This window comes from Amblyomma americanum, chromosome 2 (assembly GCF_052857255.1).
Source record: "Amblyomma americanum isolate KBUSLIRL-KWMA chromosome 2, ASM5285725v1, whole genome shotgun sequence".
Taxonomy (NCBI): domain Eukaryota; kingdom Metazoa; phylum Arthropoda; class Arachnida; order Ixodida; family Ixodidae; genus Amblyomma; species Amblyomma americanum.
Window position 1 is genome coordinate 27,115,985 of NC_135498.1, and position 144,179 is coordinate 27,260,163.

Genomic DNA, 144,179 nt, shown 5'->3' on the forward strand with positions numbered 1-144,179 from the left:
AATTGCGAAAGAAAGCAAGAAACTGCTCTTTACTGGGAATTCTTCGCATGAGCCCGAAGTGCACCAAATTTTTCACCGCAATGCTGCCCTCTGCGCGTATGATTTCATCCTCTGAGACTGCATGAAAAACTCAAAGAAGTAGAAGAAATATGTTTGAATTCCTACAAAGTCTTAGAGAGACCTAAAATCGAAGAACACCGAAGCCGCTGCTTAGATCCCGGGATGTAATAAGCCTTTGAACTCGGCGCGCAAGAGAAGTGTACCGCTGGACGCCAAAGTAACCGCGCATGCGTTGAATGATGGCCTCTGAATGAACGGCGGAGTGCCTTTTGAAGCAACACGACTGTGCTCGACCTAAATGTCGAGTGAAAGCGATGAATGAGACACGCACTTCACCAAGGCTCGTTTAAATACGCCCTTTTTTTCTGATTCTTTACTCAGGAGCACGGCGAACTTTGCTTGGTGTGGATTGGCTTCGTCCCTTTCTGCGCGTGAAATTTCGTGTCATCATGAATCCAGTCAGAACCCAGCAACTGTGTTGCTATTCTGGCGCCGACAGGCAGCGCTTTTTATTGATATATTCTTTCATTTTCGAGCCAGCGTATCTTCCACGGTCGACCAGCGGCTCGGAGACGCAACTGGTGGTTGCCATGGAAATATGCGACGCCAGTGCCGCCTCCTAGCCGCACAGTGACGAGTCGCCACACATTGGCCAGAGCACGGACCACCTCTTTTCTTCGCTCCAGCTTTTACAAAGGCTGTGATATGGCATACGTGAGTATTTCCAGAGCAGAGAAAGGTCAATTAAACCAAATGCCTTCAGAAGCTCTCGCGCTTTCCCCTTGTGTAATGTGAGCATGTCTGGTTAATTCGACGGCAACACACCTTAAAGAAACATCTAAGCTTTTATTAGCGCTTAGTTGCCTGCATGACCCCTCTTCAAGCCTCTCTCCTTTCTCAAAGACAAAGGGTTTTTAGACTCCCTTTGAATTGCACCTTCGAGACCGAAAACTCTTTTTCCTATCTGTCGCACCATACTTGGAAAGCGCTGCGAGACTGAATTAGTTGGTGACGCCGACACCACTTCTCTTGCGAATCGATCACCGACGCCATCTTTTGGACGCGCGCAATCGAAGCGTGTCCATACCCTACCGAGGAGCCATGTATCGCAGCGCCGCGGTCTAGATTCCCGCTCGCGACTGGAGCAGACGACGCGGCTAAGTGGAACCAAAAGATCGCGCAAAGGCGCGCGCACTGCACTAGGCTCGCCGCTTCCATCTCCCCAGTTCGTCTCGCGTGCCCTCCGTCAGCTCACCGGCTCTTTCGTGTGGCGCGAGTATAGTGCGTGCGTCTGCTTTGTCGCTGTCCACGCTAAAAATTAGTGCCATTTTCTGCTCGTCAACCTTTTCCGACTCAGCGCGAGACGAAGACCAACTGCCGAATTGAAGGGAATGTGAACCAGCTATGTAGTTCCCTCCGCAAAAGCCCCCTGGGCCATTGTTGAAATCATGCTTCTTCCAGATTAGTAAGACAAGTTCGAGCTCACCACGAGGAACGAAGGCGGCTGGAACACAACGGCGACAGTTTTCTTTTCTTTTTTTCGAGACGAGCGATACCGATAGAACGCGCGAAGCAGTGCGCAGAAAGACTTCGAAGTGCATGAAACGAACGCTTTGTGAACGACTGAGCAAAAGTAGCGGACGATAAATAGCAGAGCGACAGCCCCATTGACGCAAAGGAAGACGGCGAGAAAAAGTAGGACGTTGAGAAATCCTGGAGGACCCAAGTCTTCGTCGTAAAGACTCCCAGGGAACGGCGACTCGGACGCAAAAGGCGATGTGTGATTGACTCCAAAGTGCGCGCTACTGGGCGTTAAAAACGACTTCGTTCTGAGAAACGCCGCCGGCGTCGGAGGAAAAAGTGACGTTTGCGTCCCAGTGTCTTCGCCATGGGGTCCCTCGGAAGAGTTCGGTGATCGAGGAACTTATGGGGGAGCACGCCGAACTACACTTGCCCGGTATGCGTGAGAACAGGCTCGTGGTGATGGGCGCCGGAGGCGTGGGAAAGACCTCGCTCATCGTGCAGTTCCTCGAGAGCGTGTTCTCGGTTACGTACAAGCCGACTGTCGAAGACTGCTACAGGCACTCCGTACAAACGCCAGGTGAGAGACATTTACCCCTCGGGTAGCTTTTGTCCTCCATACGGTGTCCACCCTTTTGTTTGCTTGCCTTTTTTTAATGCGAAGGCACTGTTGGCCTCCTAACCTGGGAAATGTTGGTGTGTAGTGAAGCGTCTTAAGTTAGTCACGTGATGAGGGAAATGGCGAGAAATAAACAAAACTTTGAATTACAGTGACCTTGCCCAAACTGGAGAAATACGATAAACACTGCCGCGAATGGGTGCTGAATCCGCGGTGGTGCCAACACATCAGCTTCACTGGCCACTGCACAAGAGCATTGTGATGTCGCTGCAGCCGATCACGCCTTGTGTTAAACTGCAGCACACTCTCTCGTTGTTCATTGCACGTTTTCGTCTTCATCAACTTCCACCTGTGCACACGTAACGAAAAAAAAATAAACGCGCTTTCAATGGGACTTTCAGGTACGTGGCGTTGGTGTCCACTTGCAAAATCATCTTTTCGCACAACATTTTGTGGTTAGCAACGCTAAACCGTCAGCAATTTTTGTATAAGGCGTCTCTTACTTCTCTTCTTAACAGCGTTCTTTTGATACTCTAGTAGACATAGGCAGGGAACTGAGAGGCTGGTTGGGATAACCATGCTAAAACATCGACGGTCATTTAAACCCGAGGAAAGCATTTGGTAGTGTCACTTTTTTGGTGGTTGTGCTAATTAGGGTGAAAATTAGTTCTGTAATCATTTTAAATTAACTATCACCCCCGAGAAAGAAACAGGAAGGACATCCACATGCCGCCAGTTGGAACCGAGCTCACGGCATCCGCATGTCGCGTACAGAGTTGTAAAAGCTGAGCTGCGAGGTAGAATCGCGTGTAGAAATGCTGACTTCAACGTTCCTTTTTTTTGGCCTGCACCGCTGTAATTCAATGTCGCTTGTACGTGCCCACAGGTTGGAGCACGACCAGGCATCACTGCAGTTTTCGACGGAGTGAAAGGACAACGACATAACTGCTAGTCAGGACTATAAGCTGTATAAAAAACACAGCAAAGCTTGAATTAAATCTTAGGTATCGTGTAGTATCTCAATAAAAGTGTCATAATCTAACTGTTTTCGATATCTTGTTCAATACGAATTAATATGAAAAATTAGTGTACAACTTTTAAAGATACAATCAACCCTTGTAAAACACCTTTATTTTTTTCTGCGCTTTGTCTATCTGAATTGGAATGCGCCTGTTCCGTGTTACTTTATTTTGATATTTTTCGCGTGAAGTAAAAAAAATTCTTTTTTATTAATATCGGAGTTCTCATTGCTTGTCAGAAGACCCTGCATGCCAGCGATGTCCATAATGCTATTATTCAACACGTGATCCAAAACAAGGCTCACTTTAGGAACAAAAAACACTCTCCGCTCCTCAATTACCCCCCCCCCCCTTCCAATTTCTTGTGAAGCTAGAGCTCTTAGTTAATGCAACAAACACTGCGAATAGTAACCCTTCTTTGGTCAGCCAGGGTAACCGGCTCCTCAAGCGTATTTAAACGTTCTCCAAATATTAACCATTGCCTAAAAAACGTTTTTTTTCTTTATGCCGCAGACTTGTCATAAAGCACACCTTCGGATAAGGCTTTACCTTATTCAGATGGAATTAACGCCTTCCCACTGTACACAATCCCGCTGCATGTTTATGACTCTTTACATGTGTCCACTGAAACGCACGTGTCGTCAGGTTGACGCTCCAACGTTCCAACCCATGAGTGCTTTAACTGCGCGGCTAATCTCTCGGATGAAAATTCGCCTGAGGTGATTACAAATGTGTCCAACGCCGCCCGGCCACTCAAACTCTCGGGGCGAGCTGAAGTGTTAATGCATTCGTCGCACCCGGGGTGCAACTGATCGAAGATTTAACGGCCTCGTTTTAACCTCGACTTCTTCCCGGATTGCAGCCTTGGCACCGCCTTTAGGACGGCCAGATGGCCTAATTGAGAGTTACCGCTCAATTGAAAAACCAAAGAAAAAAGAGAGAGAGAGAGCAGGATAGAGAGGGTTATGCTCGGTTAAGTCTAGCAGTAAATAAACGAAGACGGAAAAAAGATGCCGTTCACCTGTCCGACACCGTACTCGAGTACGTGGTAGTATACGCTGGTTATAACGCTATTCTGAGCACAGACCCGTGGATTCTAGGGCAAATTAGCAGCACACACTTCAGGACCTCTCGTTCTTTTGTTAAAGTACAGTTGTTACCACTACCACCACTCGCTAGGCAGGAAGGCGCAGATGTGAGAAATCGAAACGCGACACAACAAAGCGCTGTCATTGGAGTTTTCAAGAAACGAAAAGCCCTTAGGCGATCCTCAGTGGATGGTTTGAATGCGTCTGAATTTGTAATGCTGGTGATTCTGTTGTAGCGCCTTTATAAGGGTATGACACGAAAGCTTTGATGCGTTAATGCCCATAGAAGTAGAATTGGTCACTCTCTCTTACATTCACAGATCGCGGGGAGTCTTCATACCACCGCTGGCGCTGTACACGGTGCAGCGGTTAAATTAAGCGATGCACCACTGCCCTGTGATGGCAGGTGCTGCCACCGGTGTGGCATGTGCTACGCAGGGTGCTCTGCCCGAGAAATCTCCCTCCACCAAACATAAGTAACTGCCACGTGCCACGGTGGCGCAATTTGCCCACAATCCGGTAGGAAGTTTGCCACCTACCATGGTGGGTGGGTTTTGGCGGCGTCACAAGGGTCACACCGCGTCACGCTCAAGTGTCATGCGTGACAGCGGCTGCCATTTTCGCCAGCACAGATGTCCTACATTCGCAATAACATCCTACATTTGCAATAACCTCATCAAAGACGCTAATAGAGAGACGAACAAATAGAGTGGAGGAGAACACGTTCAAATGTTAGTCATGCGCACGGAGTCTTATGCATGCGGTTCAAAGTCAGCCAACAGGTAGCCATCTATTAAAGACCTATATGAAAAACGTCCTTGTCATGATAGTGGTTATTATTTCATGATAAGCCATTAAAGCTGACAGTGTCACGTTTTCACTACTCTACGCGCTACGTGGCCAATATGCACGGCTCACGAGTGCAATCGCCTCGCAATGTCAACGGTCGGGATAAGAAAGGTGAGGTAAAAAATGCAAATATTTTCTGAATAACATAAACTACTTCTTACTAACAACAACGTGACGAACTACGACACTGAAGCATTGATATCTTTTTTCTTATCTTCGAGCTGGTTTTCCTGACGAGTGTGAAGTCATGTTTAGAGGACTGTCCCGTTTTACTTTATTTTACCGTGCTTTTTTCTCCCACTAAGAAAATTTTGCGAATGTAATGACAGTGTTATTGTAGTTTTATATGCTGATTTTTCGCTTGTCTAAATGTTTAATTTCATTCATCTTTACTCACATAAGGTTTTACTGCATTGCAGCGTCAAGTGGCAAGAGGCGAGAATGGGTGTTTTTGAGTAACCAAAGAAGAACAAACTTTTTTAGTCGAAACCATTACCCTTTATTCGGATTAGCCTTGAATTTCACGAAGCACTCATGGACGGTAACTGGAGACGAATAAAAGCTCTCAAATATATAACACAATGATGTTAATCCAAGAATGGAACCGCTCGCCGCCCGCTGCACCGCGCGGCTTCCGGCTCTCGAATTGGCTCATTTCCGGATTCGAGTTGACTTTCGCCCCCTCGGGCGCGAGGCTCTCGCCCTGGCCTTTGTTGGCGCTCTTGCGCCTGACCCTGTTTCTCCTCTCCCTTTCGGCCGCTGAGTGAGGAGGACCCTTCTTTCGAATGCCGCCGTCTCCTACCGGCTGGCACAATCTGCACTGACATTTCCTGTCACCGCACGCAGAATGACGCGGGCGGCGCTGCTCGCAGAAATCGTTTACAGAGGGCACCCATTGTTAGGAAATAAAGACACCGTCCACGGACCACGGATTCATCAATCCCGAATTAGGCATTCGTGGGACATAAAGGGTTCTTGTCATGGCCACGCGAGCCCAATCTGCGCCGGGGCAAAATATATCAAAATATATAAATAGATATCAAGGAGGAAAAAAAATTCCGCGCATGACTATGAGCAGAGCGTAGGGACATGCCTTGGGGTATTCGTGGTTTTCTCTGGAATCGATTCGGTTGAGTCGCCGCAGCGGAATCGTGTGCGCGGTTAACGTTTCATGGAGGAATGTCAAGTTAGTCTGGCGACTATATCGGGCTCATGCTGCACGGTCGTGCGAGGGTATTCACAGAAACGCCTGTCGTGCCGTGCCCTATGCATCAGCCGCTGCAGCCGCCGCCGCACGCACGCAGCTCGGCGGGCGCGCAGTCGTGGGCACGACATGTGAGCGCCATTCGCTTCTCCGCCGCTTTAGTTTGTTGTCTCGTGACTTTTTTTGAGTTGTTTCTCGACCTCCTTGGTTGGAAATGAACTATCTAGAACATTTCGTCTGGAAACGTTTTCTTTCTGGTATTCTTTATCGTCTTTCTTTTTTATTACTCGGCATGTGAAGTGTCGTGCAATCAGGCACGCAAGTTGATGTAGCCCGTCTTCATTCTTGTTCATCGTTACTTGGCAGAAATATGTGTGCGGTCTGACTTGGACAGTTTCTTAGGGGGCGTACTTCTACTTTAATGTCGTCAGTTTCGTTTCATTGGTTTGAATACCAACAAAAAGTCCAAAAGCAAAGAAGCGCGGCATGACAAACGATCTTTACTTTACTTTTCACCGATCCATCTATTTGTTCATTCACTCATTCATCCGCCTGCCCGCCCGACTAATCTATTCTAATACAATAAATATAATATAATATAATCTTAAATAATTGAATATAATATAATATAACCTAATCTAATTTCATCTCTTTACCAATCTCTTGATCTACTTATGCCAAGCGTGACATGGTATGGCTCCTTGTTAGTCGGTCTCTTTTAACTAAATTCAAGCCCACTTACCACGAACCTGACGGTCGCCAACATTTTGGTCGCGTTATTCGAAGTTCGTAGTAAATGGACTTCTCATATTACAGCTCAATATCCAAACTCGGGAAAAGTTTGCGTTTAAATTAAAAAGAAAATCGTTATGCGCGGTTGCTACCTCAGAATGGCGCTTTCTTGGCACGCTGTCTAGCGCAGCCATGTGCTCCTGGCTAATACCGTTGCTAGTGATAGGTCCTTCACAAAAGCGATATTATTAATCACGGCTGAAGCGCTGACGGTTTATTTATGCGTGAACACCGACTTCGTTCATAATAAGCGAGAGTTCGCTTTAAGTGCGACCATTATAATTGGGCTCGACTGTATCGCAAAAATAACGGTATTTAACAAGCGCTTATGATTTAGTATGTAAAGGTGTGTGTTTGGTGCGTAAAACGTGTTAATTACGCGAGGAAGGGACAATTTACAGCTTACACATATAAATGTACACGTATGCACATGATTACACACGCTTAAATGCCCTATCACGGTGCAGTCATATCCGGTAGCTCAGTGTCATAGGAAGCAAACGGGTGTGGCCATTCAAGTGCTCTGCTTTCCAACCCAGAAGATATATAAAGGGCACTTCTAATTTAAGGCAAAAGTTCTCGATTAGTTGCGCATATGGTTCAGGACATCTTGAACCAGAGCTAAATAAATTAAGGTGATGACTCTTGCGTTCAGTGAAGTTTTGCAAATCAGTGGCTACTATTCACACCTGCACTTACACGACAAGTAGCGGTTGCACAACGTCTAGCATAAAAAAGCATTATTTATAAATAAATGCTTACTTCTATAATATTGTTTCCACTGAATTCAGTAAGCTTCCCGGCATTATTCGTTCGTCTATGCCACATCGCATCAAATTAAAGTGACTTTATAAAGCAGCCTGTCGGAAGCCGCCAAAGGCAGCCTCCATCTCCAGCCGCGAAGTACCGCGCGATTAGAAGACTCCATTCATACGCTTCGAAAGAGGCGCAATTTTCGGTCTCTCCGTTTAGCAACAAAGTAATACAGATGACTGACCAAAAAATTTATGTTAAAAATGTGTACAGGGAGCGGGTGGAGCGGTCCTTAAGGGGACATTCCTTACAAACGCTGGGTGGGCTGCTCATTACAGCAGCCAATTGGCTGTAGCTGCTGCTCGGGCGCGCCCGACCAGATGTAAAATTAAAAAAATGGCTGTGGTTTAGCTCTGGTTAAAGCTGGAGTGGCGCGATAGCTACAGCTGGCCGAGTGGAACTCGCTCAGTCGAATTGCAAAGCCAGTCTTTCGCCGCTCCATTTCACTAGGCGTTCCTTCTTCATCTTCGTCCCTGGACGTGGATTCACTCTCTCCACTCCTCCCCCACTCGGTTTCGCTGGAGCCGCGCCGCCTGCAGCTGCCACGGTAGCCACGGCGCCACCACGCTGAAGGCTCGAAATGCTCGTCGCGCACGCGAACTGTGTGCTCTGACGTCACTACGCACATGCGCACAACTGACGAGGCGGGCGACGTCTGCTCCACCGTCGGCGCAGCGGCGAGGCGCGCGGCGCGCACACCAGCTGCGGGCTATGACGTCCTTCCGCGCATGCGCACAGCTGGCGGATCGCTGGTGCCGCGGCTCGGTGCGCAGCCACGCTGACATCGCGAAGTGGCTGGCGTGGTGTAGCTATCGCTACAAAACAAAGCCGCCCCTTCCCCCCCCTAAAACGTGAGCGGACGCACGAAACCGACCAACGAAATGCGTCTGGCTTTGCACCGCGTTCTTTTCCAATCTCTATTTTTTAAACCTCGTCCTAGATATCGTAGTTTCCTCCCTGGCCGTGCCACACGAGCTCCTTGTTTTTCCTTTCGCTTGCGCTAGGATAAACAACATTGGAGCTACGTTTACTTTCGTCGAGTCGAGAAAAACAGTATTAACGCAACCAGTGCGCCTTCCATTCTCGAGCATTTCTAGGCATCGCAGTATCGAAAACAAGAAATAAAAAACAAAAACGAAATGAAAGTATTAGATGGTAGGTCCGAAGGAATGAATGGACGCGGAAAGAGGAGAACTCGGTCGAGTCGGGACGGACCGAAGCAAGGGCGGTAATAAAATTAGGACAAAGAGAGCGACAATTGGAGGAGGGTCGGGTACGTTACTAAATCCTTCTCACCCGTGTTGGACCCTGAAAATAAACACACCGGGCGGACGAGCAGGCGGACGAGATCAGTTTTCGTCGATGTTTGTGTTGCCGCTGCCGCCGGCTTCAGCGGAGAAACCCCGACGATGCGCCAGCGCCGGAAATGAGCAAGGACGGTATAGTGGCCGGTGTATAAACAACGTCGTCGTCGCTTTAGCGACAGCGACGACCAGGACCTCTTACCCTTTCTTCTCCGCTTGCCCTCCTTCCCAACGAGACCGGAGAGGTCGAGTAGAAGGCCAACGGTCCTCGGAGGGAACCCGAGCCACGTATGTTCTCGTGGGCAGTCTGCTGTACTAACGGCGTCCGAAGAGTTTCGCGAAAATCGAGACACAGTAGCGCCCCGAATGAGACTGCGTTGCGGATCAGGAGCAAGAGACAATGCGAATGACGGGCTCCCGGTAAATTAAAGGGAAGTGAGCGGAAATTTTTCAGGACTATCGCGTTGCTCTTTGACGTCACGCGTGACGCAGGCGGGTTGCCTTCGGCGTCGCGGTCGCCGTAGACAGACTGGAAGCGCGCCTCAGAGGTATTAATTTCACTCAAGTACCATTATAAAATCCTGCACTTAATGTGGATTCTTGAAAAAAAAATAAAATTGGTTTTTTGAAGAAAGGAAATGGCGCAGTAACTGTCTCATATATCTCGGTGGACACCCGTACCGCGCCGTAATGGAACGAAGAAACGTGGGAGTGAAAGAAGAAAGGAGGAAAGAAGTGCTGTAGTGGAGGGCTCCGGAATAATTTCTACCACCTGGGAACCTTTAACGTGCAATGACATCGCACAGCATACGGGCGCCTTTTACGTTTAGCCTCCATTATGACGCGGCCGCCGCGGTCGGTTTCGAACCCGGGTACTCCAGCTCAGTAGACGAGCGGCTTAACCTCAGCCACTGCGGCGGGTGTGTCCGTTATTCACGCTTCGGCATGACATCCAAACAGAAAGCATGCAGTGAAACAGAACCGAAATAGAGAGCCTGCAGAGTGTGTGTGGGATTTTTTTTTTCATGCGATCGTTTATTCCTGCTATTATGCCAGTTCTTTATTGTTCTTGTCGTCATACAAAGAGCGAGTATGAAATTAGTAATGTAGCTCATTTTGTTGCTGCCGTTCTGGAGGTCTCTTTTTTCAACTACTAGCATTTTTTAAATTTTCTATATGAACCTCGGTTGTCTTACTTTGGCTTTTTTTTTGTTAAGCCTTCTATCCATTTCTCTTATCTCTCTATCTGATGCCAGGTAAGCCAGGAAAATCTCGCTAGAGTCGCGGTTTATTGTACGGGAATCAGCGCGCAACTCCAAAGCATTGCCCCTGCCGACACAATATGCGCTGCGACCGACGCACCTTGTTCCCGTCCGCCTTGTTCGTACGCCTGGTCCCGTGCATTCGAGTAAAGCTACGCTGCAGACATGATTGGCTTTTACACGTGAGGCCTATAGCACGCGTACTGAAGAAGCACGAAGAGTATTGAGTGGGTTGGTATAAGTCACTCTTACGCGTCATTCATGCATGCATGCATGCAAGCATTTAAACTGCACACATGCACTGCATGTTGCAACTTGAATTTGAACATGCGTTCCATGTTGCAACACAGCACCCAGCGTCATCACGTGTCCCTCTCTGTGTTTGCGTCCTTCCGCTGGTTTTTTTTTTTTTTACAACTATGTACCAACTGGCCCAGCCCTCTATTCTATACTGATGCATTGCATGGCGGATTTCAAGTACGTGGAACTAAGGTTGTTTTTTTCTTCTGGTTGCGAGAGAGAAAGATGTTTATTTACAAGAAAAAGGCAAAGAGGTCGCACTGATTCATGATCCTCTCATCAGTCATTCCGCACTGAAAAAAAAAGGGGGGGGGGGGGGAGGGGAAGTGAGGATAACATGAGCAGTGCGTCGGATCACAGTCGTGCTTGAATACAGAGGTAACGCCGAACAGATATACCATTGCGCCCGTTCAAGAGCAGAGCATCAAGTTATAACGCGATAGCGTTAAGGAGCTCGTGTAGGAGAAAATCCGGCGTCGGCGTCGGCGTCCTTGACCATGAGCGAGAAATCCGCGAAAGATACCCAGAGAAGCAACATAGGAGGCAGGTGTGTCACCTTGGTCACGTGACCTTGCGGCGTCATCACAAACTGTCCACCGGGTTTTGAGAAAATTGTGCACCATGGAAGGTGGCAGTTAAATTAATGATTGATCGCTCGGGATGAGAAACCTTGGCCGCACAAGGCCCACCGGTGGCAGCACCTGCCATCGCTGGGCAGTGGCGCATCGCTTAGCCATTGCACCACTGATCCAGGAATGGTGTGATGGCTCTCAGGAATCTATGAATGTTAAGTAGAAATTCGCCAATTCTGCATATATGTGCATTAACCTATTGCGCTTTAGCGTCATGCTCTTAGGTTGGGGTTACGTGTCCCCCTTAAGTGTCCCCTTCGTTTTTTTTCTTTTTTTTACTAATACCGTGATAACTACATGAGCGGTGTGTGTAAGGTTTTCTGGGTAATAAACTATTTCGCTCGCAGTCAGCGCTCATCCAATGGCCGTCATGTTCTTTTTCAAGTTTCTTTCTGTTGGCGCTGTTATTACGTCACGAGCCGGGGACTCCCGAGCAATACGCGACGCTCCGTGAGAACAACTGCCGGCATTTTTGTGAGAGCCTATGGAAGACTGCCTGCTGCGAGCTGCCTCGCACTCTTCTCCACTCGTCCGGCTCGACAAAAGTCCTATAGCGACTGTTACGCAACCTATCGTCGGCAAAAGAAAAGCCAAAATGAGGGAGTTATAAGAAAGTGCGCCACTTTCTCGGCAGCGACTGCGGACGAGCGAGACAAGCGTAAAAGCTGTTGAGTGCCCTAGCGGCCGTTCCGTGAGCCGTGAAAGCTGGGGACAACGGTGCCGGCGATGATTTTGTATTTTCTGTAGTAATTTTTTTTTTGTCTATAGCCCAGCCGTCTCTCGAGCGGCGATGCCTCGAATGCCTTGAGTGGCAGCTGCTTCGAGCGAAGCCTGGGGCCAAGAGACGCGTTTTGAGCGGCTAAGGGGAAAAACTCAATTGTGCAGCTTGCCTCCGGCATTTCATTGTCTTTTTTTTTTCGTATACAAGGCACCTGTGCCTGGCACCGCACCGCTGTTGGCTCCTGCCTGATTTTTTTTGTTTACTTATTGTGAGGCCCAAAGCGTCAGAAGGCCGGTAGTTTCGGCATGCGTACAGTTTCATCAGTAATAGTCTGGCAAGTTCAATCCTGAATCCAAGCTATTCATCGCAAAATAGTGAACGGTAATTATTTTGTGCACGTTTGATCAGAAAACAATGTGTGATCTGATGTATTGCACTCCCCAACAAAGAGTTCACTTCAAACGCATAATACAGCTCCTCGCTGACGACTGTGCAGTTAGGATGCTTATTTTTCTTTTACTACCAGTGCATGCTTGAACACTTCTGTCAGGAGTGGAAGTATTTTAGCAGCTACGAATGAATAGTAACTATGATGTAAGAAATTAAATAATGGCAAAGAGACTAGCTAAACTAGGCTACGGCTTTGCTGAATCATTTTGGCTGTAGCCAAGGTGTCCTTCAATTCCCCCCCACCCCCCCTTTCTTTTCTTTTTTACTTCTTTTCTTCATCGTTCCCTTCCCCTTCTCACATTTAGCTTGGCTTCTGTCTTGTTCTCTTCTTCTCTTCCCCTTCTCTCTCTTGGCTTGGCTTCTGTCTTCTTTGTTTTCATTTCTTCTTTTTCTTCTCTTCCTCAGTCGGTGGCTCAGTGGTTAGGGCGCTCGACTACTGATCCGGAGTTCCCGGGTTCGAACCCGACCGCGGCGGCTGCGTTTTTATGGAGGAAAAACGCTAAGGCGCCCGTGTGCTGTGCGATGTCAGTGCACGTTAAAGATCCCCAGGTGGTCTAAATTATGCCGGAGCCCTCCACTACGGCACCTATTCTTCCTTTCTTCTTTCACTCCCTCCTTTATCCCTTCCCTTACGGCGCGGTTCAGGTGTCCAAAGATATACGAGACAGATACTGCGCAATTTCCATTCCCCAAAAAAACAATTATTATTATTATCTCTTCCTCTTCTCTCTCGGCTTGGTTTGGATTTTGACGTCTTCTCTTATTCTCCTTTATCTTGACTTGATTTGGCTCTTAGCTTGACTTGCCTGGCGGATTTCTACAACTACAGCCACGACAAAGGGCTTCAGTTATACGGCCACTCGGGAACAAAAAATAGAAATACATAAAAAGAAAACTTGCAGGGATTGTTAACGTAACTTTAGTAAAGACACACTTTAATACGATGAGCATGAAAGAAAGATCCTGGACAATCGCCCGCCGTGGCATGTACCATTAAGCCCGATGACATCGTCATCATCATCATCATTTTACTTTGCACTGAATCACGGCACACGACTAGTTACAAGAGTAATGCCACTAGAACCACGCATTAATAAGGCATATCCTTACTCATATTTTTTTGAGGTAGTACCTGTAAGCGCAAAGGTTGATTTCATAACCGATACAATATCGGCGATGTTTTATTGTGTAAACACTGGAGGGAATATTTTATAATGCAGAATTGTGTAGCAAACTATAAAGCTCTTCAAACTTGCTTGTGGTGCAGAATTGCGACACTTATTTATTCATTGCCTTAGTTACTTATAAGGTTATTTATTTATCTATTTTGCTTTTCTTTCGTTAAAAATCACAGTTTGATTCATCATCGAAAGCAATGGATGACCTGGGCCACGTGCAGTCTGTGTAAAGGAAATTTCGTTAGTGATGACACCGAGGTGTTTGTATTTTTAACCTGAAACATTAGTCCACTTGGACATGCAGCACTCACCGTGAGCTTGAACCAGCGCGGAATGGCGATGAATTAGGCCGTACTGTTCTTCCTAACCCTCCCAGAGCCCTCTATAAAGTACCGTACTGATGTATAAAACGCTCGCATCGCGGCCTATGATTAGAATCCTTATGCATGATTAAAGCTTCATAATAAACACGGCAGTGTTGTGGCCCTGCATAACGCATGGTGCCGGTGCACAGCCAGGTGCAACGCGGCAAAGTTTAATTATGGAATTATGTGTAGCTTGGTCAACGCAGCTAGTCAGTTCTTGGGACACTCCTTTGCTTCTTAAAAAAAAACATATCGGACTGAGCTGTTATTTTCTGTAATCAGTATGAAAGCAAAAAAGATGCTCGGTCAGCACTGTGATGCAAGAGGTTCTTCTCTGCACCTTGCTCAGAACGTTGAAGGTGGTGCCACGTGAGCAGGTCAGTGAACGACACCAAAGCGCCGCTTTCATCTTACCCAAACCGATGTCCTTTTCTGTTCCTTCGCTTGTGCGTGTCTTCGTTACACTTATTCTTACTACAGAGTTAGATGTTATTGTCGCCCTCCCCTCTCCCCAATCACACAAGACAAAAATCTCCTGTTCCTCATCCGCACAAAATGACGACCTCATAGTAAGCTCACATGACTTAAGGTCATCGATCACATCACCTGCCAATCATGCCCCCATGACTCCTTTACACAAATGGCCAGATTACAGAATATGCTGAGACTCGTGCCATGTTATGTGGTCAATTATAATCTTTTTCTCGAAATTATCAGTAACAACTTGTCATCAAGTCACGTTCAGCTGTCCTTAGTATCTATTTGGGACGGGGGACAATGAAAAGTCGCGAATTTTTTTCTTTTTGGTATGATTTCACGTAGAATACTCTTAGGACACCCAGCATCACTGCCCCCGAAAGGTCGTCCACCCGGCGCGGTGCGGAGGGCCGAGCAAGAGACGCCGGCTATTCTGTCGCAACGTGTTGCGCGAAGCGAGGGATGCCGGTCGGCTCGGTGGTGGTGCAACGCACAAACCGCCGACTAGCATTTCTTCTCTCTTCTTTCCGCACTCATTCCACAGCCTTTCGCCCTCCGGGAATCCGGCACCTCGACGCCGCAGCAGCAACACCGCCTCGCATGAACCTCCCTCTGTGGGCCGAAGGAGGACGCGCGCATCGGCATCGATGGAGGGGAAAGAGCGAGACGCTTGGCGCATATTGGCACGCGAGTCTCTCCCCCTGTATATATCTGCTCTGAGAATGCGGCTCGGGGTGTTTGTGCCTTGCCGCCGTGTTTGCAAGCCTAGAATGGCGACGCGCGCTGCGGGCGAGGACGCGACGGACCGCCGAAACGATGTGGATTGACAGGAGAAATTGTGGAGGGAGCGGGAGCGACAGTCGCGGGGTGGGAAAGCAGGGGAAACGGGGAAAGGACAGTGCAGAGCAGTGGGTGTGAGTTTCGGCAGGAGGAAGGAAAGGAGAGAGAGAGACAGAGTGACAGCCTAGCTAGAAAAGACCGCGAATAACAGGGAAAAGCAAGCCGAACAGAGCGCGAGGCTCTTCAACGTGCGAGGTGTCAAAATAGGGAGCGAGTGCGAGCAGGACGAAAAGGGGAAGAGAAGCAAAATTCTCGGGAAGAAATATTCTGAAGATCGACAAATAGGGAAAAAGGGAACGAGCAGTACACCCCCGAGGGGGGGGCGGGGGGCAGAAGCGAACGCTTCGAAGAGAGACAGAAGGGAAGAGAGCCGAGAGAAAAAAATGTGGGGAAAGGAACAGAGAGAGCTAAGGCATGCGGGAGCTTGGAAAACTGTGAGGAGAGGTATTTGGAGAGAAGACAGCGCACTATGGGAATGGTGACGGGGCAAGTAAAAGAAAAATGAAATTGTGCGTGGCAGCAGAGTGACGGGAAAAAAGGAGCGAGGTCGAAATAGGGGAGAGATGAGAAAACAGGAAAGAGAAATGAAGGCCTCGTGGAAGGAGAAAAAGAAGAAAGCGCCTAGGTGAGAAAGAGAGAAAGAAAGACAAGGAGAAACAGAGGAGGAGAGACACGGTGCGCCGACGCGGAGAGAGAAACAGTAAGTGAGGGAAGCGCGCCGAAAATGTCAAGGGTCGAAGGGACCTCCGGCGCTGCAGCGGCAGGAGCCGGGGGGGCTTTCGCCGTCTAAATGCGGTGGCGATCATCCGCGTGCTGCTCCATTTGTGTGTGCGCATGCCTTCGCAGAACGCCGCCGATATTCTTTCAGCCTCTTTTCCCTTTTCTTTCTCTCTTTTTTCTTTTCTTTCCTCTTTCACAGCGCACTCCCAACGCGCAGGGCCCTGTAAGCAGTGGAAAAGACGTTGATCGATGTTCGCGCATGGCACGGAGCGTGGTGTACGCTACCTCAGCTGATTAGTAAACGAGAAGCGGTGGGAGGAGATTTGGGCTAAACGCTATCATTCGTTTACTCGACGGAACGGGCATTAAATATACATCCGAGGTTATTTCGGGCAGCGATTGTAAATCCATGACCGCGTGTCCTTCGCAGTGCTGTTGTGACTTTCAGATTAGAGTCCCCTGGTGGCGATGCCCTGTGCTTCCGCTTTTGCTGTCGCCTACGAAAAGCCGTTGGAGATGTATAGTAACTGAACTTACGTGTCACACCAGACCTTCACGACTGCCTCGTAATAAATCCTTTTTTTAGGGCAATTTATTTATAATATAGTGTGCAACAGCGTTAAAGCTAAAAGTTGAGTCATGACGGAAAGCGCGATAATGGAATGGGGTTGTTAAGTAGGTTGGTAAGTATTCAGTGATTCAAAAGAAACCCGCCGCGGTGGCTCAGTGGTTAGGGCGCCCGACTACTGATCCGGAGTTCCCGGGTTCGAACCCGACCGCGGCGGCTGCGTTTTTATGGAGGAAAAACGCTAAGGCGCCCGTGTGCTGTGCGATGTCAGTGCACGTTAAAGATCCCCAGGTGGTCGAAATTATTCCGGAGCCCACAACTACGACACGTCATTCTTCCTTTCATCTTTCACTCCATCCCTTATCCCTTGCCTTACGGCGCGGTTAAGGTGTCCAACGATATATGAGACAGATACTGCGCCATTTCATTTCCCCCAAAACCAATTATATTCAAGAGAAGCCGTAAGCTGCGTCATGAGCTTCAAAAGAGCGCCTAATGAATGAGCCCTGCTGTGATCTTGCGGGGATTACTCGACCAGCGGAACACATGTTTTGTTGCTGATTGAACCCCTTTAATGTCTTCAAAAATGAACACAGAACTGTAAGTTTAGCTTTGAATGCTAAACAAGAAGAGCGTTCGTCAATGCCGGTGGTGGCACTCCAGTCGTTCGATGCTCATCGACAACAGCTGTTAGGAACAGTGTCTTCAAGATAGCCTCAATTACCAGCAAAAAAAAAAAAAGAATGCACGGATGGGAAGGGGGGGGGGAGAGAAGGGGGTGATTAAGTGAGCTTTGATACCATCACAGCTGCCAAAACGGTCTCAGCACGATGTTTATTTTTTCGCCGCACATGTTTGTACTCCTTGCCGCTGGTTGCTCTTGCGTGGGCTCATACACACATAAATTCAGTGCCCGAAAACCTCTCCTCACAGTTTTACGCTAACAAACGCATCAAAGCCACCCCACTAAGATTTGTTCGTTCTCGTGCTCACACCTGAGCCTGCAGATCTGGCACGATTGTTGAAACGCGAAGGCAACACTCACTACACTCGTTATGACTGCATTTTCTTTAGACAAGTACCGTACGCGGAGCAAAGCACAAATAAATTCGTTCCATCGGCCCCTTTTTGTCATCGAAACCGCCTTAGTGCTGCTCGCACTAGCAGTGGCTGATGCTCACCTCAGGCAGCAATTAAGAACGGTGACGAGTTTGGGTGTTCATGGAATTAGAGCACCTAAAGATCAAAAGACGCCGTAACAAACCGTCTGCATGTTTAAGGCTGGTGAGGAGTAAAAGAAACTTTGCTGGACGAGAGTGATGACTATGATTGCCGCATGAGCAACTTTGGTCAAAATGTGCCACGGCGCGTTTTTTTTTTCTTCTTTTACACATGGTGGGGTCAAAGACCCATTTTCCAAGCGTTTCAGCCCGGAGAAGCCGAGCCCCAGGCCAGGGGAAAGCTTGTAATCATCGTATCGTTGTATTGTAAGCATGCAGCGAACGATCAGGGTTTTATATTCCATATTTCATGTACATTGAATGAAAATGTTGCTCAACGTTTCTATAATGAATTCACTCGCTTTGACAGCTATCAGGTTCCAGTGGTATTGATGGACGGATTATGTTCACTGTATAGCTAAACGAGATATAAAATTAATTATATTGCAAAGGTAACTGGAGATATTTAGGAAAGTGCATTGCCCTGCAGAAACCTTAGTCCTCTTTTTCAGGATGACGACGATACTGGTAAGTAAGAAGGTGGTTGTTAGAACAAGTATCAATGCCAAAGAATATTTTGTTTCCTTTTTGTTACCTTCTACTGTTAGATTTATATATGAGAGAACCCGTATAATCTTTTCTTAGTGTTTCTTACCTAGCTCCAGGTTCGCATCTATCTCGCTTGTACTAAAATGAGGTACGGTACGATCAACTACAGAAAAGTACAGGCCTCATTCGAGCCACCTTATTGCGTTAATTACCCTTAAATTAGAAAATGCGTACTGTAAGCGCACACTTCTCGCAGGAAGGTTTGGGCAATAATTCAGCTGTAATATTTTTTGTTAACACTGAAGCACCCAAAGCCAAATTCAGCAATGTGAGCTTTGAGCCAATCCGTAACGATGTGTCCCGCATTAATTCCAGCGTTAATATGACATCATTCAACGTGTAGTGATTCAATATTTTTTAGACCATCCAGACCCCGCACCTTCCACATGCGAGGCGGATGTTCTAACCACTAGGCCACCGCTGCGGTCGATGGGGGAGAGTGTGGAAATTATTATTTCAGCGGGAAGATGGGCACTATGGATGCATAGTAAAAGGGAGAGTGCGCTGAAAGCGATTGTGTGCACGTCATAGGAGTAAACATACTCCCTCTGTTGGCTGAAATACTTGACACCGCAGCGGTGGCCTAGTACTTTGAGCATCCGGCTCTCATACGGGAGGTTCGGGGTTCCATCCCCGGTGCCACCGGCTACCCACCGGCTATACAATGGGTACAAGTACTTCCCTGGCCTAGTGTTCGGCTTCTTTCGGGGTAAATGCTCGGGAAATGGGCCTTTAACTCAACCTTGAGTGTGTCTAAAATACCTGGTGTCATGGCGTCATTTAACTACAAATGCCCTTCAGCCATAAAAAATTATTCATCACTATGTTCATCCCCAATATACTTTACGAAGCGCGTACCTCTCCTTGGATATGTACAGTAGTTGCACATGTCAGCCTGTGGTCTTAAATCGAGTTTGTGAGATTTATTTCGCGTAAATATTTCGATTACCTTTTCCTGAGGCACAATGGGCTCGTTTCAGCAAGAGGCCAGGGGGGAAAGGAATTTAAAGTTATTTTTTTCTCTGACATGCATTGAAGTCCGTAAGTTTTTCATGCATGCAATTGTGCTCGTGTGCTACCACAGTGATAGAATTCCGGTTCTCGTGCTGCACGAAGGATCTCGTTGTGTTTTACTTGAGCCTGTCTGATTCGAAGCCTACATAGCCCCTGAGTACGACTTCGTGAAAACAATTTTTATGACTGCAGATTTTTAATTCTATTACATTTAAGCAAAACCAAATGAAGTGTTTGAATCTCATCCAACCTCTATTGCCACTGAAATACAAGCCACGTTTAAGAGCTTTCTTGTGCTTGTAGACCAGCATTTTCGTTGTGTTGTTTACATTGCCGATAGCATTATTGCCGTGGGGTCCACACGCTCATTACTTTTTATGGCTACCAGAGTGGGTATCCTGCAAAATTCATAACATGTGCTTTGACCGCGTGTTTGCTGACTACGTTAAATGATGCATAAGAATAAGATTTTGCTTCAAGAATATTCTTAAGGATAAGATTTCAGAGCAGCCATCGCGCTCCTCAAGCTTGTGTACACGACAGCATTTTTAATGTTTTTTTCAGTACTAAATGTTTCCATAGCTATGAGGATTTCCGCAATGTACACGCTCGCTTTGGAATTTTTTTAAATAGGCTATCACTGAATGTTCCTCATGTTGACCGCACTGAAAACATGGCAGACAAGAAGCAATCCCTCCCTCACAAAAAAAAAATATTTTTTTTTCTTTAAAAAGCTCGAGTCCGCCAATAATATTTGTTAGGCGAGTTGGCGATCTTTGTTGTGTGCTCTCTTCTCTGTCCCGTCTGTCGTGCTGTTATGGATCTCGAGTCCGCATTGTTGAATAAACAGCTTTACTGGATGGCCATTGTGTGGATAATTGAGGGCTTGTTCTGAAATGGGGTACTCAGGACAATATATCCAAGAGCATACTGATACGGATGGAATGGCACCGAAAGTATTTAGTGCTCATATGATAGCGTCAAAAGGAGACCGAAGAAAACGTCATTCAGTACTTGCTCTCTGATTCGGTATCACTTTCAGGTTATGTTGTCGTTCGTCCGGTCCCAAAAGGTGCACCTACTGCTGATTAAAATGGGTTTATAATTTCTCCACCTCTCAAATTCAAACTCGTGAAGCCAATACCGATAAAGACTCCGTGACCACTGACTGTTCGGAAGTGCATCGTAGCCTCTGGGATTCGCGTTGGTTGCTTCACAATTACGAATTTCCTTGCGAAAACACGTAGCGGTGAGGACACATGCATTTAATTTGTTAATCCTTAGTATATCTTATGAAGTCTCAGTTTTTGAAGAATGCAGTCTATTTGTGATTATAACTTGGTAAGCTTACAATAAACACCAACTTCAATTTGTCATCAATGTTCCTTTATGATCTGTAAAAGAGACTCCAAAGGTAGCTCAAAACACTCCACATAAGAACTCTGGACTGGATGTGTGCTGTGTGCCCCCGAAGCGATAATTATACCAGAGCCATGGACGAGCTCTAAAGTCACAAGCGTCGACGCCCAGATTGGGTCATACATCATCCAGCCGTTGTTGAGTTTTGACCTCACAAGTGACCGATATATGCGTAACGTACAGACCTTGTCTGCACTCGACTCATGTCCAACATTCTAGGATAAATATTTTGAAAATCAGGAAATTGTAAGATACTGCTATGGAAATATTGAAAGTAATGGTCTGTTCTTCTAATATGTAACAAAATATTTCTTTTAAAGTGATTCCATCGATCGCCTCGAACAGTCAAAACTGCCCTAGAAAACCAATGAGAAATGCTTTGGACGATAGCAAAAACATTAGCAGAAAATAAAACGCATGACTGCCGTCGATTGTTATTGTTATTGATTATTCTAGTGAAATCTTACGTTATATAAAAAAATTACGATCATAAACGGTTTCCCGCTCAAAAATGCCGTTGTCCAGAATTGTCGGGTATGTTTTTGTGGGTTGGAAGTTTCCGGATAGTTGCAGTCGTTCGCGCCGGTACCCAAACGTGAGTTACTAAACGTCAACCTAAAAAATGTTTGCTCTCTATATGTTTGCTTTATATAGAATCATGTCTCCGTACAACTGCAGGAATAGCTCTGAAAAAAATCTCGTTTCCGCGAAGAACAGACGCAGGCCAGTTCCTCAAGGCAGGACTCAAAACCATTTTAAACCACCAATTTTGTGAGGCGAGTAACTGTAATTTGTACTTGCTGCGTGCAATAGAACAGGATGCGTAAGCCTATCTGTTGTGGATTATCGGCGTGTTAATTGGACAGGGGTTGAAATAATTATTAGCCATTGAGTTCCCCTTTAGAGTCAAAATGTAACACTTATAATACTGTTCTGAGGAACCACATTCCCTAAGCTGGCTTTGAATTTCCGTGAGGAAAGGAAACCCTCACTGGCAGGTTTCTGCCTGATTTCGCACCTCTGAGTTCGGTGATCGAATCCTTTGAATCCAAAAACATTGTAAGGCGGTACTGGCCTTCCGCGATAAGACAATTTTCATGCGATTGATGATATCGAACTATAAGTAGCTACTGAGAAGATTTCACAGCAGGGGACGGCTCGGGACTGGGGAAACTAAATGACTTGGACCAGACAGTGGAAGATGCTCTTGGCGGGTCAAAATATGGGGTCAAATTGAATAAGAAAAGGTCAGAGCAGTGGTAATAGGTAGGCACGTTGACGCCCAAGCGATCAGTACGTTAAATTTAAACCTTTGTTTTATTCGTCTCTTGAAATGCTAGTGGTTCTCGGTGAAAATATCATTACCGTGTGACGAAACAGATGCAGTCATTAAGCTCTCAAAAACTGTTTAGTGCTTTAAAAAGAAACAAGAAATGGCAACTATACAGACGGCTTAGACAATAGAGAACATATCTGAGGAAACTTTGAGAGCCCCCTGCGTAATTGTCTTCTTCCCGCTTAACCATTTCCGTGTATACATGTGTGAGACCGGAAGTGGCTGACGGTATGGATGATATCAGCAATCCTAAAGTTGTTTCTGGACTGTGTTGTTGCTTGTTGACAGGTTTCGTCCCAACACGTAGGCTGCGTGCACTGGAAGACTCCAGTATAGGAGTCTAAACGTAAACATAAACGTGGCAACTCTTCCGAGGACTTGGTGTATCGTATATTGCAAGTAAACAGCCTTAAGCAATGGTTGCAGTTCAAATCCGAAACTCCTGGCTTTGATGCGGAAGCCACATCTTAACACGACATCGTTAAAGACCTCGTTGTCCGGAAAATCCGGCGTTGGCGTTGTGAGCGAAAAATCACGAGCATGACTCTAGCAGGGGGTGCCCAGAGGTCAACCTCGGAGGCAGGTGGGCCACCTAGGTCACGTGACTTTGCTGAGTCATCACAACCTGCCCACCGGATTGTGAGCAGACTGCCCACCATGACAGATGGCAGTTAAATTAATGATTGGTCGCTCGGGAAGGGCAACCTGGGCCCCACAAGGTCTTCAACTGTGAACACCTGCCATCGTAACGCCGACAACGCTAGATTCTCAGCAGAAACGGAGCCTTAACACTATCGTCTTAAAAACGACAGGATCTTGTCCAAAATACGAAATAATGTTTTGTCGTTTTGTTGCAACTGCCGGTTTTTCTGTAGTATTGAAGTATTTTTCTGCAGTGGGTTTCCGTAGTTCTCGACAAGGGACAGCACACTACTGCAGACAATTCTGTTGTTACTACAAAAAGTTTTGTTGTTCCTACAAGTTCATGGCTAAAACTACTGCACGAAAATCTGTTGTGACGACAGAAACTTTTCGGTTGTGTTTTCCGGCAGGGATGGGCTATGAGACACAGCGCACTGGAGGACTCGGGATTAATTTACACCACCTAGGGCTCGTAACGTCCACTGAAATCACACAGCGCACAGGAGTTTTTTTTTTTTCGCCTACATCGAAATGTGGTCGCCTGGGCCGAAATCCGATCCCGCATCCCTGGGCTCAGCACACGAACGCCACAGCCACTGAGCCATCGCGGCTGGTAGACCACAGAAACTATAGATCGAGTCTCCATACGCAAGATGTTCGCGATTAGCTGGAACCCTGATTATTGTCTCACCGGCTACTGTGATTGGTCAAACCAGCGCGGTGATGGTCCCGCCCACATTCGGCTGTACAAGACCTCTCGGTGTTGAAGGGCAAAAAAAAAATGTAGGCTGGAAAACTTTAAACACTGATAAACCACATGAACTGAAACGAAATGGAAAAATCCATTGTCCGGTAATTTTTTTCTCGTCAAAATATGCGAACTCTTTTTAGAAATTCCTGAAAAAAACTGCGAACAAAGACACCGCTCCTAAAGGGCTGAGCTGCATGACCTTACGACAAGAGGAATATTGCGCACAATGAAGGGCATGACGTAAGAGGAGGGCGCAGGAGAAGAGAAGCGGAGCCTTTATTTTTAATTATGACATATAGCTGGCCGTGAAGGCCAAGCAGGAGCGGAGTACAAAGACAATATAAACAAAAAGAAACTGAAAAACCAAAAAACAAGCAGTACAAAAAACGTGGGAAGCAGAAAATTACTTGTAATGCAACATATGCAATTCAACCTCGTAAAAAGAAGTTCAAGGAGCGACACGATTACTTAGTTATAGCCGTAGCTTCGTAATAGCCCGTGTTGACCGAGGTTTCAAGTGGAACTGTCATTCCTTCGTTATATTCATGGTTTCGTAATAGACAGTTTCATTATAAAGAGGTTCGACCGTAATGCTAAACATGGTATCTTGTACGGTGCAGTGATTGTACACACTGAGCTGATAAACTGTCCCAATCAGTAGTTGTGTGCGGAGAGAAAGAATATTGAAACAAATTCACCATAGCAAAGTATTGGGGCAAGAGAAAGGGGTATAAGTGTCGAATTTGACGGGTTCTCGCTATTGCTAGGTACTGTGAAAAATTTAGTCAAAGTTCGTGGTTAAACAACAAATACAAAAATTTAATTCGCTGAAATTTCCGCTGGAACTTTACGTTTTGGATTAAATTCGATTGCATCAGTGTTTAAAGTGAAACAACTCGACTGCACTTTAAAAAAAACGAAACGGACAGTTTTCCTTATAATTTTCTCAAATGTGTTTATGTTAGCAACACCATGCGCGTCCAAGAAAAAGTGCGCGTATTCTAGTTTAGGCCTTATAAACGTTTCCTACGTTAGTCCTTTAACCTGGACTGCTGTATCTGTTAGTTTACGACGCAATAAGCAGTGTTATCGTAAGACAGATTGTTAAGAGCCAGAAGTGACTGACCCCGACATGCATCTTGTCTCGGAGAGCACGGACATTGCCAAGGCGATACTGTTGCCTTAAAGACAAAAAGAGCATAAATGATCTGTTGCGAATTGTGTACACCGTCCATTTGCGTCAACAAGCGCAGTTATAGTAACAAAACAACTTGATAACTATCTACTACTACCCACAGCAACGTTTTGCCCTCGAAGTTTAGTTTATTAATGTTCGCTCTCCGCAACCAAAAGCACGCGAGGCATAAAAAGAGAACGCTCACTCATTACCACGTGCGGTGGGACGGGACTGCGCGCGAGATCCGGTTGAGAATCGAGGAAACAAACAATTACAAAGACGAAAAAAAAAAGAGTGAAGTGCACGACTCAGCAGGTCGAGGTCGCGGGAGTCTGGATTAAACGCTCGCCGCCACTCGCCCCTCGCGCCCACTTTCCTGGGGACAAATGGGCTCTCAGCAGAAACGGCAACACTTAGCGAAAGACATGGAACGCTTCGGGCAGCCGGAGAGGTCGCTATGGCAGAAAAAAAAGAGAGGAGAGTTTAGAAGGGGGAGAGAAAACATTTGCTCTAGAGCTCTTTCAAGTTTCCTAGGTCCTTTCGTTAGGTTTGCTGCTCTTAATTTCTCTCTTTTTTTTACTTCTCCTTTTATTTTCTTTGCTTTTTTCTGAGTGCCGAGTTAGGGATCCGCTCGGCAGTTCAACTTTGCGGTCTTGGAAGGAAATTTTCTACCCAGAAAAGTATGAAAACGAGAGAAAAAAGCTGCAACTTTGGGACATAGAATTTGGCTGAAAGCCCGTTTTTTCATTTTTTTTTCGCTTAGTATCTCCCCGGCTGATAAGAAAAAAGTGAATCTGTGATTAAGTCATCAAAAAACGCAGACGAGGCAAAATAGGCTTTTTTTTCTTTGTGTCTACAATGTTTCATTCCTTCGTTTCTTCGCTTTTATACATATTCTTTCTTTTCTTTATTTTGCTTTTTCGCAATTTGCCAAACAAAGCGCGCGCGGGGTTTGCGAAAGTGGCACTCGCGGTTAGGCTCGACAGGAAGGCGCGTGGGAGGTGGGGGGGGGGGGGGATATATTTTGCTTGAATATCTCTCCTCTCCAAACGAGGGCGACCTGATCGTGTCCTGAGAGAGCTCTGAGAAGTGGGCATCCCTTCAACGCATGCCTAATTCCCCCACAGTGCCACTCTGTATTCGCGAGCTCCTTTCTTTAAACTAAAATGACCTTAAGACTCTCTCCTTCCTACTTCCCGAAGAAAGTTGCGCTCTTTCGTCGCTGAGACTTGCGAAGTAATTGGGCGTAATCTTGCACACACACGACGCAGATGGTTTTGGCATACATTAATCATATGAGGAGCAGTGTGGAAAAGAATCGGAATGCGCCCTAACCCTTTCATTTCTGCAGTACTGTTTTCTTCTTCTGCAGTAATGTTTCCCACATCCGTCAGGTTCTTTATTTTGCTTGCCACTCAGTGTATGATTTTGTTGTTGCGTCTTCTTCAATCGTGACGACAATTAAGAAATGTAGGCTCACGGGTGATGTCATCCAGAATAAGGTATGGTTGAACAATACTTTGTCGGCCGTTATTAGTCGGTAAAGGGTGGGAAACTTTATGCCACTGGTGGATCATCTGTGCATACAGCTAATATTTTATAACCCGAAAGCATTACTAATCCCACTACGTGAAAATCCGGCGGTGTGTGTGTGTGTCGCAGATGGTACGAAAATAGGTTGACGTCATCAAGCAGCCGTATGGAGCCCACATCAAGCCAAGCACCGTCACTTCAGACAATCCTATATACGTGTCGTTCCTCTCTCTCTCTACCTCTCTCTCTCTATACCGGATTTCCGCATGCCTCCTGCGTACGAACAGTGGTTTGGGAGGGGTCAGGTTGCGCCACTGCGCGTATGCAGCCGGCGCCCGGTAATCCGATGGTGGTGCTGGGGGTGAAACATTTATCCAAATACAGAAGAAAGTTTCCCAAGATAGCATACGTCGACACTAATGCCAACACGTTTCTGCAACGCTAAATCTTTCTACTAATACCACGTCTTGTTAGGAGGAGGTGCTGACGCTACTGGCCGCACGACCAACAGCCGGATACCACAGCCGCGCCGACGTAGCAGCTCCGGCTTACCTACACGTTGTGGGCGCCGGTGTTTCAATCTCTTTCTAGCTTTCTTTTGTGGCTTGCTTCGCAAACTGCTCGTACATTAACGGAAAGGGTGTTCGAAGACAATACTGCATTATTTAGCAGTAGCACAATAGTTTGGGGCAGTTGGTTGCTATACACGGGGTAGAAAATATTCGCAGCACAAATCAAGCGCACACACAAGAGCAGGAAGGAGCAAGAACAGCACCGTCCTGTCCTGTTCGTTCTTGCTCAAACCCACACACAAGAGCAGGAACGAACAACACAGGACGGTGCTGTTCTTGCTCCTTCCTGCTCTTGTGTGTGCGCTTGATTTGTGCTGCGAATATTTGTAGCGATAGATACATTATGCTAGCATTTCGAGCCTTCAGCGTGGCCGCCCTTGAGCTCTGTGGCGGCGCCGTGGCTGGTCACGTGGGTGGTGACGTCATTGATCACGTGGTTGGTCACGTGGTGCGGAGCAGCTGACTTTGCAATTCAACTGAGCGAGTTCCACTCGGCCAGCTGTAGCTATCGGCGTCACTCCAGGTTTAGCCAGAGCTAAGTTACAGCAAATTTTTCTACACCATGCATTATTTAATACCGGCCTAGCGTGCGTAAACTCGCTTCAAAAGCACGGCAATGAAGGTGATAGCACGATAGCGCGACTGTTTGTTTACATGTCGCTGCTTAGGAAAATTTTAGCCACTGCATGCTCTTTGACACAAGCCGCAAGCGGCACTCGCATAAGGTGCATGATGTATGGACATTTTCAGCAACAAAAGGCTTACTTTATCAGTGTGATAACGCTAGATGAAGCACCGATGTTTGCGACCGGCTTGCTATGAAAAGCTTGGAGAACATTGTTCTCCGCGCTCAACGTATTCGCATCCTACGGTGCGACCAATATTTGGTTTCTCAGTCGCTTTAGTCAAAATATATTCGACGAAAGATAGTAATTAACGACGTGGCCGACTTTGGTTTCCACCAGCGACGCTGACGAGTGCTCAACAACGCTCGGCAGATCTCGCATAGCATCGGTGTTTTCCGCTCATGGCGTGCGCGTACGGTAGTCTAGAGTATAGTCGATTTGAGGTCTCTGCTGGCAAAAATTAAGCCGGAACATAATTTGCAGTTGGCAAAATTCTGCATTTCACAATCGCAGCACAGAAGAACTCCACACATGCATCAAGTCTATATTAATTCGTGACAAAACTGGGCCGCCTTCGATTAAAATATAATGGTTTTGCGACTGTTCACTGATGACCAGTATCAAAGTGCGAACATGAAAGGCAGACGCTCATTCCGCTCCTTTCTAGCTGACAAATAACAAAAAATTAAAATGAAGCGGTACCTGAATGGAAGCCTCGTGTCAAATAAAAGAGTAATTACTCATTGGCATCCACCCAAGCGCACCCACACGGCTACAAAGGCAAGCTGTACAGCTTTCTCACAAACTTCGCAGTTAAAGAAAAATTCGTCCTGGTCCGGAAGAACGAATTTGCCTTTAATTATGAAGTTTCTGAGAAAGCTGTATATATCTTTCTTTTTTTATGGCTGTGCTTGGGTGGATGCCAATGAGTAATTACTCCCTTATTACAAATCTACTCCACCTTAAGGTATTCCCTTAAATATTTGACCAAGCTTCATCTTAGCTTAAGTTTGTGATCCGCCACCAATCTTTCGAAGACATGTCATGCGGCAATCCTCAGCCCCGATAATTTTGTTTTGAGTGGCCTCAGTTCCTGTCCCAGCGCGATGACATTCAGTCGGCGGACATACTGCAGCATAGCCTTTGCTCTATTGGGGTGTACGATGCGGGAACAAGCCTCCCGGCATGCCCGCCGATAGACTACGCCGGTTTCTTGCCTGCCCGTAGTGTTATATAACGTCACAGTGATGCGGTCTGTCTTTATGCAACGCGATCATCCATATTGCTGCTCAGGCAATACCTGCGCTCAAGGTGGCACGCCGATTATTTACCACACTGAGCGCCCCCCCCCCCCCCCCCGCCCTCCTGGCTTCCCTCCGAGATATTTGCTTTTACCTGGTTATATATTCTTTCTTTTATCAGGCTGTGCTCCTTGTGTAGTTGCACAAAACGTGCATTCGTTATGCAGTTCTGTTGTTATCTTTCACTGCTCTTTAGACCTCGATTTTACTTCCTACGAGTAATGAGGTAGCCCGTCGTTTGCTATACTGCAGGAAACTTTACTTCCTTGCTGCTCCCTCATGGTGGCGCCACATCATTTAGGGTGGTAAGACCCATTGTCGGATCGAGAAGTGCAATTTTGAATCACAGAGGCTACGTTGACCCTTGCAGTGAAGAGAAAGGTGCTAAAACCTAATCCTAAATAAGACTTCGAGCTGTAAAAGCAGTATTTAAGCGCTCGCATTGGTCGAAAATGCCGAAATCTTCCGTTCCGAAGAAACATTTTGATCTGGCGAATTGAGCGCGTGATTCAAAATAGTGGACACGTCACCACCGTGGAAAGGAAGCAAAAGCCGGATTGTGAAAACTTCAGGGTTTAATATTCCGAAGCCACACAGCGGCTATGAGGCACGTGGTGGGCCTCGAATTAATTTAGTTCACATGGGGCTCTTTAACATGCGGTGACATTGCACAGCACACGGTCATTTTTATATTTCGCCTCGATCGAAACAAGGCCGCCGCGGCCAAGATGGAACGGGCGAAAAGCGTATAAAAAACTGCATAGCAGGCGTGCTTCTCTACCGCGGTGTGGCGCCGATGCCGCATGGAAACAATGAAACACTCACGCATGCACACGCAGAAACACCTCAGAGCAGGAGCCAGAAAACAGCCGCTGCACAAAGCCGACCTGCGTTCTGAGACTCGCTAAGCGCAAATCCCAGTTGGGGAAACAGGGAACCGGGGAAAACGCTAGGAAGACGCCAGGGAAAGAAAGATAGTGGGGAAAGAAACTCATGGAGAAGATGGAGAATCACGCGGTCTCTCGCGGCAGGGTTTGTTCCCTGCGGGGTGCGGTGCAGAGATCCAGGCACGCCACCACTGACCCCTCTCCGGGCGCTTGCAGTCCTTTTTTCATCCTTATTTTTTCCCTACTTCCCAGCTGTCCTCTCGAGAAGACCGACAGGGGAAAAAAAAGATGGGAAAAGAGATCCGGGGCCGAGCTCGTTCACCTTTCGCATCGCCCCTTTCGGTCCGGGGCGCCCGGAAATAACGTCATTGCGGACGTCACAGTGACGCTATCCCCGACAGGAAATGCCCGCCACGAAGCAAAAAAGAAGAGGGGGGGGGGGGGGGGGGGGATGTTGGCCTACAAATACTCTTGCTCAAGTAAGAGGCGCCGCCGCCGGGGTGAATACCTGCATGGTTCGGGGTGAATACCTGCCCACCCGCCCTTCTGCCTGCCTCCCTGGCTTGGTCGGCTTTCTCTCAAAGGAGACCTAGCTGCCTCACTGTTCAGGCTGGCTGTTGGCGCGCTCTGCATCAGCTTGAGACTTGCACTTCCGAGTTATTTTTTTCCCACGACTTACACGGACATTTCGGACAAATTAAAGAGCGCCTATATCCATTGATTGGCATCTTTTAATAAAATATAATAATAATAATAATAATAATAATAATAATAATAATAATAATAATAATAATAATAATAATAATAATAATATAATAATAATAATAATAATAATAATAATTTGTTTTGGGGGAAAGGAAATGGCGCAGCATCTGTCTCACATATTGTTGGACACCTGAACTGTTAATAAAAAGCATGCTACTTTTTTTTCAACATAGGTTTTATAATCTTGTAAAGGCCACAAATGAAATACACGTGAAATCAATAGCAAACAGTGATGACGTCAATGTTTTTTTTACGCGGATCTCTGAGGCTAGACAACACCGTCATCCACTCTTGAATCAGCACTTAATGCGTTCATATTTCGCCCAACATCATCATTATCAACATCCCAAATTTGAATTGAAGAAATAAAAAATTACTGTACCTTCAATTAATTATTTCTAAGCAACAACAAACAAAAAAAGCCACGGAAAGACATATAATAAAATTTTAGCAGGAAAGAAAAATTTGTGACGTTGATCTCGGTGTCCCTACAACGCTAGGCAGGTAAACAAGGAAACTTAAGCATTTATTAGGTGTTGCTTTCACCGCGGCGTGTGAAGGCGTATGCAGAGTGAGATTCGCATGCACATGTAAACAGCGCAACTTAGAAGCAGTCATTTACCTGCCACTTAATCGAAACTACAGTGAACTATAGGGAAATAAAAAGAAGAGCGTTCTAACATGACTGCAGAGAAATATATATGGGTGCATGAGTAGATGATGCACACAAAAACACAGCACACAGGAAAAGGAAGGCACGAGACAGGCGCAACTTGCACTGTTTATTGCATTCAAGAACGGCTTATTTATAGCCAAGAGGAAGGCGTGATAGAAAGGGAGACAAAAACAATATTACAAACAACAGGCAAATGACTAGTGCAAGGGGAAGGATACTACAGAGGGGGGGGGGGGGGTGGAAACAAAAGTAATTCAAATCTTTCTAAACATATTTAAAAATATCTTATCTAAAAATAACTTACCTTAAATCTTAAAATAAAAGTAATTCAAATCTTTCTAAACTTATCTAAAAATGTACTTTCATTCTTATGAATGACCAGCGATGGGGTGCTGACACAGAAACTCCCACTTTTTCTAATCCGGTGAGCTTCTAGCAGTTCACGGGAAGTCTTATCTTTACTCCTACATAATATCTGAGTTTCTTGGAGCTTTGCTTCACAAATTTTTTGCTCTTATTTGGCGCAGTTTTTGCACTGATGCGGCAGATGTGATCCGGTACCAGTTCTTAGCGAGCGTTTGTGCTCCGTTAGGCGCGTCTTTCTTTTCCTGCGTGCTGTGTTTTTCTGCGCTTCATCTATTCAAACTATGAACTAACTTACCCAAGAACGTGTTCTACTTAAATATATGGGTGCAACTACGGAAAGAAAGAACGCAAAATAAAGTTCAGGTTTCTCGAGATGACTGATCGCATGAGAAAATTTATTAAAACCAAAAAAAAAAAAAGCTGGATTTCACTATAATCAGGCGACTTCTCCAATTCAGCTCCGTTTTCTTTGGGCTCAAGAGAAGCACACGTGCAAAAACTAACATGCAGACATGAGCATTGAACGCAAATGGTGTGACACACAGACAGATATTTTCTGACTTCGAACTAAGGAGCGCATTTCCTAGGGGAGAAAAAAAGGATCATAGCTCTTCATACCGGGTCGAGGAATTTCGCATTCTAATGCGAATAGAGAAAGCAACCTGTGCGCTCGAGCAAGAAATTGGATGCTTGAGCTTGGTAGCGGCGTACTAGCCATTGTGATAACACGGTTTTTTTTCTGTTTCTTCTCTTTTGCCTCCACACTGGCGCAACCTGGTCGTCTACTTATTCAACGCATAATGTTTCGACCTTTGCCCGCGTCCTCAAAATTGAGTGACCGGCTTAAGAAAGAAAGAATACCGAATGTTACTTCATAATGAGCTGTATAATGAGCCTCTGCGACCAGGTTCAGGGCTAAGCTCTTCAAAAATTTAATAATATGTAAATGAACGCCTAAAAACTGTTAGGCGCGCATTACCGCCAAATCTGTGCGGTATGGCTGAAGAAATAATTATATCGATAGGTGGCTCCCCCAAAGGCTTTCAAGGTGGCGTTGCATCCGGTCTTAAAAGCGACTTGAGCTAAGAAACTGAGCTTTAATATAAAATTGTCCCCATTAGCGCGTGGCAACAGCAGATTGGAAAAAAAAATCACAGCTTGAAAAAAATATTATGGAACAGAAGGTTTTAGGCGTAAATATTTTGCATTTTTTTACGACCAACACAGCCCTTGTTTCAGTCACATTTCGCTTTTTTTTGCAAAGTAATCCTTGACGAATATTTCTTCCCTGCCATGTTTTCTTTTTGTTTTTGTTTTACAGAGAAACTTTGGTACCGTATTAGACGTCACAGATATCCCTTCCTCTTTTTTTTGGCGCCTGTTCCTTGAGGACCTTTTGTGCAAATAAACGCATCCCGAAGAGGCGGTTGAACATGACCTCTACAGAGATAAGCATAGAAAAATAGAAGCAGGCAGGAAGCGAAGAGGCGTTTGTTTTTCCCGCCGTCCGACACTGGCAGGAGGCAGAGGACAGGCGACCTTACCGCCGACCTGCTCTCCGTAATGAACCGTCCAAATAACGTCGTGCGTAAAAGCAGGACGGACGCGTTCCGACGACGTCAAGCGGCTGCTCGCCAGGGGACCACGCGCGCTCCCGCTGCATCGCTTCACCCTCCTCTCCCCTTCCCGAACCCTCTCCTACCCTGATCCTCGCCCTCCGTCTCAATCCCTGTCAGTGTCACCGTCCTGCCCTTCCACTTTCAATGTTTCCCGTCTCTAACTGTCGGGCGTGGGCGTGGGTCACACTATATAGCGAGGCATCGTTTCCTTCGCACACTTTCTCCCTCAGCCTCTCTCTCTCTCTTTCTCTCTCTCTCGTTTCCGTGTCAAAGCTGCTCTTCAACGAGACCGCGCGATCTCTCGGCCGCTGTCGATTGGTCGTTGCGGGCGTCGCGTGACGTCAATGAAACACGTCACGAGCACGGCCTGCTGTCATTATCTCGTCACTGCAGCCCCCTCCCCCCCCCTCCGCTTTCTCTCTCACTATCACTTTTTGTGGTCACATCCTTTCCTGTCGTTTTCGTTTTCTTTGGCTTCGCCAGCGGCATTCCGGCTCGCGACCAGTTCGCGAGAATGATGTCATTGCGTGTACAATGCAGTCACTTACAACCGGCGCTCAGTGGCTATTGCAAAGTATGGTGAAAAACCAGGGGGTCTTGAAATACGACTGAGCGCACGACGATGCTAAATGAGGGAGGCGTTATTCATTGAATTTAGTCACGACCAGCTGCGGGCACGCGAGGGCTTTCCAAAGAAAGCCAGCGTCGCCAGCATTTTCGACAGTTAGGGAATCGTAATGCGGGACAGTGCGTTCATTCCAAAACATGGTATTGAAACAATAAGCACATAAGTAACGACAACACGCTGATAATGTGCTTGCGCTAGAGATTGCCGAAATAACTGCAATAATCATGAATTAATTTCCAGCCACACTTCAAGACGTCGAGGTCGGCATTAAGTACGTACAGTGCAGAAAGCGGTTTTGCATGAACGTATGATGCCAGGGGCATGAATTCATTGCGTACTTCTGCATCAGTCCTCGATTTCAGTAGTAATTCATTATTTTTTACATGCGACGCTGATAAATGTTGCGCACATGACCCTGGTATAGCTCTGCACATTGTCTCAAAAAGCGGCATTTCTCAAATTTTATTGCGGCTGCATAACCACAGGGAAGTAATGTTTAACAGCCCGGAGCAGTGCCAACAGTTTACAATAAGCAGCGTAGTATTTGAAGTGGCAAGATATTACACATATGTACAACAAGTAGTGACCGCAGAACTGGACCATGAAAGTTAAATAATTAGACAAGGAAAAATAGGGGATAGGAAGCAGGTATTCTCTGGTCATTAATAGCAGCTTACCAATGTCTCTTACAAGAAGCGTTTATAACAGAGGTATCTTTCTAGTACTCTCCTGTAGGGCCGGAACTTGAAGAGTAACCAAAAGGCTTGGGATCAAACTGCGGACGACGCAACTAGGTGTGGAAATGAAACTGATTGATACAATGTTAGGAGGCAGGAAAAGAACCAAGCACGTTTGAAAACAATGGCTAAAGAAGCCTCTACAGCCCAGTATCACAAATTCTCGACATACCATTTGGACGGTGTGTCAAGAATTCCTTTGTATCCAAGACGAGCCTGGCTACAAAGTGTAATATCAACATAACCTCAGAACCCAGCGCTTTCAGGTAAAAATCACTAGCGTCAGTATGAGTGAATTGTGTAAAGAAACGAGGGCGCCACTGTTCGACTTCCAGCCAGCGTCCAGCAATTCCTCGCCCCTCATTTTCAGGACACATGTTGCGGGGAAAATAAAAAAAAAACATTTGGCGGATAAAGAATTGTTCACTCTCTCTGGTGCGTCTAGCAGGTTCGAGGCCTTCGATCTCGTATTTCACGCAAATAGCACTAGCCGCTGAAAAAGGACCGAATTCTAAGTTTTGCACACCAATTTTTAAAATTCTAAAGGGACTAACGACGTTTTTATATTGACTTTTGTTTATGAGTACATTAGCTAGCATAATTTTGAGATAATGATTTCTCTTCCAGATTTGTTTTTAATATACGCATTAAACGGCTAATGAAATCACAGCTGAAATAGACAGGGCATGTAATGGAGGTTGATAACGACGACAACGTTCGCTAGAAGCCTACAGAATCAAGGTTTGTCCCAATCCCGCAGGCCTCTTTTTGCGTATGTGCCAGTGTCGATGCTTCCAACACAATGGGCCTCGGAAAACGCTGGGGTGATTAATTCGGTTGCCAATGAAACCCAGTCGTTCCTGGCAAGTCTTTGACGAACGCGATGAAAAGCTGCAGCGCGAAAGCTAAACTCCCTTAAATCAATAAATGGTAATCGCGAAGACTTGCAAACCGAGAGAGGCAAAATAACCAGAGATCCGGGCAAAGATAACTCTCAAAGAACGAAGAGTCCGAATAACAACACGCGAGGAATTGAGCCATAACAATGAGCCAGCGATGGGACTGACAGACAGGCACAAAGAACTAAAAACGATGCAGGTACGAAAAACAGAATTACAGTGTAAAAACTTCAGCTCTTTTTTTTTCCATTTATTCGGAGGCGAAACAAGGCGCTTTATTGTTGTTAATTGCCTTCTCCTGTTCCCCGTGAAGTTTATTACGCTCCAACGGTCATTTCAGAAACGATCGATCGTGATACGCGAGTCTAAAATTTCGCTTTTTTCAATCCGTTTAGGGCGCGCTATAGGCGAACAGCTAAGAAAAGAAAAAAAAACATGGTATAACGGCGAAACGGTGTCGGCGCTCTCTGCGACAAATGTGAGCCAAGGAAAACACGGGATATTTGGCTGGGTGGAGGAAGGTAATGAGAGGAGAGAAGAAGAGGAAACGGTGGGTATAAACTGGGCTGGAAACTCGGCAGCAGCTCTGAAGTCTTAATTAAAGGAACCCGGGCCCGCGAAAAGTCATTCCTGCCTCCCTCCCCGATCGTCGAACTTCGCATGAGTGGAGCCGTCACCGCCAGGCAGAAACCCAGAGTCGCTACTGCGAACGTTGTAGCAGTTGCATGCGTGCAATGACAGGCTGAGTAAACGGCCTATGAAGACGGCGAAGCAGGCGGAAAGGCATTAGAAGAGTAGCGAATTCGATAAACAGGAGTAAAGAAAAAACGCACGCCTGGTTGGTTCACCGGCAAGCCGACTCCTATGAATGCAAACATGCACGCGTGGATCGGGACGATGATGTCTGCACGAAAGAAGCTCTTAAATTTCTATACGTCCTGAATAAATAGCAGCATACGCTCTATTCGAAGCCAACGAGCTTGCCTGCAGCCTGCTTCATTCTCTTTCGTCATGTCCGCGTAAAAAAAAATAAATAAATAAAACAACAAACAACACGGCATTTGCTTCTTAGGTAGTTGGGGTAAAGCTAAATTAGTGTACGTTTTTTTCTTATCCTCTAAGAACTGCAACAACCATCTAGGCATACTATGAATAAACGTGTTTACGTTCTGTAAACAGCGGAAGAGGAGAGAGGGGGGGGGGGAGGGGAAGCTCTAGAACACATAATGCAAGGCCGTAATATTTCTCTGCCTCATTCGCTCTTGAATGCAGTTCTTATTAATGCATCCGGCACTTCTGCCAGGTTTCTGCCACATTGCGAAACCGGCCGCGCTTACCTCTGTCGTCATCGTAGGTCGCATCGCGCGCCAAAATGTACCGTACTATAAACTATGTATAAGATGGTACAGCTAATAAACGGGCCTATCCGCGACGAAGTTAAATAAAAAAAAACAAATATCTGGTACTGGCTGGTTTATGCCTAAAGGTAAAGATAAGTTTACTAGAGCAGAAAAACGGGATAGTTCTATCGCTCTAAGCTGAGTACATAATATAAGTGCGTTAAAACTTAAACGCAAGACTATGTAAGGAACAGATCTGATGCGCTGAAAATATGCACTCAAGTAAATATACAATGGCGGCCAATATAGTAGAGAGCAAGCTCTTTCTCTCAAACCACTCTTACGCGCTACCTAGCGGAGGTTTTATATTTATGCAGGTAGGTGCTGCTCACGCGTTTGTGCATAAACGTCGCAAACCTTCCTTTTTTTTTCACAACGTAAGGGAGAAGTTCAATGAACTAAGCGCGCTTCGTATTATTTTAGTGAGGGCCACTGACTAATGATGTGGAAGTCATGCGATGCCCGACATACGTGGTACAAGTAAAAACGCCGATAGGGGCGCTCACTGACGTCAACATTTGTGGAATACTTATTAAGCGCTCTTAAATACTTGCGATTCTTTTTGAGATAGTGACAGATGTAAACGATCTGGTGTTTCTGCCTTTATAGAGCAAGTTTTTATGCGTGACCAAATGGTCGCGTCTCTTGTGGAATGCAAGTGATGACCTCGTTAAGCTCTGGCAGAGAGAGCTCATAAAGTACGAAGAAAGTTGATGTTGCATAAGCCCTCCAGACCACGAAACAAACAGCAGTGAAGAGGTGGCAGTTTGAATTTAGACGAAATACTCAGACAAAGCAGTTGTGGAAAGCAACTGACCTGGACAGCCTGTGGACCATCTTCAGTACTGTGTTCACCTCAAGCAACTGGCCTACCTACCGATCGCTGGCGTCCTCACGCCTGGCGGCCATTTTGTGAAGTACAGGAACTGTACCTTTTCACCTCATCGAGCGTCTTTCAGAAGTCTGTGCAGATAAAACGGCGCTAGTCTTCTAAAAAATGAACATGCTGTTTTTCTTAGGTATTTTAGTCCACGGGGGCTTCACCGCATGTTGTGAAAAGGAGCTGTAATATCGCGCCACAACCGCATTGCTCAAACTGCTTCGTCTGCTTCGATGCCTTTGTCATAGTTCTTTGACTCGGGTAATATTCGCTTCACTCGCCACTCTCGCTGTCTTAGCACCCACGTCTTATGCATTCGACAGCCCCAGTTGAGTGTGGACCACTCGTGTCCTTTCTGCGCCTTCCGTCACTAGCGCGATATTTTTTTTAATCCTAAGCGTTTTATTATAATTGCTTAGCCTATAATAGTAATAATATAAGTAAGGAGAAGCAGTGCAAGAAAAAGAATTGATCAATATAAGAATCTCCTGTAAAGGATGCATACCCGCAATAATACTTCTGTTGCAAGAATGCCCAACTATCATTATTGCCGGGCTCAGCGAGATGGGAGGGGCTGGGAAAAAAAGTTGTTCGTATTCTTTAACGAGATGCAGAATTTCGCAAGCGTTTTTCCTCGCGGCGTCCGCGTTTCTACCCGCTTTACGCAAATCGGTCTTTCCAAGCCATCTGTGCGTCGCCGAGAAGCCAATTCCTGGCGCCGTTACTTTCTCAACTGCTGCCAGAGAGGCCTGTCGATTCAGCTCCTCTCCATTCAGATTGGTGGGTTTGCATTTGCCGCTGTTTAAATAAAACCAATTTTTCAAGCTATAAGTAGGCTCTTTGCATAAAAGTTTTGTTTTATTACGCAAAAGGCAGTTCCATTGAATGGTGACCTTTCTGGAAAGTGTAGCCGCCGAAGCAGGTGGGTCCTACTTTTATTTTTCGCTTTAAAAGGTCCAAATGTTTTATCAACAGCCACCGCAGCCGTCCGGAAAGCACTCCCACACGTTGTTACTAAAATAGGCATCACTACAGATATCGCAAATTTTTATTTTTATCTTTTACAATAAACACTCCTGATGACGGTCGAGAAAACGAAACATGATATCCTATGAAAACTTACCCCTGATACCCCGTTTCTCTGAATCTGCACTGTGCGTGAATAGGTGGCTTTTAGATCGGAAGTAGAAGAAACAGTCAGCTAATAACAAGATCGTTAATTCAGCACAGTATATGTCCCCTTGCAATAACGCTTCTTTGACTGATAAAAATAAGCGGATCGAGCAAGAATCCGCTGCCACTGTTGCGCCGAACAGTGGCTGCTGAAATCACAACGAGATGTCTTTTCTCCAAACAAATATGTTTTGCGACGCGAGACAATCAAGCCTTGCGCAATCCGGCTTTCTTGAGTAGCAGATAAGGAACCAGCAGAAGGACAAGAAGACAGATACGTTCTGGATGCTTCGCTCCTAGCATGAGGATTGGTTGTCGCTACAAGTACAGCACGGTTACGGAAGCTGTAATGAAAACAGGCGAAAACAAAGAACACTTTTTGAGTGCCAACAAAACAGCAGTGGTCTGTATTTTTGATGCAAGAGCTGAACTGGAAGAACTAAGCGGTGATCCAAATACTGTTATTGCAACACAGGGGGATGGGGAGAGAGTTCTTCTCTTGCCCAATCAGGGGACATTGTTCCTTCACCAATGCTATGCTACAAAAGGGGTTTTGCCATGCATATGCATATTTGGGCAGTGTATTCTGACGCGTACGATGTCATGAAAAAAAAGAAACAAGTTGACGGCAGCGCAGCCCAATGCGCAAAGCACGTGTAGCCATGATGAATAAGTAAACGACTGAATTATAGATGAGCAGCGATGAATAAAAGGGTGAGGTACTGGGTAAAATAAAGCGAATAGAGAAACGAAAGAGTAATTACTGCAGCCCAGTGTTTTGACCGCACTGTGACGCATCTTTTATGAGAGAGTTATCTCTCGGCCAGTCAGCAAGATATGCGGTATATGTTCCCGAAGTTTTTTTTTTTTTTTCTCGCAGGATACGCAGTCTTACCTTTGTTCATTTTGGTACCTTTGGCAATGGTCGCTGTCAAACCAAACTGAGCTTTATTTTTGTATTTTCTGCTTGTTTGTGGTTTTCTTTAGTATGTTTTGCGTGTATACGCGTTTGTAAAATATGTAAACATTGGCTCTTGAAATATTGCTACTGTCGTCCTCGTCACTTGAAATAATGCGGTTTTTGTGAGAGTCTCCAGTTGACGGCTTATTAATTCATGCTAGAAACGCAATACTTAAACCTTAAAAGTCAGAACGAGTACCAACTTATTACAACATGCCTATTAAGGCTCGACCACCTAATTTTTTTTCGCATTTAAAATAACATCTGGCAGTACGACCGCACCGTGGTAGGGATTCACTCTCAAGCACTCCCGGGTCTCCAGTTCACGTATTCACAAAAAGTAGCATGCGAACCGTCTTCAGACAGTCGTGTCGTGGACTCGCTGAGTTAGCGCTGTGCCCATTTTAAGAAACAATGTGAGCGGCTGCAGGAGCAGAATACGGCTCCGCCTGTGAAGGTGACAATGGGAAGGCCACCAACCATAATACTTGGCTAAGCAATGGCCAGGCCAACCGACATGACTTCGTGGCTTCATTCGCTGCCACGGTGAGTGCGTTTGAATGAAGACGAAACGTGAAAACACCTGTATGCAGAGATTTTAATGTACAGTCTTTGTCAAAGGTTACGCGACCACTAAACCCTTATGCGGAGTGCAAGGAAGAGCGTTACCGAGCCGCGGCGCTGTTATCGATGGCGCTTGCCGGTGCCGAGAGTACGCTCCGCCCACTGGTTTGGTGGTGTCTAAAGTTTTGACAAGTACTGTACACTGAGTAATGCTAGAGGGCTTAAATTAGTACAGAATGCGACGTTACGGCTTGCCGCACAACGCACATAGATGGCCTGGAATGGGAAGATTCAATATTAAAGATAATATTACAGCTATAACGTAAGCCAAATATTACTGAGAGAAGTGTGAATAAAGAGTGCATAATTTCTAATATATAGCAAATTAAAGAAATAAGTTGACTCGAATCCTCTGCTTTTCATTAGTCGATCTTACATTTCATCATTTTAAAATATACGCATGTCAAACGCAAACGTGGAACAAGTTAAAAAAATAGTAAGAAAATATTAGACGGGTTCAAATCTGTGAATAGGAGGTAACCAGAATGAAGCCAAAAAAATGTACTTTGTCATTTGTCAGTTTTGTAAAAGCCACCTTCATTTTCCATTATTATTGTCCCGCTTAACTGGTTATGCTTTCTGCAGCGCAATTGATTTTCCCAAACATCTCCAGTTACCCGTCATATACAACTATTCTTACATTTAGTTTAGACACATAGTTAACCTAATATGTCTATACATACTGTTATAAGCTGACAGCTGTTAAAGCGAGACAATACATTGTAGAAACGTTGAGCAACATTTTAATTGGGGGAATTATGCAATCTGAAACACTGCTGCCCGTTCAACCCGTTACTTCAGTGTTTTAAATTTTATTAATTCTTCCTTTTGATTTCCCGTAGATAATTTTACAGTCCTGCAAAAGTTTCCGTTTTCTTTCTTTTTCGCGTGCTTGCTACTTGCTTTCTTTCACCCCCCCCCCATGCTATCATGCTACTTTCGAAACAATGTAAGAGTTGCGTTTCGTTGTCTGTGGAACGAACAATAGCAGCGCGAACAATACCGCTCTCAGAAGGATTGCAAAGTGCTTGTGATGTTAAGGTCGTTTCTTCTTTGCTATTTAATGTACATGGGCTTTTCAACAGGGTTTCGAAAGGTCTCTTTCGCTTCATAAGCCACGCAGATACCGGGTAATTTTTTTTTATCATTACAGACCTTTACATTAAAATCAGTGACAGACGCGTCGGAGCAGTTTGTGCAGGTTGATTTTTCAGCAAGGTGGACATTATATACATGATTGATCTCTACTAAAAGATGATAAGGCAACTGAAGTGACTGATTAATGTTCGAACTTTTAGTTTTAGAGTACTGAATTGCGAAATTAAAGGCCGTCAGTAATGAAGGCGAGAACTGTTTTTAAATTTTTTGAATCGGCATTGTGATTCGAAAAATATAAAGTGAAAAAATAGGGCTGTGCAACGTCACAAGCCTCGCAGCGAATCAGGTACGGCATTGACGTCTGAGGCCACAAGGTGGTTTGTGGGGTGTGACGTCACGCCAAAAGTTGAAAGGCGCATATAGCAAATGAAATTAAGGTAATTTATGGTAATTATTGGCCCCCCGTGTGCATCGAACTTGGGCCCGTTGTGCCGCGAAGCGAGTGCGCTTTTTTTACGCCACACGGACACTTTCTATTTAATGCATTGGCACAAGAGGTTCCACTCAGCCGCTTGGCTCTTGCCTGTGCGGTTCCTCTGTTCGACCACAGGGTTGTGGATAACCTGCCCAAGGTGGCCGTCCTGGGTGGTGGGTGGATCACCTAGGTTACGTGACCTTGTGACGTCATCGCAACCTACCCACTGGATTGTGAGCAAACTGTCCGCCGTGCCAGGTGGCAGTAAAATTAATGATTGGCCACGAAGTAGCTGGAAAAGAGCAACCTGAGCCTCACAAGCTATACCGGTGGCAGCAGGGGCTATCACAAGGCAGGGGCGCATCTCTTAAACAGCTGCGCCACTGTTCCAGGAGTGGTATGAGGACTCCCAGCGATTTATGAATGTAAAGTAAGTAGAGAATGACTGATTCTGCTTACATGGGCATCAACCCATTAACACTATTGCGTCATAACCTTAAGGCGGAGCCGTTAGTAATGAATTTAAACTAGGCATAAAAACTAGTGCTAGCGCACCTATGTCGTATCTGCGCTAATCAAGGTAAATCATCCGTCATGTTTTTGTTTTCTCACATGATATTTCAACATGCGTCCAACAGCGATAAACAGAAACAATGGAGCTGGCAAACCCCCGGATGTCACGAAATATCGCCGATTTGAAGAAGTTTCCCCGCGTATGGCACCGCGTAAGCTGCGCGCCTGCCAGAGAGCGGGATCCGTCTGAGTGAAATCCCTTGCGTGTAACCTTTAGCAAGCAACTAAAAAAAAATGCCGGGCAACGAATGGTTGCTAAGAGTTTCAGGCAAGGGATTTCACATAGAAGGATCTCCGCACGCTACAGCGTTCAGATGTCATTGGGATTACGAATGCGTTCTCAATGCTTTCTTTGCGTGTGTGAAATGCAATATACACTAATATGTTTGGTTTGGTTTGGTTTATGGGGGTTTAACGTCCCAAAGCGACTCAGGCTATGAGAGACGCCGTAGTGAAGGGCTTCGGAAATTTCGACCACCTGGGGTTCTTTAACGTGCACTGACATCGCACAGCACACGGGCCTCTAGAATTTCGCCTCCATCGAAATTCGACCGCCGCGGCCGGGATCGAACCCAGGCGGTCGAATTTCGATGGAGGCGAAGTTCTAGAGGGCCGTGTACTGTGCGATGCGAGTGCACGTTAAAGAACCCCAGGTGGTCGAAATTTCCGAAGCCCTTCACTACGGCGTCTCTCATAGCCTGAGTCGCTTTGGGACGTTAAACCCCCATAAACCAAACCAAACGAAACAGATTAGTACAGATTAGTGTATACACTAATCTGTAAAAAGAAAAAAGAGAAAGTGTCGGACTTCACCAACAGATGATGTTGGGGAACGGTGTACCACAAACACCAAAATTCTTTCCCTTTATTTACTGCTGTGAATTGAATGCGTTTATGGTTTATGGTGTTGGGGTGTTTAATTTCTGATGCTTTTCGTGAACACGTTTTACTCCGCTGTGTCAGCGGACACGCCGTGAGAGTTCGGCGAGAGACGGGCAACATTGATGACACCACGTGTTTGCGAATGCCTTGGCTTCATGCGGATCCCGTTGATTTCTGTCGGCTACTATCAAGCTGCATTCATCGTGTCAGTCATCAACTGTGGAATCCAAGGACGACCGCTGGACTTCGCAAGACAAACGTTGAGCTTCACAGACTCCGCGTGTCGTGTGCGTTGCCGTAACGAAATCACAGAGGGCGGGACTGAAAAATCGTTACTGCGCTCAAATATCGTCTGCTTGGGCACGACTTCGAGAAGGCCTAAGGGAGTTGAAGTGTGTGTCGGTGCAGTTAAAGCGTTCTCTGACCCCCCAGTGTTTACGAACATTTAAAGACAAGGAGAGTGCCACACAACGCGGCTTCTGGAATACTCTGGGTTCATGATCGGATGCTCATGGTGGGTAAGGAGGCTGGCAATGACAATCGTGAAGGCTTAACGACGATGATGATGGTGTGGTTGTGGCGGTGATGATTACGATGGTGAGGAAAATGAGGTAACTTTTTAATGTTTTTTTGAGATGATGCTAGCGTGGTTATTAGACGACAGATTACTCCAGATAAGGACGGTAATGAAATAAGAAAACCAAACTGACAAATCTCACGTGCATGCATATGCGCAACATTTCTATAAGATGCATAAAATTCTCGCGTCCCTGAGAACTTTGTAAGGACCTTCGTCTCGCGTAACGCTTAGGCCTTGTTACGGCATGGTCCAGGTATCTTAGTTAGGCTGAATAAGTAGCTCCGATGTAGCCTTAATGTGATTGACCAAGATCTTCGGGGCACAGGGGATAAACGCTGTCTTACGGTCTTGCCGCGCGACAGGCCTGTCATAAAAGCTCGCGATAACAGTCCAGTAGCGGCAACCGGCGCTTTTCCTGATCAGACAAGATGAGCAAAAAACTTGAGCGCGGTGACCACTGAACGAAGGGTCACTCATGGCTCGGTGTGGGGCGAAGTTTTGCATCATGGCACGCCAAAGTTTTAGAGGGCTCACGCGATGATGAAGAGTTAAAACCCCTTTCTGAACGCCGCTCAAAGGCTGCACCATCAGTGTCCTTGCTTTCGATCCCAGTTCGCGCCTGCACTGAATAGCGGCTCAGCTTACTGCATCGTCAGATACTTCGCTAAACCCAGTCGCTGCACGACGGAATTGTATCATCCTGTTTGTGTGCAGTAAGTAAATAGCTTCTTGCCCGCATTGTTAATACAGAACGCTGCTTGCAGCTATAGGCACAATCAAGTTCGAAATAGGGAAGCAGAAAGAAAACAGTTCGTTTCCGTCATCGGCACTATTTGCACGGCGGGCATTCAACAGTTGTCGAGCCATGAGCTGTTCCCCTGAAATATTTAGCGCCGGGAATCAAACCGCATGCGCATTTCACAACAAAAAAAGCGCATCGGGCTCGGCTTCGCGAAGTATGTGCTGAGAACGCGGAAAGGAAATAAAATTGTGGCCGTGTGATGATAAATGACGTCGCTCCCTCCATCCAACCATCAAGCCATCAAGTCCCCGTAAGCCAACCACAGACCTAGATTTTTTGTTCTAACCAACAACGTAGTTGCACCCTAAAGCACCTCTGGCACATTATCATTGATTATTCCTTGTCTTGTCTTCAATCGCCTGAGAACTTTTATGAAAGGTAAAAGAAAGAAAACCAATGGCCGCTATTTTTAGATTCCTTGAACGGGATAACTACCACACTAGTCGCTTTCTCGTAGAAGCGAATGCCGCAGAAAAAAACAAGCTGAAGCCGCATCGTCAACGAAGGCGGCTTATTTTTGGTTTTGGTTAAGGTTTTGATTTCAGCTTATGATAAGATTATTCGAGGTCAGATTTAAAAATCGGTCACCTAGAAAGGCGGAATATGCTTTAATTCCGTTCTATGCGTTCAAAGAACGGAGAAAAAAATTCTTGTAATGCGAAGGAACTATACCAGATTCCATGCAATTTATTTCTACGCTATAACCTTAACACCTCGTAACTCGCTTCCTTCATTTCATCTTATCTACCATTTCCCTTACGGCGTGGTTAAGGTGTCCAGTGTGAGACAGTTACCACGAAATTCCTTTCATCTCCATCTAACCTAGTCTATAGTACGATGTAAAGTTGGGCTAGTTGGGTTACGTTCATTTTACAGCCTAGCTTAATCCCTTCGCAGTCGCATAGATTAGAACCCTCTTTTCGGCAGCAGTTCCTAGAAGCGAGGTGGGGGTTGGGGGGGGGGGGATGTTGCTCTGTCCTGGGCAATTAACTGACCGGCGCGCGATTTTCGAACGAGGTGATTAGCTATAATGGTAACCCCAGTTACGTTCGCCTATAAATTGCCCAATTTTCCACGAAGCGCCAATGAAGGCGCGGGAACTTTCCGGGAGAACATCCTGTGGCTGAACAAGCTATTCCTGTAAGCCTTGATGGCCGCACTCTCAAGCCTAAGCGCACGAAGCACGGAGCCAGAATTCCTGAGATAATTCTGCACCTAACTTAATTGCACGTATTCTGCAGTGCAGCCTGGCACTGCAGGATATAGAAATTTCCTCAGTTTAGTAATGTAACGCCAGAAAATACACAGCTAGCGTCTCTTTTTCTCTCTTTGTTTTTCGCACACCGCATGCTCCTGAAATAGCGAAGATGTCTGAGAGTGCATATGCATGCGCGCATTCAGTGCACTACTTTTGTTCCCGATATAAATGCGTCTAAACACGAGGGGTGGAAAGAACCCAAGAATGCCGAACCGCGCGTCAGTATATTTCGTTTAGAATAACACAATGTGCAAAGCGAAGATATAAAATTATAATGAACCCACAGTATTGCGTAAGACCTTATACGGTGTAGACACGCGCTGTGGTGGACTGGTGGGTTCACGTCTGTGAAATAGGTGTGCGCTTACATGGCGACGAGAGAGAAGACGATAGAACCGACAAGAGAGGCGCACAACTTGCAACTTCAAACCTGGAAGTTGCGGCCCCGTCCTGTCGGTCAGGTGTGAGCTTACGTCACGACGACAGAAGAGACGACAAAACCATAGAGCAGTGACAGCTGCATCGTCTGTGTAGATATGGTGGTCGCCTTCGACAACCGTCTAAAACATTTAGCCTTCCCTCTTCCCTGCCCCTCCTCCCCACCACATGCTACCGAAGTTGCATAAATCACTTTCGCTGTGAATGATATTTCCAAAGCTTTGCGTGCGTGAAAACACCGTAAACTCAATCTAAAGAGCGAATGATTTTATCGCAGATCTTGTGACGAAACAAGTTTCATAACAGCCATTTCGTTACTTCCTCATTTCCGCCTTATTGCAGTTTTCTCTATGGCGCAGAATACATTTTATCTGCGCGTTAAATAACCGCGCCTGTTTTTATTTGTCGCTTTTATAGGAAATGTTCACCACCCGTTTGAGGAAGACGAAAACAGCGTCCCATCTAATCCGTTGCTTACGCGCCAAGCAAAGAACATGAACTTTCAGTTGAGCCTTGAAATCAGTTAGAAAATGCCAAACCTAGGGTTGTATTTTCTAAAAATCATTTCTTTAATTAATTTTCCTTCCGCTCACCCAGCGGTGAGCCTCGGCCCTGACGCTGCTGCCGACGAATCATGTTTCTTGCTTCTTATAATCTCTGACGTCACAAGTGGCAGCTACATCAATGAGAAAACGGTCGAAGAATGAATTTCCGTAAGAAAGCTGTTATAAAATGCTGCCCAGAAGCTGGCAGCCTTAGCAGCGCACTAGTCCATACGTGCGCACATGCTGGAAAAACGAGGGTGTAAAATTTTCTCCCTGTCGCGATTTTCGCACGTGAATCTAAACCGTTGCATAAGCTGCAGCGTGAAGAAGGACTGCATTGCGTTGTTGCGCAAGGCCCTTTGTTTAAACGAATAAAGCGAGTACGGGGACGTCCGGCTATGTGTTGATTTTTGCGTCATGCAGCTACTCCACTACAGAGTGCCCCACGTGTCTAAGAGGCCCAATTGTCTGGAGCCGTCTGCGACAAGCAGGCTATTATCGCTATGCAAACAGCTCGCTTATCAGTTCACATCTAAGAGCGCTTGGGGGATCATTGAATCGCGATGGTGAAGAAATAGGCAGCACTTAGTCCTGCTTCGCCGAGCGTCCGGCATAAAAGATCAAGCCATGGCCCCTTATGCCACAACTTTGGCAGCGGTAAAATTGCAGTCGTGATTTCAACAACATTTTCTGATTCAAATCCTAAGCTGGATTTGCACTCCTTCATAATAGGGAGTGCTTTTTGGTTTCTTCACTCTTTTGTGAGCAGAGATAAAAACCTGTTTGAGCAGGTTGTTGACAGACGTCAAATATCAAACACGTTGCTGCATTACGGAAAAAAATGGATATAGGCAAATATATAGAAATTTTGGTGGACGCGGGCAGGAACCAAAACCTATCTTCCGCAAAGCGAAATATATTGTTTGGAATTTGGAACCCTTCCAGTGATTTCAAGCTCTCAAAGCGCTGAGTTGATGTAATATCTCGCAATTGTTGAGTGAGATTATTTTTGCTACAAGGGAATGAGCTTGCCGTGAATTTGTGCATTTACACACGGTCATTGAGATTACACTCGTGCCGAAGTGACAGAGAATGAGTTAGTTGCCGTTCATAACCGTGAACGTAGCCTGAGTCGCTTTAGGACGTTGAACGCCAAAAAAAAACAATAAACCAGTACCCGTGAACGGCTCTATTTTCTAGTGTTTACACGCTAGTATTCACATAAATAAAAAATCTTTGTGAAAGAAATGTCACATAGCCAGAAACGTCAAGCCACAGGTTTTACAATTTCCCTTATTTAGCGATCCGGATTGAAACGGCGCTAATTAGAACAATTTAAAAGAAAGCAGACGACGACACATGCGCAGTTGGGCGAAGTGGTGCATGTTTTCCACTGAAAAGACGCTAAGATGACAACATACCATTGAAACAGTGCTAATAAGACAACAAACATGCACACATGGATGTGTTGGTGCATGTTCAAGACTGAAACGAGCTAAAACAACAGACATGAAAGACGACATACATGTGGACGCATAGTTGGTGCTTGTTCTCAATTGAAAGGGAGCCAAGACGACACACGTCGGCGCCTCTGTTGTCTTGGCTCCCGTTCAGTTGAGAAGATGCGCAAACTCGCCCAAGTGCACACGCGTGTCGTGCGGCTCCCCTGAACGCTTGTATAATGATGATGATGTCCTCAGGTTGAATGGCACATACCCACGGTGGGGGATTAGCCAAGGTGCATTGCTGATACAAACGCACACATGGGTAAAGAGTGAAGCAATTGGATAATTTTGTGACGCAGACCCTTGTATATTCTATGGAGGCTGTCTTCTTCTTTCTCGCGCACTTTCATTTCTCGGATTTAATTGGATTTCAAACAATCTAGTCTTCTTTTCATCCACTTTACTTCTGCTACTTCGTAATCCTCTTTCACGCCCGTAGCATGCAGTTTTTTCCGCACACTACGCAAATCTGGAGCTCCCTTCCTGGCTTTACTCGTGTTCTGCCTTTGAAATATTTTTTTTATATTCTGCGATGTTTAGCTGACGCGTTTTTATTATGTGTTTCCTCGTGCTTCCAACTATCTCATGTGCAGCTAATTGTTACCATTTGTTCGTGCATTTTATATCTAATCCTGCCACAGCTTCATGCGAGGCTGCAGCATGCAGAAATGAGCAAATAAATAAATAATTATTCACTCAAGGCTACAGTGAACGTAACGACAGGAGACGGGGCTCACGCTCTGCTTGCTTCGCTTTTTCAAAAGAAACACAGAGCAGCTTATCAACGTACAAGCGACCAAGCTCTTTGCGATGCGTCTCTCGTCACCACTCTTCCGTCCCGTAATTCGTTGCGACCGCCTCAGAAGCATCTCGGACATTCATCGCAGCGGCCGCTTCCAGACATAACTCGCAGACACGTACTGTACGCGGGACGACGCAAGCGGCCCCTGCCGTGTTCCCGGGCTGTCCCGTTCCAAGGCCACTTGTTCGCCCGGGCAAGCGGGCGGCGGCACGCTGCATTCGTATAGACGAGTCGCTGCCGCGCTGCTAATGACTTAATTAGTGCGGGGCGGCTCCCAGCGCCAACCGCCCCAGTGGCAATTAACAGCGTCGTCTTCTTTTGAGCTGCTTCTGCCACAGCCGCCGCCACAGCTTCACTCGCGTTCTTCGCGCAAAAACTACACCGTGCCAACACCCACCCACACCTCCTCCCTCTCTTCATCTCTCTCTCTCCCCCCTCCCCCTTCCACCGCACCTCGAGTACCTGGAGCGCGTCCCCAGTTTTCTTACTGTCGACTAGCGGTTATTCTCAGTTGTTTCTTTATTCGTGTTTCGTTTTTTTTTTCGCTTCCTTTTTAAGGCTGTAATTTAACGAACTTATTCAAGGTAACGTTCTCATTACTTGGCATTTCTTAATTCGGTGTGTCCTAACGGTGCCTCTTCAATTTGCATCTGTTTCCAACCCCCTAGACTGGCCAATTAGACGGGCCCGCAGTCCTGGCTTAATTTGAGGTCCTCTATAAAAACATGCAAGGAAACCGGAAAGGCGATCCAGGGTTCAAAGAAGCAAGCCCTTCTTTAATTTCTCGTGTTGTCGTCGTTTCCGACTTCATTGCATTAATTAGTTACGATGGCTATTCTGGTGAGAAGCAACGCTTGCGACTTTCAACATTGTTAGGCCCCTCCTTTTTTATCTATTAGTTATCAGGAATGCAACACATGTTGCTATGGGACGCCTGGACCCCACATCACTTGGCCCTAGATAAAATGGCCCTGATTACCCGCACAGCCGAGATCACACGGCCCTAGGTCACCCAGCCCCAGTTCGAACGACCCCAGGTCAGGTGCAGCACTTTTTTCGCAGTGGAAGTCGGAAGACCTTTCACATAATGAAACTAGATTGAGGTTTAGGGTAAACCGATACGAAGGTGAAGTTGTGTAAGATGGCCATGGTCATTTGTACAAGGCTAACATGTTTCTGATCAATTTCCTGCATGAAAAGTGACAACTGATGGCTCACGTCAATAATAACAGGTCAGTGAACCAAAATTGTGACCAGTGGGTCACATGAGTGGAGTGAATTTGTTGTGTGATAACCTTACTGCATGCGGACGATGTTCACAAAATATGGGGAGCTCAATTCTGAGAACACCCCTGTTCACTATTGGATTTCGGTACAATGGCCCCCTTATTTCACTAAAAAGGCGGAGGAAGACATAAAGGTAAAAATATCGAAGAAGGCTTAGCCTAGCATTGTTTCTTTCATGTACATCACTTCCCCCCTCCTCCTCTTCCTCCTCCTTTTCCTCCTCACCGCACTCCTCCGTTTCGCTGCTTTCGCCATGAAATCAAACGGACCCCTCCGCTCCTTGCGGCGTTTCTTCCCAGAAACACCTGGGCGCCTTTGCTGCAAGGCAAGGCTGGGAACAAGCAACAAGCACACATTGTGAAACGAAGCGAATGAAAAAAAAAGTGTGTGTGTGTGGGAGGAGGGGGGGGGGGGGGGCATAGTCATTGTGCGTGCTGGCATTACAGGCTCTGAAGGAAAGCGATTGCCGGACAGGTTCAACACGGACTGAGCTCTGTCATGCGTAATAATGACCATGCTGAGCCGGATAGCTTTTCAAAGCCGATTCTGCGAAAGTTTCGTAACATAATCTTACTTTGTTTTCCGCTGGTTCTTTAGGTGATGGTAAGATGCCTACCTCGAAGATAGCGCAAAGGACCACAGTGAACTCCGGAGGCGGTAAAAATCAGCGTACAGTGGCGCAGCGTCAGCCTTCGCATCCCACATGTTATGTCCAAGGGAGGTATGAAATGAAAAAAAATAGAGGCTATTGGCTGATCACTGTGCGAGCGATGATGCAGAGCAGGTGTGTGCTGCATCATCTCTGGGGAATAGGTTATTTGCTAGTCGAAATCTTGCTTGCACTTATCTATGGGTCAGGAACTTGAAGAATAACGGAAAGATTAGAGGCTAAATTGCCGCCTATGCAGACAGCTGCGGCAAGGAAAAAATATGGGTAGCATTAAGAGAGAGAAGAAGAAAGAAGAAACTATACGGGATTGAGCCGGGGAAACAAATTTGAGTTGATTATGTCCTAGCTGAAATCAAGATGAAGAAATGGACATACGATACCGATAACACATATACAATAAACCCTCGCGGTAACGGAGTGAATTCCAGGATAAGGCAAACTTAGCAGGGGTCGGTAGAAAATTAGGCATGTAGAAGAGATTAAGTTGACGGCTATAGGGTGGCCTAAGCTGGCGCAAGACCGCTAATTAGCCGTCATTGGTAGTTTGTTCGGCAGTTGACATAGCCGGGATAATGATCAGGCTATGTCAACAAAGACGGCATTGCAGTTGCGCCTACCAATGTCTCCCGAACAAATGAGCATTTATAGCACTTGCCAAAGTGAAAAAGGACAATTCGATCATTCCAGAACAAAAATCTGAGGGTCCATGGCAAATACAGGGTGTCGGGCGTCCCCATCTGCTGAGCACTTCTTTTACAAGGGAAAAAAAAAGACAACGTGAAGCTACTTCGCGTGCGGGAAAGAAACCGTCTGCGTCACCTGTCTGCTTGTCTCTCTGTCATTTGTGTTACTTGCTGCCAATGTTAAATGAAACTGTACTCAAGGTTCACGCTTGCAACAAGCATTAGGGCTGAAAGTCTCTTATCTGTCACATTTTCTCAGAAGCGATGAAGAAATAACTTGTCTGGGGAAAACGCTAAGTGCCTCCTTTAGTTTTTTTTATTATTATTCTTGCTTAGACTCGTTTTTTCTTCTGCCTTTTTCTTTCTTTTTATCCAGCCATGTGGCTGAAGAGCGTGAGAGAGAGCAAATGAGAAATTTTCTCAAGGAAGTAAAGTCAGTAGGTATAGTCGCCGGAGAAGAGGGGGGGGGGGGGGGCGGTTCAGCAGCGCCAGTGTCTCGAGAGTGTGAGTGAGTTCCACGACTGAGGAAGCAAGTGCTTTCTTCCAGCCAATAGGCCAATAACGGGAAATAGTTGGTATTATTTCATTGCGCAGGAAACCTCGCCGAACTGGCCACTAAAACACGAAGACGTACACAAAAGAAAATAGTCTTCTGGCGGGTAAGTTGGTATCGCATCGGTGTTTGTGGCACCGCACTTCTTCAAACTGCCTGCTATCCTTTATATCCGCTGCCCCAGCTCAGGTGCCACCGCCACAGTGATGGCAGATGCCGGGGTTAGCAGAAATCTTTTAACTTTCCTTTTTATTATTATTTTTAATAAAACTTACTACTATGAAGACAAGCAATAACATAAGGAGCTAATATGTTATAATGTCACGTGGTGGTGACGTTGAAGAACACAGTAGCAATACTGTGAAAGACAAAACTAACTTTTATTGGGCGAACCTGTGCCCACAAAAAGAGGCTACACTTACAGCACAACGGTAGCGGCGAACACGGTCGGCGATCGTCGAAAATCTGATCCGCGGGTCAAGCGCGTCGGCTGTTATATAGCAGTCGTCGAATGTTCCAGACTAATCGTTGGGACCCGCGTGCCTTCCACAAAGTTCTACACCATTTGCGTCAGGCGATGAAATCAGATAACATAAGGTTCGTCTACAACAGACAGCGAATAGAAGCATAGATGACTTGCCAGAAACTTCGGATGGATGCAGGCGCGTCCCGCGCTGTGCGATAACACTTGTTAGGCGGCGAAACGTGGTCGCCCGATAAAGATAAGTACACGTGTCAATAATAATATAATAATAAGGAGCTAATATATATAAGCACTAACATAAGGAGACGAACACAGCGCCCCCGTGTTTGTCTCCACTTCCATCAGCCACAACCTTGCTGCGCTACCAGGACCAACAGTACATAAAAGAACGCTCTTCCAGCCATATTGCTGATTTTAGTCTCTTCGGACGAGTTTCTCTTGACGCATTGTGTGTCTTGCCTCTCTCCCTCGCAGACGGGCTGTTCCACACGGTGGAGATCCTGGACACTGCGGGCTCGCACCACTTCCCCGCGATGCGGGACCTGAGCATCCGTTCCGGTCGGGGCTTCGTGCTCGTCTTCGCCGTCGACAGCCTCCAGTCCTTCCACGAGGCCGCACAGCTGTGGCACCAAATCGCCAAGATCAGGGGTATCCGTCCTCTCCCGCACTTTCCGACGCTCTCTCTTTTGCATGCAATCGCTTTACTCTTTGGTGGCGCAGTGTGAGGGATTTTCCCTTCGCAAAGCAGCTTTCAGAGCTACTGCAAACGCCTCTATGAGGGCTTCTGAGTTATTTCGGGTGCCGGGGGTCATTTCCTTACCGATGCTGCAAAGCGAGAGCTGCATCTGGGGCGTCCCCTGAAACGTAGACGAAAGTATGTCCGCGATTAGCGTAGCCAGCTTTGCTTTGCCTCCTAAGTCGGTTCCTTTTGACGCGATAGCGCTAAAGGCCCCGTTCTTCAGAAAATCTGGTGTCGGCGTCGACGCTGTGAGCGAAAAATCACGAGCATGGCTCTCGAAGGTAGACCCCAGACAGCAACCCAGGCAGGTGGGCCACCCAGGTCACGTGATCTCGCGGAGTCATCACAACCTGCACTCCGGATAGTGAGCAAACTGGCCACCGTGGCGGGCGGCTGTTAAATTAATTGTGGTCACTCGGGAAAACCGACCTGGGCCGCAAGAGGCCCACAGGTGGCAGCACCTGCCATCGCAGGAAAGTTGAGCAACGCTTAACCCCTGCACCACTGAGCCAGGAATGGTGTGAGGGCTCCCAGGGATCTGTGAATGTTAAGTAGAGAATCACCAATTCTGCATACATGGGCATTACCCCCCTACGCTATCGCGTCATGCCCTTAAGGCGGAGCTTAAATGTCCTCTCCAATTTTCTGCGCTCTCATTCTGTTTTCTTGTTGTTTTCCTTCCCTCCATTCGTTCCATTTCGGCTCTGCTTTTTCACCAGCCATGGCGGCTTAGTGGCTATGGCAATGGGCTAGTGAGCTCTAGGGGAAGGGGTAGAAACCCGGCAGCGCCATTCGCATTTCGATGGAGGCGAAACGAAAACGCGGACGTACGCTGTGCGATGTCAGTGCACGTTAAAGAACACCAGGTGGCCGAAATTAATCCGGGGCCCTCCACTACGACCCTCCATGTTTCGCTTCGGGACGTCAAACCCTACATACGGTTTCTCTTTCCTCCTTTTACCTCCCACTCTATGCGCCGTTATGTCTTTGTAAATTTTTGACAGCGAAAGCTGTTGGGCTTTGTTTAGTCATACAGCCCTGCATTATACCATGCAATCCACAGCGTCCACCTTAATGACATCGGGAATTAATTTAATCAAACTTACTTAATTGAAGTGAATGTCAGTTACTTCAAGTAAATCGATGGTCATCAACTGCCAATCTTGTGCCGGTGGCAAAGGGGATAAGTGGAAATCTTCCATGCTTAAATTAGTGGTTTTAATACGATAGCGTTAAGGATACCGTGTCGCTGAAAATTGGCGTCGTCGGCGTCCATTGACGGCGTCGAAGGTCCTTAGCGAAAAATCCCCACAGAAGCAACCTAGGTCAGCTACCCTGGTGGCCTACCTAATCACGTGACATTGTGTCGTCATCACAACCTGCTTACCGGATTGTGAGCAAACTGCTCACTGTGGCAGGTGCAGTTAAATTAATGACTGGTTAAGAGAGGTTGCTCGAGAAGAAAAACCTCAGACGCACATGTGCCACCTGGGGCAGCACCTGCCATTGGAGGGCAGTGGCGCATCGCTTGACCGATGAGATTTTCCCTTCTTGAATCTGCACCAAACCCTGGCCAATCCCTCACCGTGGGTATGTGCCATCGTATTTGAGGCAACAACGACAACAACAACCGCTGCACCACAGCGCCAGGAGGGGGTATGAGGACTCGCAGACATCTATGACTTTAAAGTAGAGAAAATCCAATTCCGCATATATGAGGCCTAACCCATTAACGCTATAGCCTCATACCCTTAAGGCGGAACTTAAGTGTCCCCTGCAATTTTGTTTAGGAAATAAAATGGCGCAATAACCGTCTCGCATCTCAGTGGACACCTCAACCGCGCCCTGGGGGAAAAGACTAAGGTTCTAGTGAAAGAAGAAAGCGAGAAAAGGGTACCGTAGTGGAGGGTTCCGGAATAATTTCGACCAGCTGGCGATCAGCGCATGGGCGCCTTTTGCGTTTAGCCTCCACCGAAACGTGGCGGCCCCGTTTCTTTAAGAGAGATGAGAAAAAGAGCAAGTCCTAGAGGGACAGCAGCACAAATATTTTTTTCCTTCGTACAAGTCTCATGGGTCTAATTTAAATTAGTCTAAATCAGTGTCACGTTTTGCATGTTGTCTCCCGCCTTTACTAAATGCACTTGAAAGTTGTATATTGATGCAATGTTACGAATGTTGACAAAGAACGTTACAGGAGGTTCTATAAAATTATCTCCTAACCCTTCAAGAGTAGCAATCGTTGCATGAAATGTATTCATCACAGGTATTTTATGAAATGTATTCATCACTCGTATTTTAGTATCAGTTATGTTTCCGTAAATATTAAAAAGAGCAAGTTAATATATTCCCACCGGTGGCACTATATCATCATCATCATCATCACCACCATCATCAGCCTGACTGCGCTCACTCATTTCGTTTCCTCCCTTTTCGTTACCCTCTTCGTTAGCCTCCACATTTCTGCACCATAGGTGAGTACCGGTGAGATAGAGCTGTTGTGTACTTAGCTGTTACTAGCTCTTATTCCGGTCTTGCAGCGTCGTTGTCGGCGCTGGTGTCCACACCGAAAGCAGCCGCGCTGATTGGTCAACACGCAGTAATGTCACGCATGAGGTCACCACAAAGCGCCATCGCAACGCGAAGTTCTTCCCATACCCCGCGCAGGCTGATAAATAATCGCGTTAGTCACTCGCGCACGACCTGTACATTTTTGTTCTCCCATTCTATTCCCTTAATTTTTGGGGTGGCTCAGAGGCTGTGCCGTTCTCTTCCTGATCTCAAGGTCACAGGGTTGCATCAAGGCCGCGGTGGCCGCGTTTCGGTGAAGAATGAAGATGAAATTTTGTTTGACCCGCCGCAGTGGCTTAGTGGTTAGGGCGCTCGACTACTGATCCGGAGTTCCCGGGTTCGAACCCGACCGCGGCGGCTGCGTTTTTATGGGGGAAAAACGCTAAGGCGCCCGTGTGCTGTGCGATGTCAGTGCGAGTTAAGGATCCCCAGGTGTTCGAAATTATTCCGGAGCCCACCACTACGGCACCTCTTTCTTCCTTTCTTCTTTCACTCCCTCCTTTATCCCTTCCCTTACGGCGTGGTTCAGGTGTCCAATAATAATTGGGTTTTTTTTGGGGGGGGGGGAAGGAAATGGCGCAGTATCTGTCTCATATATCGTTGGACACCTGAACCGCGCCGTAGGGGAAGGGATAAAGGAGGGAGTGAAAGAAGAAAGGAAGAAGAGGTGCCGTAGTGGAGGGCTCCGGAATAATTTCGACCACCTGGGGGCCTTTAACGTGCACTGACATCGCACAGCACACGGGCGCCTTAGCGTTTTTCCTCCATAAAAACGCAGCCGCCGCGGTCGGGTTCGAACCCGGGAACTCCGGATCAGTAGTCGAGCACTCGGTGCTGCAACGTGTGCCTGTGCTCGTTGACATCGGGTCTGCTGTCGACACCGCGTCATTTTGCGTTACTTCGCGTCTTATTCGCTGGGGCTGCAGTTCGTTATCGAAGTCCATTTATTGCATGTTTTTTTGGTTCCTGCGTACCAATGCTGAACGCTTGGTTAATTATACCGATTGTTAAAGATTAACGGTCGGCCTCAACGCGCACACTGCAACATTTGGGCAGCGTGCATTCAAATATTGCTTGAACAGAATAATGCACCGATGCTGTGAGGAGATCAGGTTTATAGTGTTGAGAACGTGGTTAACTTCGGCCACTTGGAGTTGTTTAATGTGCACAGAAATCTCAAGGGTGTTTCCGCATTTCGCCTGCATTAAAAATACTGCCTCCGTGGCCGGGAATATCAAACGTGCCCTCGTGGTATCAGAACACCTCGGCCGCTACGCGTGAGCGCAGGGGGCGAAATGAAATCACGTTTTAGTGGCTAGGACAATGCAATTGTAACTAAATGACGCGAAAATGATTTGCGAAAATTCCCCGGGCGTCTCATCCAAGCTCATCTTTTACACGCACACCGACGATGCCAAGGGCCATCTCAAGAAAATACCGGCGTGCATATGAGGAGATTATCTACTTGCGCGGTTGTGAACTCAACTTGGTGAATGTCTGTTCAGAAGTGAAGAGGGTCTGCTAAGGTGTTGCCCTCAATAATATTCTGCCACGAAATGCTACAGCAAGCATTCCAAAGTCGTGCAAATAATGCAGATGTATATTGTTAAAAACGTTGCCGGAATAGTTTCTGCCTTTCATTATTATTATCATTTCGTTCCAGCGAAGCAATAGCGCGCGTATTTTCGAAGTACAATCTGCTCGTCGCACATATTCCTTCATGCAAACTTCGAAACAAGCTGATTAACGTAATGAATCGGTTGCGCGACGACATGTATCCTGGGGCCAGATTACGCAACTGCCAATTAGGAAAATTGTCAAAAACTTGTCACAAAGGTGTCAATAATCCTTGCTCCTATTGGTCGGTCATGGCCGGTGGCCATTTTGCTTTTTTGCGTCATGGCTGGCTGCAGATTACGTTACGGATGTGGCAGAAGTGGTGACGTTTCACATCTAATTATGCAGCCGCTAACTGACAGTTTATTCTCACAGTTTCGAGCCCGTAAATTTGACCGTTGCGTTTGTGACAGAAAATGGTGGCGGTGTACGCGGTGATACGACTGAGGCGGCGGCGCTGGCGCGAGCAACGGCGAAGGAGGGCGCACGAAGACGCGTTTGACTTGCCCGACGAGCTGTTTCGACGCCTTTCTCGACCGGGTAAGCAGACTGTGGAGTGGCTTTGCGACGAACTCGCCGACGAACTGGGAGGTTTGCGTGCGAGCACGCCGTCGGTGCGGCGGCAAGTGCTGTGTGCACTGCGGTTCTTTGCTACTGGCGGCTTTCAAGCTGCCGTTGGTAATGAGGCGTACGTCTGCATCGCACAACCGGCGGTGAACAAATGCGTGCAGCGGGTGTTGACGGCAATTTGTAAAGTTAGTGCGCAGAAGGGGTGCGTTTCGTCGTCACTGTGACACACAGCTACATATAAATAAGACACGCTTATGCTGGCAAAGCACTTTATTTTTCACAGCAAATCGCCCTTCGTGGTCTTCTGTTTCCCGGAAGAAAAGAAACAGACAGCCATGCATCATATACTGCAACACCTCACCTTTACGCATTTTTGTCATCGATCGAAAGAGCAGAAAAACACAGACTTCAACAAGTTGTCTTCGTCGATTTCGTACCAAGCGCTTCTTGCAAGTTCACTCGGTAGTCACATTGCCTTCACTGCATTCGTTGAAATTTTTCTGCGCACTTAGGTCAACCGCACAGTAGCTCGAATCCAGACGCCACGAAAAAAACAATAACACGCCGTGAAACAGCTGCTTTCGTAATAATAATAATTGGTTTTAAGGGAAAGTAAATGGCGCAGTATGTCTCATATATCGTTGGACACCTGAACCGCGCCGTAAGGGAAGGGATAAAGGAGGGAGTGAAAGAAGAAAGGAAGAAGAGGTGCCGTAGTGGAGGGCTCCGGAATAATTTCGGCCACCTGGGGATCTTTAACGTGCACTGACATCGCACAGCACACGGGCACCTTAGCGTTTTTCCTCCATAAAAACGCAGCCGCCAAAACGGCGTTTTTACTGCCGTCAGCACACCCCCGCGGCACCGAAAGTTACCCACCAGCCAATTTAATAGCACAACTTCGAACGCTTTTTCTTTTGCTTAATATTTTCGAACTTTAAACACAATGTTTTGCCAAAATAAAATATTAGTAATTTTTATCGCTGCTTATTTCTTATTCCTTTTTATAAAAAATTAAGCAGACGGCCCCTCGAATGCTCTCGGGGCGCCACCCTGCTGTAATTGGCTGATTCCTCGTTGCGTCATGTGATGACGTCTCATCGTGTCGTCATTTTGACGTCACTGTCAATAACTTTTGACAGAATTTGTCACAGTTGCGTAATCTGGCCCCTGGAGTGGTATTCAGAATTTCATGCGCTGACTGCAACGATGTTTACATCGGCGAAACCGGCAAGTTTTCACGACGCCTGCAAGAGCACAAATATGACGTGGCGAATGGCAATCAAGCATCGAACGCTGCTGCTGAACACGCTGAAACATATCATCACAATATAGGCTGGGACAATGAGACACTCATAGCTAAAGAGAAGAATGTGTCATCAAGGCTGCTACTGGAGACATTGATCACTCAGGCAACCACTAACACTATGAATAGGACAAATGGAAATGTTCCGGCAGTTAACATCCGCTCATTGGGTCACATACTACACACTAAAGGTCGACCGAATCTTGGCCACCCCAGTGAACAAGGAACCCGTACGGGTTCTGAAACGTCAATCATAACCTCGGCATGGTCAGTGACCTTCGACTCAATCTCCGTTCAGTACAGGTGCAGAGACCCGCCGCGGTGGCTCAGTGGTTAGCGCGCTCGGCTACTGATCCGGAGTTCCCGGGTTCGAACCCGACCGCGGCGGCTGCGTTTTTATGGAGGAAAAACGCTAAGGCGCCCGTGTGCTGTGCGACGTCAGTGCACGTTAAAGATCCCCAGGTGGTCGAAATTATTCCGGACCTCTCCACTATGGCACCTCTTTCTTCCTTTCTTCTTTCACTCCCTCATTTATCCCTTTCCTTACGGCGCGGTTCAGGTGTCGAGCGATATATGAGACAGATACTGCGCCATTTCCTTTCCCAAAAAACCAATTATTATTATTATTACAGGTGCAGACAAAATGTTCCGCGTTTGAAAACTGGTTTTGAGAAGAACAAGTCACGCAGTGTCTCACCTCTGTCGGTGGACACCTAAACCGCGCAGTAAGGGAAGGGATAAAGGAGGGTGTGAAAGAATAAAGATTGAGCTGCCGTAGTGGAGGACTCTGCAACATTTTAGACCACCTTGAAATCTTTAACGTGCACTGACATCACACAGAGCCAGAGTAAGGAGGAAGTGAAAGGAGAAAGGAAGAACGAGGTGCCTTACTGGAGGACTCCGGAATAATTTCGACCTCCTGGGGGATCTTAACGTGCACTAATAATAATAATAATAATAATTGGTTTTCGGGGGAAAGGAAATGGCGCAGTATCTGTCTCATATATCGTTGGACACCTGAACCGCGCCGTAAGGGAAGGGATAAAGGAGGGAGAGAAAGAAGAAAGGAAGGAATACGTGCCGTTGTGGAGGGCTCCGGAATAATTTCGACCACCTGGGGATCTTTAACGTGCACTGACATCGCACAGCACACGGGCGCCTTAGCGTTTTTCCTCGATAAAAACGCAGCCGCCGCGGTCGGGTTCGAACGTGCACTAACATCGCACAAATCCGGAGTACCCGAGTTCGAACTCGACCGCGGCGGTCGAGTTTAGATGGAGGCGAAACGTAATAGACGCCCGTGTGCTGTGCGATGTCAGCGCACGTTAACGATCACCAGGTGGTCGAAATTTCCGCAGCCCTTTCATGCGACGCCTCTCACAGCCTGAGTCGCTTTGAGGCATTGAACCCCATAAACTAAACTAACCCTTTTATATTGTTTCCATCGCTCTCATTGAGCACTCAAAACTGCCATAGAAAAGAAATGGAGAACGCTTTTGACCATAGAAAAAACTTTAATACCAAAAAAAAAATTCAAGCCTATCGATGGGGTATGCGGATATATTGTTATAGTGAAAACTTGCAATATATGAAAGATCTGCGGATATATTGATTGTTATAGTGGAATCTTACAATACATAAAAATTGTGATCATAAGCTCTTTCCCATTCAAAAATGATTGTGTCTTGTCCGGAATATTTCGCTTGGACTTAATTCTTTTACACGAGTTTTTCTCGTCAACACCGCCAACCATACCAGGCCACCTGTCGAGGTGCTGTTCACCTCCATCCTCATTCCTTCCATCCCTCACGCCGCGGTTCAGGTGTCCACCGAGAAGGGAGAGCGTTACATCGCCTTTCTCCGAAACCTCGAACTTCTTCACTGTGCCACGTTCACTGATGCTCGTCGCGATATGCTCGCGGCCTATAGGGCGCAGGGCATACTACCAGCCTCCATCAAGACGTTATTGTGGCCGCAGGGCAGTGCGCGCACTCGTGGGCGAACATTGGTGAGCCTCTGTGCATTCCTCGAACAGACGGGCTTGACGTCCCGTCTGCTCTCCGTCAGGTAGTTACACGCAGTGACCGAATGCTCCGCGAGTGCTACCTTGAACGATTAATAACTGGACGCCCCACTCCAGTTGTAACCTACACAGTGCTGTGCGCGTGTGTGATTTAATTCCTCTAAAATGAACTAATCACACGCACAACCTGGACACATTTCTTATTGTGTAAATAGTTTGTACATATTACTTCTCCCCCTATCCTCTCTTCCTGTCCCCTCACCTCTTTCATTTCATTTCTCCATTCTGCCTGCTATCCTTTATTTCCGCTGCTCCAGCTCAGGTGCTTCAGTATTGATGGCAGATGTCAGGGCTAGCAAAAATCTTTTCCTTCCTTTTTACAATTATTTTTAATAAAACCACTACCACCACCTACCACCGCCGTCCTGCTTCTAACATGAAACCTCGAACAAATCAATGTTATCTCTTTTTGGGCCTGAAGTTTCTCGTGATGTATGATTCCTAATTAGTAGAATCACGAAGCTAGCGGAATGTATTGCCATTTTGGGTGATGCGGCAGTAATGCCGTGGAAATACAGGTAGCATTTTGAAAGATTTCCCCCCTCAGGTGAAGTCCAGGTGCGGACGCCTTTGAAGGAAGCATGCAGGCGGTTAAGAGCTGCTGTTCAGATTTCTGTTCACAGTCAAATCACTTGATGCTGCAGTATTCAGCTTGCCCGTTTTGTAGTGCGTACTTGGCATTTCAAAGAAGTTACTGATGAACAATGAAAGAAGTACTTGTCCCAAAATGTTCAGACCACTGAAAACAATAATCTGAAGAGTTAAGCTCTGTCGGATAAGCGAAGTCAGAGTACGCGAGAGTGGGAAGTAGGGGCACATCGCAATTAGATGCCGCCTTCCCGTACACTGGAGACGCGTCCTCCATGTGCGGCCTGCCCCCACCAACATGTCCAAAGAGTACCATAATGGCGCAGGCGCTTGGCACGGGCGGAAGCCATGCACCGCCATTTTGGGAGCAAACCAAGTCTTCTACGTGGACGCCTCCGGACCGGACCCTCAGGGATGGTACACGGCCGCGGTCGTCCACGAGGGCAGAGCAATAGGCGGCCTTACTTTCAAGGCCCAGTCAGTAATTCACGCAGAAGAGGTTGCCATCGCCCTGGCAGCCTCCGACTCTCCTACAAATGCATAATCACCGACCCGCGAGGGGCTTGTAGAAGCGTCGAGCAAGGGTGGGCTACGCCACTGGCTTATCGCATCTACCAAAATTGTAACCGAGACTCGTATCCCGCTCACCGATCTCTCGTCTGGGCTCCAGGTCACCAAGGCTTCCACGGAAACGAGGCAGCCGACGCCACCGCCCGCGCGCTCTCTCTCCGGGCATTTCCCATGGGACCCGACGGTGACCAGAACTCCGAATTCAATCCGCTTTACACTTTTAAAGAAATATGCGATTATTACAAATCCACGCACCAAACTCTTCCCACCCCGTGCAAGGGGCTGGTGAAGGCCAACGAGCGGGTACTCCTGCGCCTGGTCACTAACACGATGCTGTGTCCGGCAACTCTAAAGCATTTCGATCCTCAATTCGACTGGCGGTGCTCACACTGTGGAGAGGTGTCTAACACCTACCATATGGTGTGGGCCTGCAAGCAGAACCCATTCCTACCCTCTATCCCAAACCCCCACCCGAGAGGACTGGGAGGCTACCCTGTCCGGCTGCCGCGCCCTCGAGGCCCAAAGGGCCTTAACGCAGCGCGCCCGGTCTACGGCAACCGCCAATGGGGTGCCTCACTGGGCATCCCATTTAGTGGTTGTAAGGGTGTGACCTTTCAGGTCATGACCCCCAACACTCTCTCTATGATTACATAAATGATTTCACCCCCACCACCACCAGCTCCGAAGGGAAAAGTGGAAGTATGTAGCAGACTTCGGTGTGCAGCGGGTACCATGCAGGAATACACCGAAAGTTATGCACTCCAGTGCGCGCCAAACAAATCGGAATTACTAATATTCAGGAATAAAGGAGACTTTGACCCTGCTATAGGATTTGTGGGGTGAAGTGCAAATTAAAGAGGTACCAATTGCGAAAATCGTAGGTCTGTTAATAGTCAGCAAGCGTAACAACATGGAAGTGATTAGACGATTGCAGGCAACAAGTGACTAACTAGCGATAATTATTAATAGAACATAAAACCACAAGCATTCACTTATAGAATAAGACACCATAAAGTAAATACAGGCTTTCATTGTGAGCAGGATCTCTTACACAGCACCATATCTGGAAACGAAGAAAATTGAGAGCAAGTTGGACGTTCTAATACCCAAACTATATAAAAGAGCACTTAGTATCCCGGTCAACCCAGCATTAGAAAGACTACCACACATGGGCATTCACAATATTGTAGACGAAATTATTAAAGGCCATTCGACTTCGCACATGATACGGCGCCCCGCCGCGGTGGCTCAGTGGTTAGGGCGCTCGACTACTGATCCGGAGTTCCCGGGTTCGAACCCGACCGCGGCGGCTGCGTTTTTATGGAGGAAAAACGTTAAGGCGCCCGTGTGCTGTGCGATGTCAGTGCACATTAAAGATCCCCAGGTGGTCGAAATTATTCCCGAGCCCTCCACTACAGCACCTCTCTATTCGTTTCTTCTTTCACTCCCTTCTTTATCCCTTCCCTTACGGCGCGGTTCAGGTGTCCAACGATATATGAGACAGATACTGCGCCATTTCCTTTCCCCCAAAAAACCAATTATCATGATACGGCTATCAGGAAGTCAGAGAGGACGGGACGTAGTTTATAGACCAGGGCTCCCATGCATTCGGTCTGCGGAGGTCAGAGAGGACTTAGAAGACCAGCATAGAAGGAAGATCGTGGTGCAGCCCGTACCGAGAAATACGCATCCAGAAGTTCATAAGAATAAAGGCTGGGGCGACCGCCATCTTGAGAACATGGGGCGAGATAGAAGAGACAAATTATGTTAACGCGGCAGGACCGGTAACTGGAATATCAAGGATAGCATGCGCGGATGCGGAATGGAAATTAGTTAATGGGGCATCAATTCAATGCCCGGAAATCTCCCAGCCGGAGGAGGCGGAAATTGCTTTGGCGATGCTTTCCCGGAAGGTCTCGTGTGTAATTACGGACTCTCAGAATGAAAGTCGAAATATACCCGAGGAAGAAGTTACAGACTTTAAACCCATAGTCATATGGACTCCAGGACACCACGTAGGTTGGAAACGAAGGCGCTCACGCCGCTGCACACACACTATTACCCCGAGTCCCCCACCATTGGCAGGATCATAATTAATTAGAACTGTTACCAAACTACAGGGAATTACTCCGACATTTCAGATTAGCAAGGAAAGTATACGCCGAACCACATAAAAATCTAATCAAGGAGCAAGGTGCCATCCCAAGGAAATTGCAATTAGATACTTATATACATCCAGTCGTACGCGCTGCATTGCACCTTCTGTGGTGAAGTGGCGAACTTATACCATATGTTATGGGCACGCTAGAACAATCCAGATATTGCGGGAATCCATAACCCAACAACTGAGGACTTGGGACGCGGCGGTGTCCACCTCACATTCGGAAGACCAGCTTTCGCTGGTGATCCGGGCAGGAGCGGCGACAAGACACCGTGCTAACCCCGGCATCTGCCGGGGTTAGCAAAAATATTTTACTTCCCTTTTATTATTGTTCTAATGCAGCCACTTGCAACTACATCTTTAACGTGCCAATGGGCTCCTGGACTGCGGACGCATGCAACTGCGATTTCTTCTATGCGTTTTCTCATTTCTAGTGGAACGGCGAAATGCTAGAAGCTCGTCTAGTGTACTGTGCGATGTCGGTGCGCGTTAAAGAACCCCAGATGGTCGAAATTTCCGGAGCCCTTCACTACGGCGCCCTCATAACATGAGTCGCTTTGGGACGTTAATCCCCCATAAACTAAACTTCTACAGAAAAATTGGAAGTGAAAATTGGTTTTTGTGTCAAGGAGTGACGCAGTATCTGTCTCAAATATCGGCGGACGCCTAAAACGCGCCGCAAGAGAAGGGATAAAGGAAGGAGCGAAAGACGAAAGGAAAAAAAGGGGTACCGTAGTGGAGGGCTCCGGAATAATTTCGACCACCTGGGGAGCTTCAATGTACTAATCACGCGCACAACTTGGACACATTTGTTATTGTGTGAATAGTTGGTGTATATTACATCTCCCCCTATCCTCTCTTCCTGGCCCCCCACCTCTTTCATTTCATTTCTCCATTATTCCTGCTATCCTTTATTTTCCCTGCACCAGCTCAGGCGCTTCAGTATCAATGGCAGATGCCGGGGTTAGCAAAAAATCTTTTAATTCCTTTTTATTATTATTCTAATAAAGCCACTTGCGACTGCATCTTCAACGTGCACTGACATCGCACGGCACATGGGCGCCTTTGCAGTTTCGTCTCCATCGAAACGCGGCCGCCGCGGTCGGCGGGTTAAATTTCCCCAGGTGATCAAAATTATTCCGGAGCCCTCCACCATGACATCTCTTTCTCTCTTTCTTCACTTCCTCCTTTATCCATTACTTGCCACGCGGTTCGAGTGCCCACCGAGATACGTGAGACAGTTTTATCGCCATTTTATTTCATCCTTTATCCCTTCCCTTATGGCGCGGTTCGGGTGTCCGCCGAGATGTGACACAGATACTGCGCCACTTCTTTTTCTCAAAAACCAATTTTCAGTTGTAGTGAAAACTTACAATATAAGAAAAACTGTGCTCAGAAACTCTTTCCCGGTCGAAAATGGTTTTGTCCAGAATTGTTGGGTAGGGACTTGATCGTTTTACCTGTTATTTCTTGGTCAACGCAGCCAATCATACTAGGCCACCTGTCAAGGTGGTTTTCACCTCCATCCTAATCCCTTCTATCTCTCACGCCGCGGTTCAGGTTTCCTCCGCGAAGGGAGAGATTTACTGCGCCTTTCTTCCTAACCTGAAAGGCCTTTCTCCCGAACCTCGAACTTCTATTCCTACGTCTAACATGGAACCTCGAACAAATAAACGTTATCTCTTTCTGCGCCTGAAGTTGCTCTTATTACAGGATTACTAATAGGAAGAATTGCGCAGCTAGCAGAATATATTGCCACTTTAAAATACGTGGCATTAATGCCGCGGAAATAAAGGTAACATAAAGGTTTCACCTCAAGTCTCGTCCATGTGCGGACGCCTTTGAAGGAAGCATGCCAGCGGTTAAGAGCTGTTTTTCGGATTTCAACTGTCCACATCCAGTGCGCCGATTGTTGCTGTATTCAGGTTTCCCGTTTCAAATGCGTACTTGCGCTTTGAAAAAGTTAGTGATGGAAAAAAATGAATCTACTTATTGAAGAGTTAAGGTTCGGTGTTGGAGAGGCGAAGTCACAGTGCACGAGTGTGGGAAGTAGGGGCACATGGCCCCTATTAGGGTTACCAAGTCGGCTGGACAGAATACAGGGTGTCGAACGCGGGTTCTCCGGATCAGTAGCCGAGCGCTCTAACCACTGAGTGACCGCGGCGGGTTGAACCGTGACAAGGTACAGCACAAGCACACGCTTATGATGATTGGTCGTACAGCGTTCCGGGAGGTGTTATTTGATTTCTCATTGCATATAACTTACATGTGCTTTTCTAGTTGGAGGTTAGTTTGCGACGGCCGTTCGAAGCGACGACATAGGCCCTTGAGCCAAATTTGCGCGACTTTATGCGCCCGCTGACGGGATTAAAAGCGCTCAGCTCTTGATATGGTTTATTCCTTGCTTTTTCACCAGGAATCAGCAATATGACTGCCCAACTTAGCGCAAGGAATTTCTCCTGGGGCGCTTATTATCTTGCAGTTCAGAAAATCGCAACTTCGCTGCTTCTTCTTTAGCTCCGTAATTGTTTTTTTTTCCTTCACGCTTACAGCCTCCCGATACAGCTAATCCTTTTACTTGTACGTAGCTACAATTTCAAACCTATACGTCTCCGGGGATACCTGAAGAAGAAAGAAAAAATAAATCCACGCCTTTCCTATTAAAGACAGGATAAGGAACTGACTCCGGTACTTACTTTACTCGATCTGTTTTTGTTTTTATTTTTCTAATAGGCCGAGTTTGTCGCAGCTCCGAAATTCAGGAAAGAATTTATTTTTCCCGAGGAAAGTGGGGCACGCGAGAATCGCGGCACACTTTCACGGATGAATTTGCAGGCCAGCTTTGCACGCTTTAAGTTAGGCGGGCCTTGCTGCGGCTGAGCGCATGTTTTATTAAAACCTCGCTCGCGGAAGAGAAGCACAGAGAGCGACAGATGGGAAGGGAAAGGAAAGGGTTACGTGGCGATCCATTTACGCCTGGGGAGCAGAGGCGGTGGAGACGCGAGCAAAGGAGATGAACGCAAATCTCTTTTCTCCGGAGGTGCTCCTTGCTCGATTCATCTTGTTTTGTTTTTCTTTCAAAGTACTTTCCGACCGCGCCGAAGCCTGTTGCGTGCTTCGCTCGGACTTCAAGGCTCGGCAGCAAGCCCTCAGGAAAGACGGCGCAATGCTTTTAGAAGGAAACTAGCAACATGCGGGATGCAATGTGAAAGTGGGGGAGGGGGGTATGAAGGAAGTAAGAGAAGAAGATATAAGGAAAGTAAGGAAATATGCAAAGAGGGAATGAAGAAAACAAGGAAGACAGGAAATGAGGAGGGAGGAAAGCAGGAAATGAGGAGGGAGGGAGGGAGAGGGGAAGGGAGGAAAGAAGGTAGGAAAGAAGGGAGAGAGGGAGAGAAGGAAGGAAGGAAGGGACGAAGAGAAGGAAGCAAGGAAGGAAGGAAGGATGGAAGGGAGGGAGGGAGAGAAAGAAGGAAGGAGGGGAGAGAGGGGGAGGGAGAGAAGGAAGCAAGGAAGGAAGGGAGGGATGGAAGGAGGGAAGTGAGGGAGGGAGGGAAGGAAGGAAGGAAAGGAGGAGGGAGGGAACGAAGAGAGAGAGGGAGGGAAGCAAGGAAGGAAGGAAGGAAGGAAGGAAGGAAGGAAGGAAGGAAGGAAGGAAGGAAGGAAGGAAGGAAGGAAGGAAGGAAGGAAGGAGCCACATATAACACGAGACAATAGTCTAGTATAGGACAAATTGCCGGGCTAGTTGGTAATGATCCATTCGTTGACAGCGCGTTAAAGCACAGGGACAGAAGAAACACAGAGGACGACGTGCTTTAACGCGCTGTCAACAAGAAATAGTCTAGTAAGGTCAGAGCAATGGAATTCATGCCTCTATTTACGGCCGCCGTCTGAAACGCTCAAAAGGCATACGCTGGATCGGAGCATGAATAACTTCTTGGAAAACTGGGCAGCCTGAAAAACTTTTGAATAGTGTCCAGGTTCATACTGTGCAGGAACTGACTGTGCTGTGCAGCTGTTGGTTTACATTTGGCGCTCTAGAAGCTTTCTGTAGCGAGAGGGACTGTTGTTCTCACTGTCAAGGGTGCTCAGGAATCGTAGAGCCTTGGTGCTTTTTTTTTCAAGAGCATTTGTATGTAACCCACCCCTAACGTGATAGCTGATTTGTGAGGCCCTTGAGGTAATAACATTCTAGTCGAAGTCAAGAAGAATAAATGAGTTAGAGCAGGGCACGTAATGCGATGGTAAGATAACCAATGGTCGTTGAACGTAATGGAGAAGGTAAGATATGGCAAGCGTTACAGGGAGCGGCAGAAAGTTAGGCGGGCCGATGAGATTAAGAAGTTTTCAGAGTTGGGGTAAACGCAGCTGCTACAGGGCAGGGCAACTGGAGAGATATGAAACAGGCCTTTGCCCTGCAGTGGGTGCAGTCTAAGATGCATAGATATTGCTAAAACTGCAATTGAGAGCAATAAGGTTAATTAGAAAAACACTAATATATTGATGGAACGAAACGTAGGCTACCTTAAGTTAATATGAACCAAAATTACCTGTCTGTATGACGCTAGGGCATAGTCATGAAATGCAGTATATTTACTCCTGGCTACACTCCAGGCGTCTACCATGTTATCCATGACGAGAGAACACTGTTGGGCGCTACCGTTTGCTCAGACTTCATTTTATTTGCCAATTTAATAATAAATTCCTACCTAAACTGCGAGTTCTTGCCTCTTTATTGTCACCGTGTGGTGAGGGCTACCAGAATATGTCAATATTAATGCGACATCATTAAAAGCTAAGCAGGGAAAAAAAATGCGTCGTTGGTCACATAATTCCCAGGGCCGGAAGTGACGTGACCAGACCGGAAGTGACAACTAAACGCTTCGGTTTATCTTCATTGCGTCCGTGTTTCCACCTTTAGATAGCTTCGAGGATGCTTCTATTGATACCGCATTCCCGGCACATAACGTAATTAGGCGTCACTGTGAATTATTTTGATACTCAGTCTCCGAAAGCAGACTGCGCCTGTAAAAAATATTTGACCTCCATTGCATGATTTCCAATATAAATAACCAAGAACCTGCGAGGAAGCGCCACTTGTATGGCAGCGATCGGAGCCGAACATTCCACTACGCAGTAGTAGCCGTATTATAATAAGAGGAGCCTTTTGTCGGAATCATTACCAAAATAGCTCAAAGTTAGTCTAAGGTGACGAAAGCTAAGCCAAGTGAATAAAACGAATTCAGTTGAATCCGATATTATTGTCGAGAAATTCTGTCTTACTGATCTAAACTCGAGGTCAGTGCCGACCCGCCACATAGCAAAATGAGCTGTGTAATCTGATGCTGAGGTTCGAAGTTTAGGAAGCAATATTTACTAAGGCTTCAGAAATAAAGGGTTCGGCCTAGTACAAACATTACATAGAGCGTTTTGTTTGCTAAAAAATCACTTGAGCAGAGTGCACAAGGAAGCTCAATATACACTTATTAATAGCGCGTTCAGCCCCACGCGATAAAGTCTGAGACTTATTGAAAAGGGCCCATGAAAGAACGCCAGCAACATTCAACCTTCAAAGCTTTATCTTCGAAGAGAAGTATTTTCCGGTTTCAGACATAATTGCGTTAACCGCACGAACCGTCATCTTTTTTTTCAATCCAACTGAATGCAGCCTTTGCAGAGTACTGCCACCTCAATAAACTTCACAACGAAACGCACACAGACAGACGGGATACCACGGCGTCATGAATGTGCGTCTGTACGACGTCAAAGAATCCATCTTCGTGTCTCAGAGATAAAGTGGCACGCGTGGAGCTGCCCCCGTTCGGAGATCATACGTTTCAGTGCGCTTCCCGAAAGAAGCTCGTCACATACGTTGCTCTCAGAAACCCGATCTCAAAAGGTCGCGGGGGCACTCTTAATCATGTCAAACACGCGCCTCGTGCTTCGATCAGGAGCTGCGTTAGGTGTCGTACGCCACGACCTCAACCGCTAAACAAGTACTCCTAGACTTCTCGGCCTGGTGTATCACTGGGAAAATTCGTGTGGCGTTCACGTAACGCAAAACTCAGTTCAGCATCAGCTTTGAAGCGGTAGAGCAGTACAGTCGGAGGCAAAAATCAGTGGGCCGCGTGTTCCTCAAACGAGGCCGACAGCTCTGCTATTAGCCTGCGGCTGGCGACCAGACTTCTCAAGGTGAAAGTCAAACTTTGTTCTTTCATCTCCACAAGTGGGTTCTCCAGCCGACAGCTAATAATAGAGTTATCGGCTTCGTTTGAAGAACATCTGGCCCACAGTCTTTTGTCCCCGACTGTACGAATAGAAGAGGATAAAATTGGCTTAATGTATACGTAAGGGGGTCATCGTCACGTGTGAACGGTTTAACGGGCCACATATCATCGGTCGGTTGACAGTAGCGAATGGGTCACAAGACAGTTCGCTGGTGACGTCACTGATTACGGTCACGTGATGACGTGATTTCGGTCGAACTGTGCAATCTGCGTACAGCATGACTTTAACAGCCGATACAGAAAAAAAAGTTCCATGCCACTGTCACGGTTGACAGTCACTGAATGGATCACGAGGCAGTTCGCTGATGACGTCACTGATTACGGTCACGTGATGATGACGTCATTTCGTGGGAACGACGCAATCTGCGCACATGTTTTTAACTGCTGACATTGAAAAAAAAGCGCCGGGGCCATTTGGATCGCGAGGCAGTTCGCTGATGACGTCACTGATTATGGTCACGTGATGATGACGTCATTTCGTGGGAACGACGCAATCTGCGTACAACATGCTTTTAACAGCTGATATAGAAAAAAAGTACCGGGTCCATTTGGATCACGAGGCAGTTCGCTGACTACGGTCACGTGATGGTGACGTCATTTCGTGGGAACGACGCAATCTGCGCACAACATGCTTTTAACAGCTGATATTGAAAAAAGTGCCGGGTCCATTTGGATCACGAGGGAGTTCGCTGATTACGGTCACGTGATGGTGACGTCATTTCGTGGGAACGACGCAATCTGCGCACAACATGCTTTTAACAGCTGATATTGAAAAAAAGTACCGGGTCCATTTGGATCACGAGGCAGTTCGCTGATTACGGTCACGTGATGGTGACGTCATTTCGTGGGAACGACGCAATCTGCGCACAACATGCTTTTAACAGCTGACGAAAAAAAGCGCCGGGGCCATTTGGATCGCGAGGCAGTTCGCTGATGACGTCACTGATTATGGTCACGTGATGATGGCGTCATTTCGTGGGAACGACGCAATCTGCGTACAACATGCTTTTAACAGCTGATATAGAAAAGTGCCGCGGAATGGCCCCGGTCGACGGGGGGCGCTTCGGATGGCAGCAGCGCGGCCGGTCATCGGAGAGAAGAAATGGGGCAGAGAGGGAGAGGTTGTGCGCGCGCTCCCGACGCCCACGCTGGCACGCGCGCCTCCCTTGACAATCCACTGCTGCCGCAGGCCACAACGGCGGGCCACCCTTCGACATTTTGTGCGCGCACCCGCGCAAGCTCCGGGCCCGCGCCGATCGAAGTCGGACTGCTGGGTGTCTGAGGCGCCCCATTGCCATCCCTCTACCACCGATGCACCTCTTCCTCCCTTCGTGTGCGCACCCAGCCGCTTCCCTCTCTTGTCCTCTCTCCCTCCGCTGCCCTCTTCCATCCTTATTCGTCGTCTCGCGCTCGCCGCATCTGGCCTCAGGTCTCTCCTCTATTCTCCCTCCCCGTTTCTTGAGTACGCCTTCTTCCATAGTTGAGTTTTCATCATCATCGTCATCATTCTTCCATAGTTACCCCTCAAAAAGTTTTCAACTTCCTAACCTCAGTACAGCCGCTGATGCTGGTGCTTGCTGTGACCCTTATAACGGGTTGCCACTGCCTCATGGCCTGCCGGAGCGGTTCATGTGTAGTCATTGCTGCCAGATTAGTCTTATAGATTAATTTTGGAGCCGTCGCTTCCCTTCTTACTCCACCCTACCCTATTTTACCTACAGCGCCACGCCTCCATTCCGTCTTTTTGCGCTTCTGTTTTTTTCTGTGGCGGCCGGCTTCTTCATGACCCTTTTCCCCTCTTCCCCATTACAGGTCCCTCGAATACAAATTCTGCAGCTCGCAAACATCGTTAAAGATCCCCAGGTGGTCGAAAATATTCCGGAGCCCTCCACTACGGCACCTATTCTTCCTTTCTTCTTTCTCTCCCTCCTATATCCCTTCCTTTACGGCGCGGTTCAGGTGTCCAAAGATATATGAGACAGATACTGCGCCATTTCTTTTCCCCAAAAACCAATTATTATTATTATTATCGCAAACATCGGCGTCGTACATTTCGGGACCCGAGACGAAAGACTAACACAAAGAAGCGCGGAACACTGTTCTCTCTCGCTCCGTCCTTGTCTCATTTTCCTTTCGCTGTTTTTTGGCTTATTCCCTGCGTTTCTATAACTGTCACTTCCTACCAAGGCACGAGCAAGCGCTGTTTGTTCTTTTTCTGTTCTATTCCCTACATGAGTAATCCGTTCGTGCCCAGCCTTCAAATCCTCCTTTCGGGACATTCCGCAACAACCAACGCACCGATCCACCTTCTACCTTGTATCCTTTCTTCCTCTCTCCCAACTATTCGCATCCTACCTCATCGAAAGAGACGGCTTCCTAGTGCTGGCTAGACCCTCATCTTCACGCCAACCTATTTTGGCGCCGCTTCATCCCGCCCTTTCCTCGAACTGCGGTTGAGTGTTTCTAATGGGGCGCCTGCGGCCGCATCCCGCGGGATCATCGCGGAGCGCCAACAGGTGGCGCTGAGCGCGCGCGCCGAGGCCGCTTCGTGCTTCCCTCTTTCTCCAGCCTCTCCTTCCCTTCCCTCCCATTTCAGTCGAGACGCAACGGACGGCCCGTGCCACCTTGCCTCTATTCCTCGTTGTCCTTCGCAAGCGTGGTATATCCCTGCGCCGCTTCTCGTCGCTGGTCGGCTAGACCGTAGTGCAACAACTGCCAGGTTCGAGCTGGATGGCAGTGGGAGAGGAGGAAAGGTCACAAAGAGGGAGGTCGACGATGGCGCCCGCTAGCTAGCTCTGCTGCCGGATGGTGCTATTTTCGAAAGCCGCCCCCTCCCAAGCCGGCGACGCAACAGGCGGCCGAAGAAGAGCCAGCCTAGCTGCAGCTAGCACTCGCGTGAGTGAGCGTATTGTGGCGGCCGACGGCGCTTCCTGGTGTATAATGTTAGCCACACACGCGTCTACAAACTCGAAAAGCCTTCTCCGTTTTCTTTTTGTTTCTAATCAAACGGCTTCGGTACGCTCAGACAAACGAGCCCCTCATTTAATAGCGACGCCCGTAGAATGAATTTTCTCTGGGAAATAATATGCCGCCGTTATAGTGCGTTGCAGCTAAGGACACCTGCGCGTATCAAATGGTCAACAGACAGATTTATCTTAGCGGGTACTTATGCAGACGTATGCCGGTGTAGCTGGGTGCCTGCTGCGCATGCGCAATGGCAGGTGCGAGAGAGACAGAGTCACTCTTCACGTAGCCACTCCACATGCGGCACTACTGCCACTGTCATGATGAGTATAGCACTACAATGCAAAGCGGTACCACCGTGCGGAGTGGCACTGGCATTTCCTTGCAGAGTGGCACTACCAGAAGGGGCACTTGTTTGATGCGGTTTAAGTCTCCGCTAGAAAGTCTCCGCTATGCTGGAACCCTCCATTGGTAATGTTATCTATGCGGACCAGAAAGTGCGCGCTCTCTAGGATGCGCCCAGAATTGTCATTTTATCCCGCCGCGGTGGCTCAGTGGTTAGGGCGCTCGACTACTGATCCGGAGTTCCCGGGTTCGAACCCGACCGCGGCGGCTGCGTTTCTATGGAGGAAAAAACACCAAGGTGCCCGTGTGCTGTGCGATGTCAGTGCACGTTGAAGATCCCCAGGTGGTCGAAATTATTCCGGAGCCCTCCACTACGACACCTTTCTTTCACTCCCTCCTTTATCCCTACCGTTACGGCGCGGTTCAGGTGTCCAACGATATATGAGACAGATACTGCGCCATTTCCTTTCCCCCCACCCCAAAAAAAAAACAATTATTAGTAGTATTGGTCGGCGTCGAAAGTATTTAGGTAGCATAAAGACGGAAAACTAGGTTATACGAAAAGAGTTGAGGATAGGGCGGACTGCTAGTGGCGAGGTGCAGCCAGCGATGTCCCCTTTTATGGGGCATATAGTGACAAATTCCTCTCTTTCGCAAGTTGTTTGGATGAAACATTTTCTTTCGTCTAACACGAAGTTGACTACCTGGCCATTTGCCCAGCACCTACACAGTAGTTTGCCAAGTACATTCATGTTCTATCTGACTGTTTTTTTTTTTTTTTGACCCAGTCAGCTGAATTCAGGGTGTAATATCACGGCCGGATACAAAGCGGCGACCTACCGGGGCGCGTCCTTCTCTTACATAACGTGTGTCGTGCTTGGAACTCGCTATGCCCGGCACTGCTAACGTCGTTTTCCCCCTATCGAGATAATAAGCGACGAGTGGTTTTTCGCAAGGACGACTTCGCCGCTCACCTGGGTGTCAGGTTGCACGGAGCCGAATACGAGCTCCTATACTGTTCGGGAGATTGGGTTGCCAAGGTATACTGTTTCGGGCGTAAATAAAGATTTCGCTCCTATAGCCAGATCGCAGCCAATTTCCATTCTTTTGCTTGTTTATTTTGTAGCTTACGTCTCTGGCGACGTCTAGCGCTTTCGTAAGCAGAAACGACCGCAGCGACAAAATTAGACAACGTGCGATTGGAGAATCGCATAGCTACCACACCTCGCAACACCTCTTATGAAACCTTGTGGGAATACAGGGGGGAAAGACATAAAGCAGGCAGTAACGGAGACTCGGGTCATCTGACAAGTTGGGAAAGACAAGTTTCGGTATTATTTCCCTGAAAGAGAAAACGTTTCGATGAACAGCGCAATAAGGCCTGCGCAACTCGAAAACGGAAGGTAAATAATTAGGCCGGTCCAGTTTCCCCAATCTTTTGGGAGGCGATGCGATCTTCGCACGTCAGAAACGAGTTGTTGTACATGCGTTTGCGTCGGATTGTGCAAGACCTGGTTCTAACTCTGTACCCACGTCGAGTTCACACACACGAACCTGTAAAGACGCAGCGTTTAACTTCATAGTCTAACTGCCTTTCTACAGGCAGCAGGTATCGGGCATAATTCGTAAAATAGAATTAGATTGCACCTTTATAGGGATGCTGAGAATGACGTTAGTACAAAATGAGCAAGCACAATGACTCACTCCTTCCGCACGCCGAAGCCATCTGTTAAATGCCGTATACGGGGATTCATGTACGAAAAGGAATCCCCGTTCGCCAAATGCGCAAACAGGGTTATAAACACTGACGTTTCGGCCCAGTGATGTTGCATGCCGTAAACTAGAAATCACCTTATTAAGCGCAGAAAGAAACAACAATATTTCTCTCCAAGTTTTCGTGCAGCGTTTTAGAACACGACAGGGAAAATTTCCTCAAAAGTGATGACGATTCCCTTTTCGCCAAATTTCGCCCCTCAAATTGTATGAAAAAAAAATGAAAATTTCCTGAACGTCAGGTTCCTCTTTCGGCTCTTTCTTCCATGCCTTATTTTCAACGAAAATTTATTTAGCTCAGAATCATTTAATTAAACTCGGAACCGCAAGACAATAATTTACGTTAGGAAAAGCAGAAAACGACACTAAGAAATTTACGCAGCGTTAAGAGGATTTTTCGAAAAAGGTACACGCATCTTTATCCAGAGATTGTAAGCTTTCACTGAAATTGAGCCAATTAAACACGCGAGACCCTTTCGTCAGACGCGAGATTTTCAGGAGCCATGTTGCAAGCCTGTGTACACGTATACATTGTCAGCAAATATCGAGCCGAAATGCATGCTTGCGCTGGAGTGATATACGACCGGCAGAAGTCCATAAAGGCGGCCAAACTCACACAGCTGCCGTTACCACGCACAAGCTGCTCGATACGCCACCCAATCACGGAACAGCCAACAATGCGCCAGTCAAGATGGCAGCCATTACAAACCGTTCTCAGTTGTTAACACATTTATGGACTTCGCTGTTCATGATTACCTGATGCCATCTGTGTACACATCATAAAGCTACATAGTACAGCGCTCAGTGTAATGTACTCAGAGTGAGGTCGTAGCCGTGCAAGTGGAAGAGGTACTCTTTAATAAGATGATAGCCCGGTCATTTACCTGGCGGACTATTCCAGTTAAGTTAAGATGAAGCAAATCACATGCAAACAAAAATCTCGCGCACGTACATACACACAAAGAATATTACAAGATGCGTACAAAAGCTGCGTCTTTCAAAAAAAAAATTAAGAGCTTTCCATCCACGGAACGTCGAAGCTTCCTCGCACCAGAGTCGAAGTGCATTCACCAGGCTGGGGGGTAGAGTCCTGACGTGCAGGCTTAGACGCTATAGCCTCGCCGCCTAAGGTTATAGCCTCATCACAATAGTAAAGCGTAGTAAGCGGAAAGACCTACACTGGCACGTGCCTGAACGATCACGTGGACAATGGAGACCCCAGAGTCGATGAAATGGACGCAGCGTGTATGGAAGTTCAGCACGATCCGTGTACGTATGTAGGCAGAGAAAAAAAAAAAAGGAACCTCGGGTAATCCGGTGCTGCCGGAGCAAGCCTGCAGGTTCTCAACGTGTATGGTAGTATATAGCGTACGTGATCTGTCTACCATGAGGCCTCCGGCGGGCCCAGCGCAAAGGACGAATCCCGCGGACCGCTGCCAACACTGTACAGATCACGGCGCGCTTATTATTATGCATCCAGTCGCGGTATTTCGCTCGCGGCGTGCTCGGCAGCCGATTCTGAGCACTCCTTTTCGCTTTACGGGAATATATATATATATATATATATATATATATATATATATATATATATATATATATATATATATATATATATATATATATATATATATATATATATATATATATATATATATATATATATATATATATATATATATATATATATATATATATATATATATATATATATCCCTTTCTACGCACCTCTGCTCTGCCCACGCAAAACTCACCCAGGCAGCTCACGTCATCTGACTCCATGCGCCGGAGCTCGCCTCCGTTCTTTGTGACTGCGTGTAGATGTTCTGCCACCGAAGCATTTACAATTCGGGGCAGACACGAAAAAAAAGGCATACCCGAAGAAAACACTTTAGATCCTTTGCTTACGACACATTTTACGCCTTCTCCGTTCTATTTTATGTCGTGATGGGATTCGTGAAGGTAGTCGATTATTTCAACATTCGCATATTTTCACCGCTTGCGCGTCAAGCAATCGACAGCCTTGAAAAGGAAAAGAAGGGTTCTGCGTTGTACGCGAAACGCTACGTGCCGTCATTTCAAGAGACTCTGCATTCCAAAACCGCCATTCCTCTCGCTATGAAAGGACTGAATTTTCTCGAGAATTATTTTTAAATTTTTTTATACTTTCGGCGTGTTTCGCGAAAATTTGCGCTGTCACCCAGATCGAATTTGGATATCCAAGCTGAACGCATCCGCTAAGAGACGTATGCGAGAATTGAACGAATGACTGAATGAAGTTATTTTTTTTAACCTCATAAAATCTACAGTTTTGTGGTAGATGGTGGCTTTTTGAAATTAACCCGTCAAATCATAGAAAAGGGCCAGATTCACTGGTTATGTAAAGAAGCGCTTCGCTGACACTTTAATAAAGAATTCAACGATGATTTCTTGTATTGCGCTCTAATGAGCTCGCTAAGTTTAGTGTCCACAAATTATTTCAATATCTCAGAATGAATCAATATCGCGAGAACCTGAGCTCGAAAAAAAAAAGGAATTAATGCCACTTCATCTGCCGTTTTCTTGGGTTCCCTAAAGGACAGACGACATGGCTTTGCTTGCTGGTAATGCACTGCAAGGTGCATACAGGATAAAACATAAATGGGATATAAGGGCCCCCATATCTGCGCAAAGCATACAGGCTTACATAGTAGTGTTATTTGCAGGTACAGGCAATATGAAGAGGAACACTAAGATAGCATTCATGGGGCAAATTCATTTTTACTTCTGCATTAAACTTCAAACTGTATTAAATTGTCCATGCTTCTAAAGGAAAAGTATTATCACTTCGACTTTTATCTTTCTTGTCTGCTGCGGTCAAATGAGAAAACCTTAGTTTGCACTACTTACTAGGCGTGACAACTATCGTCGAAAAGGACAGGTCAACATTGATTGGTGTGCACAAACAGATTGCTCGTGCTCGCACGCGTTTTGTGACTACTTTCGTGCAGTCGTCGTCATGTAATATCAACAACAAATTAAACGCGAACAGGGCACTTGTAACGCAAACACAAGAATACAGAAATACTAGAAGTCAAATAAGAATTACAGGCGAGTTGCATTAGCACTTCCACGAAGAGGTCTTCGCGCCAGTGAAGTGAAAATCATGCGCTCTATATATAGTATTCAGTCTCCCTCATCTAGAATATCCTCGTTTCCTGTTCCCTTTTAAGTTGTCTTGTTCGCGTTTCATTTGTTGCTTATAGTACACCTAGACACCTCGCAGAAATGAATTCGCCATGCTATAGTACCCGCCGTGGTGGCTCAGTGGGTAGGGCGCTCGACTACTGATGCGGAGTTCCCGGGTTCGAACCCGACCGCGGCGGCTGCGTTTATATGGAGGCAAAACGCTAAGGCGCCCGTGTGCTGCGCGATGTCAGTGCACGTTAAAGATCCCCAGGTGGTCGAAATTATTCCGGAGCCCTCCACTACGGCACCTCATTCTTCCTTTCTTCTTTCACTCCCTCCCTTATCCCTTCCCTTACGGCGCGGTTCAGGTGTCCAACGATATATGAGACAGATACTGCGCCATTTCCTTTCCCCCAAAACCAATAATAATAATAATAATAATAATAATAATAATAATAATAATAATAATAATAATAATAATAATAATAATAATAATAATAATAATTGGTTTTGGGGGAAAGGAAATGGCGCAGTATCTGTCTCATATATCGGCGGACACCTGAACCACGCCGTAAGGGAAGGGATAAAGGAGGGAATGAAAGAAGAAAGGAAGAAGGAGGTGCCGTAGTGGAGGTCTCCGGAATAATTTCGACCACCTGGGGATCTTTAACGTGCACTGACATCGCACAGCACACGGGCGCCTTAGCGTTTTTCCTCCATAAAAACGCAGCCGCCGCGGTCGGGTTCGAACCCGGGAACTCCGGATCAGTAGCCGAGCGCCCTAACCACTGAGCCACCGCGGCAGCCGGCGATTCCAGTCCCCTCCGCATGCAGACTTAGACTAGGCCACACGCATGCACAGCGAGCTCTATGGGCACCGGCTTGTTACTATTCAGGAGGCGGGACCGGCATCGCTGGTGGCGTTCACACGCTTTATTCTCAACTCGTCGGAGCATTGTTTGTTCGTTCGTTTTGTTTGTTTGTTTGTTTGTTTGTTTGCTTGCTTGCTTGTTTTCTTGCTGGCTTGTTTGTTTGTTGGGTTTAATGGCACACAGGCAGCTGAGGCCAAGCACAAGGTACACGTCGGAGCATTGCACTTCGGCGTTTATAAGCATGCGGCACGCTAATGCATGTGCAAACATTCTGGTATCTCAACGCCCCTCCCTCTCCTTCTGGTCTCAGGTGAACGCGTGCCGATCGTGCTGGTGGGGAACAAGTCGGACCTGATCGCCAAGCGCCAGGTGTCCCAGGACATGGCCATGAAGCTGGCCCAGGAGAGCATGCACAACTGCCAGTACCTCGAGACCAGCGCCAAGTACAACGTCAACGTGAGCGAGCTCTTCGTCGAGCTTCTCCAGCAGGCGTTCACAATGGAGCGGCAGCCGGCGCCGGCCGCAGACCGGCCGCCCGACCCGCCGCTGCTGCAGCCCCAGCAGAACAAGCCGCCCTCGCGCAAGCTCTCGCACCGGCTCAGCTTCTTGGGGAACCTGCCCAGCTTGCGGCGCAAGTCGAGCGCCGCTTCGACGGCAGGCGGCGCGGGCGGCGGACCCGCAGCGCCATCGACGCCGCGAAGCCGCAAGTCGTCGAAAGCGGCGACGGTTCCGGGCCAGAAGTGCCACATCTTATGAGCGCGCTGCCTCCTTCACAAGGACACACACGCACTGTCAGCGTCAAATGAAACGCGACGAGCAAAAACGAGAAGATATTAGTTGAAGGAAGCCGAACGCCATAGTCGGATAAAACTCGAGAGCAACGCGGAAACTAACCTCGCAGGAGTCCCTCCAGCCAATGTCAATGACCAATAGTCATGACGTCGCGGTCAACTGCCTTGCACCTGCTAGCGTGCACCTGCTAGCATGCAGTTGATAGCGCGCCCATGGCAGGTGCACAGCGGCTGACTACGACGTCGACGCCATTGGCAGGAGGGTCTTCCTTGAGCATTTTGAACATGAATTATTCTATAAGGTAGTGTAAACGAAATAAAGAGTCATCTAGCGCAGTTTCTAATAGGGCAAAATGTGCGGCCCAAGCCCCGGGATAGATTTTGATGCTAAATATACGGAATGGTAACCGGTGGCAACGAAGGCATATTCCCACTCAGAACGTTGTGACTTGATGGAGTTAGCAATGGAAGGAGACTTTTCATCGCAGCACCGGAAGTTTTGGGGTTAACAGTTAGACAGGATCTAAACCTCAGTTGAAATCTTGGCAAGTGCAAGAATTTCGCACGTTTCGAATAGGGAGCCTGCTTCCGTTGCCAACCGTTAGTATTGCGCACTTTTAGTGGTGGGAATCCACCCTAGGGCTAGGGTAAAATACCCTGCACCTATTATAAGGAGGGCGCTAGAGGATTGTTTACTCCCTTTGAACTACCTTTAGGGTAATTCGTGTCTACAGTGAGGGCATCTGCCTCTGTGTTCTTCAGCTGTTGGTTTTCATTCCTAAAGCGCGAAGACAGTTCTCTGAGAGTGTTAATAGAACTCGCCTGTACTTCCCCTCCAGCAGCTATTCTTGTTTCCGTCTAAATGTTTGAATTTCACCTGACGCTGTTAGTACGCACGGACACACAGAAACGCGCGCCCCTTCCTCTCGTCTTGTCGTCCTCCTCAACCACACTGCGTACCCCACATTGTGCATACAGCGGTTTGTAAATATCTTTGTTTGTTAGTTCCCGCGCCGACGACATCCTAATACTCCCTAAGATGCGTGGGAAACGGCGATTCACTTGGGTAGATGCTTGAGCTTGGTCGGCGACGCCTATAACCGTGACGTGAACAACGCGGACAGACGACGAGCAAAAACAAGAACAAGCTCTGTGTTTTTCATCCTCGTCCATCGTCTCTCCCACGCTGATCACAGGCAGGGGCATATTGATTTACATTCTTTTTCTGGCTGCCCCACCATACTTTTTGTCTCTTCCACGCTTATCACGTCCATATGAAGAAGTGAATTGTGCGTGATACCACGGTCCGACCGCCACGCTGTATCATGCGTGGGTGCACCTCACGTTACTTAACTTTTAAAGGTTTTGTTTGCGATGTGATAGGCAAGCTAGGTCGGGCCGACTATGGAAGTCAGTTGTCTACACTCCGAGACTGCAGTGTGCTAGAGTCGGATACAACTCAAGAGCAAAGCGGCTTTTCCCCGTCAAATGACCCGCTTCCAGCCAATGGCGTCGGCCGATTCTCATGAGCCTGGTGGCGTAACAATGCACGAAGTGGCAGATGAAACGAGATAGTCCCTCCCTCCGTGTTCGGGGATAGTCTCCCTCCTCCATTTTCACGCCCTAGCTGGTTCATGAGAACCGGCCGGCGCCATTGGCTGGAAGGAGCTCCTTTGACGGGGAAAAGACGCTTCGTTCTTGAGTTGTATCCGACTACAGCGTAGATGCTAATGATTGAACGCAGCCAAAAAAGAAAACTACCATTGCCAGGAAACCCCGAAATATAACATTCACTGGAGCCAGCTGAGATGAACTCGAGCATTTACAGTTCAGCAAAAAAAATTAAAAAAAAACTCGATAAACCCCATCCGAGCGCACCAATAAAAGGATCAGATCAGCTCCCGACCTTTCCCTGCGCGTAGCTGTTTTCAACGTGTCCTGAACGATGACGTCAATGCAAGCGACCAGTTGTGTAACTGAGAGAAGAAATGCTGGGAAAATATCGCGTTGTCGTCCTCACAATCTGTAAAAGTCTGCCGATGTATAGCCCGGCGCGAGAGCTTTGTCTGCTGCTTCTGCTCTATTCTTTTCAGAATTATAGAATTACGGGAACCCAATTCCAATTTTGAGAGATTGCTGTTTTAATTTCTTTTATTTTATCGTCCATCAGCCCGATATAGCCGAGCTGGAACGATATTCATCTCACCTTTCATTTAATGCTTGCTTTTCCTGAGAGGATAATTGCACGGTGAGGGCGAAAGCTGATAGCAGAGATACTATTGCTTTTCGGAGCAAGGCATTCAACATCAACTAGGAGCGTAATTATAGTTGGTGTCCGTGTACATGTCAGGACTCGGACAGCTCATTCGGTACTGACCACTTGGTGTTAATCGTCCAGCTATTTGTCCTGGTAAGACCACACGTAGACGGGGTGGGGGGGGTAATGCTTTTGCGCTTGGGATGTGTAGCGCACTCGAGATGAACAATATATTTTGCCCTGTGCCAATCTTTTGGTCTTCGTTTGCAATCTGACAGGTGCACTTTGGCGGTTATATGGGATTACTGGTGGGTGAACACAAACCGTGCTAGCAACAATGAAACACACATATCGATCAAACTCGCCGAAGCCGAACCGAGGGTGGGGGGCTTGCCAAGAAACATTTGCGCCTCATAACGTCGTATAATTACAATGTCAGCCCGAAAATGTTGCATATTGCGCCGTAAAAAAAAAAAAGAAACAAACTTGCAGCTGCCGATAGTTGCTATGTGATAAAAATGTAGCACGAAATTAGTAACCTTCTGCCATGTACTCAATTCGTGTCTTCGTCACTGGCAGCTTCGAGAGGCACGAGTGTATTTTGCTGCTGTTTATATACTGCGAGTGCAGTAATCTCATAAAGCTTTCGGACCACTTCGCCTGTGTTCGAGGTGGCCCGAGAACTTGTAAGGACCACTGTATGCAAGGCTGACACAACGCGTTACCTGCTTTTGCCCGCCAGCCCTACCTTAGATAATGCAGTAAAGTATGTCTTAAGCTCGCACGGCGCAAGAAACGAGAGACCGCCAAAATTCCAGAGGAGACACTCGTAGAAGACTTCAGACCAAACTGTATAACGTTCTTAGACGCCCAATAAGCTGTGGGGAACATGACTCCGTTAGGAACTTGTATAGGGCGTTAACAATGTCTTTGCTTACTATATATGCGCTTAAGAGTGAAGCTGAAAGACATGGTTGTAATGTCTGCATCTCTCCTTTCTTTCTTCTCTCTTCGCTCGCGTGACAACAAGAAAATTAGGACACAAACACACATGCTCACGGCTCCAGGGCAGCGGATTTCTACAATAACGTCGGAAACGCTAGAAGTTCACTATCTCACCAAGCCTACTAGGTGTTGCCCGAAAATCGGGCCGTTTTACAAAATCTTGCACCATGTACATCCTTCGTAAATATACGAAAGCCAAACAAAAAAAAAAAGCTGTGAGTGAGCTTGTTCCTTGCGCTCCTTTTCGCCGCGTTCTCACGATGATAAATTCGGTACCGAAAAAACAAGTGTCGTTAACGCTAAGCTAGGTTCGTATTCTCGTATATTCGCTGTGGCTGTAGTAAGTAGTGATGATTTCTTGAAAATCACCTTCAGACTGAATGAACAAAAGAAGAAAATGGCCTGCAGAAACAAGGAAAACGCAGGGAATTGCTGCTCTTATCACGGTATATGAGGACATGACCACATAACTTCATGGTTATAGATTCATCGGGGAGGCCTAGCTGTCATAATTTACAAGGTTGATTTCGTTGTAGTACGTGGGAACTGTGCATGGAGTATCGGCACGGCCGCTATGTATGCTGCTAAGCTATGCTGGAGAAACCAATAGTAAAGTGGGAATCTTGACTTTTCAATGCTCCGAATTATTCAGGAAGAGATTCATCCTTTCTTTTAATAGATACGGAGCGCTGGAAGGAATATACGCAGAAACCTCACTGTCTCAATCTTCAAGAAACTTCCGAAGCAGCTTTCAACTACGAGAAATATAAGCGCAGCTTTCTGTAAGAACTACAGATTGAACACTTCGCACAGATGCAGACATCTAGCCTCGCGTCGGCTGCATTCCGGCATCTTAGATGTCCCAGATTCACATTCCACGGAGTGGTAACGTGGATGGCTGCTTTCGCAGCGTGCGGAACGTCTGGCTCGCGTGTCAGGACTTTCACTGATGGTGCAGTTTTCTTTTTTACCTATCAATATTTTTCTTCTCTGAACGTAGCTTGCTACGGCCATATTTTTTTTTTATTGTTTAGAGGGCGCCACAGGAGCGGCACACTACGGAACGAATACTATTTAGGTAACTAAGGATCTTAACGGCTTGTTGATCCCCGTCTGAGAACGGTATTTAGCGTCAGTTTCTTGAGGCTTTTCGCCCACTGAAGCTCATCCAAGTTACTGTAAACACGTCTGTTCCGGAAAACTTGACTGCACCGCGAGCCATTGGTGTAACAGAAACTGAAACCGAAAGACACGCGTTCGTTGAGATGTGAAAGTGTGAAACACGTTATCACACACGCCGAGAAAGACGGCTATATTGTATGTTTTTGTCCCTCATCGTTGTAACGTGCTCCATTCCACAGTAAGCTGCTTACGTACTTACTAGAGCCAAGAAACGTACAAATTGCATTAAGAGACCATGTGACGCGCATGGGCCCGTTGTTTTAACGCCAGTCCCTATGTTCCCCTCACACCTCGTTGTGTTTACTTTGCCCCCAATACATAATAAACGAACCGCCCCTCTTGCTCTTACGAGTACAGCGCAGCTCAATGTCGTCCTAGGCCATTAGACGAGAAAAATATATGTATATTTTCTTTCATTCTCGCGTAGTTAAGGTATATAGCTGGTTACGTATAACGTGCCAAGTAATAGATGAAAGGCGCATATGTGCTAGGCGTTACTTTTATTTTGCCTAACTGCTTTCAAATAGACCCGTCACATTTTTCCTTGATATCTGGCATATCACCTAAATGTTCACATTTACCAAGCACGATATGGGATAGCAAGGTTTACAAAATGCTCTTCTTACTGGCTGTACATCAATTTCCGTCATCATGCAAAGCGAGGTATTGGTTTCCACAGCAAGCCGTTAAGTGAAGTAGCCGTCGGCCAGCATAGTGCGAGGTTAACGACTTTTCGAAGCCTGCCACAAACTAACTTAATTACTTAGTTTGGATCTAAGAATACAAGTGACATCTGCAAGTATAGTAATAACCAAACTGCCGTTTAATGTTTTCCACTGTCCACGCATAAAGCAGGGAAGCAGCACGCTAGAAGCAGATAATAAAAAGCGAGAATTTTACTTCACGTTGAGCTGGAGAAATCGGTAAATTCTCTTCCGCTCAACAAGGCCGCCTTAACTGTAACCTAAAGGACTTTCCACGGTTCAGCAGCGACACTAACAAACTTAGCTGACATGCGGACTTGTCAGTGTAGCCTGTTCGCCAACCGACAACTATAGCTCGTGTATGCACGATCGATGCATTTCAATGGCGCCAGAAGTAAGCGCTATGTCAAGATGTTTTTCGGTTCGCTAGAACTCGCTATTAAAGAGATTTCGTATCGGACTTCGCTACATTTCAGCGAAATAACGGGACCGAGAGTGCGCGTGCGCAGGAATTTACGTGCCCCGCCCCACAGTCCCGCCCAGGGTGTTCGTACGCTATCATGCAGTCCTATGAAGCAAGCGAGTGCTACGATTTGTTTTACTCTTTGCCTCTTCTAAACATGGAGAGAAACGGTCAAAATGACACGGGAAGGCTAGTTTTTCTGAATACAGTAATTGGCGTATCAGCTTTCAGCAAGAGCTCAATTACAGAAAAAAGTGCCGTCTCTATAAGGCTGATACGATTTGCGGGTTTCCTGCAAAACAGAACTACACGAAGGAGGGAAAAAAAATTGACGGAAGCAATGTCTTGTGACGCCTCCCTCGCGCAGTGTTATTGGTTTCATAGGATAAGATGCACGGATCGATTTTTCTTTTTTTTTTCTGCAAGTAACAGCCCTTGGTTATTTTTGTTTCAATCAAACTTTTAGTGCTTTATCTCTCATGAAGCAATGCCAAACGACACAGAAATTAAAACGTTCCGACTGCGTTGAATTGGATAATTATCCCGCACCAGGATCTTCGTATCCCCATACGCGATTAGATACCCTAGGAAAAGAAAAATATAAGTTCCCATCGAGTATAATGTGCGATGCTGCTGAAACTGCAGCTGCAAGACAATGCGAGAAGACAAGGAAGATGTAATTAAGTCAGTATGGTTATTCCTGCGGTGATCCATGTTTTCACCTTCTTCACCAAAAGTAGCGGTTCCCGCAATTTTTTTAAATTTTTATTCTCAAGCGTACTAAAGGGAGTCACGGTGCGAAAACCCCATCGCTCAGAGGCTCATCAAAGCGCCATTTGCCTCAGCAAACGTCCACAAAAACCAACAATACAGAGAGTTTTAGCAAACCGCGAACGGCGTCAATTGGGGGCGCCCGCAACATCGGTCAGCCGCTGCAGCGTCCGCAGAAGTGACCACAAACATGGCGGACGCCGCGCTAGCCGCTATCTGACCTTGCGGACTGCAAGTGAAGGTTTTATATTCAGAAAACCATGTTTCGGGTCCGACACGTGCATTCAAAACAAAGGCATAAAAAAACGAGAGACATTTAAAATTACGAGGTGTTTAATTCCGCCTTAATACCTCGCGAAACACTGGCGCTGTGGATAAACTGCGTTCGCTGTCTGCTAAAATTCGCTGTTAACACGGGCAAGACAGATCGCTCTTAGGCACACATGTATAATTAGTATTGTATGTAATTATTCGCTGCATATATATATAGCGCGTATCACCGACACGTATACATACTATTGCACATTCCTCTCTTTCCCCACCGGACCCAGCGCGCACACATTGCTGCTCGCCGGCACTTCGCTCTCGACCAGTGGCTTGGGACCTCGAGGTATCGAAGCATGTGCATGACAAAGGTCACACATTTCTTTTTGGCCGTAAACCGTTAACATGCTAGCATTATAAAATCACGTGAAGCATGGGTTATCGTGCGACACATACGGCACGCTTCGCTCTGCCGGCCGCCACGCGAAATTTCTCTCACAGCGGAAGGCGCTTCAGAGAAATTCTAGCACACGTATTGCATTGCCGCGCGTCTTAGCGTCATGCTATATGACAAAGTCCAGCAATGCATAGTTCCTAGCATGGCAGGAAGTCAGACCGCCAATTCACAAACACGCTTTTAAGGAAAAACGGAACCTTGCAGCCGGCAGTAGACATTTAGCATAGCGCGTACTGCTTTCACGTATTGTGCGCTGGCAGTGCGCATGCGCAGACCGCTTTGACGGCGGCCAGCTGTGCGCATGCCTGTCGCGTCGGGACCAATCAGCGCGTGCGCACTGCCAGCGCACGATACGCGAAAGCAGTACGTGCTATGCTAAATGTCTATAATGACGATGTGCAACGGATGTTTCATGTGCCGCACCAAGTGTTCACGGCGGCTTGGCATATCCCAGTGGAACCATGAGCCGTTCTGTGACACTCACGGGACAATCCACTATGGATACATGTTGTGTACACCAGCACTTCGCGATATTCCGGCGTAGAAGATATGCGGAATCATCACGGTGTTGTTGGCGCACGAAACACCGGCGTGAGCACGATACAAAAAAAAAAACTGTGTAAATCAAATTTTACGCATATCTCCACATTTTCGAGTTTTGCTGAGAGGATCAAAACCATGCTCGTGCTACAGAGTTAGTTAGAAAGCTGTTATTTAGAAGTGCGATCTTGTATGTTTGCGAGGTGGCTCCAGCAAGTTTCGAGACCTGGCACGGCCTACAAACGACTTCACAAGCAAGCATGATGAGTGGAGCCCCAAATATCAACCCCTTCGTAAGGGCACAAGCAGGCATCTACGAAATATGGGTCTCTATTACCATTTGCCGCATCTTTCGTTTCCCCAATGTCCACATGTGCATCTGCATTCAGCAAGGCTGCGCCTATTTTCAGCATCATGTGTGTTGCAACAGCACCGAACACCCAAGGGATAGCATGAATGCATCCAATTCGGCGGCCTCCTGCGTCAACTTTTGCATTATATTCTTACCGAGAGTCAGTATGAAAAAGCACCTAGAACCAACGTTCGCGCAACTGCCAGACAGAATTGGTTATACGGATAAGGGCACAACAACCAGTGCTTTCTCAAGGCTCTCATGCCATAGTTGAGAAACGCGGTGTCCTTGTGCACCAGGAATATTGCTAAAGAAATGCGATCAGCGAACTACACACTTGTTACCTAGAGGGCGCAACAGCAGTGCCTCCGGCTTGGCGATAAAAGAGTCTGCTATTCATAATGGCCAGCACATGGCAAAAGCAGCCCAGTCAACCAGCTATTTAGTTGCACCCTTGGCTAATGAAGTGCAAGCCACTGGATTGTTTGCAATCTTTCCTTGCATGCAGTCCTTACCGCCGCAATGCTTGAATTGCACTCAGCACACTAGAATATGCGAGCTCATTTTTGCCGTCAACTTGAATCTTCAAATCTTTGCATAATCAACATGCTTGCGAGCCTCATTTTTGTGCGTGAATGCAGACTAGTTCTGTTGGTGAGACGTATTTCTAACTTCTTTTTGACCGGCAAAAAATTAAGGCATCAGCCATGCATATTTTAAAATCATTGGTGGTATTCGCTCAGCACAGCAGACTGTGTAATGTCGAATGCCATGTAAAACGTCTATTTCCAATGTAAAGGTGGTCAGAAGTAAATGCAACATGCATAGTTCTTACTTTGCAAAATCTACTAGGCATATTCAGCCTCTCTGAATGCATTTGCTACCACACTTGTGTGCCAGCATACTAGACCCTCAAATTTCCAATATCCCAGCACAGCTGCATCGCAGAACTGAGTACCATTTACTTTTTACACGGATGGCAGATCTCTGAAGTAAATGTGGTGGTTACTTGGCTGGTATATTTAAATAATTGTCACTGAGACCTGCTCATTTTTCATTTGATGATAAAAAATGGGGTGAGCATCATTACACCACCAGAAGACCTGGCCAAGTGAACGTAGTAGACTTGGTACTTTGCATGAATACTGTATGTTAACTGGTATGTGCCGATAATACATCCAATGAGGTTGCAGTCAGTGGTGATCTTTCTGAAGCAGTTGCAATGTTTTGTGAATGTGATGAGTCCTTGAAAAAAACTGGCTTAAGTTAGTGACATTTCCAATTTCAGAGAATGTGTGGTTATCCCAAAATTTATCCCAAAGTGGAATACGGAGCAAGTCAATTTGGAAATATATTGCAGCAGAAGCTCAAAACTGCTTGACAAGTTTTTCCACACAACTGAACACCCTAAGCTAAAATTGAGCACACTTACACTTTACAGAAATAAACCAGCACTGAAGGATTGGAGACGTCACAAATACTACAAAAAAATATTGATGTTGTGTTCAAAGCAAGAATGCATTTTAAGCACTCAAGCTGTTTGTATGTGTGTAATCCTTTATTGATATATGCATGTTTTTCCCAACCTAGGAATTCCTTGGAAAGGAAACAGTGACCAGTTGTGTATTTTTGTAATGTGCCTGAATGCAGCAAAAAAAAAAATGTTTTCAAGACATTGTGGTCTCCATTTCTTTTGCCCTTGCTGGTCCACAAAGGCAATCACCTGCAAGTCATACTGAGAATGCAATATGTTCTATATTTTTCATTTCAGACAGCAGTGAAACAGGTACATATTGTCCACATGGTAAAAAAAAAGAATAACGGAGGCTACAATTCAACAGCCTAGAGCAACATTCTCTCAGGGATCATATATTAGACTATGTAAAACACCTTAAACACACATGGTGTATGACAGCAAATGTGCACTTCCAACGAGTCTCATAAATAGTGGCTGTGCAGCTCCTTTAGTCTTCACTGCGAGTAAGCAGTTACGGTTAATGCTGACAACATACCAAACAAAGCTAAGTATATATAGCTCAACACCATATACACACATTGAACTCTTTTTCTCTGGACAGTCAAAAACTGTCACATATTGCACAACCCTTCCACACAACAATGTAACAATATATCTTCGCAGTAATACCATCTTAAAAACTCTGCCACTGGAATAAGCTGGCAGCGGCATTGCCAAAATATGCCCGACAGGCAGCTATACTTACAGCATCTACAAATAAACTTTGTTGTAGCATACACACATGGGAAGAGATGAGAAAGAGATGTGCAGCAACGTACTTCACTAGGGATATCAAGCAAAGAAGAACACATCACAACCAAAGGCAAATTTACAGCATAACCAGAAAGGCTGGCTGTCATGCATACAGAAGAATAAGATACTGTCAAGAATACGACAAGAGATTTGCTTTCTTTACTTATTCAGCAGCAGCAGCCATGTGTTTAGATCTGGTTCAGGCTACGCAAAGGAAAAACTGGACATCAGAAGCTGTAGAAAGTCAAAACAACACAGCCATAAAGGGTATCCCAGTGTAAAGTAAGTTGGATCATGTTTGATAGGAGATGTCTGAAAATCCCTCTATTCCATCATTACAGACCAAGAAATAAGAGTATCAGTGAAGAAATATTGCAGGCAATGCACAACAGATTTCTTTCACTTTGTACAGACAGGAACACTTCCAAGGCAAAGAAAAGATGGATGGGAAGTAAATCGTGCTGAAAAACAATCTATGAAACAACTCTCTGCATTGGCTGAAAAACTGGCCATCTACAAAGACGTCAAGAGAAAATTTAAACTGCATAATTACTGCACTCCCCACAAAATCATTGCCTTAACATAGTCATTAAACTCTTAACCCTGTAACAGGACTGGTGTATCAATGACTAGATTGGGCATGAACTCTTTGTTGCAACAAGTTTGAGGCAGCAAACAAAATGCTGCAGATGTTTCTTAATGCTTATTAGGTACTAGCCCAAACAAATGATGCCCTATGAACTGTTGCAATGCCTTAAAAGTTAACATTGCTCTTCTTTGCAAAGGCATAGCAGGGTTACCACATCTTATGAGAAATCCATTGCAGCCTCATTTCAATTTAGGAGCAGTGACTACTGTACAATCTTTCACACCTGAAAGCTGTAGTCTTGTCAGATGGCACAAACACCTTGCAAAGAAAAAGTCTTTTAATATGTGTGTCAGTGTGAATGCCTTTTTTTCCATATGTGCTCTTTCACAAGGAAAATGTATGTGCCTAAAACTCACCACCATCCCTCACTAAAGCCTTAATTCAGTAACTGCCTTCTCCAGCACTTCCTGAAAAATGAGAAACTAAAAATCTTTTCCATATAGGTTAATTGAGCATGAAGCAAAAGCCCTATAAACCACAAATGCCACCCAAATGTATTCTTTTGTATCCAGCACAAAAGTGCCTGGAATGAGTTGTTAATATTGTTGTACAGGGCAGGCTGTAAGAAATATATATCTTGGAAGTCGGTAGCACCGGCAAATGCATGCGAAGGAAGGCTTACAGCATTACTGTTAAAAGGCCAGTATGAATTGGCACTTGGTCTATGTTCTGAGCACTAGAATCAATCACATGACAGTAAGAGATCACCTTGAGATCATTATAACCCTTTTGAGCCCGGAAAGAAATACTGGACATGCCTTGTGCATGTGTGGGTGTGTGGTCTACATCAAACGCAAGAGTGCATTGGCAGAGACCAAAGGCACAAGATGACAAGACTGGCCAAAGTGTTTAAAAAGCATAGCTTTCATGCAAAGTTGCAAAGATCTAGATGAAAAATTTTTTTTGATGAAATGAGCCAAATAAGAGATCTCAAAAGACTTGCACCCCCCTCACTAGTTTCCTCTGCCCCGGCTTTTACATACATGATATTTGCAAGGATGCAGGATGGTAAACGAAACTCACAGGAGACAGCATTTACGGAGAATTCTGTGCATTTTCCAATTGCACTTTGGTCATTAAAGGGAGGCTGAGGACACAATGAGGAAACACTGGCTCTTATCAAAAGCAAACTGCAATGACATCAATACAACTTTTCTGTATGTACATTTCTAAGTCTAGGATGTCTCAAGGTTGTGGGACCGAATCTTTGGAAAAAAGCTTGTGTGCAGCAAGATGTCAGTGCACGTTAAAGAACCCCAGGTGTTCTAAATTAATCTGGAGCCCTCCACTACTGCATCCCTCATAGCAAATGTGCTACTTTATGATAAAATTCCCCAGTTTACAATCTGCACCACCATTCACTTTCAAACAAGGATCCCAGAATCTTGTCCGGTACTGACCTCACAGGTTAAAATTGAGTGGTGACAAAAAGAAAAAAAAGTTTCGCTTTTAAACACTATTTTCTCAGGAAAAAAGTTCGTCTACTGCTGCAGAAGATTAATACAGAGCCACAGACAGCCAAAAAGTCGAATTTTAGGACAAAAATAGGCTGGCGTCATCCTCAGTGTCCCTTTGAAGTGTTTCAGGAAGGTTTCTTAGCATCACATACAGACAAGGGTAAATTTATCCGGAGGTGGCTGGGAAGGTGACTACTATTCCAAGACATGCTTACCAATGAAAACCAGAGTGACCTCCTTTATTTCTGCTCTCTACGAAGAAGAGCCGAGCACAACCACCCTTCCTAGTTGTTCTGTGGCACCTTCCTACGAGTTGAAAACAAATCCATCCCTTCACACGCACTTTAAGTAAGCAGGGTGCGGATTGCTCAACATACAATAACCCTCCTCCATAAAAAAGACCTGCTGTTTAACAAGAAAAGCCACACAGTTCCATATCTTGTTCAACAGTCTGACCTGCGTAATCATTCAATGCCCCTCAATACTGTACTAAATAATATATGTCTACAAAACAATTTGCACTTTCCAACAGTACAGAGTACATTCACACTGGTGAAGAATAGAAAAAAACGATTTTGTTGACTGCTGTTAAGCATGGAAGCAGCTCCACAGACGCTAAAGAGAACATACCATTTAGGTAACGTACAAGCATTCCAAGACTCTTTTGTTCCGAGAGCTAACCTGCACTGTTCCACAAATAAAAATAAGGAGTGATGCAGAAAGCCCCACAGGTGACTGCTGGTAGTGTGAAAATTAAAGTAAACTGCTCTGAAAAAAAAAAAAAAAACTGAACTCTGCATAAAAAAGCACTGCACATATTAAAGAGCAAACAAAGAATATAGTAGGTAAGAAAGTCAACCCACTTAACTGTTACGCTATGCTTGTACTATGCTCTATACCACAGCAGCTGAGTTGTTCCCCAGTCTCAAGAAACTGCACAAATATTTCACAAAATGCCACCTGAAAAATGGCTAGAAATTAGTGCAGTGCAAGAAATCAGCGCTACCTACTAGTAATGGATGACGCTAAACTCATTCCTAGAGGAAAGACTTCCACAAAGGAAGCCACAGGTTTGAGACACATCCTCAGTGGTGTGATTGCCTTTGACCACATATGTGGAACTTCAGTAACTCAGTCCTGACGAAACCACAAACTTTCGTTTTCCTTGATCATGCTGAAGATCTCAGGTGCCAACACACAGGTAGTAAGGGCACTACGCTGCATAAGAATGCAATCACAAAGGAAGCCTTTGTTTCTTCTCTAAGTGAAGCTCCTCAAGGAGCTGGAACATTTTCCTTCCCACTCTGATGGTCTGGCAGCAGCTTTATTTAAATACCTTCAAGGTGTGAAAAAATCTGACCAGTTTTAGTTTACAAAAAATAGTGTCCTCATGTTGTGTCTCGAACCATCTTGTGAACTATGTACAAAGCATGCAGGAACTATCTAGGACAATGCTCAACTCCAAATGCAGTGCCCTTAGCTAGCTCTATTTCACTCAGCTAATGCTTTGAATGTACACAGGAGCAGACATGTCAAAAGGCAATCGGAGACAAACATTAAGACGGCTACAGACACAGCATCTGAAGCCCAAGTGAACAACTCTCAGTCAAGCAGCAAAGCACAGGCATCACTAGCTGCCCTTCACTTGTCAGTGCGAACTTCCACCAAGCTGCTGTGACAAACCTGGCTGCATAACTCCACTGCAAGGTCTCACCACCAATCAAACCAAAGTGCTGGCTTAAAGCAAAGATGACGACGAGCCTTGGACGGGCAAAAAAAACACAAGATTAGACCCAAGCGTGGTTTGCTCAGGAATGAGACGTCGTGGCGTCCCCGGATCCGCGCACGCAAAGCAGGGAGCGGCAGGCATGTGTGAATGCTTGCCACCGCTCGCTCGATGCCTTCCTGCGAGCTGCTCGCCGAAGCAGGAACTGCCGCTCCTTCTCGCGGCGCCGGATCTCGCGGACCAGGGTGTGGAACACATCGTCCACAAAGTGACGGAGTGCAGCCGAGGTCTCGTAGAAGGGGCAGTTCATCTGTCGTGCAAGTGCTTGCCCCTCCTCGGTGGTTACCTGGGTGTGTGAAGCAGTGACTGCTATACTAGCGTTACGGTACAAGGCCGGGACCAAGATTAAAGATTTCTTTACGGAGCTACCTGCAATTGAACAATTCGAGCCCTCCGCTATGCTCCAGTGTCTCGGTGAAGCCAGTTTCGAACAGGAATACTCAAGTGAACGACAAAGCCCATTCTGACTGGCCATTCATCGTATCATAAAACATATTGCGTGGTTAGTTGTTGGTGCATTGAAGTGCTGAATTACTTCTCTACAAACCGTCCATTGCAATGGTAGTGAAAAGTGACCAAAAGCTAATGTTACACATGTTTTCAACTTCCTGTGGCATCTCTTGTTTGATGCATTCCAACCGAAGTGTTGCAGATGTGCTGAGTAGGCCCTCGGTAGGCACCCAGGGGTTTAACAGGTTGTAACCCCCCATTGAAGCACCAGTCAAGTGAGCGGAAAGAAAAATTAAAATTCCATTCTGACATTCCTGCTGTTCACTGATGCCCGTGGGACAATCTTGCAGCACTGAGAACCTTGTAAGCAGTCAAGTGTGTGCTATGCAAATGTCCTGAAACCAATTTGGTTGCAGGTACAAAAAGCAAAAAGAACAAGAGGCACTCAAGGAAGTCCTTCTGCTCCACGACAACCCATAGCTACATATTTTGCTGTGGTATTGGTAGCAAGGACTGAAATCGCTGGGCAACATTGCTTTGTGGCCCTTCTGTGATTTCTGGGCACTCAAAACACTAACGATAGTATGCCACGGAGTGAGGTTCTTCGTAGATATAAAGCAAAAAAATGCAATGGCTGCAGAGTTAGAAAGATAACAAAACAATCTAACTCATGTGTTCCAGCTACTTGTATAAGCTGTAAAGAAAGTATCATGGAAGGATGTTACCCCCGAAGGAAAAAGAAGATGCTGTACTTACTTGAATCTAGGTTACCCGCAATTATAAGCAAACTCTTTGAAAGTTAAAGGTCAGAGAAAAAACAAAACTTTCCTTTAATGTAAGATAGCCGAAACAAAACAAAGTATCACTGAGATAAAATCATTGCTGGGCTGGGAACCGTTAAACATCAGAAGAAATTTGAGACTTAAATTTTTCCACCGCATCTTCTATAATCAAACAAGAATTGATAGCCATAACTACCTTTTGGAGCCAACTTACGTCTCGGCTCGGCACGACCACTCCAAGAAGGTGCGTGAATACAATTCTAACACAAACAGTTTCTCTAAATCATTCTTTCCACAAACTGTGAAAGACGAACTTGTTGCCGGAAGGATATGTTTCAGTGTTTGATAATCCTAATTTTTATTGTCGACTGTATTCCTGAGAATCTACTCCTGTCTTCCTGTTGTTGAAGCCTTCTGTTACCTTTAATAATGTCCACTTATTGTTTTGTTTTACTTTGATGTTAACTTCGCTTAATGTTCTTGTTGCTTTTTCTGTGAAAATGAACACGTTGTTTCCAAACTGTCTCCCCTGTGATAATGCCTTCTAGGCAACGCAGGTATTCTGTAAATAAATAAATAAACAACAGCTACAATGGAACATTGCCATGAACCTTACCCAGCTCACTAAACTACATTGCTGGCCTTGCTGTTAATCTCCTCCTCATAGAGTGCACAATCCTCGATTCTATCACACGCATTCGAAATACAGCACTTTCTACGAGAGTATGCGTCCAAGTCTTCCTGGATGTCATTCCAGACTGCTGTGAACCATTTCTCTGCAATGACTGCTCTGCTGCGAGCAGTGCACAACTTTCCATTAATGAAGTCATGACATGGTCTACCAACAAATCGTGATTTTACATTGCAGCTACTAGCCACGATATAACTATGTATGCTTAAAAAGAATTATGGCTCTAGGCGCATATATGAGCTAGAAATTGCAACAGGAAGTTATTGGCTCTAAGCCCCTCTCCCTGGCAGCGATGGCCATACTGAAGCAACCTGAATGACGTCATGACTCGACAGCACCGTTGTCTGCAGCAAAACTGAAGCACGCACGGTCAGTGCAGAGCAGAGCATGTGCCTACTTGAGTCCGGCCATGGCACACTGTGGTGAAGTTTCCGAGATCCGGCAGAAACTAGACAGAAATAAGAAAAGCACAGGCCTTTGTTCCCCTGTCGTGGAGTGTGGGCTTCTGGGACCTCGCATAGTATCTCCAACTTCCTCCTTCACCCCTCTACACCCTAGCCCAAACAACCTACTCTCCTACGCTCAGCCGTGTGCAAGCACGTGACAGCTTATGCAGTCATGAATCAAGAGCTCACCAGTGTTGCCAGACTGCCAAATGGTTGAGGAGTACTTTTAAAATCCAATTACAAGTTACTCACCATACCAAATGAGCTCATATTTTGCCCAGTTGTTCAGAGATGCGAATAACATGCAATGAGCAGCTTGAGTCAGAAAAATGGTGTCATGACCCTTTTAAAGTATAGTGACACTGCCTGCTTGGTGTGATTATATTGGTGCTTGGTCAGTAGAAATCATGCACATGTGCTGAACGTGCTCCCACTCCCCAATCTAAACATCATACGAAAAGTAAATGCGTTTAAAATGGCCGACAGTGTCCTGTGCTTCAGCCTGGTTTATGAATTATTCATACCGTATTTACACGACTGTAAGTTGACCCAAATGTAAGTAGACCTACCATAATCGCAAGTCCGGAAAAAAAAAGTGCACCGGTGGACGCGCTCCACAATGAGAATTTACAGTAAAATCGCGGTGATACGAACCCGATTGATACGAATTTCGCGATGATACGGATCCGTAAGATTCCCCGGACGGAGTGCACTGTGCACAACGTGTGGAATTCCGGATGTTCCGAACTCTCCCGCACCACATCAGATGATACAAACATGTGAGTCGTGATCGCACCCTCGAGCACTAAGCGCTGCCCGCACATCGCCGATGTCACGATTGTTAATCATGCGATGCGCACTTAAGTCTTGAATGGCAGTGTGCTGCCCTCACATCGCCGAAATCGCGATCGCTAATTGCGCAGTACACACAGCGAACGGCGGCGCGCGGCACCGACATTGCCAAAATTGCGATTGCTAGTCGTGCTGCATGCACCGCGAGCAGTGAGCAGCAGTGCACGGCGCTCACATCACCGGAATCGCAATCGCTAATCCCGCGGTATGCACCGCGAGCTGTGAGCGGCCCTCACATTGCCGAAATCGCGATCGCTGATTGCGCGGTACACACCGCGAGCAGCGAGCGGTGGTGCGCAGCGCTCCCATATCGACGAAATCGTGATCGCTAATTGCGCTGTACGCACTGCGAGCAGTGAGCAGCAATGTGCAGCCTTCACATCGCCGAAATCGTTATCGCTGATTGTGCGGTACGCACTGCGAGCAGCGAGCAGCCCTCACATCACCGATATCGCAATTGCTAATCGCGCGATATGCACCGCGAGTGCGCGGCCCTCACATCGCCGAAATCCATATCACTAACCGAGCGGAACGCACCATGAGTAGCGTGGCCATGAAAAAATCCCGTCAGCCGTAAACAGATCTGCGTGCATGCAATTTCAGTGCATCTGCATGTGAATTTTGTTCGTTTGAATGATACAAAATTTCGGATGATACGAATTTTATAGCGACCCCTTGAGATTCGTATCACCGAGATTCTACTGTATTGCATAGATGGACTATTCATCCTCACTTGCGTCGTCCTCAGTAGTGCTGCTGTCGTCGATGCTGCTGTGGTCCCATAGCACACTGTCCTCCAGCGACAGCCATTCGTCTTCACTTGTGTCATCCTCAGTAGTGCTGCCGTCGTCGATGCTGCTGTGGTCCCATAGCACATTTTCCTCCAGTGACAGCCATTCATCTTCACTTGTTTGGTTTAAGGTTTATGGGGGTTTAACGTCCAAAAGCGACTCAGGCTATGACCTAATTCACAAGGGTGGAAACTTGGGCGAGTCGGTAACGATGATCCATGGTATATGGGGAGCGCAAAAACGGCACAAGGGACAAAGAAAGACGGACAACACAGGCGCTAACTTCCGACTGAAAGAAACCTAGGCGACCGAGTCGTGCATGTCCGTTGTTCCTCGTTCACCTGGTTTTCTTTTTCTTTATCTTTCCGAGCGCATGCGCCTGGTTCCCCTCACGGTCCACGTTCGTTTTGGTCGCCTAGGTTTCTTTCAGTCGGAAGTTAGCGCCTGTGTTGTCCGTCTTTCTTAGTCCCTTGTGCCGTTTTTGCGCTCCCCATATACCATGGATCAGGCTATGAGGGACACCGTAGTGAAGGGCTCCAGAAATTTCGACCACCTGGGGTTCTTTTATGCGCACTGACATCGCACAGCACACGGGCCTCTAGAATTTTGCCTCCATCGAAATTCGACCGCCGTGGCCGGGATCGAACTAGCGTCACAATATCCTCCAGCGTCAGCCATTCGTCTTCACTTGTGCCACCTTCAGTAGTGCTGCTGTCGTCGATGCTGCTGTGGTCCCATAGCACACTGTCCTTCAGCAACAGCCATTTGTCTTCACTTGTGTCATCCTCAGTAGTGCTACTGTCGTGGATGCTGCTGTGGTCCCATAGCACATTGTCCTCCAGCGACAGCCATTCGTCTTCACTTGTGTCATCCTCAGTAGTGCTGCTGTTGTCGATGCTGCTGCGGTCCCACAGCACAATGTCCTCCAGCATCAGCCATTCGTCTTCACTTGTGTCATCTAGAGTAGTGCTGCTGTCGTCGATGCTGCTGTGGTCCCATAGCTCATTGTCCTCCAGTGACAGCCATTCGTCTTCACTCGTGTCATCCTCCTCAGTAGTGCTGCTGTCGTCAATGCTGCAGCGGTCCCACAGCACACTGTCCTCCAGCGAAAACCCGCACTTCGCATATGACCGCACCACGACATCGTGTGGAACAGCCACCCAAGCGGAAATCACCCACCCACACACAGCCGCCAGGGAGGCTCTTTTAACACGACTCGTTGGCACAAGTTCACACCCTTCTGACGCCAACCATTTGTTATCGTATTTACTCGAATGTAACACAACTATGAATGTAACGCGAGGGGTGACTTTACATGCTGCCCAGTGGGAAAAAATAAAACCACGAATGTAACGAGAGGATTAAGGATGCAAAACAAAGTACCTTTAATAGACATCGTGGCCAACATGTTCATTCATCTTCCCCGCTTTCAGAGTCGTCCTTTTCGCTATCGAAATCTTCCGGTAACTTCTGCCGTATCGATGTTCTTCGCCGCAGAGAGAATCCATTCCTCTTCATAAACGTTTGGGCCCACCCAAGAGATGCTCAGAACTTCCCATCTCCCGAGCAGCGTCTCTAACTTTCCAACGGATCAGCTCGACACTGACCCCCATGAAACGGTTGCGCTGCTCGATACTAAAGTCTGCCACTTTTTTCTCCAGCTCGACGTGATGGCCGTGACGAGGCCCACGATATCTTTTGCGGTCGGGCTCACATTTAAAAAAGCCCCTCCCGCTGCAGCCGCCATCCACGGATGTTTGACTTGTTCAGGTCAAGTCTTCGAGCTCCTGCAGAATTCCTGACCTCTTCTGCTAACAGGATCGCTTTTCTCTTAAAACGAGCGTCGCCACAAGAACACGATGCGACGACGCGTTCAGCGTGAGGCCACAACGAACACAAAAAAGGGACAGAGAACAACGCGCCAACGCTTTGACCTTGAATGGATGAGGATTTGGCTTCCGTGGTACCCATGTTGCCAGCATAAGATCGCAAAACTGCGGAAACCAAAACCAAGCCGATTGCTTTGAAATGGCTGCACCGCGGCACTGCTCTAGGCCAATCGAAGCGCGGTATTCGATTATAACACGAGGGTAGACTTTAAGGGGAAGAAATCTGGGAAAAAAAAAAACCCACGTTGCATTCGAGTAAATACGGTATATTCATGGCGGAGTGAATCCTTGAATGGCTTGTTTATGCCAACGTCTAGTGGCTGGGGCTGCCCCGTCAGACTACTAAGAATCACCAACATATCCGTATGTACTTTTCACAGCTCAGCTTTCACTTTCGCTCTAAGATGGCCTGAAAATCAGTCCAACAAGAGGAGGTTTGGAATGCTATCTTTGAGGTATGCCCCCGCCCTCAGAAGCTGCACCAGACGGTACCAATCGATACCACCACGGTACCACCACGTCGTCCGTCATAAAGCCTTGTTCACTCGTACAACCACTCCTTTTGGAAACACTTCTGAAACATTGTCTTTCTTTTGAATATGATGTATGGGCGGAGGAGCTTTGTGCCCATCTATCAAGCATAAAAGCATGACAGTGAACCAAAGTTTCTCATTTCCTGTTGCGAGAAGCTTCACTTTAAGAACTCCCCTCATGCTCACTGTCATGTTGCTCCTCATATTGAAGTAGACAGGAGTCAAATCGGCACTGCCAATTTGGCCAAGCAAGCATTGCCACGAGTCGCGTAGTTTGCCTGTGGAATCCGAGAACTTTCTCCTTGTAAGCAGCAGGCAGCTTCTGGCACACACTAGTGTGCGACAAAGAGAGAAGACAGCCCTCTTCATAAATTTCGAAGCCTAAGCCCTGCTGGCTTTGAGGTCTGTTCGGAGTATCTCCTAGCTTCCGCAATCAAGACTCAGGCTTGCTGAGTGGTCATTTCACATCTCTATGGCAGGGACCGATCACGTATTTCGGTGATACACACTGCAAGCTTGGCCTCCAGCTCCTGAAAGCATTCAGACTTCAGCCCACGGAAACCTCTTCGCTTGGCATCACAGTCGAAAATTTTACCTCACTGCTTCTGCCACTCCCGCAGCGCCAGTTCAGAAAACGTCGAACCTGCGGCCCACCGTGGAGTTTTGTTTCTTCAGTGCAAATGATGGCTGCCCTCTTGAACGCTGCATTCAATGAGGGCAGAGTGCCTTTCTAACCTGAAGAGCTCATGGTGAAAATGCACCCATTACAAGCAGCACTAAAGAAAAATAGATCAGTGTTAAGGTGACGGCTCTTCCACCATTAACTATTGATACTCCGGTGAGTGCAGTGTGTGCAGTAAAAGTAAAATACGAAAAATTCTTTCTAAGAAGCGCGCAGAAAAAACCCTAATGCTGAGCTTGGAGCCATAGAGCAAACAAAAACTTGTAACCCCACAGTAGTGTCCCTGATAGATCGTTTTTCTTGCTTTTATCGGCAGTGCCAGGTTTTAGTTTCAATTTTAAGTCGAACCCCCAACTTCGGATTTTTCAATTTCAAGAAACAGGTCGATTTACAATCATGTAAATACGATAACTCTCAAATCTAAGCTGACCTAAGAGTTTCTATCTACAGTAGGCCACAACTTAAAAAAAAAGCTGTTGTAAACACTGGGCCACGGTCCACGGCATCCTGTACATATTACTCCGCTAGACAATCACAACAATAAACAAATCCAGCTTTTTAATGTTTGATTTTATTAAACAAGCCAGGTATCAAAATTCTAGACCTTATAAATTTTTCTTGTGATTAGCTTCTTCTTAAGTAACAATAAAATTCTTAACTACTTTTTTCGTTAAGGAGGAATTCTGTGCGGCGGTCCTGGATCTGGGCAGAGTTTCACTGCAGGCTTGAGTTGTATCCAACTATAGTATTCTTAGAAAAGCTGCCAGCCTAGATTATAATAGATAAAGTAAACGAGGGACTGTGAAATCGTCTGGATCTAAATAAATGAATCAGTAGAAGTTTTTAAAATTTTCAATCAACTGTCGTGCAGATGTGCCACAGCTGTTGTCTGTAAGCAAAATCATCATCATCATGATCAGCCTGACTACACCCACTGCAAGGCAAAGGCCTCTCCCATGTCTCTCCAATTAACAGCAAAATAATGAGGTAGCAATTCCTCAAACCAGCTTGAACTCCACTATGCTGGAGCTAACAAAGATAATGCTGGATACAGCTCTAATGGATATAAGGCTGACGACCTTTGGATTAAGCAAAGCATGTAGGACTCTATCCCAACGCAGCTTCATAGACATGACAGTGAGTCCATCTTCCAGGCAGCTGCCAAAGAATGTGTAGCAACTCAAATTATTTTTCAGGTAAGTGCAGTTTCAGCAGAGCAACTGACGCTCAATGTAGCAAACATTACAGCTCGGCCAGCTGACCAGACTGGTGCTGTCATATAAAAGAAAAACAATGAGCAGCCAAACAGCTGTCCATGTTTTCTGTTCTCAGGCATCAAATGCTGTCACTATTCATTAGGCTGCCCGAGTGGGTGTTCTACTACAACCATCTGTCTACTCTACTGTCTAGAGTACTGTCTTAGTCCGATTACCCCATGCATCGTGCAATCTCGTATAAACAGTCCACAAAGGTGGGGACATTATTTCACTAATTTGTTTGGTTGTATCCTTAACAGTATTTGTATACAGCGCCCTCTATGTGATCAATAAACTGCCCCTCGTCTGGTCTTTTGCCTCCGTCCATGGTAGCATGGTAGTGAATCTCGGCGCCATTTGTTTGACTAGTCCTGGGTCAGTGCAAGCCTGCTCATCTCAGGACCACACTCAATGGTTTTCCACTTCTACTGCCTTATGGAGAAGGCCAAGGCAAGTACTGATACAGTATGTTCACAACGCAAAAAGGACCTCAATAAAAACCCCAATACGTGATAACAGCAAGCTCTCCCACCAGACTTGTAAGCTGTGCTAACAAGCCAACTTCTCGACAACCTTGGGTCATTGAGGTGAAGAGTGCAGCATGCGGTAACGAGAAAGAGCTGCTACAAACGTGCAAAGAAGGTGGCACGGGCCCTTGAGAGAGTCATGAGAGGTAGAAAGGGGAAAAAAAAAACAGCAAACAAACTGTGCAGTACTAAACACAAAGCAGCAAGACCAAAAGCGACAACAGAGCGGCTGCTGCTTCTCGGAAGGCTATAGCACAATTCATGACATGGTGAGCAAAATGCTACAAACAGATATGAAAAAAAAGATGAAAAGCATAAAATAAAAGTGCAAATACAAAAATTACATCAAAATGGCACTTAACAGTTGCAGCAAAGTAAGGAAGATATTAAAAAGATGTGACCGAAGGCATGTTAAGCGATGGTTTCAGTAAAATGTGTGAAGAGTTGGTGATGGAATATATCTGGATGAGACAGAGAAACAACGTTATCTGGTAAACCATTCCGTAATCTGATCACTCGAAGAGGTGCCGATGAATTAAAAGCTAATATGTTACCGTAGAGCCGTGCGAAGCTAAGGTGATTGTGCAATCTTTTAGACGTGCAAAATGGAACATCGAGTTGAAGAGAACATGATCTCTTGAGGTGAACATGCTTGTGAAATAATGTTAAGAAAGCGATGTCACAGCGTGTAGCTAAAGACTGTGGTGAAAGATCAGTTGTGATCTGAATGATGCTTCAATGGTAGTTACAGTTTCTTGAAATAAATCACCCAGCCTCGTTCTGGATGGACCCTGTCATGGTGACTATGTAATGGTAAGGCAACCAAATTGGGAAAGCAAACTCAACTTGTGCATGAACAAAAACAAAGTAAGCTTGTTTATGAATGTTAGCAGAAGTTCTGAGATTACGGTGTAGGTACCCTTAAGACTTTGAGGTGATGGTGCATATGAATATAATAGGGAAGGATCATGAAAGATCTAAAGAAAAGTTAGCCCTGATTGTTGATTCAACTCAAAGGGTACCTCAAGTTTGTTCGAATTAAGTGTACTTCAAATTAAGAGTAGCCTTTTTTTGACACACTTATGGCCGCTTTTCGAATTTACCAGGGTCCACTGTATACATGCATCCAAACCGAATTTGTGTTTCCAATAAAACAACAGAAATACTCTGAGCCAATAAGGTGGAAATTCTGCATTGGCTTGCATGTGACTGTTTAAAGGATTAACCACTGTGAACACGCTTCAGTTCTAACACCATTCATGATCCGAAGGGAAACCCACCTGGCGAGAGCTTTCCAAGTCACATTTGTTTCCAACAAGAACCATGGGCACAGTCTCCGAGCAGCGAACACGCTCAATCTGCTTTCGACACTCGGCTGCTTCTTCGAGGCTCCTTCGGTCGGTGATGGCGTAGCAAATGACAAAGCCTTCTCCACAGCGCATGTACTGGTCCCGCATAGCCGTGAATTCAATCTGTGTACAGAACAACAATGAAAATACTTGGAGAAAGGCTCAGCACAAAAAGCGAATGAAAGTAAACATGCGGCAAATGTTCACTTGCATTTTAGGACTGTCATCCCTCATTTCAACAAAAACTGATGTCTTAACAACAGCAACTATACAATTAATACGAAAATTTTATCATTATAACATATATTATAAATCATGATGACAATGGTGATTATGCATTTTTATGGTGCAAGGGCACCTGTAGCCAAAGAGTGCCAAGGCACAAAGTGTTTTCGTCAACTCAAAGTGGGGTAACAGACCGCTCCCAAAGTATTTCCCCCATAAGAAACCAAGCACCAGGACAGGAGAAAGGTTGTACCCATTGTTTCACCTGTGGGTACCCGGTGTTACAGGGGATTGAACCCCTCACCTCCTACATGCGAGGCAGATGCTCGGACAACTGGACCGAGACTGCAGTATACTACAAATTGTAGCATAATTACGCCAACCACTAATACAATGAGTAATACAAACAGAAAATGTAATATGAGGCCCTAGTATGCGCATTACTCTGAATCCGGGATAAATTTCTATCTGACAAAAAAATTTGAAAAAGGCTTTCTTTTATAGACACAAAGACGTGGTCAAGCCAAGCGGTTATTAACCCTCATCGCCTTCTTACTACCAACGTCGACCAATTATAGAGAGAAATGAACACACTGATCAGAGAATGCCAATAATACCAGATTTCAATGCCGCTGCGCTCTCATTCACATCTGATTCCATTTGATTGCGGTGGCCATCATACAGTAAGAAGGGTTTGCACTTATCCCCTAAACACATAATGTTGCAAAGGAAGCAAGGCCATTACTCTGCATTGAAGAGACAATAGCTACATTTAAGAAAACTTGCCAGCTGCTGCTTGCAAACAACTTGCTCCGGCTCTACTGCAAGTTCCAGCTTTGTTCTTCATTCTTGAATTCAACTTCACGCTTAATCTTATACTTAACTGTATACATAAGATTGCTGTGTAATTACACATATTACAATAGCTTTGCCACAACTGATGAGAGGAGCAATCTCATGCATTGTGCATTTTTACAGACATGCTGCTTTAATCTAGCAGTGCTAAAATGCATTGGAATCACAGATAGCCGATCAATGCCCTACTTTCAGTTACACAGAATAACTTTAGTCGGATACAACACAAGAATGCAGTGGAATATACCCATCAATGGAGGCCCTCAAGTCAATGGCGTCGACCGATTCTGATGATGTCATGATTAATCCCTTTGTGACATCGCATATGACTGGCATGTACCTCCGTGAAATTAAATTAACTATGACATCATGACAATCAGCCGACAGCAGCAGCTCGAACACTTCCTTTAAGAGATATTTGCTGCTGCTGTTCTCAAGTTGTGTCCAATATCACCCGAGTTTGCAACAGCTGCAGCTGGTGCAGCAACTATGAAGACAGCTGAATGTACATAACAGGCCCTAGTTTGTTCTCCAAGAATAACCATTTACCCCTCAGAGTGCACTTCTATTTGAATGTATCCTGACATTGCATTGCAGCACACACCTTACGCTGAAAACAGAACAAAACATTCCAATAGGTTTCAATAAAGACCAGTTTTTCTTAAGACTCTCATAGTTGGTAGTATATAACGGCTCAACAAAGACTTCAATTATGAACCTCTAATAGCACAAACAGCAACTACAGCTTAGCACGCCAAACTACAGGCACCTCTTATCCAAAGGATATCTGACCACCCAGAAATCTGCACAAGAATGTTATGTCAAAGCATAAGGTAGTAACAAACAACCACACATTACCAGAGCAGTTCTTAACCTTATCCAAAATTTTCTTCAAGAGAGAATCCACATCCCAACCCGCATGCACTAGTTTTCGATACGCATAGCCACACTGTCCTGAAGTATTATTAAACAGTCTGTGGAAGGGCAAACATCCCACAGGGGGGCTTGTAGCCCTTTTGTTTCACCGATTTCACTGCATACTAGATTTTAAACCACGAGAACCTCAGCCTGACATTTACGTCTGTGGTGATTTATCATTGCAAGTACTGGCATGCTGCTGTCCAATAACTAAGTTTCCAAGAGCATAACCTTGGCCCATCTAACTCGCTACCACCTACAGTCTTGCTAGCAACGCCTAAGCCTTTGATGGCCCCAACCCAAGCTAGCCAGGCCCAGCTATACATTTTCACCCGAAATTGCTTTGAGATTTTGTTGAGATTTCAAAACACTAAAGATACATTTCATGCGCATCAACTATTCATTAGTGCTGATGTCTGTAATCTATGCCCGAAATGATGCAGCCTGAATGCAGAGCCTTCAGGTAAAATAGAAACATTATCCGCTCTGTGTACCATGCTTTACATCATCACACTGAAGGGAGAATACTTGTCCAGTGTCAAAAGGTAATAATTCGAGTGGTGTCAGCCAGCTCGTCAACACACGGCAATGCACAGACGCATCTTGCTGCACCCAAATAAGCTTGCACATTTCCTCTTATCACTAGAGGCATTTAATTTCAGTAGAATCAGTATAACATGCATTGCTACTGCCATGTGTGTGTGTCAGCCCTGTCCAGAGAATTTTGCACAACTGTCCTACCTGACCGGCAGTGTCCAGTATATCCAACAGAGCCACTTCTCCATCAATGACAGTTTTTTGCTGGTAGGCATCCTCTGATTCCAAAAGAGAAAAGTTAAGAATGAGCCAATTGAATTCACTTTAAACAAAAAAATAAAGCACTGTTTGGGAAGGGACTTCTAAAGGCAGGCTGCAAATAATTCACACTGTGAACACTGTGCCAGCATGCAGAAATATCAGACAAAAAAAGAATTTGCATTTGTATTAGTGCAAACAGCAAATGCTACCTCCCACATATTTGCCCCCCCGCAATACAACACATGTTAACCTTCTCACAGCAGGTCAGAATACACACACAAAACTCTACATTACTCACAAATGAAAATTCATTTCATGCCCTGCAAATAAGATTTGAATGATGTGAGCCTCACTTGGCATATTGACTGTCAGCGCCAAGTGCAGGGAAGCCAAAGAAACGGGAGGCAGCACTCAATGCATACTGCCAATATATTACTGAACGATTGAATTAATAGATTTATTTAAGGAGACGATGGACTGTATCCGGTACGGGTGGTGTGTATTTTATTAAACGCCAAGAAGCAAAAAGAAAATTGAATGTACCAATGGTCGGGTCGTGGTACTCCAAGAAGCTGTGAGTCACAAACTGCAGCGTGAGAGCTGAAAGAAACGAAAAAAAAAAAAAAATCAGCGCTCAAGCTCGTCAGCGGCGTCCGTATCAGAGCCGCTATCAAGGAACAAAACGCGGACGCCAATCGCCGGAGACAGAAAAACATGGCAACTGCCACACGTCATTACTTCGCGCGCGCTGGAGCGCGGACAGGCAAACAGACGCACCGGTTTGAGTCATACGTGTGTTCGATAACGCGACGTTTTATAAACGCGCGACGAATGAAACGACGCACTCACCGCTCTTTCCCACGCCTCCATCGCCAAGAACCACAATCTTGTAGACTCGAACACCGCCTTTCTGGTTCGAGGAGTGGCCAGAACCTCGGTTCGCCGTTTGCACCATCTGCGAGCAGCAACCCCGGATCGCCGAAACGAAAGAAGTGTCAGCTGTTCAGGAAGCTAACTGTTTCCCACGGTCCTATACGGCTCCTTTTCCTCACAACAGTGTACACCCGAAGGCTATCGCCGCTTCTAATCGAGAAAGAAGTACTCTCACCTTGAATCGTTGGAGACCGGTCTTTTAGTGGGAAAACCAGGGCCAAGGCAACACCGCAGAGAACGCCCCACGGTTCCGCGCACCACTTGCAGAAGTAAACAGCGCAGTAAGCCTAGCGAACGTCTACGGCTCCAGCCCGTTATCGTTTGCGATGACGGCAGGACAACGAATGACCTGAGGCGGAATTCCTCCTAAGACAACAGGAATGGCAGATACCAGTGCTAGGTGAGATAAGAGCAGCCGGTCAGAGTGTAAAACAGATTACATATTTTGGCCAAGCCCGCGCGACTAGCTCAATTGCAGCTCTGTGGGAAGCCCCCGCAGCTGTTTAGGTTCAATAGTCGCGAAACTCCACAGATAAAGTCATGCGAATGTGAGGCAAACATTCGTTCAACAAATAGGCATAGGAGTAGACAACAGCGTTTGCAGCGGCACCTATAGACGAATATACTTACTATTTCTGTCGCAAAATTTTGCCTAAGTTGCGTGCTCAACTTTAGAAACCTACCAATCGTAGCGAATCCATCGCTTATGCCTCATTGTAATAGGGCTACGAATGTTGATGTAACAATTTCTTATTGCAGATGACGCTAGTATTTAGTATATAATACGTTTTTTTGCTTTTAACAAAATGTTCAATTAAAAATTAAAATAAAAAGACAAAAGACAACATTGTAAGTCTTATAATGTAGAACGTTTTTGTAACCCAGCTTTTTTATGTTCTTGCTCTCTGGTTTCGGTTCTTCAAAAGTTCGAGAGGCTTTTGTATTTTCTGTTCTAGAGTTTTTTATCAATCAGCGACGAACCTAACACTACCGCAAGTATTTCTGCTTCGAATTAATTCTACGTGTGCGAGTTCTCTTCGCAACTAAATAGAAATATTCCAAAAGGCCCCTCAAAATATCCGGGATCTCATTTTTAAATACTCACGTACGTTTAATTCACGTTCGCACTGTGGCTACCTTAAAGGTGTCAACGAGAGAATCAAAGCGCACGTGACGGTGATGTCACATTCCTAAGTGCACAACTGCAGAGACGAGCAAAGCCAAGAAGGGGCGATCAGTGTTGATTTAACGCGGGATTTTCAAAACAGACGCTCACGCAGCAAGCATGCTGAACTTCATATGCGATGCTCTGAGCGCCATTTCTCACCTTTTTAAGGCGAAGGCCTTTAATGGCTCATACTTGCGGCCATGACCTTATCCGGTCTCAGGTCACATTGGTGACTAATTAATCCGATAACAAAAAAAATCTTATAAGTTGAATGATGGAAACAAAGGTGCGGCGCAACACCGCGTCCGCCGAAGCGCCGACGCTGGCTTGAGCAACAGATGTCGGAATAGCGCACCAAATCCCAACAGGTGTTGTCACTGCTTTATCTCAATGTGGTGGCAGTATTCCCGAATATCCCGAATACATTCACCAAAATCTTGAGAAATCGTTCGTCACATTGCATTCTGATGGTGTCTTTTTCATTTCTCTTTGCATATAGCTTACACGTTTTAGTCAAGTTGGGGGCTAGCTTGCAACAGTGGTTAGGACTAATGACATATGTACCTTCAGTTGCATGCCTTGCCTTAAGGCGCGGTTGAGGTGTCCACCGAGATGTCGAGATCAGAGAGCTACTGCGTCCTTTCCTTTCTTGAAAAAAACCTTTCCTTTCCTCAAAACATATGCTTTCGCATTCCTCCACGTAAGCAGACTAATGCACCTGCGCTTGAGCCTACTGCGCATGCGTGTGACGTCATTGAGGGGCGCCACCATCGTTCGAGAGGAGCGCTCCCCAGGCAATCTTGCTAGACGCCTCCTGAACGTCGATCAGGAAGCATTCTGCTTAAACACTCCTGTGTCTCCACTCTCCTATCCTTTGCCCCTCCTACTTTCTGCACGCGGCAGCGAGCGTGGCTCGGCTTGAGCCAGTAGGCAGGCCCATGCTCTTTCCTTTTCCTTCTTCCTCTCGGCAACATCAGTCAGTCAGATCCTGTGTCTCCAGCAACCCAGTGTGCGCGCGCTAACGAACGAGAGCGGCACAACACAACAGCCCGCTAAAGGCTTTCGCCTCACCGTACTTTAGGTCAACAAAGTGCCACCCTGAATTTTTTAATTCATTCTCCCACTTAATATGCTTTCAAAAAAGACGCTGATGAGGATTTTTTTCCCAGTTCTAAACTTTACAACTGAATCATTTTACTCATCTCAGTATTGTTAAAATTAAACAAACGAAAGTTATTACATGGCTTATTAGAATCAAAATTCATTTCAACACATCAGGCAACCGCCAAAAGTATTGCTTACGCGGCAATTTCGAAAAACTGCATCACGTTTCTTTAAAAGCTTCCTTGAACTGACGTGAAACTGTATGAAAAGCAGCCTTCTTGCGCGAATTAAGCTTATACTGGCTGTTTATTCTCATGAAAAATAGATATGCAAAAGAGGGACCTTACTAATAGAGCCACGAGATATTTCGGGAACATCCTCAGCTACATCACGTCCATACTTTCCTCCTTGTCTTTTCGTCCCTGTCGTTAGCGTAACACACCAGGAGCAACGCGTCATCCTGATTGTTCAGAATAGAGTGACGTCATGCTTTACGCTAGGGCAACGCGCCACGCGGATTGGTCAGAATGGAGTTGGTCAGAGAATTGGATAGAAAAGAGACTCAAGACGCCATACCACTTACTGGCCCGAACACAATGACATTACTCTTGATGTCACGAAGGATTCACTAGAGATGATTGTGGCGCTAATGCCAGTGTAGCAGCATAAATGCAACAGTGGTATACACCTGTATCTAGTGTCACTAAACATTGCGATTGGCATCGCCATTTTTCCCCACCCCAGCTGCGGATTCTGAACTGCCCGAAAAAGACGAAGACGCAGCAAGGGGATGAAGAAGAAGAAGAAGAAGAAGAAGAAGAAGAAGAAGAAGAAGAAGAAGAAGAAGAAGAAGAAGAAGAAGAAGAAGAAGAAGAAGAGGAAGAAGAAGAAGAAGAAGGGCGACATAAGCGCCCCGAAAATTAGGCCGAAAGTTAGTTAATGCCTGAAATTAGTTAATCCCGAAAATTAGTTAATCTTGCAGCCTACAAATAATCTTTGCGCGCCTCCCTTACATCTGATCCTTGTTCATGTAGGACCGACAGGGCTCAGCGAGTGTTTTCTTCAGTTTTGAAAGCTACGGAGAGCTTCCAGTTCTCTGTGCGTTCTGCTATTTGCAATAAATCACCATCCCCATGGTGGAATGACGCGTGTGAGACAGCTTTCCGTCATAGGAAAGCAGCGTGGAGGACCCTTTCGCATAATCAGAGCCCGGCAAATTGGATCAACTACAAATTTTTCTCGGCCTCGTTTAAACGAACCACACCAAAGGCAAAGAAGGACTACAATCAAAATTTGAACACATATTTGTCAAACCCAAAAAATAGGAAGGCTTTGTATCGTTTTATGGAACGGAATGTGAACTCCTCAGCCATGCAGTTAACCAGCTCGGCGGTGCTCTCTCCACATGAGGCGAAAGATGAGTTAGAGCGAATTGCTCAAGGGCTTGCTTCACGTTTTCAGGAGCAGCGTAGAGTCCCTCTGTTCGCCCCCTACCCCTGCTCAGACTATGTTTTCGGTGACAAATAAGAGTTAACAACTGCGGTTTCTTTAATGAAATGCTCAGCTCCGGGTTGGGATGGTGTTACGGTCGGTATGTGGAAAATCTTAGCGCAAGACTTCACTCAGGACCTCCTCGATATGGTCCATGCATCAATGGAAACTGCATGGTTGCCGCACTCCTGGAAGGTGGCGAAAATAATATTGCTCTTAAAAGATACAAAGAAATGCTTCCATATTGATAACATTCGGCCGATATCTCTAACATCCAATTTGGTAAAGCTCATAGAAAGAATTGTGCACAGCCGCCTATCAGCGCATGTTTCAGAAGTCAACGCATTGAGCTCTGCCCAGATTGCATTCGCCGCGGATGCTCCATTTGGTCTGCCGCTGTCGATTTGGAGAGCAGAGTCCGCCTTGCTATGCGCAAGAAAAAGTATCAGCATTAGTGACGGTTGACATTGCTAAAGCGTACGATAGTGTTGAATATTCGATCCTTCTCTCTAAATTGGCATTATTACACACGCCGTACTACATTTATGCATGGATCCGCGAATTTTTAACAAGACGGCAGTTTTGTTCTGACGGTTCCTTCATCTCAGACACCTATGCTCAGACCAGAGGTATGGCTCAAGGTTCTGTACTTTCACCACTTCTATCCAACCTGCTGATGTGCGACATTCCAGTGCAGCCTGATGTTACAGTATATGTTAATGCAGACGACATAGCCTTCTTTGTTTCTGCAGCAGACATTCACGCCCTATATCGTTCTCTCCAGGATTACCTCAATGCGCTCGAGGTGTGGCTGGATACATCAAATTTGGTATTAAACGTGCACAAAAGCAGCGTGGTAGTTTTTAAAACCAACATGCCTCTATATATATCGCTACACCATCGCTCGGAAAGCATACCACAGATGGAATCGTTGAGGTATCTAGGCGTCATTTATGATGACAGTATGGATTGGCATCCCCCACATCAAGACTAACGTTGAGAAAGGTGAGCGTGCACTAGGTAGGCCACTACGAATAAGTAATAGGAAATTGGGCATGCTCCGAGACACGCTTGTACTTCTCTACAAAGCCTATGTCAGACCCATTTTGGAATTTGGCTGCATACTTTTTGTGGCTCCCCTAAATATAAGCTTCATCCGTTGCTGCTGTTAGAAAGGCGCGCACTGCGTCTCTGCCTAGGTCTCCCTCAATCAGTTTCCATCGCAGTTCTGTACCTGGAGGCTCGTATTCCCGACCTTAACACCCGTTTTCACCTTTTAACTGTCAGGACTTTATTGCGGGCATTTGTGTCGGCTCCTGGTGTGGCTACACCTATTTTCGTCTCGCACCCAGCCCTCTTTCTAACTCCTCATTGGCCAAGGTTCCGCCTCCCTCAAGTTTTTTTTTACTCACATTTTATCAAACATTGGTGTGGATTTCAATTTTGTATGAAGGGTTGGTTGGGCAGCGTCCCCTGTGGATATTGCTTTTGATTATATTTTCCCACCTAATGCGAAGCATCTGCCTACAAGGACATTAACTGGACTACTCTTTGATCACCTTGCCCATTTCCCGCAACATACTGTAATTGCTACAGATGCGTCTGGGGCCGGCCGGAAGGCAGCGGTTGGTATTTATTCAGAGTCTCTCTTGTGGAGCTTTTCGGTTAGAGTCCCGGATTACGGAACCATATTTCCAGCAGAGTTTATGGCTCCTGGGTTGGCCGCTTTGAAAATTCCCACAACTGTTTCTCAGGTGATTTTCGTCTCAGATTGTTTCTCTGTTTTGTTGGCGCTGGAGTCCACACGAAACGTTTTTTTTTTTCGAGACGCTCACTAAAGTTTTTTTATCCTGGACAGGTGAAAGAGGTGCACTTCGTTTGGATACCAGGACACTGCGGTATTTTACAAAATGAAGCAGCAGGCATTTTGGCAAAATCAGCTCTAAATGCAATCGTTGCCTGTAGCGTCCCTAATCTTGTTCTTTTCAGTATGACTCGATTTCAGCGTTTTCAGTTTATAACCGCCACGTGAAACGATCCCTTACTCTCTGTTGTTGACTACCAACATCTCATGTACCCTTGGAAGGCTCGTGCGTGTAAAACCCGGCAGTGTGAGGTAGCGATGACACTCATGCGGTGCAGGATTCCCCGTTTAAATCTTTACTTATGTAGATGCGGGTTCAGTCTCAGAAACCTTTGTGTGGCTTGTGGTAAGGTCGAGACATTGGAGCATTTCCTACTCTCTTACCGGAGGTTCGCACATCAGAGGAGAGCACACCTAGAAATTCCCATTACGAAGATGGGTCTCACCTTGTCGGTTCGCCTCCTCCTTTCTTTCGGCGCGAGCGCCAGGCGCTTTGCATTGCATCAAGTTTGCGAATACCTCCACAATTATATAACAGCTACCGGCAGATTCCCTTGCTAATTGCTTCCAAAATTTCCGCGTTCAAAAGAGCGTTTGGGTATTTTCATATATTCAATTATATAATTCTCAGATATTATTTCGCGATAATATGTTTCTTCCTTTTCTTTTAAATTACTCTGAAATTTCTCCCAAGGCACAATCATTAGCTTGACACCAGTTTACCCTATTTGATGGGGTCTCCCCACTGAACCCTGGCCTAACCCCCGTCGCGGGTATGTGCCATGTCACCAAGGCAACAACAACAACATAAGCGCTGTCGATGAAATTCGCGTTACCACGAGGGGAAATATCCGGCAGATTTCATTGATTTCAGGCATACTTCACATCTTTGCAAATCCAAGAAGGGAGGAGGGAAATGGCGTCGTAAAACGAAAAAGAACGATAATGAACCAGAAATGAACACTATAAAGCCTATTTAACTCCTTAGTTTCATGCAACATTTCATGTTGTCACAGTTCACTCATTTTTCTTCCAATGCATTTCGGTTAATGCCAGCCAGCTTTAACGGCAATGGTGTGGGTAAGCTATAGAAAATTCCCTATTAAGCAAAATGAAAGAGAAATAATGTTGTCATTCCGAATATTGAACATGAAAGCAAAGTAAGAAAGCAATCACTTCGAAATTTTCTTCGAGGTGTGTTCAAAAGGTTTTGCCGCCTAGGTTGTAACTTTTTATTACGTGATATAACTTAAAGAAGCTGCGTTCAAGCCGAGGTATAGAATGTACCCTTTCCCACCGACACAGTGCTTCTTCTTAGAGCCAGAGAGAGAAAGCGCTTTATTGAACACTTCTGGGTCAGCCGCCGAGGAGCGAACAGACTTCTTCCACAAAGGTTTACGGTATATATAGCTTATTGAGCGTCGTCTAGTTAACCTCCTTGCCTTTCCGTTCATCTTTCTCTCTCTTTCTCCTCCACGAGGTCCAGTTGGTCCTTCACAAAGACCCGGTCCTTTGAATTAAATTTAACATGTAGAAAACCAAAGTAATGTTCAAAGTCCCGGAAGGGAACAGAAATTTAGGGTTGGTAGCGAGGCGCTGGAAGAGAATAGATGCACTTAGAGCAGATAGTGAGCGTAGATCCGGATCACGAGAGTGAAATAACTAGAAGAATAAGAATGAGGGGGAGCGCATTTGGCAGATTCTCTCAGATCATGAATGGCAGTTTACCACCTCCTTCAAGAGGAAAGTATATAACAGCTGTATCTAACCGGTACTTACCTATGCGCCCGTAACGTGGATGCTAAACAATAAGGTTCAGCTTAGACTGAGGACAGCGCAGGAAAATGATAGGTGTAACGTTAAAAGACAGGAGCAAGGCAGACTGGCTCAGGGAGCAAACGCGGGTTTATGATATCCTCTTCGAACTCAAGAAGTAATTAGCTTGGGCAGGGTAAACAGGGAAAACCGATACTCGTTAAAGATAACGGATCGGATACCAAGAGAAGGCAAGCGTAGCAGGGGACGGCAGGAAATTAGGTGGGCGGATGAGTTTAAGAAGTTTGCAGGGATAAGGAGGCCGCAGTTGGCACAGGAAAGTGTTAAGTGGAGAAACTGGTCGTAGTTAGGATGATGATGGCGTCCTTTAAGTTCTCGATGACACCCTCACTAAGCCTTCGGAGGGCGCGTACCATTCAGCTGTTCTTTCGACTTTAGCAACAAAGTTAGAGCGAGGCCCGGACCTTGTCTCTAATAGCTGGCACCCTTACCGTTAGTGGGAGGAATATGTGTCACGACGACAATGGCTATGTTGAGAAATAGGACAGCATTCAATGCTTGATTAATTACTTCAGTGAGATTACAGAATGTAATATACACAAGGAAGTTCCACGTTCGCTGTCCTTAGGAGGATCTTCTGTACAAAATCAACATGAAAGAAGACAAAGAAAAAAACAAAGCTTATGGAAACGAAAGGCAAGGTAGTATACTTAATTCCTGTCTGTGTGGCCAACCTTAGAGTGAATATAAACCATTCACACAGGGTACAGCAACACAACAGCACGTAGCTAAAAGTACCGACCTCGCACCGTGGTTTGCCGCTGCCGCAACTGGAAATGCATAGCCGTGATCAGCCTCCAAGTCAGCTAGGTCGTCAAGGCCTCAGCCTCAGCGGCCCAATCACCATTGCCACCTCCACACGCGGGTCGCAGGCGTTACCAGCTTACGTGAGCCTGACAAGAACGCCGACTGTTCTGGAAGGGCTGCCAGCGCGTTTCTGGAACAACTCCGTGACAGGCCCGGTGCCCATCATGCCGATAGACAGCCGTCAGGTATGCTGGCGGACGTCCCACCGTCTTTTTCGCAGGGTCAGAGATTCTTACCTCTTGAAACGGGGCCACAAGACCGTCTTTAAGATGTAACTATGGTCAGCGTATATGCGGTGTCACCACTAATCACTTGAGGCAAAACGACTCGTGTCTCCACCGTTGGACGTTAACGTGACGTAAAAGACGACGGAGTTGAATTGGAGTTTCATCACATCAGCTGTAATTGTCCTCATTACAACTGTGGCAGCTTAAGGGACACCGTGTGAAAGTCGTGTTCTGACCGCGACACTACTGTTTGCGTCTTCGCAATGAGTAAGGTGGAGGCAACGGCCCGCCGTACGCCCAGTGTTAGTAGCTTTCAGAGTATGCCACCCCCGTCCTCCATGTCCCCCGTTTCTTGCCCAGCCGCGGTGGCTCAGTGGTTAAAGCACTCTGTTGCTGAGCCTGAGAACGCGCGGGTTCAACCCGGCCACTGCGGCCGAATTTTAATGGAGGCGGCACGCAAGGCGCCCGTGTATACTGTGGTATGTCAGTGCACGTTAAAGAACCCCTGGTGGTCTAAATTAATGTGCAGCCGTCCACCAAGGCGCCTCCGTAGTCCATGTCGATTTGAGACGTTAAGCTCCTAATACCATACTAAGCTCCTAATACCATACCATACCATACCATACCATACCATACCATAACATACCATACCATACCATACCATCCGCCCTCTGTTTCAAAGACAGGCCCACTATTTAACCTAAATTCTACGCGACACGTGGCTGGGATTGAGGCTATGCAGCCAGCGCATTGTGGGGCGTCCGGGCTTCTAGCAGTTGCTTCCAAAATGGTTGACATCAAGAAAGATTTGAGGCGGACGTACCGTTAATAACCAGCACACTTGTTTGATCACTGCGGACATTATTACCAGACACAGTCTGAGGTGCCTGGAAAACTTTCGCTACGTGCTTTTGAACAGAAGTAAGAAGTGCAAAACAATTATTAGCATTTTTAAGTGATCCGGGACAGAAAGCCGTTGCATCTTTTTACTTCATAGCGTCAGGTGTTATTGAGATATTCCCTCCAAGGTCTCGCACATAGCGTCTTTCGGATGAAATGACGGCATCACATAGCTAAATTGGTCGTGACAATGTGTGATGTACGTGGTACACGGGTCATGTGATTCATTTAATGGGACATAAATGGACATATTTGCTCGTCGCAAACACTCTTCCACAATTCCTTACACTTTCAGCGGATGCACCTTTCACTGTTTCTGTTGTTTTTGTTTGTTTGTTTTTTGTTTTTTCGGCAGAAGCCGCCTCTCACGTGTGCAGCGGGCATGGAGAAGGACTGCGGTGGCGGCGAACATCAGGCGCCCTGGTCACCACTCAAGGCGCGCCTGACGACCAAGGTTCTGATCTGCCTTCTGGTGCCTTTCTGCATGGTGCTTGGGGGCGCTGTCGTCGCGGGCGCACTCTTCTCCCTGCGGAACCGGTGAAGGTCTCGGAGCACCCTGACAGTGCCGTGACACTCGCCGCTCAATGGTTTGAACTCGAGCTGTCACAGGCGGGACACTCCAACTGGACGATAAATGTCAATGCGCCTTGGTTTCTTTCTTCAGTAAATGGTCGCGGAGGCCCTTTGGCTGTTTTTTTTTATCTCGACGAGGGGAAATAAAATGAGTGGAAAATGCTGCAGTCGTTCAGAAATATGAGGAAGCAAAAAAAAAGTAAAAGGGAACAAAGATGACATATGCTGCAACGTATTTGCTTCACTTAGCGACTGTGACCGAAAACTTCGTAATAGACACCTTTAGCATACCACGTACCGTACGTGCTACCGTTAACGTTACCGCAGCACCGCGAGTCCGCACGCAGTCAGTGCGCATGCGCAAATAACCTGGAGGCTGCCAGATGGCGCCAGGCATCCGGCAGCTGCGCGCGCGCCTGCCGCATCGGGACCAATCAGCGCAGGCGCACTGGCGACGGGCGGGCTCCCGGTATTCCGGTAACGGTAACACGGTACAAGATATGCTAAAGGTGTCTATTGGTTCGTCCGTCAGTGGGGAAAGTTTACGTTTTGCTGATTAGGGACACTGTCCGGGAGCACTAAGAAAGCAGGGAGGGGCCGCAACTAATTGGCCAACACCATTCGCGCGACGTCCACGGCTCACAGGTGTGAATGTGCCTTAAATCATGCAGCTGAATTTAAGATCTCTGCAGATACACTTCGAGACACTTACATTTGAAGTGGTGGAGATAATGAGGACGTCATGTGGTTTACGTACTTTATATGAAACCAGAAAAAAGAAATTGAAAAAAACCACATCTTTTTAAAACTCGGGAAGTTTTTAACTGCTTGTGTATTTTTACGCGTACCTTATCTCGCAAAATTTCAGTGTAGATGAAGGTGCACTTTCGCGTCGAAGCTGTTGAAACATCAAAATACTGTTGCATATATTATAGGAGGCGGCACTGAATACGATATTTGCATCCCTAGCTCTTCGGCATTGTGGATCGCGCATCATCTATGGTGGTGCAGCGGTGCTGTGGAAGCTTCGCTAATAAGGCCTCTGAAGTGAACATCTGCCTTCGCGACGGAAAAGCTGAAGGCATGAGCGTTTGTACTGCAAGGACATAATTCACTTCTACGCCTTTCAGGATTTTGCGCATATATACCGTTCGTGTTCTAGCCCTGATATCACGCCGTTGCATCGACTCCTCCCTCAACCCAGGTAAATCTGCAATTTATATTCACAGTTCAGTTCAGCAAACGCTGCTCGACCTTTCACGGTGATGCAACACACGTCAAGAGGTTGTCGCCCTTCTTGTTAAACCTGCACGCACACCCCTTGTTCTAGTTTTGTTTTATGGCCGTCCTGGCTCCGGATCTCCCAATCTGGGATGGGTTCGCTTTCTACGTTCTACCAACTCGGGTATCCCTATTCTAGTTGGTGGTGACTTCTACGGCGCACACACTTCGTTGGGTTACCCATCGGATTCCTCCAGGGCTGCACACATCCAAGGCAGCTTTTCAGATCATTCATTTCAACTTTTAAACCCCCCGAATACCTCTACCCGCCCACGAGGTGGCTCGTATTCACCTGATTTGACTCGGTGGCTAGGCCCCGGTAACCCTCGTTGGGCTGTTGATTCAGATACTTGGGGTAGTGACCACAGCCCTAATTTTATCTCCCTCACTCATATACTCGTCTGCGGAAAATACGCCGCAGCGTACGCATAACATCATGGAACTTTGTACGCGCAGACAATCGTTTATCTTCATTCAACCCGTTTTCAACTCTGCCCACTCTCTCTGCTGTTCTCGCGACTCACACTATTACCACTACTGTAAATGAAGACGACCCAAACAGGGACATACATCTCCTGAATCTGCAGGCTCTTCGTCGCCAGGCGGAACTTTGCGCTACTCGTCACCCCGATGACGCTTCGGCTCTTCCTACTCTTCACCGCGCTACCGCACGGGCGCGGCGCTATGCAAAGCGGCTAGGCAGCAAACGCGGGGCTGCATGGTGTGCCCGCCTGTCCTCTACGTAGGGCAATCGACATCTTTGGAGAGTATTCCACGCAATGGAGCACCCTTATCAGGTTGCACATTACATAGAGAGCATTCGCCTCGCGTTGAATGTGGATGAGCATGCATTTGCACAACAAGCAGCCTGTCAGTTTTTTCAACACCATGACTCCACCTCTACGTCTCGAGACTTATCGGTTACAGAGCCCTCCGATGGGATTACTTCTGACCTAAGCATGGCAGAGCTGCTGACCTCCATTGAATGCCTAAAAACTAACACTACTCCCGGCCACGATGGCATACCTAACTACTTATTCCGTAACTTGGAAGGGAGGGCTTTGCAAACCCTACTTGATACTTTTAACGAAGTGTGGCTTTCTGGCGGTCATGCCGGGAGAGTGGAAGCATTCTATTGTGGTTCCAATACCCAAGTCAGGTCAGCCTCCAGTATCTCTCTCGGCCCTTCGCCCAATTTCTCTCACGCCTACCATCTGCACTGCTTTATGAAAACATTCTCGCCGCACGCTTGTCGTGGTGGCTGGAATCCCATGATTGTTACCCAGATTACCAAATTGGTTTCCGCCCACAAATTGTAACGGAGGACGGTCTTGCTACTTTGGCTGCTGACGGGCTTGACCACTCTCCGCATAGTCACCTTGTTCGACCCGTGATGGAGACATAACAAAGGCATATGATAACATCCTTCACTCTGCCATTCTTGCCTTCCTTCAAACTCTTGGTCTCCCTCACCGGTTTATCCTCTCCATTTACGCCTTTTCAGCAAATCGAACCTTCCGTGCGCGTGTCCACGGTAACTTCACTTCCAATAGAGGAGTGCCCCAGGGCTCCGTTCTTGCCCCCACATTATTTAATGTGGCTTTCATTCCTCTTGTTCGAGCCCTAGAGACCATCCCATTTATCCGTGTGCTTGCGTATGCCGATAATACAACCTTTTTGGTGCTCTCATCTAGATGCGTCTATCCATCAGCCGGCCCTGCAGCACGCGCTGGATGTATCGACATCTCGCCTCCCACCTCTGGGTCTAACACTCTCTTCTACTAAATCTTGTTTCATTCGCATTGGAAATAAAGCCGGCTTACGGAAAGCTCCCCCTTTAAATTTTACGATAGATAATTCTCCGATTCCTCAGGTAGAAACTGTTCGCATTTTCTCCTTCATACATCTGGGACTGGCACCCCGTGGCTGACAGCCACCCGTAAATCGGCTCACGCTACTCTAGGTCTGATTCGTCGCATAGCTATGCGCTCTGGTGGCGCACGTGCTCATACGGCCCGCCAGCTTGTGCGCTCTAGCCTTCAGCCACGGATAATATATCAGGCACAATTTCAACGTCTCACCCGCAGACAGTGGGACTCCCTTGAAGCTATCAATCGTGAGGCTCTGTGCGCCATATCATATCTGCCTCGTTTAACACCCATACCTGTGCTACAGGAGTCCGCCCAACTTAATACACTCAATGAACTCATCGACCAAAGGGTGTAAAACAGAGCTCGAAAACAGTCTCTAAAACTTCATCGTTTAAAGACACTCCCTCCGTGGTCATATATGGCCAGCTAACAGACAATCGCCCCACTGTTTCCCCGTCGGTATCAGCCGCGTATCTGCCTGAAGGGTGCATATTGTACACGGATGCATCACATTTTGCGGAGAGGGGAGTTACTGCTGTGTATAGTCCATCTCACCCGCATCTCAACTCTCGCGCGACGTATACCACGGATAAGTGCACTCCCCTGGCACTGGAACTTGAAGCCATTTACATTGCCATTGCTTCCCTTCCGCTCGTTCTCACATTCAATGCAGTTCATATTCCTGTTAGGCGCACATTCCAGATTACACAATCAATTCATGTGCTCTGCGCGAAGTATTCATCTCCTGTGCGCATACACTGGATTCGCGTCCATGCTCAGGATCCACATAACATTCAAGCGGATGCTATGACTCGTCTTCACACATCAGACGATCCGCCACCTTCCCCTCTTTCCCCGATCTGTTCCTGTCCCATGTTTCCGGTTCCCAAGTTCTGCGTCAGCGAACACGCGCTCTAATTCCTCCGTGTTCGCACCCTCTCCCCCGTAGTCTTACTCGGCAGGAGGAGGTATCCGTGCGCCGGATTAGGGCAGGGGCTGCTCTGACATCACCTGTACGTCATGGGTGGTGTGGAAAAGACCTGACAGCAACTGACAGATGCCCTCACTGTGGCGCTGCACCGGACACTTGTGATGTGCGGCACTTGTTGTGAACGTGCCCCGCGACGGCTGCTGTTAGAAGATGTGGGCTCTGGAGGTGGGCCTGCGGTGGAACCGCGAACGTGACTATATGAAGTGGACTATGAACAATCATTTCATCGACAACCTTTGCGGCTACCTCAGCGCAACGGGTCTTCATTCCTTCTTTTAACTTTCAATCTCCCGCATTCCTTCCCATTTTTTTCAACTTAGGCCTCATGGAACACTTTTCGAATAAGAAAGAATGCGAAGCTAAGAAGAAACAGATGGAACTGACCTTTCAGGAGTACTCAACCGAAGCACCGACAGAAAGTGACGCAAGAGTCGTGTTGTGAATGTGCCATTCTTATTTTTATTGCATATATTTAATACTCCGACATGTAGAGATGGAAATAGAGATATATATTTATATAGATAATTACTATACCGCAATGTATTTATATATTTATATAGCAGACACCATGTGAACGATTGCCATTGACAATAGATGACGACCGCCAGGCGGCTTGTTGTCTTTATTTTTTCACTCCTGCCTGCGGCGTCAGAGTATATGCCATCTGCCAACAACCAGAAACGTGCTGTGCAACAGATACACATTTGCGACAATGTTTAAGCTGCGCGATATAAGGCCTCCTCGAAGTGCGCACGCCTTGGAGACCCCGCGACTCTGCAGCTTTGTGTCTCAACACTTCTTTCATGCAGACAAAAGGAAGCTGGCATACCGTGCCTCATTCAGTCGGGAGATATGATACATCGAATCAATACATCGTATTCCTGCATGTAACCCGACACGCGTACACTTCCTCTCCATCCTGCGCGCGAACCTTCCGCAGCGCCACCTTTCGATGAAGGTGAACGTAATCAGCAGGAGAGAATGCAGAAAAGAAAAGTGCGAATTTTCGTCTCGGGTGAAGCATTGTGGGCCTTCCTCTGAAATTTGGTGCGACCTTGTTGGCCGAATATCATCCAAGGAAGGACGATTCAGAACGAAAATAAAAGAAACATCGTCAACACGTCGCCACGATTTCCTTTCCTGAGAACAAATAGAAGCTGGACTATATATTGATAAGGTACCGCGTTTTAATTCCAAAGAGACAACTTAAATTGAAAAGGAACCTTTTACAAGCCGGAGAAGTTCGAAAAATGAAATACAGCTGCCGCCACCACCGGTCGACACTACCCAACCACGGATCACAGAGGCTACGCTACATCGCTATTCCATTGAAAACAGTGGCAACTCGGCCTTTTCGGTAATGATGTCATGAGTTTTACTCGATTGATGACAAGATTCTCAAATTATATCAGCGATAAATGTGTCGTTTGCTGAAACGTCAGCATTGCCAGAAAGCACAAGAGAATCAATTTTTTACTGAGAACAATGATTGGATGGAGTTAACCTCAGTGATCCTTTAATGAAAAACTGCAAATTACTGCACACAAGTTATGAACTCGATGCAAACTCTTTAAAATTCTGTTCATTTCCTCTTTGCTGATTCTTATTTACAGAGTCAGCCAGTAAGATGCTAAGTAAATTTAGAGCTTAGTTTGGCGGTGGCCTACATGTAATTTTTATTGAGCCCAGCGTTTCTTTCTGCCCAAGCAAGGCCGAAATTCTGTTAGAGTGATGGAACACAACGTGTCGTCCGGAGTTAAGTCTAATTCATCCCAATATCCCGCTTCATAGCTCGCATTTAGCTTTGACGGATGAAAGCATATAATTTAGGCGAAATAAAGTGAGTCTGATGCAAATATAACTACCGTTTGCAGGTGAAATTTCTCGGGATTAATAAACGAGTCACATCTTATATACACAGAAAACGAACTGAGATGCTAATCAGTGAATCTACATTCCTAATCCAATTTGCGCATTTCCTGCTGAGACAACCAAGTTTACCCCACGGATAGAAGGCTGCAGAAGAGGACCCACACTTTGGCAAAAGAAAGCACAACAGCTGAACGATCAAACTGAGCGCAAAATGAGCGCGTTATGATCAGAAGCACTGCATGACACGACAAGAGCTAGGTCACGTCTATGGGTACAAATACCAAAAAGCACTTGGACGTACCGCCGACAGTACCATGCTATTTCTATGCGCAGTTTACGCAAACACGCGCGCTCTTGTTCGCGCGTATCTATTCGCGCATTTGTAAACACCCAGCTTATGTTAACGATGCACATTTCCATGTTTCTTGCCATAATTAAAGCACACGCAGCAAAACCGGCGGTACACAGAATTAAACATTGTAAATAATGCCCGAAAAAACTGCACGAATAAGTGACCCCGCACATGGAAGAAAAAAAAATGACATTTTTTTCTGCGTGGCCTCATTGCTGTATTCGATGAAGGCCCCAACTACGGAGCCACATATGATTTCAAAGCGAAGTGATTAGATTGCCGAAAATACGCTTAGCTTTCTGACAACCAAGTTTGAATATTAAAAAAAACGCAACAAGACAGGGACATAAAAGACACAAACACCACCGCTCCGACTTACGCGTTGAAGGTGGCTGCGCTGGTGTTTGTCTCTACTCCAAATGGGCACTGAACTCCCTTGGACGTCCTGCGGACGTTCAGGACGTCCATGGAACGTCAATGGGAGTTTCAATGTTCCTTGGGCTATGTTACATTCTCGTGCTATTTTTTTTTGCATTAAAACTTGGTTATGCATTAACATCAAGCCCGATCAGTCACTCTTGCTCCGGCAAGCCCCTTACAGTATCTACGCTGAAAGCAATTAATGCTGGAGCTGTTACTTAACTGATGCTCAACGTTGCACTGAACAGTCTGAACAAGACGTCAGCGAAGGCGCACACATTACGTTCACAGCAGCGCACAGACGGCCGTATTGTGGACAAGCATGATACGTCCTATGACATGCATGTAATAAACACTTGCGCTAGATACATCAATGTGTCAAGTGGATCCAGTCGGCTCTGTGTAACTTCGTCAACCACATTCTCCAGTAAAGCACAGTATAAACTTTAACCAGCAGTTTGTGATGGGATTATCACGGCCTTTATTTCCTGAGCACGATATTCTTAGTTATTGCGTGCTATCTCCAGCATTTATGTGCTGACATTCTATTGCTGTTCCAAGCGAAATTTTATAAGATCAAGCTGAAGCATGCTTCTGTTGCTTTAGCACTGCCGACGACGGAAATTAATTGCGCTGTAAAGTCGGTGTGATTCCCGGCTGCACTGAGACCCAAAAGTTTGATATTAGTTTTATTACAGCCTCCCCAGTTCAAGATAATCGATTTTACCAACGTCTCTAAGAAATGACTCATTGCTTTTCGAACGAACCATCAGATTACGCCGGAAGATTGTATTACAAAGTGTGAGTGCAGAATAGCTAACTAGGGTAGCAGGCTGACGAAGAGGTAAAACAAGCTTACCGTAGCATTGCCACATATAACTTCTGGTATATCCTCGCATCTGTTTGCTGCTATCACGCGAGCGATACAGTTAAAAATTGACCAAATCCTACGGATGTGCCGTTTTAGCCCGGAGTACATCCATTTGTACAGTGCCGCAAAAAATTCCCCGTGATGCAAACTATACCACCTCCTATTTGCTACGCGCTTCCAGATATGGAATGAAGAAAAGAAAAAAAAAGAAAGGTACTAACCACAGTTAGCATAATCGTTTGGCAAGGAACGTTTACTCCAAATTCGAGGTCGACGTCAGGTGGACGCATGCAAGACGCAAAGAAACGCACGCACACAGACCGACGACGCCGTTCACAGACACCAAGTGCACCGAGGCCTCGAAACACACGGGAGGCAACATCTTATGTACAGATGTGAAGGAAATGCGAGCTACTCTTAAATTATTTCTTTTTTTTTTGCTTCCGCAAAGCAAAGGCAAATGAACAGCCGGCGTGTCACGTGAGCAGGGAGCTCAGCCGTCACTTGGTGAGCGCACATACACGCAGAGACGCCGCCGTCACTCGACGTACATTGCTACACAGCCACACACATAGCAAGGACGTGTATGTACATGTTTACGCAAAGGACAGCGTCAAAGCGGCTTACGCTTCGGATGTAATGGTTTAAAAAACTTGAAAATCGAAATCATAACATTGTAACTCACGGTCACACATCCTCCACACAGAGCCATCGGTGAAAGGCAGTATGTTCCAAACAGAGGGGTGAATTCGTGCCAGTGATTTGATGCAAGAAGCTAAGAAATGTCGCGCAACTTTAAAATCAGGGACATGTAAATTTCCCACAGCTTGACACATCAGATAACACGTATTTTACTCACAATCAAATGTGGTCGGTATAGAAACAGAACTCAATCGCCATTTGTGGCTCAACAACACTTTTAATGAGAGGCGCCAGCCTATGCATATATGCTATGAAGCTTCACACTCGGGTAGCCGGACACCACCTTCGCGCTGAAAACCCTCCATAGTCCGAAGTTCAAACTTGTTCACTTTAAATGAGCGTGTCCTTGCGCTCGCGCAGGCGAATGGTTTACTGTATTACGCTGGCATACATTGGCCGTACCCTCATCATTGCAGGAGCTGTGGCGCTTGCGACAAGACATTTTGCGAAACTGTATTCAGCCGAAATTGGTCGGACATGTTATTGCGACGCGCCATTATTCTCGGCGCAAAGTATATGCAAAAGTCGGCGTTTGCGGCTCAGGGATGGGTAGTGCAGAAGAACACATCAGAATAACAGCTGCGCTATGCATATAGCCGCATCTCCATGTTGCTAACGCACCAAGGAATCCACGACTTGCCCTGAATCTACTCCCATCTCCATCTTTCATATTGCTGGTGATTTCTCGCAGTGTTGTATGTGCATTGAAATAAACAAAGAACTAAGGAGCCGTATTTTTCAACGGTTCATTTTGTTTTCATTTCGTTTGGTCGTGATGCCAGTCGTGACGAAATCAACACGTGGCCAAGATAACGGCCAATCGCAGACGCGGCCGCTCTGGACACGGCGGCTCCGCTAGCCACCCTATCCTCCTTCCTCATCAAGTCCGGCTGAGTCACAAAGCTGCTTTGCCGGTACAGGATTAGCGCTGATAAAGGGCGCCAGTCGCGTTAAACACGTCGCCGCGCTTCGGCATCGGCGGCGGTCTGCCATTGAGACATGGGTATGAAACGTGTTTGTTGACATCATGGGTGCGCTTCTGCCACGACCATCGTGACGTCAGCTCCAACGACCGATATGTCACCGGGAGAAGCGACCAATGGCAGCTGAGCAAATGAAATGAAAACTAAATAAATCATTACTAGATGCAGCCTCAGGTTTTATTTGAAAGACATGCTTTCCGATTGCAACTGAAGTTTGTGAGCGTTATTTAAATGAAAGTATGAAGCAGCTACCGATGGAATAGGGACGGCCAATAATGACAACGCCATGACAGGTGACACGCTTATTGCCGAATAGCTGTCCAATTATTGCTTTAAAAGAGCAAATGTATCGCAAAGTTTCAACGGTAGCAGCGGAGATCGTGACATAAGATTTAAAACAATCTTAAATACGAAAATTTTCATCACGTGGCCACTGGTGTGCATACCAGTAACCTTAAATACAAAAATTTTCATCATGTGGCCACTGGTGCGCATACCAGTCACCCAAGAAAAGCCAATAACGCTGGGCAGACCTTACATTTCTTAATACACGATAGCTGACACTTGCTTGCGGCGTTTTGTTCTCCAAATCGACGACTTCTACGAAAGCTGAAAATTCTTATAGGAGGGCGAGAAAGCTGAGGTATGTCACAGAGAAACATCCTCTGACAAGCCTTTGATTCAGAGACCACGTTTTCGTTGTTTTGGGCTCACAACATCTACTGCCCCAAAATAACGTAACAATTGCGAGATTTTAACCTTTAGATTAATGAACAAAATAAACATGTAATTTGTAAAGCCTTGCTGGTCTAAACAGTTTTCAGTCTTCATAGTTTGTGCATAAATTGTTTTGAATTACAATGCCGTCAGCTCCTCACAAAGGCATCTTAAACGGGCACAAGCCGAACTCCGTGGTATATTTTCCGTACTGAACAAACGCACAAGACCTCATTCTTTCTGAGTTCTCTTCTGGAAAGCAAAGTTGTTTCCCTTAATTCACGACAAACTTTCTTCTAAAACGGTATTTTGTCATTTAAGAAACGTGCGATGCTTTTCTCGTAAAGCGAACTTCTAAAATCGCACAACTCAGAATCCATCTTTTCGTCTTTTTAACTAGCATTAAATGCGCTTGGCTGTTTCGCAAATACTGAGCATACATGCTAAGGCAAATATAACTTAGTAAGAACGCAAACGGAGTACAGCGATATTCTTTAAGCAGTCCGGTTTATGCAAATTAAGTAATATAAAGCCTTGACTGTGCGATCGCTTACCAGTGCGAACGTATCTTGGGGACATGAAAATGACACAACTGCGCTGTCTTAGACGGTGCTACAGAGAGTTTTAGCTCACAGTTCATAACAGTCAGCGCATGCGAACCACGGCTGCATTTTCAGAGCTGCGCGCAGGGAACGAAGCTCTTCTAAAACGCACTAAGAGCACAGACACAGCACGCATAGCTTGCACACAACAGAGAGAGAGAGCTATCCGGCGAGACGAACACTCGCGCGACATATATACGTATTGCACCCAGTAATTATGCGAGTAGGAAACGATAAGAACAAGTAGACACAACGCGATCACGCTTTCGAAAACCACGAGCACACGCTGATACAAAGAACCCCATCAACTGAAAGCGACGGGAAATCACAACCTGGATATGACCTTCGCTGATTTCGTGCCTCCAGCATGTGCCGTTCACCCACCTTCCGCATATATGTACATTACATAAAAAATAAATAGTGCTGCTTCGTGCCGTAGCCCCAGAGGGAAGTGTTGAGTACACAAAAATACCCCCAGCGAACACAACAAAGCTATTGCATGCGCGGCTGGTAACCAGCGGGCAGTATATCTCGGCGCCTATTAACGGGGTAGCGATAAGAAATAAAAGATAAGCATTAGCTTCAAACGCTGTAGGATTTAGGTTTGAAAGCGCCAGCTATCAACCTTGATGCCTGAAAATTGTTTTTATGGTTGTTCGGTGCGAACTTTCTTGTAGTCGCAGTTGAGCGTATTTTTAATAGGCTCATATCGAGACGGGTCAAAAACATGACTGGACACTTAAGCTCCGCCTTAAGGCTATGACGCGATAGTGTTAATCGGTCCCTGCAACGGCCTGGGGTCCTTTTTGCGCATCTCTTCACAGATACGGCCATTTTCTAGTTTACATTCATAGATAGCGGGGAGCCCCCATACCACTTCCGGTGAAGTGGTGCAGCGGATAAGCGATGCGCCACTGTCCCGATAGATGGCGTTTAAAACACAGCTACCGGTGGGGTTTGTGATACCCAGCTTGATCTCCCCGAACAACTACTTGCGACTGGTTATTAATTTAACTGCCACCTGCCATGGTGGGTATAGGTTTTGACGCCTTCGCAAGTTCACGTGATCTAGGTGCAGGTGTGACGCCTGCTTTCTCGCTCACAACGTCGACAACGTCGATGCCAGATTTTCTACAGACCGGGATCCTTAACGCTGTCACATTGAACATATCAAGGTTTATTATCTCATCAAAAAAGGAGTTCTTTATGCGATGTAGAAAGAAACAGCTGGGATGAAATGGCATTTCTAAGCATTATCAGTCGGCTCTGGCACGTTTAATAATGTTTGATTCTCTTCACTGAAAGTCATAGTTGATATGTGGCAGGCTTAACACCAAACAACGGGTGGTGTCTGCTATTAGCGATGTTGAATGTTATTTAATCCAAATGCTCGTACCTTAGATTACCTGTCCCTTACAAAAAATTATTTAGACAGTCTATAGACAGTCCATAGATTTCTGTCTATAAAGACTAGAGACTATCTATGGACAAACCCTACAGAACAGTCTATAGGCAACAAAAATGTTATAGACAGTCTATAGACAATCTATAGATTTATGGCCATACACTTTTAGTAGACTTTTGTCTACAGGCAGTCTATATACTATGAATAGCCAAGAATTAATATCTATATGAAGGCAACAGAATCTATAAGAAGTCTATAGACTGTCTATAGACCATTTTTGTAAGGGGTATACCGACAAGGGATATCCAAGGCAAAACTGCCGTTTTTGGATACAGTGTTTTAAAACTCAGTACTGCGACCAACTCTGCAACAAATTTCAGATTTTTGCTTCATTTTACTCTTGCCGCCAACTTTCTTTATTAAGGCTTGGAGCTTTATCACCCACGCTATTGAAAACGATATGTAGCGGCGTTTGTCATCCTTCGGTTTCCTACATGTTCAAATCTGCGGAGAGAGTCCGCTAGAAAAGCTGATATGTTCGACTGATCGCAAAGAGATATGTGATGCAATTACTTTCGCTAAATCATCAGATTCTGGCGCCAGTGTGAATATAATTGCCCATCTTAACGAATGCATATATATTCTTTATGTATTGGATTCACCCCCATTATATAATATTTTGTTTCTGTATTAGGAGGCGCCGCGACTTAGTACTACAAGACAATGTCGTAAAAACCCTTCATTTTCTGCTCTCTGTTCGCGTTTCGCTTTTAACAGCAACAAGAACGAAGCCTCGTGTTAAATTCTCATGAAAAAAGAGCCGTTTGTGAACTAACCCGTAGAACGCTCAGAAACCTCCATCACGCACACTGCAACGTGGACGAACCCACGACATTCCATCGCAGCACGGTAGCACCATACAACAGCACGCGTGAAGAAAAAAAACCCAAGACAACGCTCAAAAAACGCCGAGTCTGAACACGTTACACACACGAAATAGAGATTAAAAGCGGACACTCATTGTGCGGTTATGTCGGTACAGCTATACACATACATTCGCGCTTACGCGCGCATGTTTCTCGTTTATCTGCTTCTTACTGTCTCTTCGAGACGACTACAGGAAGACGTGGGTATATTTCGTTAGGCGTTTATCCGGGCTTGACAGTCACGCCGTGGCAACACCGTGGTGTTTCCCATGGCATCCTCACGGACTCCTTCTCAACCTCACTTCATGCCTGACACTGACTCGTCTCTAGCTTCTGTCTCAGCATTATTGCGCAGCATTACCGACGCTGCTGGTATAGTCCCGGCCAATCAGGTACCGAATCTGCGAAGCTTCTCATCCGCAAGAATGGTTCGGGATTGGCTGGAGCCTAGGCTATCCTACTGTCGTGATTGGTCACCAGCAGACACTGCCCTGTCGCCATGCGCGGCACCTTCGTCTTGGCTTACACCAGCTCTGGCGTTCTTAGTACTAAATGACTTCCGCAGGACAGAGTGTCGCAGTCCTTCAACCCGAAGAACACTGACCTCGCCTCCGTTGCCTGCATTATTTCAAAGTTTATGCTGCCCTGGGTGGTGAAAAGCTTTCGCCGGGAAAGTGCTGTCGAGAGAGAGCTGATTGTTTCTGGGGCTGCACCTCAGTCGAGAGCCCAGAGGTACAATCAGATCATCCAAGGCCCTTGGACCGTTTATGGGATAGTGGAGCATATACTGTGGTACATCATATACGTCCCATTATCCTGTAAAGGGCTAAAGTGCACTTAGGAGCAAAAGGATGCGTTACTATTTTTTGTGCTTGTTTTAGTTTTGATGTGCCGACACATTTTGTATAGAAGGACGCCCCAGTGAGGGGAATGCATTGCGGAAGGAGTTTTGTGGGAGGGCGTCTTTTGAAACTCTGCTCTCCGAAGTGTTTGCAATACTTTAGGCTTGCAGTTGAGAACATGCAACAAAAAAGCTCACTCCAAGAGAGCTAAAGACCACTAGAAATGCTCGCTCTAACTGGCGAACCATTAGTAGCAACCCGATCGTGATCCGCAGAGGTTACCGAACTCGAGGTTCAACGGGCCTAGAACGGACCTCTTGGAAACGGCTTCGTCGGCCAAAGGCTCTAGATGCAAGCTCATTGGGTTGACTGTGTAGCCACAGTAGTTTCTAAACTTTAGACAGCGGCTGTCAATCTCGATCAACCTCCTGGACATCGACATCGAGGGGCCCGAATCCTTGCTCCTCGACCCGAGGTCAGCACAGCGACGACAGGGCTCCTCCGCAAGACACAGTGCCGTGCCCGGATCACTCGAAGGTCTGCCAGCGCTGATTTGGGGGCGGCTGCTCGTCGTAGGGTCTGGGTGGCACAGGCGGAGGCCTCCCGTTGGCCACGTCGGCCAGCTTGGCACTGATCTCTTGCGCCGAGGGCGGCTGCTGCTGCCGCTGCTGCGGCGGCACCGGCGGCGCTTGCAGCGTGAACCCCTGCGTGGGTATTTTGAGCTCGATGCGCTCCTCCATCAGGGACTCCAGGTTGCTCTGCTTGATGCCGTAGCAGAAGTACATGAACATGCCTGCGCCAGCACACGAAGCGGAACCAGAGTCAGAATTATGCCTTTGCATATACATTAGTAATTGTCAGTAAACCATTAAGGTCTAAACGAGCAATGGGTTATGAGTCGAGCCGAAACGGAAGGCGTCGGATTAACTTCGAAAACGTGGGGCTTTCTAATATGCACCAAAATACATGGGCGACTGTGCACTTCGCATTCCCAGAAGCTTGCCTGTCGCGGTTGGAATACAACCCCAATACGTATGCTCAGCAGTCGAACAACATATATATCCTTTAAGTCATGGTGGCGATATCTATTTTTCTTGCTGTAATTTTTGTTCTTTTTACACACAGACAAATATTCAGCGCTACAGGGATGGTGAATGATGGGATAAGAAACACTTAGAAAGTCTCTGTCCACAGGTTGTCGTTCGTCCACGATAGGAGCAGGGCCTGATGGAAACGGCACGGAAGGTAGATTAAAGCAAGACGTATGCATACGCGTATGCATACGTCTTGCTTTAATCCACCTTCCGTGCCGTTTCCATCATGCCCTGCTCCTATCGTGGACGAACGACAACCTGTTGAAATTTCAGTTTTTAAGCACGAAATGCTTTTAGCTGCCGTTCTCAGCAATCACAGGTGAACATCGTCCGGAAATGCGGCGAACCTGAGGCCGAACGTGAATCCTAATATTCCGGAACTTTCCGTCCGAATGACATCCAGCTGGCAGCACACTAAAAGAAACGAAACTCCGCGCAGCCCGCCGAACGTTCTCGAATGACGGCGAAGGTTTCTAGGGCTACCATCGGCAGCACGTAGCATTGTGGCTGTTACAGCTGTTATAGTGGTACGGCGAAGATTTCTAGGGCTACCATCGGCAACGCATAGCATTGTGGCTGTTACAGCTGTTGCAGTGGTTCCCACTGTGTGCGTTCGAACGAAAGTTACCGCACGACTTCCGAGTCAACACCACTGCCGCGCAAGGCGATGAACCAAGGGAGGAATGTGCTGTTCAGGAAGTTAACGTGAACAGATAGGACCCATACTTGATAGGATAGGATAGGATAACTTTATTCAGGTCTAGCGCAAGTGTTTTTGTTCGGTTCAGACGAGTCCATCTCCGCAACGATCGGTTGCACCTATACCAGGGCTCCGCTGGATGCTGCCGTCAGCTGAGCTCGCCGTATCAGACCGATCAGGTCATCGCGGCAGTCGCTGTAGAGCATAGCCTCCCATTGCTCCGCACTTGGGTTTGGTATAATTTGAACGACGTCGACATTTTTACATGCCCATTTTGTGATGTAGTGTAGGTGTTTCATGGTACTACGGGCAATTGTGTTCGTAAAGTGTAGGGGTGATTTTACTTAGTGTGCTTAGGTTTGGATATGACCCCATTTGTAGTTGTCTCCATGGGACAGCTTCTTCTTTGTTTAAGGATTTGTGCGGTGGGGGGTACCGTATCCTGTTGCCTTTGTAGTTGTTTAGTATGACCGAGTATACCTGAGGTACTGGCAGGGATTCCTCAAGGTCATTGACGTTGCATGCTCGGTAGTTAGTATATCCCCGAGCTATCCTGTCCGCATCTTGGTTTCCTGCCACCCCCGTGTGCCCTGGTACCCAGATGATCTTATGTTTGATCGGTTCTGGATATGTCTGTTGTGTCTTGCAGCCTACAGAGTGGAGTATGCGGAGTGCTCTGTGACCAACTCTGCCGCAAAGATAGTTGCGGCAGGCTGCTTCTGAGTCAGCAAGAATTGTCAGTGACCGCCCAATCCGATAGCCCTCCGCTGCCGCTTGAGCTACGGCCGCCTCTTCTGCCTCGGCTATCGTGCAGTCTTGCAATGAGGCGCTGGTAATCCCGTGTGATTCCGGGTTGACTACAGTTGCCCCTGCGTTGTTGGTGTTTTGTCCCCTGGTCATGGCGTATGTGGCAGTGTCCACGTACACTGTTGTATCCTGGGATGCGTGTGTTTTCTGTAAGCGGTCGGCTTTTGCCTCTCTGCGGTCTTTGTGGAGGTTGGGGTCCATATTTCTTGGTATAGGTGCCACTCTGAGCGTGCTGCAGTATTCATAGGGGATCGTTTCGGTTCGCAATATCTCCCGAATTTGCTCGGTGTAGCCCGGTTTCTTCAAGATAACTCTGCCGGTGGGAGTCTGCTGCCGTCTGCGCATTTGCGCGACGAGCTGCGCTTCCCGTAGTTCTTCGAACGTGTTGTGCAGTCCCAAGGCTAAGAGCTTGTCAGTTGAGGTGCTATGGGGTAGTCGAAGCGCGATTTTATACGCTTTGCGTAAAATCCCGTCCGCCTATTGTATTTAACTCTTGATGTGGTTGTAGTACGGGAGACTGTACGTCGCTACCCTTGAACGTGCTACACCTTTTCCGCATTGCATTTCGTGGTTGCAGCCACACGTAACGACGAGACAGGCTACTACTCTTTTTTCTCCAAAGACGCGCCCCAGGGAACGGTTGCAGCCTGTGACATAGAATTAAAAAAAAATCTGTTTCAGCTGCTCACTATTGGTGTGTTGTCCAGCCTTCTAGATTTATGGGTGTGGGGTTTAACGTCCTATAGCGACTCAGGCCATGAGGGACGCCGTAGTCAAGGGCTCTGGAAATCTCAGCCGCCTGGGGTTCTTTAACGTGCATCTAGAATTTCGCCTCCGTCGAAATTCGACCTCCGCGGCCGAGCTCGAACCCGCGTCTTTCGGGTCAGCTGCCGAGCAGCCATAACCACTGAGCCACTCCAGCCTTCTTGAGTAAGGCAGATTATCACTAATCACTTATGTTGTTCAGCAGCATCAGTTCATAAGAGACATGAGTGAACGAATTCCTAGCACAAAAATTTCCCCTCATATGTATGGCTATAGTATGCATGACCCAATATGCGCAATACATTACTTTAGCTTTCGTCGTTGAAAAAAAGGGGGCCAAAGCTGTTTACCCGAAGCAAATTTACACTCGCTTGGAAATGGGGAGAGTCTCTTTCCTTTAAGACCGCCTCTTGAAGCTAAATAAACTTCAGTAGCGCAGTTTAGCTTCGTATCAGACAGTAGACGCGGTGAATATAAAAAAATAGAAAGAAAGGCAGGTATCGCCTGCACGGACCACCCACCTAGGACCATCCACACGATGAACCGCACCAAGGTGAGCACAGACAGCTTGAAGATCAGGTAGATGTTGACTACGACAGCTATGGCTGGCACTACAGGCACACCGGGAGCCTTGAATTTCAGGTCACATCTGGAAGCAACGTCAGGCATAACCTGTTGATTGTCAGCTGGAATGCAGCGAGCGATAGAGTATGAAGACTGTGTAGCTTGTGGAACAGGGCTACAAGGTAAGTACTTCTTTGACGTCTTGATAAACGAGCTGTTTTAGGTCTAGAATTCCTGGAGCTGTTTATACTGAAAACTAACTGTAATAACTAATCAGAGCTATTTGATTAAGTCCAGTGTTTCATACGCATACACCACTAACAAAGGTGCGAGTCTCGCCAAGGCATTCACAGAGGGAGGAGTGTTAAAAGTTGCCGGTTCTTATAAATGGCATTTGAGGATGAGGCACTTGTGCATGTGAGACGCGCATTACCATGGCGTTTCTGGTTCGAATTGAGGAGTTTGTAACTAGTTCCTTTATCTTGTTGGTGCGGAAAGGAGATTTTGCTCCTTACTACAAGGAATTCTCTAACAAACGCAATTCGGCCTTCATGCACTAAGAACGCAATATTCGGGTAGCCCGAACTGCATGAAGTTGCTGTGTCTGTTGGATTTGTTTACAGTCAGGGTCGCCCTTGTGTTGCTTTTCACCTCGCGACATAAGCCCAATATATCTGCTGTCTCAGAGAACCTGAAAATTCCAACAATAAAAAAGGTAGAAAGCAATCGCTAGCGCATTGGCAAAAAATCGACAAACAAAGGCACGACATATGTTGACATTGTCGGCAGAGACCACCTGACAAAGGTTTCAAGTCCTGTACGTATTAACGCCTCCCGGTGCTATCAGTACGATGAAGAGCTGGAAAGTCTCCCAGCAAGATCGCAGTAGCTAGGAAAACGAAAGACAATGCATGCCATGCAAGCGCTCAAATCGGACATGTTTCCCAGTTTTCCATTACTCGGCAAATATCCTTTGCGCGTTGTTGGTAGCTGCTGCTGTGACTCCGAAGGTGGGTGCGGTGTAGTGATAGCGAGACCAAACGCGAGTACTCGTCTCTAAGAAGGCAATAGGGAGTTTTAGCACAGCGTGGACGCACAAGCATAGACAAATTATGGGCTAGCCGTATGTCTCCTGCGCATGCGCAGTGGAAGTTGCGCGTCCTCATCTACCCTCTCGATGTCGCCAATGGGTAACGGCAGCTAGGCGCCGTACGGCAGCACAGCTTCGCTAAAACTCCCTAATGTGTGCGTCTCGCTCACTTGGCCTGCGGCTCTTTGGCGATGAGGAAGACGGAGGCGAGGATGCCCGCGAGGCAGGCGAACATTATGACGAGCACGAAGCCGTTGCCGCGCTCCAGGGCTCCCACGCCGCACACGATGACCAGGTCGAAGGCGATGGCGAACACGTACAGCAGGCCCACCAGCTTCATCACCTGCGACGCACACGATTCGGTTACGAGAGGCTTCGAAAATGGGCAGAAAATTGGCACGAGACACAGTAACCACGGTTTTTGTCTTTCCCTCCATTTTTATCGCATCACTAAAACGCGGTCAGTGCAACGACATACTACAGCAAAATTCGTGGTGTTTGTTTTGCCACATTCTTTGTTTAGTGCTACCAGCACGTGGCCTTATCACTTTGACTGCTGCGTGATATGCTGCCAACTTTCTCAGGAAAGATACTAACCTCGTGGAGCAGTTTCTGCTGTGTTCGAGATTGCTTCCCGTGCCTTAAGCCGAAAGTTTTTTGTGACCTTTACATCGAGCGCGACCGAGAGTGGCAGTGATTATGATCTTCGACGAGCGCCCAGCACACTTGCTTCAGCAACCGACTGGTTGCTTCTGTTTGCGAACCCAAGTTAGCCCAATGAACAGTTCGAGTGTAATGCAGCTGTTTTCTGTCTTCTGTCAACGTCCGCGCACGCGCTGCACGTCGTACGAGCCACGCAATGTTCAAAAGAATCGAAGAACAAAACTAGAGTCGGTGCGTTGCTGGAGGCAATTTGGCGGATATGGCAGAACCGGAAACCTTGCTACTAAGCTTCCGGAGCTACGTGTGACAGAAGACTAGAAAGGTTGCAAATGGATATAGTACTTGTTGAGAATTTGTTATCTGACCCTGCCGTTCATTCGAGCGGACGCTAGAAAAAAAAAAGCTCTATGAACTTGCGAAATGATTTTAAGTTTGCGTTCAGCAAGAACCCACAGGGGAACATTACAGCATTAAAACCGTGGGCATTTAAGATCTCTGCGTTCTCGGCAGAAAACTAACACGCCGCAGCAGGCACTGTGTGTTATGCACGTATTCAGGCATTATCTATGTAACCATGGTTACTGCTGCAATAAGAACTGAATCATGAAACCTCAGCGCAAAAAGTAGATTGTGTGGATGGCTTCTACAGGCGTGCTGCCGCGCTCTGTGCGAGAGTTAAGATGAATGGCGTCGGGAGAGATCGAAGGGACGGCTGCACTGTCGGGATACAGTGGAGCCCACTTATAGCGGACGCATTTGTAACGAACGGCCGTTTATTACGAACAAAGGGGGTGCTTCTGTCAAAATATGCATTAGGGCAAGGGCACTGCGTCTCAACTGCAATGAACAACCGTGGCCCCGCAACTCGGTTACTAAGCCGCCGCGGTGGCTGAGTGGTTATGGCGCTCGGCTGCCGGCCCGAAAGACGCGGGTTCGATCCCGGCCGCGGCGGTCGGATTTCGATGGAGGCGAAATTCTAGAGGCCCGTGTACTGTGCGATGTCAGTGCACGTTAAAGAACCCCAGGTGGTCGAAATTTCCGGAGCCCTTCACTACGGCGTCTCTCATAGCCTGAGTTGCTTTGGGACGTTAAACCCCTATAAACAAACAAACAAACTCGGTTACAGCGAATCAGGAGGCACCGTAAACTCGCCCTCGCACTCAAAAAATTTACGCTTCCCTGCGCTAGCTTCCTTGCGGGATCTTTACAACTTTGTCGAGAATTGGAGACGAGGGAACAGAGATGTCGCTAGTGAGGCACGGGATGAGGCGCAGGTCCATGACAAGATGAGGGGGAGCAGGACCATCGGTCCGCTTCATCGAGTGCCGCTGATCCTATAGTTCCTCTTCTGTTAATTCGACTTACAACCAATTCCCACGCGCGCTTCGACCGGGATTAGTTACACGAGTATACCCTGATCCTGAAACAGCTAATCGGCAGCAAGGGTCTCGGCGAGAGGAACTTCACCGCGCTGGAGAGGGTTTGGAAGAACCGTGATAGGATCTGCCTTGAAGAAGTGGCCTTGTACAACGAAATTTTCAATGATATATAAACGCCATTATTGTCTCCCCGTATTTTTGGCACTAATGTGGCATATCCACATACTGCGAAATTTGGATACAACGAACAGAATCCGCGCGACCGTCAGGTTCGTTATAAGTGGGCTCGATGTATTTTGTCGAAGAGCGGGACAACGCTTGCCATCACATTTCACAAAGTGGTGACATCCAAGACCTATAGCACAGGACACGAGGGAGCGGAACTGAACAGACACGACAGACGGCTCAGAAGAGGAACAAATACAGTTAAAACGTTTTCCTTCTTTTTGTCGACCGGTAGAGAGAGCGAAGTTGGAGGAGAAAAGACGGAAAGCAACCCGAAACCAAAATGCAACCGCCACCGGCGAGAAGATCCAGCATTTTTTAGTTTGCATTGGCAAGAATCAGCATTCAATTCATTTATGTGACAAATGTGGTGCTGTAACTGCAATTGACAGTTCGTGGTGACGTGAGCAACAGAAATACGAAACTCGCAAACGCAAAAAGCAGCGACGTTGCGGGGCCGAACTGCAATAGCGTCAATGTGGGCCTGAGCAGTTATAGCGATTAATGTTCTGGTTCGGGATAGTTGGTTCATGTTGAACTGTTAGAAACGGCGCAAAGAAGACGTCGACGACAAAAAGGAACACTTACAGACAGGATGGGCGCTTACTACCAGATAAGGTACTCTATGTAAGTGTTCCTTTTCGTCGTTCACGTCTTTTCTGCGATGTTTCTAACAGTGCAGTTAAAGCTATTTTATACAATAAGTCCGCGTCGACACTTCTAAGGAATACACTCGAAAGTTGTTTTGATAGCACTAGCTATCTCCTTCCATTCGCATTTGCTTTTATAGATTAATCTTCCCTTCGGAATCTTTCTTCGGAAATTTGATCTTCCTTCGGAAAAACACATTGGCCTCCATTCTTTTTTGACGAAAAAGGTTTAAAAACTCCCCCCCCTCTCGCGTCCCCCGCCTCTAACCGCCCCTCTAAAAAAGCGTTGTGTGCCTCTGTTGACTGCATAAATCCGTGAGAACCGCACATGCAGCATACATTCAAACAAAGGAATAAAAATGTTGCAGCCGTTCTACTCGAAGAGCAGCAATCGAAAGGTCAATGCTACAGTCCTTGAGCCCAAACAAACAAGACGCGATCGTAGCGCGGCGCTGCTAAGTATCTCAGGGAGTGAATTGAAGCCCACGATTAAATACCCAAACATGGAAAGTACAACGGCAAAGTTAAAAATAAATGCGAAGAAATTTGAAGTAATGTTCAGCGTAAAGAAACATTGCAGGTTGTCGAGTTGTGAAAGCAATAAGGATAAACATTTGTCTAAGCGTACAAGTGACAGTAGAACCGGGGCTGAACTTTGGAGGCTACGTGAAACCTTTAAAATTAGCTACATAGGGAACTCTACCTCTTTGTCTCTTTTCATTCTTCACTCTCACCTTCCTCCCTTACCTTACGGCGCGGTTAGAGTGCCCACCGAGATATGTGAGACAATTACTGCGCCATTTCCTTTCCTTAAAAAATCAATATCAATTTCAAATTAGCTAAAGGGCGGAACGGTGAACTATGGGAAGGGAAATGTTAGCAGTAACATCAAGAGTCAGAGAAAGGATACAGCGTTTACTAGAGAACAAAATCGAAGTAAAGATGCACTAGAAGAAATCAGAAAGAGGAAATGGATTTGGATGGGGTGTGCAATCCATAGAAAAAAACATAGCTCGTTAACCGGAAGAACATCAGCTTAGCCGGAGGTGATGTAGAGGAATGTGCAGGGACCGGATTAAGAAATCTGCAGAGATAGTGTGTTTGCGGCTGGCACCCCTGTCCCACAGTGGATGTAATCCGGCTGACGTTGTTGATGACGAAGGTGGCGTTGCTGCTGAGGATAGATACCTTCATGCCCGAGCTGTCGGTGGCCGGTCCGGGATGTCCGCGCAGGAAAGGCAGCAGGTATCCGAGCTGCTTGGTCTTGGTCTCCCACCAGGTGGGCTGCTGGAACATGTCCTCCTCAATGCTCTCCTGGGCCTCCAGCATCGAGCCGTAGCCCTCCTGCTGCTGCACGTGAAGGGTGCCGTCGCCTGCACCAGCGTCGCGGTCAATGGTTAGATTACGTTCGATGGGTGCCTCCTTCGGACCCTCGTATTCAACTGAGACCAAGCGAGCAGTTCGGACCTGAACCCAAGGAACCGACAAAAGCGTTGGCAAAAGTTTGCTTGGATATATTCAAAGCAACTGATGTGTATGGTTAAGGCGACAACTAAATAGGAATATAATTACAGAGTAATAACAGCCGATTACAAGGGCTAATGCCTATTTCTTCCTATTTCATCCTATTTCTTCAATGTAGCATGCACAAAGTAACGTAAAGTAATTCTGGGACATTAGCGCAAAAGACGAGGACAGTAAGGAAAGAGAGAGAGAGAAAAATAAAACATTTATTATTTCATTGAGGTGTTCTACGAGTCAGGTAGGCGGACTCCTCAGTTCAGGACTCCGGTGGCTTGGGCGGATGCCTGGACCAGTCTGATGATGCGACACTGGTCCTCCAGACCATTGCTGGTCAGGGCTGCCTCCCACTGCTCGTATGATGTCTGTAATGTTTTTGGATGAGGTGGTTTTTGGGGACAATTCCAGGAAATGTGAAACAGCGTAGGCTCTTCGCCGCACCATGGACAGAAGGGGCGGTATTTGGAAGGGTGAATGAAGCTGTACAAGTACAGGTTAGGGAAGGTATTCGTTTGTATTCGCCTCCAAAATGTGGCTTCTTCTGTAGTGAGTTTAATATGGGGAGGGGGATATATTCTACGATCTAATCTAAGCATCGCCAGCCGTTGCCCATAGTTTGATGGTAGAGGGGTGTGGTACGGGCAAAAACAACAGCACCAACGCTGTCGTTGCTGTCTTCGTCTTTTGCGCTAATGTCCCAGAAGTATGTATCACCAACTCGCCTGTCTTGCCACCGTGTTGAAAGTAAAGTAAATTAAGGAATAAACCCCTCGACCTACAAAGCAGATTATGAAGGAGTGGTGGATGACAAGTCGAAGATGCGGGCGGCGCGTCCCCGGCAAAGTTAAGCGCTGAAATTCGGAGCCTGGTAAATTTTCCCATTATCGGAGGAATCTGCTTATAATGTTCCCAAGCCGTGCCTTGTTTTCTGTAGGTAAGCTTTCTTTCGGGACTGAGTCCACCTGCATGCAGAGTAAAACCTTACTGCTTCTCCTAAGTATAGCGTGATGTGTACTAGTACGGTAGCATGACATGCTACGCCTCAACTTCCTTCCGGGAAGTCCTGTCTCGAAAAATGACACTTTTGCAAATGCAGCCGCATCCTAATAATATCCGACACCGTAAGGTAGAAAGTGTGTCGGGCTCAACCAG

At 46.6% G+C, this 144,179-nt stretch overlaps 4 protein-coding genes across 4 annotated transcripts in view; 2 read left to right on the forward strand and 2 right to left on the reverse strand.

Moving 5' to 3' along the window:
* Window positions 1-1,248: 1,248 nt before the first annotated feature.
* LOC144118409 (ras-related protein Rap1-like) lies at window positions 1,249-82,754 on the forward strand. Its single transcript, XM_077651352.1, has 3 exons — window positions 1,249-2,161; window positions 53,707-53,880; window positions 81,151-82,754. The coding sequence occupies exons 1-3, from the start codon at window positions 1,987-1,989 to the stop codon at window positions 81,594-81,596; spliced, it is 795 nt and encodes a 264-aa protein (XP_077507478.1). The 5' UTR covers window positions 1,249-1,986; the 3' UTR covers window positions 81,597-82,754.
* Window positions 82,755-91,359: 8,605 nt separating this feature from the next.
* LOC144120840 (GTP-binding protein Rit1-like) lies at window positions 91,360-110,275 on the reverse strand. The gene is made up of 6 exons (XM_077653598.1): window positions 109,940-110,275; window positions 109,681-109,786; window positions 109,375-109,431; window positions 108,775-108,848; window positions 105,967-106,158; window positions 91,360-96,073 (listed from the first exon to the last, which is right to left on the reverse strand). The coding sequence occupies exons 2-6, from the start codon at window positions 109,784-109,786 to the stop codon at window positions 95,810-95,812; spliced, it is 693 nt and encodes a 230-aa protein (XP_077509724.1). The 5' UTR covers window positions 109,940-110,275; the 3' UTR covers window positions 91,360-95,809.
* A 7,513-nt stretch (window positions 110,276-117,788) lies between these two features.
* Window positions 117,789-119,870, forward strand: LOC144118410 (uncharacterized). The gene is made up of 2 exons (XM_077651353.1): window positions 117,789-118,219; window positions 119,517-119,870. Exons 1-2 carry the CDS (start codon window positions 118,004-118,006, stop codon window positions 119,700-119,702), a joined length of 402 nt encoding a protein of 133 aa, XP_077507479.1. The 5' UTR covers window positions 117,789-118,003; the 3' UTR covers window positions 119,703-119,870.
* A 7,961-nt stretch (window positions 119,871-127,831) lies between these two features.
* The window catches only part of LOC144120841 (putative cationic amino acid transporter), a 123,887-nt gene continuing 107,539 nt past the window's right edge, over window positions 127,832-144,179 (reverse strand). Inside the window, exons 10-13 of the mRNA XM_077653599.1 lie at window positions 142,695-142,879; window positions 138,760-138,932; window positions 137,457-137,584; window positions 127,832-134,362 (exon numbers count right to left, since the gene is read on the reverse strand). Coding sequence (XP_077509725.1) covers window positions 134,097-134,362; window positions 137,457-137,584; window positions 138,760-138,932; window positions 142,695-142,879 — 752 coding nt within the window. The 3' untranslated portion in view covers window positions 127,832-134,096. The remainder of the gene's footprint in view (window positions 134,363-137,456; window positions 137,585-138,759; window positions 138,933-142,694; window positions 142,880-144,179) is intronic.

Excerpts from the sequence above, each read along its gene's own strand:
- LOC144120840 (XM_077653598.1), bottom strand. The coding sequence starts at position 109,786 with ATGGTGCAAACGGCGAACCGAGGTTCTGGCCACTCCTCGAACCAGAAA. Across the intron at positions 106,159-108,774 it reads TACTGGACACTGCCGGTCAG|ATTGAATTCACGGCTATGCG; the intron begins GTAGGACAGTTG and ends TTCTGTACACAG. Across the intron at positions 96,074-105,966 it reads ACTTGGAAAGCTCTCGCCAG|GTAACCACCGAGGAGGGGCA; the intron begins GTGGGTTTCCCT and ends TCACACACCCAG.
- LOC144118410 (XM_077651353.1), top strand. The coding sequence starts at position 118,004 with ATGCATAGCCGTGATCAGCCTCCAAGTCAGCTAGGTCGTCAAGGCCTC. Across the intron at positions 118,220-119,516 it reads TGCCGATAGACAGCCGTCAG|AAGCCGCCTCTCACGTGTGC; the intron begins GTATGCTGGCGG and ends TTTTTTCGGCAG.
- LOC144118409 (XM_077651352.1), top strand. The coding sequence starts at position 1,987 with ATGGGGGAGCACGCCGAACTACACTTGCCCGGTATGCGTGAGAACAGG. Across the intron at positions 2,162-53,706 it reads GCACTCCGTACAAACGCCAG|ACGGGCTGTTCCACACGGTG; the intron begins GTGAGAGACATT and ends TCTCCCTCGCAG. Across the intron at positions 53,881-81,150 it reads CCAAATCGCCAAGATCAGGG|GTGAACGCGTGCCGATCGTG; the intron begins GTATCCGTCCTC and ends TTCTGGTCTCAG.